Source organism: Malania oleifera, chromosome 8 (assembly GCF_029873635.1).
Source record: "Malania oleifera isolate guangnan ecotype guangnan chromosome 8, ASM2987363v1, whole genome shotgun sequence".
Taxonomy (NCBI): Eukaryota; Viridiplantae; Streptophyta; class Magnoliopsida; order Santalales; family Ximeniaceae; genus Malania; species Malania oleifera.
Window position 1 is genome coordinate 17756847 of NC_080424.1, and position 144179 is coordinate 17901025.

The window sequence follows — 144179 nt, forward strand, 5'->3', positions numbered from 1 at the left end:
AATTGGTTGGACCTAATTATATTGATTGGAAATAGAACTTGGATATTGTGCTGACTGCGGAGGAGTACAATCATGTGCTCATAGAGGTATGTCCACAAAAACTTGGTGAAGGGGCAACGGATGAGGAAACCCAGGCTTACCAGAAGTGGATTAAGGTTGATTAGTTTGTGTCTTCTGTGTAGAGACCCGAAAAATAGTAAGTAATGAAATAATAAAGGAAAGGAGAAATTAGTTTGACATAGGCCAAACTGTTGACGATTTTGAGTGAGCTCAGAAAACCGTTGGCGATTTTGAGTTACTGCGGCCAGGTAAAGGTAAAACAGTAAAAAGGGATTTGGTTAAAAACCAAATCGTTGACAGTTTCAGGAAACCATCAATAGTTTTGCTCAGGGTATGTGGCCTATATAAGGCATGCAAGTCATTTTTTTTAAGAAATCAAAATTCTCTCTCTCTCTCTTTCTCTCTCTCTCTCTCTCTCTCTCTCTCCTCTCTTAGGGCTGCAGTCACAACTCTCTCTCTTCGATTTTTCTCCTGAAACAAGCCCGAATCAGCTAATAAACATCATTTCGGGATCCCTGTTATGATTCTCCGCAGTATAACCAAAGCGATTTCGTTGTTCAGGCTTCCCAGAAACCACTCCAAAACTAGGGTAAAGAAATTATTTTTCCAATTTAATTAGTTATTGGAAAAGTATAGGCTTAGGAGTATTAAAACTAAGCTTCATTTGATTTTCTTTCTTTGGATTACAAGCTTTGTGAGCACTAGACCTTGCGTTCTCATAATTAAGTCATGAAACGACATTACTTAACCAAATATGTTAAGTTCCACTAGTTTGTTAGCATCAAAACAGGATGTTAAGCCTTATAAGGCCAACAATCTCCCCATTTTTGATGATGACAAATAAGGAGTAAAAATTGGAGTGAGCCGTAAAAAGACTTCCCCTTACAATAAGCATCATCTTAACAATAATATCAATATCTATTTAAAAAACTCTTTTACAATCATATTCATCACTTTATTCAAGTGCAAGGTTACATTATTCAATATCACTCATCACATTATTCAAGATCAAGTTTATCAATCAATATCAAATACTTCTCCTTTTTATGTTCATGCTCAATTTTTGCTCAAAACTTCTCTTCCTTTTGACATCAATTAAAAAGAGTAAAAAAATGATTAAGTTCAAATAAAATCACATTTTCAGCATATCATCAAACATGCATGTCAAACATATGTACACACTCAATTTATTATTTTTCAATATAGCATGTGTAGTGTGTTTTAATAGTCATGCATATGTGTTGTAACATCTTTACTAACAACATTTTCCCCTTTGACATTATTCAAGATATCAATTGTTGATTTTATGATACCATTTGAACTTTTGAATTGTGATACCAAGTAAGACATTAAAGAATAATACCAATTGAAATTTGAAAATTATGCTGGTCATGCTCAAATTCCAATTGAAAATTTTAAATTGTGAAATCAATTGAGCTTTTAAATTGTGATACCAATTAAAGTATTCATGGATACAAATATACTTTATAGATATCAAAGCTAATATTATATCATGTATAACTCATGAATATCATATGAAATTTTCATGCTTCAAAATTAAGCTCAATAATTTCATGCATATCAGCATAACATGTAAGCTGGGAGTGTATCATTATCATTTGCATTGTACTACAATATTGCTCAATTTGCTCTCATTCTCAAATATCTTTTCTTAAAAAAAAAAACAATAAGCTCAGATTTTCTTTGAATTCATATGAGTTTCCAAGCTTCATATATCTTAATATTTTCTAATTTAAGGCTTGTATGAATTATTCATTAATTAAGGCCAACAATTTTCATTTTTGTTTTTATTTGTTTTAATAAGATAATTATTAATAACCTTGAAAGTTTTTATCCTTATTCTCTATTTCAATTTTGTTCAATATCCTTTTATGATTTTCCGTAGATTTGATATCAATTGAAATTTAAGGATTTTTTCATAATATTTCATCTTGGTACCCATACTTTCTTGGGTTTGGATTGTTTAGAAAGTGATGTTTCTTTAATTCTCCAAACTTATTTAGTTTTCACACCCTTTCTCTTAAATGGACATTCAAACTTTATATGTCCCTTCTTCTTACATAGGTAGCATACTGTGTGAGTGTAAGCATTTGAAAAAGTGCTTGCATAGTCATTGGAGGCTTTTGTAAAGTACCCCATATAGAGGTTCTTCTTCCTTGTATTTTCAATTCCATTGAATCCTATGCTTTCTTTGTTTAAGATCATTCTTTGTGATCAAATCATTTTCTCAAATTTTTTTTTCCTTTTGTGAAATTGTAAATGATTTTGGCTTGATCCTCATTTTCTTTCTTAAGATCATTGATTTCTGAATTTTGTATATTTTTACCCTTTTCTTGTATTTTTACTTGGTCTTGAGACATCTTACTAATTTTATTCTCTAGTTCAGAAATATATGTCTCTCTCATTTTCTATAGAGGATAGGGATCTCAAGTTTTCTACTTCCTTCATCAACTTTTTTATTCTTGCTATCTAATTTCTTGATTTTCAAGTCTTTTTCTTTTTTAACAAGATTTATAGATTCTAACTCTTTCATTACTCCTTCATTCTTTTTTTTTTTTCAATGATGTGTATCGTTTAGTCACATTAACTAACATCTTATGCACCTTGAATAAATCATTTTGAAGTTCTTCATAAGATGGCATGCTCTCATCATTGGATTCATTAGATGAATCACTACTATAACCATTAACCGATTTGGATGAGGAACTTTGTTCTTCATCATCATCCCATGCCATAAAGCAAGTGTAAGCGACTTCTTGGTCACTTGATTCACATTCCGAACTACTTGTACTCAAATTATACCAAGTAGTGGCTTTCATAACTTTTTTCTTTTTCTTTTTAGAATCTTTCTTAAGTAGTGGACATTCCTGTTTTATATGTCCAGCTTTGTTGCAATTATAACATGTAGGAATTTTATTTCTTGATTTCTTCTTCTTCTTCATCTGATTCAGATTTCAATTTTCTTGTAAATTTATTCTTTCTTTTAAAGATTTTAGCAAGTTTCTTGGATATGTAGGCTAATTCATGTTCATTCATCTCTTCTTCATCATCACTAAAGCTTTTATTTGTTGTTTTAGAAGCTATGGATTCTTGAGCTTTAGTTTTTCCACTTCTTTCATTCATGACCATTTCGTATGTGAGGAGAGAACCTATGAGTTCATCTAGGGAATTGTTTTTAAGATTTATTCCTTCAGTTATTGCTGTGCCTTTTGGTTCCCATATTGGTGGCAGCCCTCTAAGAATTTTTCGAATCATTTCATACATTAAATATGTTTTTCCTAATGCATTGAGGGAGTTTATAATATGGGTGAACCTAGTATACATACTAGTGGATTCATTCGGATTCATTTTGAAAGCTTTGTATTCACTAGTTAGGATTTCAATTCTATTGTCTCTAACATCTACCGATCCTTCATAGGTTACCTCTAACTTATCCCAAATTTCTTTGGCTATTTTGCAGGCCATGATTCTATTGAATTCAATAATATTTAGAGCACAATACAAAGTATTGATAGCACTTAAATTAACTTGTAGCATTTTGTGATCTAAGTCAGTTATGTCTTTTTTCTCCTTAAGGACTTGTTTTGCATCTACCGGTTTGAGGGGAATTAGGTCACCATCTGTGACAATCTCTCAAGCTTTCCAATCCATAGTTTGAAGATAAATCCTCATACGTTGTTTCCAAAATGTATAGTTTAAACGACAAAAAATGCGAGACCTAGTTGAGGATTGTCCTTCTCCAAAGGGAGTTACGCCTAAGTGTGTCATTAAAATCTTTGTATAGCTTCAAATTAAGATTTTCTATAACCCCACTCTGATACCAATTGAAAACTAAGGTGTAGTCCCAATTAATTACAAGGTAAGTAACCAATCAATTAACTACACAATATTCAATCAAGATGTTTAGTTTTTTTGCAGCCCTGTAGAAATTTTGAATCAACTCTTGTATTTGTGAAATTTGTTTCTCAATTTGATATTCAACAAAACATCCACACTCTTCCCAAAATTCAGATTTCAAACAAACCTTAGTTAATAGGTTTTGGGGTATTAACCAATCAACGTACTCCCTTACGGTTTCTGCAAAATATTAATTAACCAACGTACTTCCTTTTGGCTTCTGCAAGCCCAAAAACAAATTAAACTTCAACTTTATTTAAAATCCAATCCATGTAGATTTTAATATTTAAACATCCACACAGTTTATATGTATTGAAAATAAAGAGAGTAAGGGAAAGGGAGTGCCACCGAAATTTTTACGAGGTTCGGCTTATCCTCAGCTTACGTTCTTGCCTTTGGCAAACCACCAAAGCATTCCACTATATCAATTCCTTTTCGGGTGGAACAACACCATTACACGCTCCTTCAATTAGGTTAGATCAGCACCTCTTTAAGCGATCCCCCACGCTTAGCCAAAAAAAACAATTCTGGAATCATAAAAAGCACTACAAGAATACAAAATGATAGCTGCGTACAAGAATACTCTCTTAAAGAGCATATTAGTACAAATTCAGAGCTATATACTTCAAAGTAATTCAAAATATGAAATTCAAATTAAAGCTCAAAGAGTGTATCACCAAATAGTTCTTTCAATGGATGAAAAAATTAGAATTGTAGCACAAGATTAGAGATTGAGAGTCATTGAAGCCTCAATAATTTTCGTGCAAGATGAGAGTAATAAAGCCTTTGAGAGTTTGAGAGTAATTGAGAGAGTTTGAATGATGAATTTGATTCTTGGTGTTTGAATTAATTGATCTTGGGTGTATTTATAGTATTAGAAAAACATTTAACTTGATCCCCAAGTTTACTTGGAGTAGTGTCCAAGTTTTGAACCAATTTTGAGCCCCAAGCAATCTAATTTTTAAAATATGCCTGTTATGAAATTTAAAATCTGCAGCATGGCAGTAGCATGAGGGGTTCTCATCAGTCGCTTGTCAATAAATTACACAGCTAAAATACAGAGACAGTAGGGTGGCAATCGCTTGTCACCTTGTAGTCAGGTGCCTATCATTGAATAACCTAGTTTTTAAACAAGAGGCAGAAGGGTGACAGTAGCCTGATTAAACCTCGTCAGGCTTCTCATTTTGCACCATCAAACACTTGTCAAGACCCATATAGTAGCCTGACGACCTTCTGTTTATATATTTTAAAAGCTTTTAAAGTGGCAGCCTACTAACCATGTTCAGTCAGGCATCTATCAAGTAAAAATTCTAGCTTTTAAAATATTGGTTTTCTCTCTCTTTTCTTATCTATTCTTGGAATGTTAATTTATTTTCTTTGAAAAATATGTTCCAAGATTTTAAAAATTAAAGTCTCTAGGTCTCTTCATTCCTAATGAGCTTCAAAATGAAATTTCATAATTTGAAAGTACTCGAAGTACTTACGATACATCTCCTATTGACTCTCTTCATTTCTTTGATTTCTCTTTGATGTTGAGCTTCAATGATCCTTTGAGCTTTCATTCTTGAAGCTTTTTCTTTGATATCAATGATCTCATGATCTTCAAGCTTTATCTTTGAATTCATGCTTTAAGTAATCCATGCATTAAGCTTCATTTGATTTTCTTTCTTTGGAATACAAGCATTGTGAGCACTTGACCTTGCGTTCTCATAGTTGAGTCCTGAAATGACATTACTTAACCAAAAATGTTAAGTTCCACTTGTTTGTTAGCATCAAAATAGGATGTTAAACCTTATATGGCCAACAAGTGGCAACACAATCATTATTATCCTGATCTTTCTTTTCTTGCTTGTCACTGTTACTTTTATTTTATTTCTTCCACTTATAACAGTACTTCTTGATATGACCATTTTTACCACAATAATGACACTCAAGATTTTTAAATCTTGACCATGAGTTGCTTCTACTTTTACTTCTACCCATTTCATTTTTGTATCAGCTTCTCCCCTATCTTCTGTAACAAGTACCTGGGTATTATTTGTACCCATTTCTTTCCTTCTGGTCTCTTCATTAAACAAGCTATCTTTAACAAACGACAAGGTCAACATACCGTTTGGAGCTGAGTTGCTAAAAGATACTACAAAAGTCTCCTAACTATCTTGAAAAGAATTTAATAGCAACAAAGCTTGTAGTTCATCATTTAAGTTGGTTAACTGGTTTACCAAATTTTGAAAATTGTTCAAATGCTCAGTAACATATTTTCCTTCTCTAAGCTTCAAATTTACAAGTTTTCTAATTGCAAAAGTTTTGTTGTGAGCAGTCTTTCTCTCATAAAGACTCTCCAACTTCTTCCAAAGTATTTGGACATATTTCTCTTGAGTCACATGATGAAAAATACTATTATCCACCCATTGTCTGATTTTGCTAACTGCTTTCCTATGTGTTTTCTTCCAGTCAGCTTCAGTTTGTTTTTCCGGCTTATTGTTACCTAACTTAATCGGATAAAATAAATCCTTACAATAAAGAATATCCTCCATCTTTGGTTTCCAAATTGAATAATTTGAAACTGTGAGCTTGCACATAGTACCTACGTTGTCTTCCATATTTTATATGAACCAAACTCTAATACAACTTGTTGGGAAAGTAACAAGACAACTAGCACAGCGGATAAATCTTTCCAAAAAATTGAATCAGTGACGAGCAAAAATAACCAATCAATAACAATAATAAATTACACACCACAATAGGAACACCACGATCTTTAACGTGGAAAACCCCTCCAATGTGAAGGGTAAAAATCACAGGGCCGACGGCTAGTGGTGGTATCCTTAGAGACCATACAGGTTCTTTTGTTTTTGGTTTTTCAAAATATTTTGGTTCTTGTTCAAATAATGAAGCTGAATTGAGAGTTGTATTGGAGGGAATAAAGATTTGCAAACATTTTGGTCATACTAGTATTGATATTGAATGTGATTCGAATATTGTTGTAAATTGGATAAGATCCAGTAGGTGTTTCTTGTGGTATTTGTGGGATATTTGGGAGCAGCTGATCAGTTTATTGGAGGGAGTAGACTTTTCAATAAAAAATTGGTATAGAGAAGGGAACAAAGTGGCAGATGCCTTGACTCGTCAAGGTGTTATGGGGAGGAATAGTTTGTTTACAAATAGTAGTCAACTCCCTAGAGTTATCGATGAGTTGTATAAACTGGAGGAGATGGGTACGACTTATATGAGGTATGTTTAGTTGATTTCCTGTTGGTTTTAGTTTATACTTTATTTTCTTTATCTTTTGTTTGTTTTGTCGCTTGAGATTTGTTTTGTAGGTCCTTATTTTGTTTTGTTTTGTTTTACTTGGATTTGTAATTTTGTTTTGATTGGTTGTTGGTGTTGTTTTTTGGGAGGCCTTTATAGTTTTGTCTTTTGTTCATCCGAGTGATTGTCTTGTAATCATGGTATTTTTCTGCTAAAAGTGAGGGTTTATCAATAAATAAATGAAGGTACCGGCCTTCTTTTAAAAAAAAAAAAAAGAGGCAAAAATTACAGCAATACAATCACCAAAAAATGCTCACAAACTTAGAGTAAAAAGGATTCCCAAAATCACTCGAACGTAGTTACTGTCAGTACTATAAAATCAGGTCCTTCAAATTTCTAAAACAGATCTCCACCATCCAGATCGAAGGTCGACAAATCCTGAATGTGCTCTCCAAATTTCAGCAAAATCAGATCACAAAAGACCTTCCGATCGTTGAGTTGATGAAGAATGCACTGCTGCCTCACACACTGCCACACACACAATTGCACACACCGTTGTGGCACACACCTCTTTTTTTTTCTCTCTCTTCTTATAGCGGCACTCCACTGCCACCTCTTTAATTTGCCCTAATGGGCTAACAAGCTTCCTTTTATTATTATTATTATGTGGGCTGGACCCAACAGAGAGTCTGTTCATCGTCCCCACTTGAACTCAAGGTCAAACAGTCAATCCCCGTAATTGAAATAAAAACCTTAAATTCATGATTTTAAAAAATAAATATACATAATTTTATGATTGGTCATTAAATATTTAATAATTTACCAATTTACAAGTTTAAGAATAACTTCAACTATCATGTTACAAAATAAATTATTCATCGGATGGTAAAAATATATATACCTGGGATGGAAATGACAAATTATATGCCATCTGCTACAGATTATTCGATTCAAACAATCATAAATATGACTCTTAATTGAGTTAGATATGGATTAATGCAATTTTCTTATCAATAATCTATCTAATCTGCCATGGATTATCTAACACGATTTGTTTTGCCACGTGTGTGTGTGCGCGCGCGCGCGCGCTCGTTTGAGAGAGAGAGAGAGAGAGATAGGATATTGTAATGATATATACAAATTCTTGGTGTCTATCCTTTTGAAAGACATTTGAAAAATATAATAATTATTCACATAATTTTTAGAATTCATCAATCATGAGATGGTATAATAAGGCTAAAATGTACTTGTAATGCCATATTTATATGACTTAAACTGGAATGAGAGCATATGTCTGACATCTGTGGCTCTAAATATTTTATCAATGAGTATTATGCCAGTCGCTGGTTGATGATCAAAAAGAGAAAGTTGCACATTTAACTTATGCCTTTTAAGAGATTAAGGTGCGTAGGTAGAGGGAGTAGGTGGAAAGAAAGTCAATGGGAACTCCCCAAAACCTTCCAATGCTGTTGAAAGGAATAGCAGGATTTCAGAAAGCTGTCTTTCAATTTTTATCCCTTTGATTTAGTTTCGCAGTCGGACACACACACACACACACACACACACACACACACATTAGTCTTCACTACCGAGCACTCTACTCCTACTGCCATATAATATATGGTCTGCTACTCTCTCTCTCTCTCTCTCTCTCTCTCTCTCTCTCTCTCTCTGTATATATAGACTTGAGAGCTGGCTGCCTTTCATTGCCAATGAGCATCTCTTCTTGTCTAGTCTTCTTCATGCTTTCTTCTAATTCTACTCTAAAAAGAAGAAAAAGAATTCATTTCCTGTGTATATATATATTTTCTCCACATTTTGGGCAGCCGTTCAGGAAGATTAGTGAAATATTGAAATAGAGGGATCGAGCAGGTGAACTGAGTGGCGCCCCTAGCCAGCTAACCATATAGTATCTATGGATCAGTAGCTAGGGTTGGGAGCTCCATAATGGAATTAAAAGAAGGGAAAGGAAGATATTGACGCGGCTGAGACTCCGACTCAGTGAAGGTGCATGGTAATGCATATTATGGGTAGCCTAGCCGCAATGAAAGATGTTGTCTGAGATGTTTGAATACTCAATTAATTCATTAGAATAATGAGTCGATCCTTTTATACTTCTCCATTATTATCTCAAATAAAAAATCGTAACCTCAATATTCGAACCTAGTCATTTAATTAGGAGAGTTTTGAGTTTATCATTTAAGCTATCGAGGGCATTAACTGCCCCATATTATTATTTGCCTAAGCGTTTGTCTGTTTGGATGGAACGACCATGATATATGGCATATTCCTGCTGCATATTAATTTCAAAGATTAACTTAATTTTGTATGCATGTTGGTCTAATTCTTGAATTATCATCCGAAATGGAATTGTTGATAGTTTCAAAATGGAATTTGTGCTGAGTAGACATCATAGTTGGTTTGCCAAAAGAATGGAAGCATGAATTATAGAAATAAAATAAAAATTTGAAAGGAAAATATAACAAGATCACGTAATAAATTCGATTTCGTTGTTTTATGTATTAAACATGTAGTAAAATGCATCCATGTAGTATAATATATATATATATATATATATATATATATATATATTATAGTGGAGTGAGTTGCAACATATAAAAAACTAGTCGGCTTTTTTTTATATTGAGTTAATATTACTAAATGATTTATTACTACGAAAGACGACTTAATAGCTTTTTGCAACTTTAGGCTTAATTTTTTTTCAAATAAAAAAAAAATGAAATCAAATTTAATTTGCATTTCCTCTCACTCTATATATCTAATACTATTAAGAACATAATTTATTCAAGCATGATTAAAAATTAATTAAGAAAAACGAAGCCAACTTTCTTTTAAGTAACTATTGGTAGAAGCCAACTTCCTTGTGGTGTTAAAAATTAAAATTTTGTTCATTAACATAGACACATAGTAGCTAGTATAAACCTAGTGCTATGCATGAGTTAAAAATACATATTCTAAAATTAATAGATATATTATATAGAATTTTAAATACGTTACAAATTTATCATAAGACTATATTGAAAATGAAAATTGTTATACTAAAACTAGATGTAAATTTCAAAATAATTTAACATAAATCTAATAAATTTCTCTTAAGTTACTATTGAAAATAGAAAATCATATGATGAATTTAAAATGTTTAACATAAAATGTACATAAAGGATTTACTTTTACTTATTTATAGAAATAGAAATAATTAAAAAATAATAATTTTAATATTTTAAAAACTTAAATTTTAATAATTTAAAATCTTATATCATAGAAAAATAATATCTTTTTCATTAAAAAATTAATTATATACTTTTAGTATATTTTATCACTATTATTGAACAAAATAAGTTAAATATACTAAAATTTTAATTTATGTTTGTTATATATAAATAGTTACATTTTCTTTACTCTTCAAATGATTCAATCAATATGCTTTCTAAGAAATAAGTATAACAAGTATAATCATGGAAGGCCATAATGTACATAAGTATAAAGAAGATATAGATAGTATTTATATACACAAAGTCTCTTGCACATTAATTAGACATCTCACTATACATAAATATATTCATCATCACATAAAGATTTGGAATCACATTACACATAATTTATTTGTATAGTGTATGTGCGCATATATATATTTGTAGAAGTGACCTTGAACTTTTAACTATTTTACAACAAGGAGCTGCAGTCGAATAAGGATACTCTGTGTTTATGTATGAATTAAACCGAACATGCCTTTGCGTGGATTACTAGACTCCTATATATTATTTAGGTGGCAAATATTAGATACAAAACTTTCATATCTTCGTTTACCTCAGTTTTCACAGCCATCGATCAGGAAAAAGTGTCCTTGCAAATAGATATTAGAAAATTTTAAAAAACTAAATTTCAAATATGTTGTGTATGCTTAAAAAATGAATAAATTTTGTTGATTTTCAAAACAAAGATGAAAGTTATTTTGTATTTTTTGAGTAAATGAAGAAAAGAATAATAGGTAAAAGTTATATCCTTTGTTAGATGGTAATATTTATATCTTTTGTTAGATTCTTTGTACTTCATCGGATGTAATAAATGAGTCCATTGTAAATTCACTGACGTAATAACAATTCATCTGTCCATAGAAAACACAACATGGTCGACCTAGATCTAGGCTTGGATAAGCTCGAAGGTAAACCCCCCCTTTCCCCTGTCTCATTATTTCTTTTCTATTTTTCTTCATTTTCTTGGGATTTTCTTGCGTTTTCTTCCCCTTTCTCTTGAACCAAATAGGGGTCCAGGGTTTGGGTTTGACTTGGGTTTTAACTCAAGTTGGGTTAAATTGGGATTGGGGTTCGGGTTTTTGGCTAGGCCTAGGTTAGGGTTATGGTTTTTGGCTAGGCTTGGGTTAGGGTTAGGTTTTTGGGCTAGTTTAGGCTTTAGGATTGGGTTTGAGTTTTGTTGGCCTAACAAGGCTTACGAATCTTATTTTGATGATAGCAAATCAAGGGAATTTAACATGTTTTGGATGAAGTGATGGTGTTTTAGGAATTAAGCATTAGAGGCAAGAATCAAGAGTGTATTGATAGCTTACATTCCAAACAAGTGATCAAAAGAAAGGTCAATAGATCAAGTTTGTCAAATCTTTTGAAAGCTTAAAGACTTCTAAAGCTCAAAGTCAAGATGGACTCAAAGTAAGATATATATGAAGACTTCACACTTAGAGAGTTTTAAGTCTTAAGGAAAGTCTTGTGTAAATACTTCAATTTAAAATCAATATGGACGGTTTGAATCCTTTTAGGAATGACTACGGACTTAGAGATCCATTTTCAAAACCTTGGGAAACATATTTTTCAAATTTCAAATAAAAAATTCCAAGATTAAAAGCCAAAAGAGTTTTTGGAAACAAAATCTTAAAAATAGTTAAAATGCATGCTCAGGCAACTAACTAGGTTTCATCAAGCGATTGACAAATTATATGGTTTTTAAGAAAGGCAAACAAAACTGTGACAAGCACCTCACAAAACATTCTTAGGTGACTGACAGTAGTCAGGCGACTGACAGAACATAGTCAGGCGACTGACAAAGCATTGACTTTTGAAATACGCTGATTTTTAACGTGACGACAACTGACACTTTTAGTCAGGCAATTGACCTTTGTAAATTTTAAATTAAAATAGCATGGGAAACTTTCCAAATATGTTTTCTTGGACTCCAAACTTTGTATAAACTTAGGAAATATTCCAAGTAAACTTGGGCAACAAGGAATTACTTTTAGACTCTATAAATACATGGAATACCAAACGATTTTTACAACAACAACTACAAGCAATCAAGCAATCAAAGTCTTTAATTCTCAAAGCTTTCTTGCTCACTCACTCTTGCTGAAGTTATATAGAATTCTTGTTGATACAATCTCTTGGGTCTTGTGTTCTTACCAAGCTTCTTTCTATCTAAAGAAGAACTCGGTAATTAATTTCTTGAGCTTCAAATTCATTCTTTATTGATATTGAAATTTGAAGTATATTAGTGCTTTAACTTGTACTAATCAGCTCTATTATGAGAGTGTCTTTGTAAGAACTCGAATCGTGCTAAATGGGTTTAAATAAATAAGAGAGGGGTAAAATTGGTATTTGAATAGGCTTCGTTGACGAAGCCAGAGTTCATCGACGAAGGCCATGTATTTCTTATCGACGAAGTTCAAAGGCTCATTGACGAGGAGAAGCTGAGGATATTCGGGAAACCGGTGATATCAGGATTCGTCGACGAATCCACCCTCTCGTCGACGAGAAGACTATCGAGCCTCTTCGACGAGGACACCATCTCATTGACGAGTTTGCCCGAGTCAAAGGGCTATAAATAACATTTCTCATTGCTTAACCATTAAGAAAACTCAAATATCTCTCTCTCTCTCTCTTTCTAGAACTCTCCCTACTCTCTAGATTTCTTCGTCGTTCGTCGCGAGAATCGTGAATTTGAAGTTACCACGAGGATCATGGAAGGATTCTCTACAAGTTCTACGGATCGGAATCCCGTTTCGAAGATTTTTGGGTTGTGGCGAAAAATTAAGGAAAGGCTCGGTTTTCAATTCTGAGCTGGTAGTTTAGTAGAGAACAGTATTGTGAGTATCTTCTGTACTATTGGTTGTAGGTTTTGGAACTCGGTTCACTGTTTAGGGACTTTAGAGTTCGGGATTTGCTATTTGAGGAAAAGGTAAGGGGAACTGTGTTTATATTGGTTATTTTTGAAATCAGACTCAGTAGAACTGTGGTTCACGGTCCTATGTGTGTTTTGGCTACTCATTTGGGGGGATCTAACAGGGAAAACTATGAGTTTTTCATGATTATAGTTTTGGGAAAAAGGGGGGGCGACGTGTTGCATCCTTGGTTTTGTTGAAAACCGTGCATATATGTTGATTTATATTGTGTTATGGGGATGACCGTGGCTTGACTTTGTTTTAAACTGTATATGTTTGGAAAACCATGATTTAGATTACCAAATGGGTGTGGTTTGTTTGGTTATATGAGCATGCATGTGTGTGTGATTGGTTAAATGGCTAGTAGAAACAGGGTTCCGAATTGGTTCCAGGTACTGAGAGTGTCCGGCTCTATATCTGAGGGCGTGTGTTTATTGCCTGTCACGTAGGAAAGAGTGTCCGGCTCTATATCCGAGGGCGTGAGCCTTTCTCGGCTGATCACTGAAGGGTGTGGATCCACCAGTTTAGCGCCGGTACAATACCATGAGAGTCGGGGACTAGCCATGTGCCAGTGGCGTCGTGTTCGCAGGTTGGCTACGGGCCAACGCCGTATGTCACGAGCCGGCTTCGGGCTGATGGGTGTGACGACACCGGGTAGATTATGGGCGTGCGTATACGTGTGCGTGCGTGTATGCACTGTGTAAAATTAGTACTGGACTGCATTTAACTGCGTGTATATTGCATCATGATAACACTCAAATGTCACACACTGATATAAACTATGTTCTTCCTTACTGAGAGGTGTCTCACCCCTACTGTACATACATTTTTACAGATCCTTCGAGTAACCGAAACTAGCGTCCTGGTGTCGGGAGCGTAGTGGCCGGTGTACTGCGGTTAGCGCTTGGGTAAGTGCTAGAATTGTGTTTTGGTGGGTTGCCATTTTGAGATGTTTTGGGCACCCAGTTGTATGTGTATGATAGAGCCTGTTCTGCTCTTGTATAGACTCTGGTATGGTACTGCATGTGTGTATATAGAATTACAGTATTTCCACTCTATATATGATTGTGTTTGGATGTATTTAGGGTGCCTCGTAACCCCACGGGGTCAGACCCTCATCTTTTGTACTGTATCTTGGATGATTTGTATGATGTAGGGATTGTTTGGTTTACATTTTCACCCCTGGGTCCCATTTCCGGGTTCGGGGCGTGACAGTCTTTGTACACAAGAATTTGTTCTTGTTTCTTATTATTTTTGATGGTTCAGGTTGTTGAATCGTTGTACTAAGTGTGGGGTATCACTTGGAGAGGAAGACTCTATCCTATTGAAGGAGTGTTAAAGATTTGCTCCGCCCGTAAAGGACTAGTATAGTGGAATCCTTAGGTGTGTTGCCTAAGGTGAGGACGTAGGCAGGTATAGCTGAACCTCGTAAAAACTCGGTGTCATTCTCTTCCCTATTCTCTTTAAAATTCAGCACTTATAAACTACGTGGTTGTGTACTTAATTTGCTAAATATTAATTTTCCTTTGGAAATTGCAGAAACCATATGGGAGTTGATTGATCAATATATTGCAGAAACCACAAGGGAGTACATTGATTGGTTAATACCAAAGCTCATTAATATATTGGTTGGTTACATACTTAAATTTAAGATACTTAATTGATACCAATATTTGAACTTTGGAAGTTTTGTTGGATTTTCTATTTTATTTCATATTGCATTATCAAGTTTACTTCATTGATTGGGTTGAGTGATTGTGAAGTTGATTGTTGAGATTACAAATTGACTCAAATTAAAAAAGGGGTTAATGCTTAACTAAAATAACTTGTATAACAAGAATTTAAAAAGAAAATTTTAAAAACTCAATTCACCCCCTCCCCCCTCTTGGGAGTACACCTTAACTTTTTAAGCGTAAGTTTAGTTGGGCTCCAAGTGAGTTTAGGTGAGGTTGGGCTACAAGTCTTGGGTTATGTTTAGAATTTGGGCTTAGTTTAGGTTTAGGTTAGGCTTAGGGGAGTTAGGTTGTTGGGTTGGGATGGTTAGAGTTAGTCTTGGGCCATGGGCTTTTGACTCAGATTGGGTCTGGGTGCATTCTAGGCTTTAGGTTAACGTTATTGACTTTTTGACTTTGATCCCTATTTTGATGCTGACAAAACACTTGTATCTCACGTGTGTATTTAGTGTATGAGTAGGTTTATAAATCAGCACACACATAAATGAGAGGTACAATGGAAGTCATGAGGATCCAAAAGCTCATACACACTTGGCATATTCCATGAAAATGTGAAGAGTAAAAGGAAAAGAAGACACATGATTTTACTCGTAATGCATTTAGTTTAGATTTTAATTTGTAATAATGCATATTTTGCACGATGGGATGAATGCTCAAACACAGGACCATAGTCTGACCTTAGGGAACTTAAATTTTCATGAAAACCCCTTCACTCAAAATGCCATACTCATACATATAGGGTTAAAATTTTTAAGGTCAAAATCAAGGCAAATCTTGTTTTTTTTAAATACCTCGGTCGACCGACCATTAAGCGTTATAAATGCCTCAGTTGACTGACCCTTTATATCTGGCCTGTTTACAAAGCCTCGACCAACTGACCCAAAATAAACATAACTCCCTCAATCGATCTACCATTATACTTAGCCATTCTTACATGCTTAGTCGACCAGCTAAAATAAACTAATTTAAGCTTCCGTCGACCCAACCCACGAAGGTTTGAAAATCGGCTTTGGCTCAGCCGATCAGCCACGTCCTCAGTCGACCGTGTAAAGACCCAGAAATTTAAAAGGATTAAAATAATTTAGAAAAAAATAAATAAATAAAATAACAAACAAATAAATAAAAGGAATGACGTGGAAAAAAAATTAAAAAAAAATTAAAATTAAATTAAATTAAGTAACTAAATTATTAGTTGTTAAATTAAATATTATTACATTGGATTTAAAAAAATATAATAATTAAAATAAGATATATATATATATATATATATAAGTAAGTTAATATATATATAAATATATAAGTTAAAGTAATATAATATATATATATATATATATATATATATATATATATATATATATATATGTAAAGCTACTTTTACTGAAGATAAGAAGAGAAGAAAGAAGAAGAAGAAAGAAGAAGCAGAGAAGCAGCGCACGCCCCCCCACCCCCTTGAAATTTCTTTCCTGCCAGCCGCAGCCACTTCCGTCTCCGTCTCTGTCTCTCTCAATTTCTCGGTAAATTTGCAGCGGATCGGGAAACGGAAGGTGCCGTTGGATTCCTGGTTCCGCTGCCGACATTTCTACTGGAGCAGATTGGTCGTGGGAACGACTTAGGCACTGCTCATGGGGAAAGGTAATTTTTCCCCATTTTCTCAATTTTACTTTAAATCTACTGTTAAATCGGCGAACGGGTACCACCATGTGGTCCTAGTCGTCGTCATCGTCATTTTGACGTAGGTAATTTTTCAATTAGGATTTTCTAAACCCTACTCCAAAGCGAGAGTGGGATTTGGAAAATTTGGCAAATTAGTTAAATATGCGGGTATAACTGTAAATTGAAAATTATGACCCTAGAAAATATTTAAATAGTATGTTATTTAGAAATAATTTAAATAAAATTAAGGTTTTTGAATCAGGGCTCGGGTAAGCGCCGCGGGTGTAATTTTGGGCCCCGCAGGCATAATTTAGAAAATTAAGTGGGAGTGTTAAATATTAGTTTAAATGTTAATTTGAGGTGTGTGGAGCCTAGGGAAGGCTAGATGGGTAGTATTTTGGGGAAATGAATTAATTAATTTGGGAAATTTGATAATTTGGTTATATTTAAGGATATATTTAATTATTTAGAATTTATGGGCCTAGAAATTATTAAAATAATATTTTATTCAGGAATAATTTATTGGAACTAGGAATTTAATTTCAGGATCCAGGTGAACGCCACAGGCATTTTTTCGGGGTCCCTGTTGGCGTAGTTCAAGAAATAAGGTAAGGGAGAAATTTATATATTAAATCACGTTTTTCATGAATAAAAAATGAACATGTGTTATTTATGTATATATGATTTTATGTGGGTTTAAAATGCCAACCATGAAATTTTTGTTTTCTGAGCCTAGGATTGTTGATATAGTTATGTATGTGTGAAAGTAAACAAACGAAAGTGAAATGAATTTTCTAAAGAATTATGTAAGAAATGAAGTGTATTTTGAGCATGTAAATGTTAAATGTGGGCTGGCTTATTTTATGAGAAATATGTATGAATTTTACTGCTAAATTGTGTGACATGAGAATCTGTGCAAATTATATGTTAAATGTATGAGATGCAGGCTAAGTAAGTAAAACAATGAGAATAAAATATGATATGAACAATGTTGTCTTTATATGTTAAATGCAACCATGTAAATGTAAGACAGCTGAAAGAGAGCCATGTTAGCAGATCTAGCATACTTCTGTGTAGACTAACTGATGACAGCTAAAAGGAGCTGTGTTAGCAGATTTAACACGTTTCTACGTAAACTAACTGATGATGGCTAAAGACCAGTTGTAGTACGAAGTAATGAAATGAAATGTTATGTAATGAAATGACTGATGAAATGACAATGAAATGAAATGACAAAGGCAAATGATGTAAATGGGAAAAAGTCACTTAAAGTGAAACGAAATGCAAAGTTAAGTTATGAACAGAAATGAATGTGGATGAATGTATAATGACAGAACAGAATGATGTATTATGATAATAGAAGTATGTATGTATGTAGAACATGTTATGATTGGGTGAGGCATACTCTTCGCCTAAGGGCTTGCTGAGTAAGGTGAGTGCACTAGTAGCTTAAGATGTGGCAGTAGCTGCATAACACACTAGGGTAGAGGGAATCTACTTATATGGGCGGGTAGGATTCCCTATCCTTAGTGCCTTTGCCGGTAAACTATTGTTGAACTGTGTGAGTACGAGATTAATCTACCACTTGAGGGCTTATTGAGTAAGGTGAGTGCTCTGATATGTTTTAATTGTGACCTTAGGGTTACCTAAGTATCATAGCAGAGGGGTGCTACTTGTATGGGCGGGTAATCACCCTTATCCTTGGGTAATCTCGTGGGTTAAATATTTGCACGTGATTGCTTAGGTTCAGAAAACGATTTCAATATTATATGATGATTTGCAAATGAAATAAAAATGATATCTATCTATCTCATGTTGACCACACGCTGTTTTAATATGTATATTTCTTCCCTTACTGAGATGTGTCTCACCCGAATATGATTATTTCTTTTTCAGGACATCCTCCGGGTCGAGCTTAGGGAGCTTGAGGGTATTTAGCATTTTGAGGGACTTAAAGAGAAAGGGTATATTTTCAAAACACTTTGGAGGAATGTAAATATTTATGTTTTAAGTTTTTATGTTTTAATCCTGTTGAGAACAGGATGGTTGTGAAAATACTGAAATGCTTTTGGAGATGTATGTATATATGGGAATACAGGTGTTGGATGGATACTTTGGATTATAGATAGAAATTAGTAAACTCTGGTATTGTGTTATATGGAGATTTTATTTATGTTTTGCGCTGCGTATGTTATGTTAATTATGGATTATCAAGGATTTTATCCGGTATAACGCGCCGGACCCGGGTTTAAAGGTTCGGGGTGTTACAGACCGAGCCTCTTAGAATATTTTGAAAATTACACAATCAGCCAACCGGCGCTTTAGCCAGCTGACCGACCTCTTTGGAAGGCCTGACTTTTCGTGTGGTCAACTGACCGATGCCTTTGTTAGTCGACCGACCCTCTCAGGTTGCCCAATTTTTTCGGCCCTAAATGTCATTATTTTTCCAATTAATCTTTTCTAAAATAACAAGCGTGTCCCCAACGGTTATAATTTTTGGGAACTCTATATATTAGTCATTCCAAAGCATGCTTATTAAGTTGATTAGCTAGAAATTCCCTCTAAAATTTTTGTGCTATATTTTCATATACTCTGACATATTCAAGCATATATTCAATATATCTCTCATATCTACTTGTTTTTATCATTATAGAAAGAAAACATTTAGTTCATCTTCTTCACTTGCAAAGTCATTGCAACTTAAAGTTAGATTGAATACTCTACATTGCGAGCATCATATATTTCATTCCTTAAACCTTATACTCTCTCATTCATTCATATTTGTAAATCAATTTTTGGAGAGTGAACTTGAGTCTTTCCCATACTATTTCATTGGTAAATATTGTCAGGAAAACTCTCTATAGCGTGGGGATCTTTGCACACTCATTGCAAGATTCAAAGCTAGTCTTTTTGCTTATTGAAAAATATTTTTGAAAAGCTAATCATCATTTTCTCCTACACTTTATTGTTGGAAAATACTTTGGAGATATTATTTGAGTCTTGGATCTTTGAAATTCATTTAGTGAATATTACATATTTGAATCAAAGATCATTTTCATTATCGTCTCTCACATTATTTCAGAAAATCATCTTTGAGAGATATTATATAAACTCTATTGAGCTTAAAATCCCATCATACTAGAGTGCATTGTGTTTATTGTTGTACACATTTGCTTAGTGAAGAAGCACTTTATTTGTACAAAAATTATTTGTTATCTTTGTATTCTAGGCACCTAAAGAGGGAGACTCACCTTGTAAAGAGTCCTGGTTTGGCTCGAACCCGGTTAGGTGAATTAGGATTTGCACCATCCTGTAAAGTGTGCACAGTTTGGCTCAGCTTGGTAATTGAGCTGAGTTGTCTCCGCCTCGTAAGGAGAATTGGTTGTAGCTCAGCCCTGTAATTGAGCCGGGGAGTCTTCGCCCCGTAAGGAGAGTGTAAGTGGCTTTGCTCCGCCAAGTTAAAGTGAGCACTTAGTGAATCCTTAAGCTACTAGCTTAAGGCGGGGACATAAGTTGGTTTGGCCGAACCTCGATAAAAAAATTTGTGTCTAAGGTTTCTCTTCCCTATGCCTTTTACTTTCCGCACTTGTACACTTATGTTTAAATTGTTGTGAATGTTTTATTTGTTTTAAATATCTACATACATTTATATTTGTAGAATTGGTAACTGCTTAGAAAGACTCCAGGTTGCGAAATATTGTTTGTAATTTAAATTGAACCAAGGAATATTTTTTAATACCCAATTCACCCCCCCCCCTCTTGGAAATAACCCATTCCTATCAAAGGTTGAGCTTTTAAGTGGGCTGGGTCTATTTTAAGAATTGATTTAGGCCTTAGGTATAAAGGGTATTGGGCCACTACGTAGGGATTGGGTTAAGGTTAACTGGGTTGGGTAAATGAGGATTAGGGTTGACCTGGGTCTAGGCTTGGGTCGGGTTTGTTGGGACAATTGACTCAAGTCAAGTTGACCCAGGTCCTCAAGTTAGTTTGACTTGGATTGGGGTCAACTTGATCTGGATCTTTGGGTTGGCTTGAATCAATTTTTCAGGTCCTTTGACTCAGGTCATGTCTGATTTGACCCGGGCATTTGGGTTTGGATTTCGGGCTTGTTTAGGAGCTTTGCAAGGCTTTTGGTGGGGTTTTATTCAAATTTTAGGTATTGTTTTGAATTTTGGGGTACTAGCTGAGGGAATTAATGAACTTGGTTGGGGATTCTGGGTTCTAGTTTTAGGTTCTGATTGTGAGATTTAAGGGTTTATGTCATGCTAAGGCCGTGTCAAAAATATCAATTTGATTTGCAAAATCAGTTCCAATTTTTCAAATTGCAAATTTCATTTGATTCAATTTCTACCTAGTCATGCATCTAATCCTAACATGCTAGAGCATTCACCTCGATCACACAATCAAAACAAAATTATGCACTAGTTGAAAGAGAAAGAGGCATTGGGGTGCTTACCTCCTAGGTTTCTTTAAATCCTTCTTTATTGCTTTTGCCCACTGTGCTTCTCTTTACAATCATTTGAATTAGCTATCTTCTTTTGATTTCCTTTTCAAACTCTGCACTAATTCCTTCTCTCATTCTCAAACTCTTTTTGCTTGCTCTTACACTTTCTCTCTCACTGAATTCTGCTAAAAAGTCTCAAAGCCTCCTCCTCTGAATGCCTTTCCTACGAGCTTCTTACTGACTCTTTCTTTTTCTACAATTTCTACATAATGTCTTTTTCAATTTCTCCTTTTTCCCCCAAAAGCCCCCTAAATTATGATCTCTGCACTAGTTATAGGTAGTTTGGCATGTGAACTAGCTCCATGGGAAAATGAAGAGCATGGAACTAGACTCATGGAAACCAACTTATGTGGGAAAGTGTTGTATGGGGAATGGGAAGGCAAGTGCATGCCTTGGCTGTCATAGGGCACAACCATGCGAGAGAGGGGCTGCAAATTCCAACTAAAGGCTCTTAAATTGGGTCCTTGCTGTCCTCATCCCAAAATTGGGCTTCCATTCAAAGGATAGGCCAACAATAGGCCTTAATTCACTCAAAATAAGCCTATAAGGGTTGTGACTTTAAAATAAGGCCCAAAGTTAGCCTACATTGGGTTGCAATACAATCAATGGACCCATAATCTCACCACAAGGACCATAATGAACTTTAAATTACAAAATTGGCCCAAAATGCTTTGAATGTAAAACTAATTTAGACAGACCTTTTCTTGTGCATGCCGGTGATTAAGAAGGCCTAATGCAAGTTGCCCTTAGAATGAAGATCAAATTCTCTTTTTGTTTGTTTGTTTGTTTTTTTAATATTGTACTTGTAATAGATGGAGGAATGTAAAACAATTTGTACAAAAAAAAACCCCTGAATGAAATTTCAATTCAAGGCGGTGAGGCTGAGAGAGTCAAAATGAGAGATTCGACTAGGTGAAGAGTTTAGATGACATAAAAAACTAATGACTAAAAAGAACTAAAATTAAAGATCAAAATTAAAACCCATATAGTTTTACTATATAATGGCTGGTAAAACTAGGATGTATACAAGAGGCATGGTGTTGATACTCTGTTGAGCGTGTCAATTGCCAAGGACTCTCTTCTTAAATTGTTCGCAAATGTTATTTTATGCCAAAAAAATAATAAGCCAGCCACCAATCTTTCATAAGGTGTTGATTATGTGACAATTAAGTTTTATATTCTAAAATTTTAAATTTAATTTACAAAAAATATTTTAAGCAAAAAAAAAAAAAGAATTTTTTACTACTTTTAATCAATTGGTTTTTAACTTGAAAAAAAATAATGATTTTTATCAAATGAGTCAAATATGGGCTAGATTGGTTGGCATTTATTAACACAAAATTCTTTATGGGTTAGATTCTTTAAAGTTAAATATGTGAAAGGAGAACATATTACTCTTTGCAGACTTCATGGATCGGATTCTTCCTTTTGGAGGAAAGTTTTATAGGGCATATAGGAACTGTTAAGTAAATCTAAGTGGAAGGTTAGAGAAAGAGATGTAAAATTATGGTATGATAAGTTTCTAGATTCAGGACCTTTGGTGGCATATTGTTCAGATGGTGCTCATTCACATATCAGATTAAAAGATTTGGTTGTCAATAATGCGTGGGATGTGGAAAATTTGTAGAGGATTCTGGGGTATAATAAAGCGGAAGAAGTAATGGAAAATGTGGGAAATCTTAGAGAATCTTCAGTTATTCTGTTATGGCTCCCGGAAAAAGATGGTTACTTTAATACAAAGTCCACATGAGATGTTATCAGAGTTAAAGCTCCAAAATTTGATTTGGTAAAGTGAGTATGGAATAAATGGGTACCGAAGAAAATTGTTATCTGTATGTGGAAGGCCGCTTTTGAGTGATTAAGCGTTAATGAAAAGGTGAGAAGAGTGGGAGTTTCACTTGCTTCGGCGTGTATTTGTTGTGAGATGAGGTAGCCAGAAGTATGGAGCATGTGTTAAATAAGGGAGACCTTGCTACTGAGGTTTGGAGGAAGGTTTCGGTGGAGGTAGGTGTACCTTTCCTGAGGCAACAAAATTGGAAAGAAAGAGTCCAAATGTGGTTTAATAGGGCTTCTAGATTTTCTCAATTAGGATCATTGACGGGTTTGATTCCTTGTTTAATAGTTTGGAGGCTGTGGAGAAAGAGATGTGCGACTAGAATGAAAGGGAAATTGGAGAGTAGTACGGATATGTGGTTGTCCATTAAGTATTGGGTGGGGGTTTTGAGTAGGAACATGACAGGAATGACTCAGTTAAAGGATACTGATTTTCGGATATTACAAAATTTGGAAGTGCAAATTATGAATAAAAGAATTAAAACTATGTAATGTGTGAGATGACTAAAACCGAGGCAAGGGAGGTTAAAACTAAATTTGGATGGGAGTAGCTTGGGGAACCCAGGGTCGGTGGGTGGTGATGGCATCCTTAGAGACCATACAGGTTCTTTTGTTTTTGGTTTTTCAAAATATTTTGGTTCTTGTTTAAATAATGAAGTTGAATTGAGAGCTGTGTTGGAAGGAATAAAGATTTGCAAACATTTGGGTCATACTAGTATTAATATTGAATGTGATTCGAATATTGTAGTAAATTGGATAAGATCCAGTAAGTGCTTCTTGTGGTGTTTGTAGGATTTTTGGGAGCAGCTTATTGACTTATTAGATGGAGTAGACTTTTCAATAAATCATTGGTGTAGAGAAGGGAACAAAATGGCAGATGTCTTGGTTCGACAAGGTGCGATGGGGAGGAATAGTTTGTTTACCAATAGTAGTCAACTCCCTAGAGTTATCAATGGCTTGTATAAATTGGAGAAGATGGGTACGGCGTATATGGGGCATGTTTAGCTGATGATCTGTTGGTTTTGGTTTATGTTTTTTGTTGTTTATCTTTTATTTGTTTTGTTGAACGGGGTTTGTTTTGTAGGTTCTTGTTTTACTTTGTTTTGTTTGGACTTGTAACTCTGGTTTGACTATTTGTTGGTTTTGCTTTTTGGGAGACCTTTTTTAAAGTTCTGTCTTTTGTTTCTCCTATTGATTGTGTTGTAACCACGATATTCTTTCACCAAAAGTGAGGGTTTATCAATAAATAAATGGAGATGCCGCCCTACTTAAAAAAAAAAAAAAAAGAGTCAAATCGACAAATTGAACTAATGATATCAATATGCATAATTATAATAACATATGCTAATAATTTTTATTAATTAAATAAAAATATTTTATTTACTCAGAATGTGTTAATAATTTTATTTTATTATGTTAATTGACTAATTACTTTATTTTTGTAAATATTCTCTTATATTGATATATAATATTATAATTGTGTTGTAATGTCATACTAACATCAACAGTTCAACCATGGACAAAATTATTTTCATGTTAAGCATTAGTTCGATTTAAACATTCGAAAAAAAAACCTTACTTTTTGTTTGTACATAAAATAATTTTTATAAATTAAATTAAATATATTTTTGTAAAAATAGAACTTACATGTTCAAGAGACCAGCGTGTCATAATTTCTCAGCCATAGGATGACACGTGCGAGCAGTGAGAGCCCTCAGCAGTTGGCACGTTGCGACGCGCCTTTTCTAGCACAAGCGCACGGGCATAAGGGTAATTTGGGAATTCTGTAGTCATCAAATTCGGAGGAGCACACCCCGTCAGGATAAAAAAACAGACAGTAGCGCGCAAATCACTGCACTAAAGTAAGAGTTTGTATTTAAATGGAACGGAGGGGCTTGTGCACCTTGGGACTGTCAGTCTATCAGTGAGAGCACTCGAGCAACCAGAGCTTCAAGCTCCGCCCACCGCCGCCATCCCCTCACTCTGAAACCCTAGATTCACCAACACCGAGAAGTGGTGCATATGGCTATGGCTGCAGTTGAAGGATTGAACGTCACAAGGCATTGGGTTTGACTCTGCTATTTCCCTGTCACCACTTCTGTAGGCAGCCACCTCTCCTGCAACCACCAGTATACTGCGGCTGCCGGAGAAAAGGTGGATTTTCCGGGTAAGAAACTTGATTAACAGTTTTCGCCATTGTCTTTCACTGCGTTAACAGAGTATCTGGCTTCCATTAAAGATAAAAGACTATCTTTTGTTCACATGGGTTGGGTTCAACACTTGGTGTGAAATTTAAGCATCCCCACCACCGGAAAAACCTCCTTCACATGGATGTTGTCTGCTAGAGTGGACTTTTACTACCACCAACGCCACCGGAATCAGAAGCAGAGCCACTGAGCCATCAAACCAGTTGTGAATCTTCGTTTCAAAGCTATTCCTTGTCTCAGATGGAGAAAGACAGCTATTCTGCTATGTCCTCTTTGTTCTTTTTCTTCTTCTTCTTCTTCTTTTGGGTGAACTTGACTAAATCAGCGGTTTCTTCTTTGAATCCTGATGGGCAAGCCCTTCTCTCTCTCCTCTCTGCTTCTGACCCTTCTTCCAAATCATCCTCTCCCATTCTCTCCTCGTGGAACCCATCAAGCTCAACCCCCTGTTCATGGCAGGGTATTACTTGCTCTCCGCAGGACAGAGTCATCTCGCTCTCTCTCCCAAACACATTCCTCAATCTCTCTTCTCTACCTCCACAGCTCTCTTCTCTCTCATCTCTGCAGCTCTTCAATCTCTCCTCCACCAATATCTCAGGTTCCATTCCTCCTTCCATTGGAAAGCTTACCCGTCTTCGCCTCCTGGACCTCTCCTCCAATGCTCTCTCCGGACCCATTCCTGCGGAGCTGGGTCGTTTGACAGCATTGCAGTTTCTTTTCTTGAATTCCAATAAATTGACTGGTAGGATTCCTCCACATCTTGCAAACCTTTATTCCCTGCAAGTTCTGTGTTTCCAGGACAATCTCCTAAATGGGTCTATTCCTTCGCAGTTGGGTTCTCTTGTTTCTCTCCAACAATTCCGAATTGGAGGGAACCCGTACCTGTCTGGTGAAATTCCACCGCAATTAGGACTGCTTACCAATCTGACGACATTTGGTGGGGCGGCAACTGCCCTCTCTGGCGTGATACCACCTACTTTTGGCAACTTGGTCAATCTTCAGACTTTGGCAATTTATGATACCAATATATTTGGTTCGATTCCTCCTGAACTCGGATTGTGTTCAGAACTAAGGAATTTGTACTTGCACATGAACAAGCTCACTGGTTCAATACCTCGTCAACTGGGGAAGCTGCAGAAGCTTACGAGCTTGCTTTTGTGGGGCAATTTGATCACTGGACCGATTCCAGCTGAGCTTTCCAATTGTTCGTCACTTGTTGTACTTGACATTTCTGCTAATGATGTTCATGGTGAAATTCCGGGTGACTTGGGGAAGCTAGTTGTTCTTGAACAGCTTCATCTGTCTGACAATGCACTCACAGGACCAATTCCGTGGCAGTTGAGTAACTGCACAAGTCTTAGTGCTCTTCAGCTTGACAAGAACCAGCTCTCTGGTCCAATTCCATGGCAGGTTGGTAATTTGAAACATTTGCAGAATTTCTTTTTGTGGGGCAATTCAGTCTCTGGAACCTTACCATCCTCTTTTGGGAATTGCACTGAACTTTACGCGCTTGATCTTTCAAGGAATAAGCTCACTGGGTCCATCCCGGAAGAGATTTTTTATTTGCAGAAACTGAGCAAGCTCCTCCTTCTGGGGAATTCATTATCTGGAGGGTTACCTCGAAGTGTTTCAAAATGCCAGTCTCTGGTGAGATTGAGGCTTGGGGAGAATCAGCTTTCTGGGCGGATTCCTAAGGAAATAGGCCAATTGCAGAACCTTGTATTTCTTGACTTGTACATGAACCATTTCTCGGGTAGCCTGCCTGTTGAGATTGCCAATATCACAGTTCTTGAGCTATTGGATGTGCACAATAACTACATAACTGGAGAAATCCCACCTGAATTAGGGGAACTTGTGAATTTAGAGCAGCTTGATCTCAGCCAAAACAGCTTCACGGGGGAAATCCCTTGGAGTTTTGGGAACTTCAGTTACTTGAACAAACTCATCCTCAACAATAATCTGTTGACTGGGCCAATCCCAAAATCCATTCGAAACTTGCAGAAGCTAACTTTACTTGATTTGAGCTTGAACACCCTCTCTGGCACAATCCCACCTGAATTTGGTTACGTGACGAGCTTAACCATCAGTTTGGACTTAAGCTCAAATGGGCTTACAGGAGAAATACCTGAAACAATGTCCAGTTTGAGTCAGTTACAATCACTTGATCTTTCCCGCAATAAGCTTCATGGAAATATAAAAGTTCTGGGTTTTCTCACCAGTCTCACTTCTCTGAATATATCCTTCAACAACTTCTCAGGCCCTATCCCAGTAACGCCTTTCTTCAGAACTCTCTCTTTGAATTCGTACCTCGGAAACCCAGATCTTTGTGAATCCCTTGATGGGCTAACTTGTTCCTCACAACTAATTCAAAGAAACGGATTGAAATCTTCCAAAACTATTGCTTTGATTTCTGTGATTCTGGTTTCTTTGACCATCGCAGTTATTGCATCCTGGATTCTTGTAACTCGGAATCATAAGTACATGGTAGAGAAATCCTTCAGCTCATTGAGTTCACCACCAGGAGCTGAAGACTTTTCTTACCCCTGGACTTTCATCCCATTTCAAAAACTGAGCTTCAGCATTGAAAATATCTTGGATTGCCTGAAAGATGAGAATGTGATTGGAAAAGGCTGTTCTGGAGTTGTCTATAAGGCAGAAATGCCAAATGGGGAGTTGATTGCAGTGAAAAAGCTATGGAAAACGAAAAAAGATGAAGAGCCGGTGGACTCCTTTGCTGCAGAAATTCAAATTCTGGGACACATTCGGCACCGGAACATTGTGAAGCTCCTAGGTTACTGTTCCAATAAGTCTGTTAAGCTTCTCCTGTACAACTACATCTCAAATGGGAATCTGCAACAACTACTTCAGGGGAACAGAAACTTGGATTGGGAAACCAGGTACAAGATTGCTCTTGGGTCAGCTCAGGGTCTTGCTTATCTTCACCATGATTGTGTGCCAGCAATACTTCACAGAGATGTGAAGTGCAATAACATACTTCTAGATTCCAGGTTTGAGACATATTTGGCAGATTTTGGACTGGCTAAGTTAATGAACTCTCCAAATTACCACCACGCAATGTCCAGAGTAGCTGGGTCTTATGGGTATATTGCCCCAGGCAAGTGTCCTTCATTGATCTCCATTTTATTTTCGCACATTTGTTTTATTTAGTTGCTTCATATAATTTGCAAACAGCACCATTTTCTTTAACATTTTTTGTAGTATTCTCATCTACACTTGAACAAACACATTTTAGTTAACTTGTATGGAGTTTCAAATTATTCTCATCAACTCCATCATTTTTACTGATTTATGTTTTACATCAATTCTAAATGTTGTCTTTTCTGATTACAATCAGAGTATGGATACACCATGAACATAACCGAGAAGAGTGACGTGTACAGTTATGGAGTGGTTCTGTTGGAAATTCTAAGTGGGCGTAGCGCCATAGAGTCCCAAGTAGGGGATGGACTCCATATAGTAGAGTGGGTGAAGAAGAAGATGGGAAGCTTCGAACCAGCGGTGACAGTCCTCGATTTGAAGCTGCAGAGCTTGCCTGACCAGATGGTGCAGGAGATGCTTCAAACGCTTGGAATTGCAATGTTCTGTGTGAATACTTCACCATCTGAAAGACCCACCATGAAGGAAGTGGTGGCACTGCTAATGGAGGTAAAGAGTCCACCTGAAGATTGGGGGAAGTCCTCTCAACCTCTTATTAAACAGTCCTCAAATCAGAGCTGAAATGTTCTTTCCAGTTCTCTTAGGATCTCTATGATTAATCTTTCTTTTCTTTTCCACGATTGAAGAGTGAAAAAAGAAGAAAGCAAAAAGACAAGGAGTTGTAATGTAGGAAATGAAAAGAGGGGGGGAACTGGCAACTCTTAGTCTTGGGGCCTATTGTACATAGAAGATTCATAAAAGTAGTTGATTTGCCTCGGCTCTTAATATTGCTTTTTCTGTTTTTGTTTTTGTTTTTGTTTTTTTTTTTTTTTCAGTTTTTTAGTTTTATTTTTATATATTTATTTATTATTATTTTTTGGTTTTGTTAAAAGTGTTTCATCACCATGCTACGACCTTCTCATGGCCTCTCAACATGTCGAGGCACGGCTGGTCCTATTCCCTGATAATATATGATAGAAGCCTCTTTATGTTTTTATTTATTTTTTATTTTTGAGGCGTAGGGGTAAGCTTGGTCTTACATAGATCATATTATTTGGATAGCCAGAGAAAATTGAAAAGTGATTTCTCTCACTAAATTGATATAACAACAACAAAATCTTAAGTATCCTAGGTGAGTTTAGTTCTATGAATTATTTTTTACTAATTTATGTGATCATAAATTATTTCTTTTGATAAAATTTAGGGTTATTAAATTTTTATTCACTATTTCATTCTAAGTTATTTTAAGTCTATTTCTACTCGGTATATTGTCCCTTGTAGTAACTAACTCACTCTTCTTCATTAGCGTATTATATGGTTTACGTTGCAAGCGCTCAAATCATCTTAGTTGTCACTTATCTTATCTTTTATAGGAGTTATACTAAACTTACTGTGAATATGTTAATTTCTTAATTTATATTTTAATGTTATACCATTCATTTATTTAAACATTTTTATATTAGCAATTTTTACTTTTTGGATATTTTATTTTTCGTTACTCAACATTTTGATCCATATAATATAATTGGTCTTATAGTCATCATATAAAACTTACCTTTTAATTTTAAGAGTATTCTATGATGATAAAGTACACTTGAAACATTTTTCCATTTTACCTAATCTGTTTTAACTTTATGCATTACAGTATTTTCAATTTCTCCTTCAGCTTGCATAATAAATCTAAGATATCGAAATTTACAAGTATTATTTATTTTTTCATCATCAAATTTAATTTTGTCTCTCATATTTCTCCTACCATTACTAAAATTTCTTTTCATATATTTTATCTTATTTCTATTTATCCTAAAACTTTTAGATTAAACTTTCTTCATTAATTCCAACTTACCCTCTATTCTGCTCCTAGTTTTATCAATTAATACAATATCATCTGCAAATAATATATACAGTGGAATCTCATTTTGAATGCTCTTAATTAGTTGGTCCATCACTAAAGTAAAAGATAAAGATTCAAAGCAAATCCCTGATGTGCGCTTATGGTGATTGAAAATTCTTTAATTTCTCTAGTCCTTACACTAATCATTACTCATACCATTTTTTTTTTTTCCTAAAACCTACCATGGAACTTCTTTAAGTACCCTATCATAAGTTTTTTTTAACTTAATATATACTATATGCAAGTTCTTTTTTTCCTTAAACTTTTCAATTAATTTTCTTAAAAGATATATAACTTCTGTGGTAGATCTCATAGGCATGAAACTAAATTGATTTTCTGAAATTTTTGTTATAACCTTAATCTTTGTTCAACTATCCTTTCTCACAGTTTCATCCTACGACTCATAAATTTAATTCAACGATAGTTATTACAATTTTAAATATCTCCTTTATTTTTGAATATAGGTATTAAAGTGTTTTTCCTCCATTTATCTGACATTTTCGTAGTTTTTATAATTGTGTTAAATAAATTAGTTAACCATATAATTCCGTTACCACCTAAGCATTTTCAAACTTCAATTGACATGTTACCCAATCATATAGTTTTTTTATTTTTCATATTTTTTAGTCTAAATGTAACTTCTTTAACTCTAATTTTGCGAATAAATCAATCTTTTCCTCATTTGTCAATTCTAAGTTTAAGTCTTCTATTTGATTTTTATTAAACAACTTGTTAAAGTAACTTCGTCATCTATCTTTTATATCTTTGTTCTTAACCAAGACAATATCATCCTCACTGTTTATACATTTTACATTTCCTAAGTCCTTACTCTTCCTTTCTCTAGATTTAATAAGTTTAAATATATCTCTTTCCCCTTCTTTTTAATCTATTATACAAACTATTAAATGATTTATGTTTTACTTCACTAACAATCCTTTTTGCATCTTTTCTCGCTTCTTTATACTTTTTAAAGTTATCAATGTATTTTTACCATGTTTTATACCAAATTCTTTTTGTATTTATGACTTTTTGGACATCTTTATCCCACCACCAACTTTCTTTATTATTCGAGAATTTCTTGATTCACCTAAAATCTCTTTGGCCATCTTTTCAATAGAGTTAGCTAATCTATTCTAAAGAGTATTTGTATCTATCTCATCTTCTATAGTCTAATCCCTATCTTTGATCATTTTATCTTTAAATTTTCATATTTTCTCCCTTTAGGTTCCACTACCTAGTTCTCTTATACTGATTTATTGTATCATTTTTCTTCCATTTTTTAGTATATATATATATCTAACATTAAGACTCTTATGTTATGTGGTTAGACTTTTATCTGGAATAACTTTACAATCCTTGCATGATAAACAATCTACCCTCCTAGTTAAAAAAAATTTATTCGACTTCTATTTTGTCTACTTTTAAAGTTTATTGAGTGTGCTTCTCTCTTCATAATATAAGTATTCATTATAATAAAATCATATGACATAGCAAAGTCTAAGATCATCTAAGCTCGTTTTTGTCTCCATATCCATATCCTCTATGTATCCTATCATAACCTTTACTATCTCTTCCAACATGTCCATTCAGATCTTCTCTTATGAATATTTTCTTAGTTCCTGGTATGTCTTGTATAATACTATCCATATTTTCTAAAAATGGTCTCTTAATATTTTTTTACTAAGCTTACTTAGGAGCATAAGCACTAATGATATTTATTATTTCTTGGCCTAATATCATCTTGATTTTTATAATTCTATCCCCTACTTTGCTTACATCAACAACGCTGTCTTTTAAGTTTTTGTCTACAATAATTTTTGCTTCATTCTTATATTTTTTTTTTCAATGTACCAAAGTTTTAAATCTTAATTTATCAATTTATCTAGATTTCTCCCCCACCCACTTAGTTTCTTGAAGGCAACTTGTATTAATTTTTCTTCTAATCATTGTTTCAACAATTTCTATGTTTTTACTCATAAGTGTCACTATGTTCTAAGTTGCTAATTTAATCCTAGTTTCTTGAAGTAATTTCTTAACCTATCCACATCTGGAATGATGCAAGAACCTGTAGTGAATAAACTTGAATTTGCACATTGGAAATATATATATATATATATATATATATATATATATATATATATATATTTGTGTAAAATGATCAAACAAACAATGCAGCAATCTAATGGTGAATATAGAACAATTTCACAACCACAGTAAGTAAATGAAAGCAATAACAATAACAATGACACCAAGATTACCTAGTTCAGTAATGCTTACATCTACGAGAGCAAACGACAAGAATTTACTATCTTCTTGTCCAAATTACAAGAACAATACAAGAGCTCTCTCAATAATCCTCTCAATCACACTTAACTCACCATATGCAACATCTACTATGTATATATAAGCCTCCTCAGAGGTTTCCCCCCGAAACTCAATCGTATTAACATCTATTTATTCAAAATTTTAAATCTACAACGGGCATCCAAAGCCAAACCATCGACGGTTTGCCCTGCTGCACTACTACACCTTGATTTCCTTCATGTTTTCCTTTAGAATGTGAGCCATATTTCACAACAAAACCCTTGTATATTTGACACTGTACCTAGGCACCGACACGGCGCCTCACTTCGGGATGACAATCTAGCCTACGCTCGCCCACTTTTCGCTACACCCAGGTGGTACAAGTGCAACGCATCACTCGTAGGGGATACCCCAACAAATATTCAGTAAGGATTCATATCATAGTGATCTGATAAATTTTACGCTGACTAAATTAATCATTTAGAAAAAGAATTAAACTGAAGCTCATATATTTTTTCCCCTTGAGCTTTTTTGGTATTTTGAAAAATATAATGAAGCTTAATTTTTTATTTTGTCTTATTTTATTTATTTTATAAAATGCAATTCAAAAGAGTGGGATTTGAAGAAAAAGAGTTTCCTATTTTTTTTTTTTTTTAATATCAAATCACTCACTTTAGAAAGGCCTTGAATTTGAATTTGAATTTGAATTTGAATTTGGATAAGATGTTATATAAAAATTGTATTTAAATTTCTTTAAATCCATTCAAATATAAATTTAAGACTTGAAATTTATGTTTCCAAATGCTGTCAATCTAAAACTCATGGTTAGCAATTACAACTTTGCAAAATTTCATTTAGTAATTCAATTTTTTTTTTCTGAATTAATTCAATTAATTTTCCCAAATTTATCCAATGCCACGTAATTAGATCAATCTTGACACTTCCCAACATACCAAAATCTATGCCTAAAATGCGGCTGAAATAGCTGATTTATGTTTTCTTCTCCTACGTTGTCAGACAAATAGCAGTAAACTACAGATTACCAAACTTCCAAAGCATTGAAAAAAGAAAAAAAGCAGAAATATCTATTACACCAAAACACACGGGCCTTCTGAAAAATTTTATGTTCTTGTTAGCCAAGCCCATGCAAAAAAAATTATGTTCCTGAGGAAGCTTCAAAAACATCCAAAAAAAAAAAAAGAAAATGGATGGGAAACAAAATTAAATTTTTTTTACACATTATTATTTTCTTGTACTTTGTAATTATCTTAAAATAATATGTGACTTGATGAAAAAAATAATTTTTTTTTCCCTAAAACCATCAGGAGCTCTGAAGAGACTGAAAGGATAAAGGGGAACAGTCAAAACTCCCAGGGACACCCAACCCTAACCTCAGATGTAGGCCCTATGCTGCAAGGTAAAAGGGAACATACAGGAACAGAGCATGCCTTTTTCCCCTCCCCCACATGCCTTACCACACACTAGATTTCCCCACTCATACCCACCTCTGAAGTTTTTCAGTCAAAAAAGATCTACTAGAGATAATCATCATCATTGTTTTATCAAAATAATCATCGACCTTTATTGAATTTTTAAAAATCAGAGCAATGCCATTCATTATTAAATTGTTAATTTTAGGCAGAGTCTCATCTTATACATATATATTTTAGGTCATGTACATCACACATGTGGAAAAGGGAAGATCTAGTGCCATACAAAATCTTGCTTTCCCCTGTCCTTATATAAAAAAAAAAACAGCTAATCTTTTGAATCAGTGTATTGAGTCCAAAAGAGGGAGATGACATGGTGGGTGCCTTCCTCATCTTGGTTTGGCTTCAGCTCCACAAGGAGGAGGCCCCCAAGGGAGGATACTCCCACAGAAGACAAAGCCAAACAGCTCATACCTACCAAATACTCCCACTCCCTGCAAACAAATCTCAGTCACATACTATTCTTACCATCAGTCTGCTTCTTGTCAAGTCATGTCGGGGATAATTATCTTTGTCTATCCCTGTTGTAATAACATATTTTTCTCTTTTGTGTATGCACTAAACCATTCCGCTGTTCTGCTATAACTATTCTATTTTTAAAAGCACATATTTTGTGAATTAAACATGGCTTAGGAGTGTGTTAAGGGTTCTTCTCTATGCCAAAATGATTGATGCAGGGAAGATTTTGTAAATATAATTACTGGAGGAAAGAGAAGAGAGGCATCAGAAAATCAGCAAATGACTTTTGCTAGTTGGGTTGAAAGCTTGTTCAAGAGGGATTAGGGATATTTTAGTAATTGTACAGCCTGGGGCTATAGCAGTGAGCCTAGGCTATTGGACTTTGCAATTGGGCTCTCATCTTTATTGGGGTGATTTTCGTAGGCCTACGAGATTTGTCTACATTCATTGAAACCCACCCACAAATTTCGCTTAGCAATTATATAGATAACCCACTTTGGGGAAATGGAAATGAGTTAGAACTATTCAGCTTTATGCTAACTTTTGAGACTGATTTTTTTTCTCTCTCTCTTAAATGTGGCTGCATGGAGCTCTAGGGGTAATAGCCTCTCTCTATAATCCTGGTTAAACCTAAATCCTATAACTCTCCTTCGTAGAAAGGCAATCAAAAGGTTGAATCTTAAACTGAAAATTTTCAGATGCTATGCATTTTAAATTGACAAATTGTGCCAAAGGCTCAGCACCTAAAAAAATCATTTTGGTCTCTTCCCTTTTCATTGCCCTATCCAATCTTCCATTGTTCAACTTGTCCTTATACCAAAATGCACAAGGCTGCCATGTCACATTAAGGATATAAATATAAGGACGCATCATGTCTAGCTTTTGTCAAAAGAGAAATCACAACTTGATGCCCTCAATGAATTATAATCATTGATTTCACATAATCACGCCTTTTATCCAAATTAGGTTTTAACAAACTGAGGTGCATACAAAATGCTACGATGTCATCGCATAATTATATATTTAACCTAACTTTTTGGAGGAGAGGGGGATGGGAAGGAGGGAAGAATGGAACAAGAAGTTTCAAGCCCAAGTATTAGGCATTTCCTCTCATTCGAGGACTCAGGCGTGCGATTTGTGAATAGAGATTTTTTTTAAAAAAAAAAAACCAAAATGCACCATTAACTTGTTTTGGATGGCAACTTTAGTTACATAAAACTAACAAGTCTTTAAATTGTGCTCGTTTAAAAGTACAGAAATTAAATTCAATCTCACATAATAGTAGTACAAGGTTGATCCATTACTTTTGTATTAGCGTACGTTAGATATAGAATGTGTCTGAGAAAAGGAAAATAAAAGTTCATTTTACATTGCATTTTCTTTGCACATCAAATGTTATTAAAAATGAAAACTTGTTATGTGCTGAATAAAATTTAAGAAAATCAACAATTAGTGAAATGAATATTTAAATTTTGCTCGTTGGTTCATTATACATTTTTTTTTTTTTACTTTGTTCTTTGATAATAAAAATGAGAATAAAAAAATGATTCTTTCATTTATATATATATATATATATATATATATATATATATGTATGTATGTATGTATGTATGTATGTGTATTTCAACATTTTCAAGTTTAGAAAGAAGCCTTCATGCCCTCTATAGGTAAAACAAAGATTCTTCTATTTTCAGTAAATCAGAATGCCGCAAGCCACCATGCCCGTCGTTGCGTACGACCCTCAAAAGAATGGAACAGATCGGGAATATTATGCAATGTTCGATATATCAAAATGGAATAGATTGGAAATGAAATGAAATGAGAAAAATATATAAAAATATAAAATTATAATGACCAATTACATCCCCATCCATTCCATTTTATTCTTCTGTACCAAACAAATCAGAACTGAAACAGCAGAATATCCTCGAGCACAGTTAAGAGGACTGCACAGCAATAGCATTTCAACAGATTTATCTCCTATGAACATATTAATCTCTCTCTCATACACACACACACATAGGCAGTCGATGATGAACAAGAAGTGGTTTTCGGTGATTGGCTAAGGAAAAAAAAAAAAGTCTTCAATGGACAACTGGGGAACCTTTGACAAAATTTCATATCAGATCAAACGCTTTTGGATATTTTTAGAACTGTTTAAAAAAAAAAAATCATTGATTCTCCAACACAAATGGCCAATTTCAATCTAAAACCTTCAATATTTTTTTTTTTTTTCAGATTTATGGGAGGATTTCTATGTTGGTTGGAGCCCTAGTTGTGTCTTTGGAAAACAGAGGGCTTGAACACAGGGAGGAAGAAGGAAGGGGAAAAGGACGGGAGATTTGTTGCAAAAAAATGGAGGTCGGGGAAAAGACAGTTGTTCAATGGCCTCAACAGTTTCCAATTGATTTTGGATTATATTGTGGCTTTTTTTTTTTTGCCTGTTATTCCAATAATTGATGCAATTTTTAGAAAAAACTGTGATCCAAAAGTTGATTCCAATATGTGATTCCAATACCGAAAAATCAATGTTTTTAAATAATTTTGATTAAAATAATATTATTTTGGAAAAAACTCAAATGTTTATATTAACTTTAAATTTCCATTTTGCAAGTTTCAGAAGATTAAAATGGGGAAACTACACATATTCAGAGATTAGTTATTTGTTAGTTATCAAATAACTAAAATAATTCAATACTCAAATTCAGAGAGTGGTCCTAGTTATATTCAATACCCAGCTTCACAGATTCATAAGTATACTCATTGTTCAGCGCCTAATTTTATCAAACATCCCCTTTGTCTTAAAAGGGCCTCTTCTTTCCCGGTAAACAATGTGGGGAAATGACTTGACGCTGCGTTGGGGATTATGGATTTCAGACCTTGGATTTGCATTTGGTGGATTTAGATAAATTTTAATGCAATTTTATATTACATACTATTCAAATCCAATACAAATCCATATCTAAGGCCTCTCTAAACATAGGGTAAAGGTTTGGTAAAATGTTCAAGGAAAGATATAGGAGAATAGATTCCTTAAGAATCCAAATCCTAAACCTGAATATCTATTGCCTGCATTACCCCTATTTTTCCAAACACCACATAATATCAATGTAGTACATACCAAAAATTGTTGCTAAAAGAATTTCTAGAGGAAACTTTTAACAGCAATTGTCCTACTAGAATTGGGGAAAAACAATAATATTGCTTTAATGAATTAAAATATATATACATATTTGTGGTACCTTCATAGCACCATTAGTTGCAATGGCACTCAGAGATATTGAAGTAAGGAAAGTACACAGGCCACAAAAGGAGACCAGCAATAGTGACTCACCTATGCCAGCCATACCAACAATCCTGCATAATCAAAAATTCAAAATAATAATAACAAGAAGTCTGGCCAGCCCAAAACAAAAACACTGTACTAAATTATTTAGAAAAGATAAAGAAAATGTAATAAAAAATAAAAATAAAAATAAAAATTAAATTAAACTAGCAACACAGTATATATCTAAGCAGAACACTTCTCTCCCCCTCTTTCTTATCTTTCTCATTTTCTTCACCTCTTCTATTTTTTTCTCTCCATTCCGTTTATTGTATGGCATTGAATTGGTATTACTTAGTGCATCCTCAAGGAGGGCAGGTAGGGTCCGAGTCCACAACATAAGAAAGAAAGAAAAAGAAGGTTCAGAAAGATTTTTTTTTTTATAACAAAAGAAGATATCATTAATAGAATTTACAATAGAGAGAAAGAGTTATCTCCCGAGAGAAACTCAGACACTCCAAAACTTAACAAATAAAAATACCCAAGAGAAAAGAGGTTATCAAATCAGTGTGTTCCTCCAATCTCTTTGAAACTCCCTACAATCTTGCCTCTCTAAAAATCCATATCCGACACACCACAATGAGGCCAAGTACTTAATTTTTTTTCCCAAATAAGCATCTGGTTTATTTTTTTCCCAGGAAATATCTGAGTGTTATGTTCCATCCATAAACCCCATAATACTGTGAAAAAACCACACTTCTACAAAGCTGCCCTATCCTTCATTCTACCAAAGCCTGCGAAGGATTTATTTAAAGTCTTCCTCCAAAGGATGATAAACCGAGCTTTCTCCAATAACGCCAAAAAGCATATTCTATATCCTCCAAGCAAATTCACAGTGCAAAAGAAGGTGAGAAGTTGTCCTAGAGTTCTCGTAACAGAACATACATAGATCAGGAGAGAGAGCCTGCATAGGTCTCCTACTTTGCAACAAGTTATTAGAATTTATCTAGTTAAGCACAACCAACCAAGTAAAAGCCTTTATTTTAGGCGGAACCTTGCCCTTCCAAATAGTATAATAGAGTGGGAAAGAAGAGTTTGAACAAATCAAAAATTTGAAAAAAGATTTGCAAGAATACACTCCTGATTGGCCCAAAGACCAAGAACGAACGTCCCTCTCCGAAGAAAGGTTACTCCCATTCAATAAAGAAAACAAAGATGACAATTCCACTATCTCCCTATCATTGAGGGTCTCCTAAAGTGGAGATTCCAAGAAACCAAAGGGTTGCTTAAGTCACCAACAAAAACAGAAAGAGCTTTATTTTGATCAGAACTTAGATGAAAGAGACGAGGGAAAGAAGTGGAAAATGGTGCATTTCCTAGCCAAGGGTCTTTCCAAAAACGAATGTAAGACCCCCCCCCCCCCACCTCAAGTTTAGTATGAGGGTCGAAAAAGGGATAGATCTGAGAAATGGACCTCCACGGACTCCCTAAAGAGCATCTTAAATTAGCATTGGTATCCCACTCATTCTCATCCAGCCCAAACTTACTTCTTATTACTTTATGCCAAATGGACATTCTTCGGGAAGCGTCATAACCGTTTAGCAAGAAGACCGATGTTATGACACCAGCTTATCAAGACCCAAACCCCCTTCCCCCTCCTTTTCAATCTATTTTGCTTATTTCATTTATTTATTTATTGGACAGCACACATTTCACTGATGCTAAGACCCCAAATATTAGTTCATGAACCCCGTCACCTCCTTGCTCCTTCTCCCTTCTTTAAAAAATATAGCCATCGTTTCAGAATAAATACAGAAACCCCAGGTTGGGAGCACGAAATTTAGACCTTGACATCAAATTTATCTTAATTTGAATTAAAATATAATATAAAATTGTACTGAACTCCATCAAACTCACACAAATCTCAATCTAAGAACTCAAATCTATGCTCCCAAACAACATAAAAATATTGCTAGCATTGACCGTAAACAACTCCAGCCATAGCTGGAAAGTCAATAATTTCTGTTTAGTAAGACATTAGAAGGTCGATCCTTGGAATCAATACTTTAACAGTATATACCTCATACTTCAGAAGCAACACATGTTATAAACAGTGATCGAACTTACCTAGCAAGAGAAAACTTCAATTGCAACTCCCTCACTTCTTGAATTCTTGGATTTCTGGCAAACCAAATGAATATACTGGTACCTACTTAAGATGGTATGTAACAAGCACAAACCATTGGAAGCAAGTGGAAAGCAAATCAAGATGAAAATATCCTAGCACAGGGTACAATTTGTACAAACCCCAACTTAAGTAGATCTTGCACTACTATGCAAGTAAATTCTGTTGGTATGAAAAACGATGCACTTGTTAGAAGAAAATGAAGATAAAAAGAGACAAGATAAAAGAAAAGCAACTGAACTTCAACAGGAGCCAGATCTACGGATTTCCAACCCTGACCTTGTCAATGGATCAAGGTTAATCAATGTGTATAACCATGTGGTGTCCAGCTCTAATTCACTTATGAGGGAAAGATATTGTAGTTTCTTCTGAAAGCACAAAAGAGTACAGCCACAAATCATTTTGGCCGCAGTAATGTGGCATGCTTAAGATGATGACTCAAGATTTACTGTAGGAAAACAAATCTCTAAATTAAATATTCAGTTTTTTTTTTTTTTCCTTGATTGCTTTGCATTCAACATGAATTTATCTCCAATGTTTTCTTAAAATCTGAGTGATCTACACCTCTGAATTGACAGGGTTGGGTGTCAAGCATGTTTCCCCATGTTTCTTTACTTGTTTGCAAGAGTAATTTAAAAAAAAAACCTATGTTTGCTTTAAAGAATATCTATTCCTAGGTATAGATTAATTATAATAGGTGAATTACAATTAGTTAAAAAAATATGCTGATAACATAGAGCAAATGACAATGTAAAACTTTTTCTATGAGTTCATAACAAGAAATACATATGGAATAACTATTCCAAATTTCAGCATGGAAATGTATATACTCCCATAATACAAGGAATAGCTATTACCCATATTTCCAAAATTTTCACTAGATTCCTTCTTATTCTAAGGAATAGCAATTTCACGAACCAAATGAGCTGCTAGTCCTTTGAGCTTATAAGAACAGCTTTATTGCTTGATAGTAAATAATTAAAATATGCAGCAATCTCAATGATGGAGTTCAATACAGATGCTCACAGTTCAGTCATATCAAAGAAGCAAATATTGTGATGAATGAAGAGATCATTACAAAACATCTTCATGTATGAACAACTGAGCTACTTATGCACATTGAGAGATATCTACCATTTGTAAAAACTTATTCAAAGAACTCACAAGCAGCTCCAGATAAAAAGAATAAAATTCAAATGAAAAATACAAACAATTTTCTTCCCTAAGATTCTGTACACCCTAGTTATCCAAAGATGAGCTTAAGCAAACGCAAGCCGCTGTTTCCATGAAAAGAAAAAAAAAATTGAAACGTGACACAGAATTAGTTCAACAACTAAAAAATAGAGAGGTGACTCTGATTGAGGCAGATGATGAGAAGTCGGCATACATGCACACACACTGTAAAGGAAATTAACCCAACCTTGAAGGGTGGGTAGGAAATTATATAAACAAAATATGAATTAGCTTCATAATCCATAAATTTGGTTTTATTAATCCTGAAACATGCAAGACATGTGCATCCATCTGTTCAAATTTCTAGCTAGAGACATCTCTCCATTCATGCAAAGCTTATGCGTCCATCCGCTACCTAATGAGGAGATCATTTCAAATTTTTACTTTTCCTTCCCATCATTTTTTACCCCAAACAAAATGCAGCCTGAAGGCCTTAAATTAGTCTCACTATAATCTTGAATTTATGTAAAGCAAATTGCTACAAAATCTGCATCTGATGTAGAATATGATTAATGTTTTGAAGGCCTAATTTTAGGCTACTTTAGTCAAAATTTAATTTAATTTATTTTATTTTTATTTTGAAGTCTTTGTGAGTTGGCTGCAACCTTTTAGAAGTTGTCTAGGAGGCTTAATTTTTGGCGTAATAAATAGCCATATAAGGCTGCTGAGTGCTGGTCATGGAACTACTTTTTTAAATTATTATGTAAAAGGACAGCTTTCTTTTTTAATCAATAAAAGGCTCACTTTTCCTTCTATCTCTTTTCATAGGAAATCCTAGAATTGCTTTAAGAAGGGAAAACTGCTTCGGCATTAATACCTTAAACACCCTATGCTTCCATTCTATGTTCGTTAGTTCACAGTAACCTTACCCTGTTCGATGGCAAACAATGGAAGAGGAAGCAGCAACTCTATTGAGTTCACTGAGTATGTGCAGTGGAATGAGCATGCAGGATCTACAAGCCACACTAGAAAGACTAACAATTGGTCCTATTGAACATCCAAAAAACTTTATGCCACATGCTTGCATGGGTGTTGAGGGGTCATCCAATAGGACAAGCCGAATGAGAGCCTTAGCCACCCCAGTGAATGTGTATTGTTAACAATGACTCAAATGAGGAAGACATTATTCAGGTAGTTGATCCAAATCACAACCATCGGGAGGCCATAGAGATTATCGAACCAAACTGTATCTAATTAGCTTTAATTGGAATTTGGGAATAGAGGAATTCCTAAACTGGATCCATGAAAAGACAATTTTTTACTATGCAACTCTCCAAAGGACAAGCAGGTAAAGTATGTGCCATACAAATTCAGTGATGCTTTGGCGCTCGGGTTCTTAAACCCAATGCAAGTTATTTCATCTACTTTGAAACTGGGGCAACTAACTCAGGTCTAAATTGAGTCATGTACTTTGAAACTAGGACACTGACCCTAGTCCGAATTTTAATGTCCATTTCGAAACTGGGGCACCAACCTTTAGTCTTTGATCGTAATATCCACTTTGAAACTGGTGCAATGGTCCCCCAAACCAAGCAATTCTTTCCCAAAGTTGTTCCGTCTACCCTAGAAACTGGGGCACGGGCCTTTAAATCCCAAAATATGTATCCAACATTCAAATAATTTTTTCCAAGTCATTCCAAGTTGTCTTGACTATCCCATTTATTTAGGTAGTCATTCTCATGTAAGCATTCGAGTTCTCAAACCCAATGCAAGTCATTTTCATGTACTTCGGCATTCAGGTTCTCAAACCCAATGCAAATCATTTTCATGTGCTTCAGCATTCGGGTTCTCAAACCCAATGCAAGTCATTCTCATGTGCTTCAGCATTCGGGTTCTCAAACCCAATGCAAGTCATTCTCATGTACTTCGGCGTTCGAGTTCTCAAATCCAATGCAAATCATTCTTATGTACTTCGGCATTCGGGTTCTCAAACCCGATGCAAGTCATTTTCATGTGCTTCAACATTCAGGTTCTCAAACCCAATGCAAGTCATTTTCATGTGCTTCAGCATTCGAGTTCTCAAACCCAATGCAAGTCATTCTTATGTACTTCGGCGTTCGGGTTCTTAAACCCAATGCAAGTCATTTTCATGTACTTCGGCATTTGGGTTCTCAAACCCAGTGCAAGTCATTCTCATGTGCTTCGGCATTTGGGTTCTCAAACCCAATGCAAGTCATTTTCATGTGCTTTGGCATTCGGGTTCTCAAGCCCCACGCAAGTCATCATTATATACTTCGGCATTCGGGTTCTCAAACTCGGTGCAAGTCATTATTATGTGCTTCAGCGCTTGGGTTCTCAAACCCAGTGCAAGTCATTCTCATGTGCTTTGACGCTCGGGTAGTGCAAGTCATCATCATGTGCTTCGGCACTCGGGTTCTTAAACCTGGTGCAAGTTATTTTCATGTGCTTCGACATTCGAGTTCTCAAACCCGGTGCAAGTCATCATTATGTACTTCGGCACTCGGGTTCTCAAACCCGATATAAGTCATTCTCATATGCTTCGGGACTCAGGTTCTCAAACCCAATGCAAGTCATCCTCATGTGCTTCGACATTCGGATTCTCAAGCCCAATGCAAGTCATCCTACCCAACAGAGTAGCCATCCTTGTGTTTCTTTGGCTCAGATCCTTGCATCCGCTACGGCTCAGATTCTTACATTTGCAGCAAGTCATTATTGTGTTGCTTTGGCTCGGATCTTCGTATTCGCTACGGCTTGGATTCTTACATTTGTAGCAAGCCATCCTTGTGTTATTTTGACTTGAATCTTCGTATTCGCTACGGTTCGAATAGACGCGAATAATGTAGAAATCAATGAACAACGATCGAAAGAACTGAAGGAGAAGATCAAAAAGATTGATCAAATAGAAAAGATGATAAAGGAGGCCCCCACCAACCCACCTTGCGGAGAGACCTTGTTGAAATTTATAGATCCACCCTTCACCAAAGAGGTCATGGAGGTCCCGCTTCCAGGTAAGTTCAAGATGCCAACATTTGAAAGGTACAAAGGCTCGACCGACCTGATTGATCACTCGGATACCTTTAAGGTGTTAATGCAACTACAAGGCGCACCTGATGCCATCATGTGTCGTGTGTTTGCTACCACCCTTAAAAGAAATGCTAGGGCATGGTACTGAACCTTGAACCCTGGATCCATTAATTCCTTCTCTAAGATGGAACAACTGTTCACTAGGCACTTCATCAGTAGCTGGTGGATCGCAAAGACCGTAGCTCACCTGATGAGCCTAGTCCAAGGAGAAAGGGAGACACTAAAGAAATTCATACACCGCTTTGTCGTTGCCACCCTTGAGATTCGCAATCTTGATCACGGGATAGTACTAGCAACCCTAACCGCGGCCCTCCAACCTAGAGACTTCCCGTATTCTCTAGGAAAAAGACCCCCAGCTGACATGGGGGACCCGATGGCAAAAGCACAGAAGTATATTAATCTGGAAGAAATAATGGACACAAGAACAGAGTGAACTAATTTGAAGAGAAAAAGCTCCAAGGATACGAGGGAGGCCTCTAAAATAGGGAAGGGGCAAGAGAGTAACAAGTTGTAGAGCAGCCCTAAGAGGTTAGGACATACAAGTAAGTTCCAGTCCTACACTCCCCTAAATGTCTCGCATACCAATGCCCTAGGGGGTTTTGACCCAATCTAGCATGCCCAGAAAGGAAATTGTTCCATGAAATTGCATCTCTATCAGTTATATGTTTCAACATTTTATATGCCTTCATTAAATTATCAAAATTTGCATACATATCTACAAGTGCATTCTCTGTCACACTATTCAATTTTAGCCCAAAAGATGAGCACAACTCATTAGGCGAAGGAAGACCGGTCCAAAAGATGGGCACAGCTCATTAGGACAGCAGAAACCAAAAGATGAACACATATCAATAGGAAAACGAAGACAGGCCCAAAAGATAAGCACAGCTCATTTGGCAAAGCAAGAACGGCCCAAAAGATGAGCACAACTCATTAGGCCACAAGAGAGCCCAAAATATGAGCACAACTCATTAGGCAAAACAAAAATGACCCAAAATATGAGCACAACTTATTAGGCCCGGAGACAGCCCAAAAGATGAACACGGCTCATCAGGCCAGCAGACGGCCCAAAAGATGAGCATAGCTCATTAGGCCAAACAAACTCCCCACGGGGAGCTACTTGGCAGAAATTCCTCAGGAAAAGCTGCTTGACAAAAATGCTTCACAAAGAGCTGCTCGCCAAGAAAAATGCCTTAACAAGAGCTGCTCAGCAGAAATGTCTCACGAAGAGCTACTCGGCAGAAATTCCTCACGAAAATCTGTTTGGCAGAAATGTCTTACAAAGAGATACTCGGCAGGAAAAATGCTTTAGCAAGAGCTGCTCGGCAAAAAATTCCTCACAAAAAGCTGCTCGGCAGGAAACATGCCTTAGCAAGAGCTGCTCAACAGAAATTTCCCCCGAAGAGTTGCTCGGAAGAAATGCCCCACAAAGAGCAGCTCGGTAGGAAAAATTGCCTTAGCAAGAACTGTTCTACAAAAATGCCTCACAAAGAACTGCTCGGCAGGAAAAATGTCTTAGCAAGAGCTGCTCGGCAGAAATGCCTCACGAAGAGCTGCTTAGCAGGAAAAATGCCTTAGCAAGAGTTGCTCAACAGAAATTCCTCACGAAAAGCTGCTCAACAGAAATGCCTCACGAAGAGCTACTCGGCAGGAAAAATGCCTTAGCAAGAGCTGCTCGGCAGAAATTTCGCCTCAAGAGCTGCTCGGCAAAAATGCCCCACAAAGAGCGGCTCGGCAGGTAAAAATGCCTTAGCAAGAGCTGCTCAGCAGAATCCCTCACGAAGAGCTACTCGGCAGGAAAAATGCCTTAACAAGAGCTATTTGGCAAAAATTCCTCTCGAAGAGCTGTTTGACAGAAATGCCTCACAAAGAGCTGTTCGGCTAGAAAAATGTCTTAACAAGAACTGCTCAGCAGAAATTTCGCCTGAAGAGATGCTCGGCAGAAATGCCCCACAAAGAGCGGCTCAACAAAAAAAAATGCCTTAGCAAGAGCTGCTCGGAAAAATCCCTCACGAAGAGTTGCTTGGCAGGAAAAATACCTTAGCTAGAGCTGTTCGGCAGAAATTCCTCCCAAAGAGCTGCTCGACAGGAAAAATGCCTTAACAAGAGCTACTCGGCAGAAATTCCTCCCGAAGAGCTGTTCGAAAGAAATGTTTCACAAAGAGCTGCTCGGCAGGAAAAATGCCTTAGCAAGAGCTGCTCGGCAGAAAATGCCTCTCAAAGAGCGGCTCAACATGAATACCACCCGAAGGGTTCGGCTCGGCACAGATGCCTCTCAAAGGGTTCAGCTCGGCAAAAGCCGAGCACAGACGAAATCAGCTTGGATGAGCCAGCAAGCCTACGAATCCGACTCAGCGAGCTACCCCATACATGAAGATCGGCTCGTATGAGCCGGACACACAAGCAGTATCGGCTCGGATGAGCCGAGGAATCAATAGTAGTTAGATGGCTCTGTAGAATTACAAACTAGCCCATCCAGAAGACAAAACGGCACATCGACTCAGTTATAGCTAGATGGCTCGACAAAATTAAAAATCGACTTGACTAAAAATGTTGAGCCAAAATAGCTCAACGAATGGAATACGACCAAGTAGCCTAGCAAAATTATAAACTAACTCAACAAAAAGCCACTGCAAATCGGTGACTCAGTTATGGCCAAAAGCCAAAACATCTCGACAACTCAATTACAACAAGATAGCTTGGCAAAATTACAAACAAGCTTGGCCAAAATCCAAAATGGCTCAGTAGATCGGTCACTATCGTACAACTTGGAACTAAAGGATGGACTGGCTTAACTAGGCCACTAGCCGACTAGGTAGCTCGGTTCAATTCCCTGTCAGTTCAATGTTTGTTAAACAACTCATTTATCCTCCCTGGTGGCTCAGTTTTAGAGTCAAAAGCACCACAGGAGACAACTTGTAGAATTGCCTAATGAAGATTACAGGTGGCTTTGCCATTTACTAGTCACAATAGTAATATATGCTAGAGAATTACAAAACTACTCCTATGCCAGAAAAGAATAACTTCCAGGTTCAGGAATGGGGGGCAAACTAATGAAGCTTAAAATAACCAGCCCAAATTCAGGAAACGTTGATGAAACTACTTGATAAGGTCAACAAGTATAATTAAGATTCGCCATCATCAATGGCATGAAATTAGACACACTTACATGGGGTTAATGAAATATTCATAACCCCTAATAAAAGCCAGGACTAAAGGCTCTTAAATCTTGCATAACTCCCTAAATAAAGGAAAATAACTCTTGTGTAGCTTCTTCATAAATTGAGGAATAGGGCATTAATGGGAGGGAGATCAAAGCAACTATAAAAGGAGGACCTTGGAAAGAGGTAAAGCATGCTACAAACACTTTCATACGTCTGTTATCATTCCATACTTACCGTTCCAGTTCCTGACTTAAGCATTATAGTGATCCAACAGTGTACACACTATGTCTCTAAGTCTTTCTTGTTCTCTTTTTTTGGGGGTCAAGGCCATGATCGAGCCAACAAGTCATAGTCTAGATTTTAGCAGCAAAACATGAGATGGTGGAGGGCCTACTTTGACAAGGGAAGATCCAAGAAGCATCAGCCCTTGTGCAATGTCAACATTGTTCCTCAAAAGATTGTAGCTAGAGAATGTACGTTGACGACCACGATCTATAAAATCATAGTGATACCGATTTCCCACTCAACGCCACGAAGACCTACTAGATATATTGGCAGATCCAATAGTGTTCACAAAACTTGATCAATGGAGTGGCTAATAGCATATTCGCACAAGGCAAGGAAACAAGTGGAAGACGACCTTTATGCACTTGGTGAGCCAAGTTCTTAAACCTTTTATTAGGAAATTTTTTTCATTGTAGTTTATTTTGACGATATTCTCATTAATAGTCAAACTGAGGATGAACCTTTGCATCACAAAAAAGAAGTTCTAAAAATACTACAAAAGAATAAGTTATACATTAACCTAAAGAAGTGAAGCTTTATCACAGATAAGCTACTCTTCTTAGAGTTTATTGTGAATGCATCAAGAATACATGTGGATGAGAAGGCTCATATAATCAGAGATTGGCCTCTTCTAGAAAATGTACAAAGATTCCATGGATTGGCAACCTTTTAATGCCAATTAATTAGAGGCTTCAACTCAATATGGTGGTCCTAATTACTGAGTGCCTAAAGAAGGGTAAGTTATATGCCATTTTCAAAGCCATCAAAAACTGGAAGCAATACCTATTCTAGCTAAAGTTCTAAAGACAACATCTTTAGTGGAGGAGCGCTATTTCTTGTCACAGTTGAAGAGAGACATGACCAAATACATCCAAAAGTATGTGATTTGTTGGACTTCTAAGAGATGGTCTCAAAATACTAGGCTCTACGTGTTGGTGCCAATCCTGCCAACATGTTGGGAGAATCTCCATGGATTTTGCATTAGATCTTCCACGAATTCAATGAGGTATGGACATTGTTCTTTTTGTGGCCAACAAACACTCGAAGATGGCACACTTTTTACCATGTAATGTAAGAAGACATCAAATGCGTATCAAGTATCCAGTTTATTTTTCACAAGGTGGTCCAACTATATGGAGTACCCATGTCAATCACATCTGATCGAGGTCAAAAGTTCCTTAGTCACTTCTAGTAGATTTTATGGCAATTGTTCCAAACAAGCTTGAAGAGTAGTAGTTCATTCCACACTCAAATGGCCAAACTAAAGTAGTGAATCAAATTCTTGACAATATTATTTGAGGCCTTTGCAGTAAAAGACCAAAACAAGGGGATCATTTTGGTAAGTGGGAAAGATGCCAATTGAGATTATTTATCAAAGGGCCCCACAATGTTGGATCTTGCTCCTCAGCCAAAGATCCCAAGGTATAGTATTGTTATCGAGCATATGGCTGAATGGATACCAATAATTCAGCCCGTAGTCAAGTAGAAGATAGGAACAATCTGACACTAAGTACAAGGAGGTGGCAAACCAACACTGTCGCAAGAAGATCATTAAAGAAGGAGATTCATGATGGAATATTTGCATAAAGTGTGATTCCTAGTATATATCCATAAAAAGTTGAAGCAAAAGAAAATTAAGCCTTATAGGATTTTATAAAAAATCAATGGCAGTGCTTATGTAGTGGACTTGCTAGAAGATTTGGGTATCTCTCATACTTCCAATGTTGTTATCTCTTTGAGCATCATTCCTCAAATGTTCCTCCTTAATCCAAGCTCTAACTTGAGGACAATTTGTTTTTCCACAAGTGAGGGGCACTAATGTACTATAGGATTGATGTGTTGAAGACCTAATTTTAGTCTACTTTAGTCATAATTTCAGCATTTATTTTGTTATATTTTATTTTGGAATTTTAGGAGTTGGGTCAATTGGCTAGAAGGTTTAAAGAGTTGTCTAGAAAGCTCGATTTTACGCGTGATTCTAGGCTTAATTTTATTAAATTAATGCTTAATTTTAGGGTTTTGAGGGCTACAAATAGCAGTGTAAGGCTGCTGGCTGTGGACACCATTTTTTTTTAATTAACAAAAAGTTCATTTTTACTTCTATCCCTATTTGCACAAAATTTTAGAGCTGATCTAGGATGGGACCACCTGCTTTGGCGTTAATATCTAAAACACCCTATGATTCCATTTTGTGTCAATGTCCAAATGATTTGCTGCAAGAATCTATTCATGTTATCATTGAAACACAGCTAGAAACATGGCACTTCAACAATACTGTTGTCACTAAAATATGGATTAGGATTTGTGGGCTCGATCATGACCTAGACCACTTGAAAAAGAGAACAAGTAAAGCTTGAAGGACCTAGGCTGTACTTCGAGGGATCACTCCCATTCTTAAGTCAGGGAAATGGAAGGATATGAAATGCCAACAATATATGATTTGACTGTTTTCACATGGCTTACCTATTCCCGCAATGACCCATTTATAGTTGTCTAGACCTTCCTCCCATTAATTCCCCCATTAAGGAGGAGTTATTGGGGATTTATGCGCTTTTATGTCGAGGTTATATTGAATTATAGACCTTTAATCCAACTTTTTTGGGCCCGCCGGGGGGTGGGCTTACAAGTACTACATTATCCCCTTTAATTGTCTTTAAGTCTATCCTTGATGCTTGTTGACCTTGTGCAATAGCCTCATTATCATCCTAGATATAGGCCAACATTTTGTGTCATATCACTTGCCCTCCACTCCTGAGCCTATAAATTACTTTTCTTGACTTACAAGTAGCTACAAGCTACCGTCTTTTTATTTATTTATTTAATTTTTTGGAGTAAACCTTCTTTGTATTTTGATAAAACAAGGCAGGAGATTGACCAACCTGAGCATGCTTCTGACTAAGTAGTGTTCTGCTGAGCTAAGCAGAATATGGCCAAGCCAGTTTCAGCTCATGCAAGCTGTTCTCAAACTATTCAAAGGGAAATCCGAGTTGGTTTTGGATCCTCCAAGTAGGTGTCAACTCATCCGATTGGCTTTTTCCTCATTTGTGCCGTTTTCGGCTCTCCCAAGTAGGTGTTGGCTCTCCGAGCTTGCTTGAGGCTCATCTGAGCTGGTTTTGGCTCTCTCAAGTCGGTGTTAGCACATCCAAGTTGCTCTTGGCTCATTTGAGTCATGTTCAATATGGATTCAAGCCGATTCCAGCTTTTGCTGAACCAAATTAGGATCCTCTTGATTTTATCCGAGTAGACCTCTTTGTTTCTAGCTAAGCCAAGCAAGCATCATCCACACTTTAGCAGATCAAGCCCCACTTTTTTATTTCAATCGAGCTGATTAGGCATCATTTTAGCTAAGCAAGGTTGTCCCTTTCATATCGGTCAAGCCAACCAACTCTTAACCGAGCAGGATTGCTTCCTTTTGGGTTTGTATGAGCAGAGCTCGCTTGTTGAATTTCTATATGAGCAGAGCTCATATGGTCATGCCTCATAAACATAGCTCATCTGTGGGCTTTTATGAGCAATGCTAATATTTTCATGCCTTATGAACAAAGTTCATTTGCCTGTGCCTTGTCAGAAAAACTCATCTTTGGGCTATTATGAGCAAAGCTCATCTATTCATGCCTCAAAAGTGGAGCTCATCTGTGGGCTTTTAAAGTTTTTTCTTCCAAGGGTCCTTGATTTCTTAAAAGATCTTTTGAATATTTTGTGTTTCCTAGAGAGATTGAGCCATATTTTCTGGGCAGATTCCTTGCCTTCCTAGGGGATTTCAAATATTTGTGCTTCCCAAGGTGAATTGGAGATCATGTAAATATCTTCCCAAGATATGGTTGCCTTTCCAATGCTCTTGCTCTCCCTATAGAAGCCCTCCTCCACTCCACATTCTTCAAATCCGAGTGAAGACTAGCTTTAAGGTGCTCTCTTTTCTCTTCTTCTCTCCTCCCTTTGTTTTGAGTTTCCTTTGAATGCACATTTGAATATCTTGGAGTATTGATAGTATTCTTCTTGAAGACTTGAATGTTCTTCAAACATTCTTTGAGTGTTGTTTGAACACTCTTTGAATTTCCTTCAAATATTCTTCAAATTTCCACATGCAATATATATATATATATAGCACTCTTTATTGCATCCCTCTACTTTTATGGAGCCCATCGAGTCCTATACATCTTCACTAGCTAGTGTAGTAGATAAAAAATGCTCTCTTAGCCGAGAGGGTTCGGACTTCGCGATTCTATTAACCTTCATTTACCTTCGAACAAGGAGCATGCCCCCTATTTGAGAGCGGGCGAAGTGTGCATCTACAAAGATTATTTTGAGGTTGGACTCCGCTTGCCTTTTCATCCTTTCTTTTTCGATACATTGTGATTCTATAACCTCACTCCTAGCTAAGTCGCTCCTAATTCCTACCCCACCCTCACTTGTTTTGTTGTCCTCTTACTCTGCCGAGGTCATCAACCTACCACTAGACTATTTAGGACTTGTTTCCAAATGAGAAAACATACCAAATAAGAAGATGTTCTAAGTTACTTCAACTATCATTCTAGATGCAAGTTCTTTTCCTTTGGGCTTTCTTCTATCCATGGATGAAAGAACAATTTTTTTCTTTGTTTCGAGAGAAATAAACATCCAAGGACCTCAAACCTAGTCTACACTTCTTCAAAGTGATCATTTTCCTTTACTTTGCTCATCTATCGTCTCTGATTATGTTACACCACTTCTAACTTTTCTTCACTGCACAGCTCAACAAAGACACTTGCTCCCAACCTTCACCCATGTCGAAAGTGTCATAATTAGGGAGATACAACATTTTGCCACAAAGGGATAGTACCTTTTATGGAGCTAATAAAAAAGGAGAGCCTCATTTCGTACGGACTCAGCAATGTCCTTCATGGTTGTTATGATCCAATTTTGCTCATTGATTCTAACCTTTAAATGCAGATATGGATTGGAGCTCGCTGGAAGAACTCTCTCATAAGAAGAAGAGAAAGGGTGGCTCCTCAGGTAAGAAGAGGGGCTCCCCTATGGCATCTTCTTAACTCCCAACTTCTAAGGAGCCTCTTGCTCAAGAAGAAGTGTTACTCACGGGTTCAACCCTGCCTGATATAGAGGGCTTTGCTTTGCATGATCCTCTAGTTTCTACCAAAGTTCTCCAATAAGTTGTCCTTCCCGAGGACGTAGGCAAGATGAAGATGATGATGCCCAAAATCCAAGGCTCCTCCATTCTCCACCAAACGTACTGGTTGAGCTCATTCTCCTAATGTTTTTCTTTTGATCTCCTTTTACAACTTTAACTCTATTTGCCTAGTTTTGATTTATCATCTAAATACTATAAGCCTTATCATAGAGGACAAGATCGGACACATGCACCAGGTGGTGCTGGAGTCTTATGAACAGGTTGCCAACCTACAAAGGCAAGCTATGGATGATGCTGCTTGCATCAACCTGCTCGTCCAAAAACATGCTCAAGTTGGCTAGACTCCTGCCTTGCTTGGTCAAAAGGTAAAGAAGGTCTATTCATTAAGGGAAAAAAAAATGAGGGCAACTTGCAACTACTCCTAAGCCAAGAAAAGTAATTTTTAGGCTCAAAAGTGGAGGGCAATTAATACGGCATAAAATGATGGCCAAAATCTGGGATGATAATAAGGTCATGGCACAAGGTCAACAAGCATCAAGGACAGACTTAAAGACAATTTAAGGAGATCATGCAACACTTGTATCCCCCAATAAAGGTCAAATTAAAGGCTCATAAATCCAATATAATCCCCAGAATAATAGGCCATAACTCCCTAATAACACCTCCTTAATTGGGGAATTAAGGAGAGAAAGGTCCACACAACTATAAAAGGGTCACCCTGGAAGAGGTAAGACATATGAAAACACCCAATCATATACTATTGGCAGTTCGCACCCTTCCATTTTTCTGACTTACACATCCAAGCGATCCCCCAAGAACACCCTAGTCCTCCAAGACTTTCTTGTTCTCTTTTTTAGATGGCCAAGGTCATGATTTAGCCAACAAATCCCGATCCAAATTTTAGTGGCAACAAAAACCTTTCTAGTTCAGAATTAAAAAAAGATATACTTTTCACCTTTCAATGAGACTTCTACCAACTTTTACAACAAGTTGGCCCATGCTACTATATCTTTCAAAAACTATAAGCAGCTATTCACCAAAAACAACATACACATATCTAAGACAACTTAAAAATTATAGAGCAGAATGTGTGAAAACTCAAATGTATACCATTTGAATTCACTTGCATTTGGTAAATACTAATTCAAAACTAGCCACATCAAAATCCCAACAGATTCTAACAATCTCCGTTTCCTATCATAAAATTGTCCAGCGCAAGAACCTTTGGCCGAAATTCCCGACCAAAAATCATAACTACAAACAAAAAAAAATGGGTCAAACGCAATGTGAACCACACCTCATCAATCATTGAGCTGTTGAAGCTCAGCCTTCAATTGCTCGATCTTAAGCCCCATTGACCTCTGCAACGCCGCCTTTTCGCCATCGGGCAACTTCGCTAACAACCCGTCGAACATCTCTAGGACTTCCTTAACCACAGCACGAGCACACTCGGCCTCCTCATCAAAATACACGGTCTCTTTGGACTCCAAAGCCATCTCTATCTCTTCTCTGGCTTCAGCGAACTTGAGGTTAATCGCGTCTACTTCCTTGTTCGTGTCGACACTAGAGTATAATCTCAGAGTTGCACGAGGTCTGAACTGTGTCGCAGGGTTTGGGCGGGTTTGGGGAGGAAAATGGAGGAATTTCAAGGTGGGTCTTGACACCGATGCAAGAGATTTGCAGAAAAATGAAGACGCGGGTGTTGCGAAACTTGCAAAAGGGTGTCTCAACAAAAGTTTGCAGAGAGAAATCTGCGAACGCGGGAGCATTTTCTTTACCCCTGCCTTCCAAATTTTTTTGAAGCAACAACAGGGCAGTCCCCGAGACCGGGAGACTTGGAGAGCAGCAACAAAGTAGCGTGTATTTGCGCAAGGGGTGTCCCTACATTAACAAACCCCCTCAAACGATGCCGTTTTAGTTTTTCTTTACCTTTTTTTGGGATATTTTTTGACAAAAAAGGTCCTTCCCTTTTGTTTTCTTTTTTATTATTTTTTTTGGGGAAAGAAATCTTCTTTGAGACTCCTGCGCTGTAAAAATTAAGAGTTTTTTTTTTTTTTTAAGTACATCAGGAAAAGTTTAAAGGGAGTACTTTTAAGCAATGAAAGTCTAGTAATATAAATTCTAATAATATCAATTATTTTTAATCACTTATTGAAATTCTAATCAATGAAATTGGGTTTATAAGTATATTTAATTCATAAATATTGAAGAATGGATATAAAGGGATGTGCATCTTGGAAAAGGATACATATGTATATTTAATTGAGTCATTAAATTTTAATTTTTATAAATTTAAAATACTAATTAAATTATTTGTGCTTTAAAATTAAAATATATATATCTATTTATTTTAAATAGATCTTATTTATTGAGTTTATATATAATGAAAAATAGATCATAAAACATTGGACTTTCTTATCAATCTTTTTGCAACATCCTCATCACACCATCGTGTTATTCTAACTCAATCTGTAATACTCTAAGGGATGTTTAGTATCACTATCAAAAATTAGAGAAATGAAGATTATAAACAAAAACCAAAAACTAGAAGTAGAAACTAAAGAGTAGAAACCAATACCTATTTGGTTAATATTTTAAAATTAATACAAATTAAAAAATTAATTAAAAATATTCATTTTCACCTTTGAATCAAATAATATTATAAAAATATGATTAAAATAATAAAAGTAAAATTAATACGCATTAGAAAATTATTATAATAAAAAAATTTATGGTAATTATTTTACTTAATTGTTCTACTTTCAAATTTTACTTTACAAAATTTTAATCTAATTTTAATATAATATAAATAATATTTAATAATATTACTTATAAATAATATTAAGTATATTATTTAAAAATTTTATTGGACATGACAATTGAAAATAGTGAAACTATTTGGTAATTGGCTTTATTATTTTTTTAAAAAATTTATGTATATTTTTGTTTTAATTATACTTAAAGTCATAAGATCATTTAATTTTAATTTTAATTTAAAAGTGTGTAAAACGAATAATTTAATCCAAAAAAACTATTTCTAAATATTAAAATTTCTAGCAACGGGTTGTCAAAACAACTGAAAACCGACAGTAGAAATAGAAAACTAACAACATAAACAAACGTGTTTTTATATTTTGTTTCTTCACTTAGAGAGATAGAAACACAAAACAGGAAACAATGACGATACCAAATAGACCCTTAAAGGGCCGATTTGCAACCAAAGAAAGGTGTTTCTGCTAAGTGAAAAAATAACGCTTAGCCAAGAGGCCTTCTGTTAAGTGTTAGCTCCCTAATGTTGAAAAATGGCTTGACTTCCTATATGGGCTTGAGCAATGATTTGGAATGGAGGAGAAGGGGCTTTGTGCATCCTTAAAAGATGTATTTGACCACAAGGGACTTTCACTACCCTTGCCTCCTTATTACTAGAAAAAGTTCCATAAGAAAAAAATTTCACAGCGTTTCTATCACATGCAAGGATAGCACAAGGTGACAAAAGATGCTGAAAAAGAGGACTTCTTTGCTAGAGACATGGGGAAGGATAAACAAACAAACTACAAGTAGAGAATGACTTGAAGGGGTAAGACTAAAAAAAATATATTACATAAGACTCTAAGAAAGAATACGAATGAAAACTTTACAAACAACAACAAAGAGTTGAAAAGGAGAGAGGGAAGCGACAATGGAAACAAGTAGGATCATTGACAGAAAGAGGCAAAAGCCTCAATGGAGAAGGTAGAGAGTACAAGATGAAAAATGTGTGAACTTGTTCTTCAGATAAACCTTAAAGACCTTTCTCTAGGGAGAAGAGACAAGAATGTTCCTACCATAAGCCTTTGACAACACATCCCACCAATTGGGACAATAGCAAGATACTTTGGGAAACACACATATATGCACAATGTTATGGCAAATTCAAAATCTTAACCATATAAAATCAAGTAAAGAAATAATATCAAGGATGCCAAAGACACCAATTTGGGCACATGAAGAATTTGAGGAGGCCTTACCATAAGTTAAAGATACCACATGTTTGTGCAATGATTTGATAAATTCAAATTTTTGCCCATATAAAAACAAGTAAAGAAATAAGACCAAATATACCAACTACACCAATTTGGACACCAAAAGAATTTGAGGAAACCTTACCATTAGTTAAAGATACCGAGAAGAAGTGACATGGAAAAAGGACCCTAAAGAGGTTCTACTCCCACAAGCTATATAAAAAGTCTAGGAGCCAATTGATGTGAAAGATTTTGACTACTCTCCATGGATCAATGACAAGATGTCAAATGGAGGACAACCTTTGTCCTTAGACTAATTGTTGCTTCAATAAACCCACTTGCCCATGGCTAAGGCCAACCTCCCCTTTAAAAGCCTGCACAACAAAAAAATCTAACAACGTCAATAAAAGCTAATCTCCTTTATAAGGAATATGGCCCAAGAAAAAAACCTAGTTCATCCCTTTCCACCACCAATTGTCATAGCCCTTTTCTTACATTAAGCATTGGAGGGTTTTTCCAAAGCTCAACTCACCTCACATTCTCTATGTTAATGGGACCTATCAAAGACAACGTCGTTTCGACAAAAAATCAAACATTGTATGATAAGTCTTAAAATATTTTACTTTCAAGGTACAAACAAGTTTTCAATTTCATGTAAATATTTGTTTAGATGCAAAAACACCACCCAATCAAAAAAAGACCCTAAAGAGGTTCTCCTCCCACAAGCTATATAAAAAGTCTAGGAGCCAATTGATGTGAAAGATTTTGACTACTCCACATGGATCAATGACAAGATGTCGAATGGAGGACAACCTTTGTCCTTAGACTAATTGTTGCATCAATAAACCCACTTGCCCATGGTTAAGGCCAACCTCCCCTTTAAAAGCCTGCACAACAAAAAAATCTAATAACGTCAATAAAAGCTAATCTCCTTTATAAGGAATATGGCCCAAGAAAAAAGCCTAGTTCATCCCTTTTCCACCACCACCAATTGTCATAGCCCTTTTCTGACATTACGCATTGGAGGGTTTTTCCAAAGCTCGACTCACCTCACATTCTCTATGTTAATGGGACCTATCTAAGACAACCTCGTTCCGACAAAAAATCAAACCATGTATGATAAGTCTTAAAATATTTTGCTTTCAAGGTACAAACAAGTTTTCAATTTCATGTAAATATTTGTTTAGATGCAAAAACACCACCCAATCAAAGTACAAAAAATGCAACACCCCAGAGAACAATGAGCTAAGTCGTTTCCAATCAAAATGACAAGTTAAAAAATCAGCAATAGGATGTCAAGGTCACCAAACCCACAGAGAACAAATTCAATATCACCAAACCCACAGAATACCCACATTACTACCCACGCCTAATATGAATTCTGAATCCAACCCCAACAAATCCTAAAGAGCCCAATCAACCCTTTTGGTCAAAACTGGAGACCACAAAAAGACGCTCCAAGGAACATTCCACCACCTTCAGATTTCCCTCGGCTCGCCAGCTTCCCCTTCCACACTCACTCACAGGCACTTCTCAGGCTAGCCTGGAGACCACATAAAGATGCTCCCCTTCCACACTCACTTACAGGCACTTCTCAGGCTAGCCTGGAGACCACATAAAGATGCTCCCCTTCCACACTCACTTACAGGCATTTCTCAGGCTGGCCTGGAGACCACATAAAGACGCTCCGAGGAACATTCCACCACCTTCAGATTTCCCATGGCTCGCCATCTTCCCCTTCCACACAGGCACTTCTCAGGCAGGCCTAGCAGCTGCAACTCTTCTCTTGTGCGCCTTTGCTCTTTTCCTGTGCACTTCTTGTTCCCATAAGTGGCGCCTCTGGATAGCTCCCCATTCCTGTTTTGGAGAACCTGTCATTCAACTCGAAACTGGCAAAGCATCATTTGCAACCGCAGGGAGAGTCCATGGAGTTCAGCTTAGCAGCGGTGAACAGAGCACGTTCCATAATGAGGTGAACGTGTCCCTGTATGGCAACATACTCATGGGTGATTAGTGCCAGCTTCCTGATTTTTCTGGACTCATAATTTATGATTCCACTGGAAATATTATTTCCCCTGGCAAAGTTTGTTGACTTTACAACAAAGTTTATCATCCACTGTCAGCTAGAAATGCAGGAATGTGAAAAATGTTAAATTAAATGTCAACTGGGAATTTTTATAGTCACTTAAATGTCCTGTCTAACAGGAAAAGCTCTTGATCTTGCTGAAGTTGTTTCCAAGTTGCAATTCACAATTCTGTTCCAGGATACTAAGAAGTGTACTTAATGGCATCTCCCTGTGCAGCTAGGATGAAAATTTTGGAATTAAAAACCCAGACCCATTACATTGAAATCAATATTAACACAAGAGTATACTATATTATACCATAATATAATAAAAGCAGTGCAGTGGCAAAAATTCAAAGGAAAAAAAAAAACACTTTACAGATGGGAAAGTACAAAATTAATTGGCGTTTAAATGCACATTTATTCTAAAATCGTGACTACAATCAACTGAATCTCGCTGATACTTTCTTGTTTGACGAAGAACTCCGCCCTCTAAACCCAACAACACTAAGTTTCGAAGTGGACCTTTTGCTCTCTATCTGTTTCTTCTTACTCGATGACACTCCTTTTCGGCTACTTTTCGACACCTGAATTGTTTTCATAGACTTAGCTGGAGCAGATATCTGTCCAGATTTTGCTCCTGAAGTTTTTCTTCCTGTTGTCTTTGCAGGAGATTTCAGGGATGCACTGCTGGTCTTCTTTTTTTGATTCGAAGCTTTAACCAAAGTTCCTTTCTTCCCTTTCTGCCTACTTATTTGGGACTTGGCAATGTCCCGTTGGACATTAGCCACAGTGAGAGATTCCAAGCTCTCATTCTTCCTCATGGCTTCCTCAATTCGAGTGGCCAAAATTAGGTCTTTCTTAGTAACTAAACTTGTCACCTTTCCTGTCAAAAGGAGCATTTTAATTTAGCAACCATACAATATTGTGCGAGAGAGAGTTCGGAAAATACATCTCAAGATGGATGGCACACAAGTTAATGCAATATAATTTTTTAAAAAAATAGCACCAAATTTCCATGCCATAGTTCTTCCCTTGTACCTCAATATATGATAGATGAATAGGTTGCCCTTCAAAATCAAACTATCAAGCACATAGACATGCACGATATTTATGTGAGCATTCACAGTGTGCTCATGTATCCCTTAAGCAGATTATAGGGTATGGATATATTTTATTTTTCTTCTTTCTGTTTTTGAAATTAAGAAGGGAAATGTATGTGTACCTTTTGCACCCATGCGAGCAGTTCTTCCAGTGCGATGAAGGTAGTCAATCTGAAAGGCAAAGGAAAATTGAGATCTAAGATTTCCGATGTAGGATGGGAGCAAAGCATGCAAAATGATTAGAAATTTCATCAAATATCAGTGATAATGCTCACAGGGTTCAAAGGGAAATCAAACATAATAACGTGATCAACATCCAAGTCCAGTCCCCTTGCAGCCAAGTCTGTGCAGACCAGAGTGGGACAATCTCCACCTTCACTTTTGAACTTTTTCAGATTTTCAACCCTAGATAAAGGAGGAAAACAATGACGCAGAAGTAACACTGAAATACAAATAACTTCCATAATATCTAGCTCAGAAAAAAGAGAATGAAAAGAAAAAGAACAATCACATTATATAGTCTTGTTTAGAGAGAGAGAGAGAGAGAGCATTAGCTTGAAAATTGAGTTATGGACTTCAAAGATACATGCCTTTAACGTGTCTCAGTTTCACAAGTGAATATTCCAAGATGCCACAAGCATGCACCATTAATTTTCCATCATTTTTTTCTCCTTGTTAAAAGGTGCTTAGGAAGTTCTCTTTTCATTTTGTACATAAAAACCTAAGGACTGCCTTATAACCACCTTTTGATAAACCATACTACATGTTTGTGTCAAAGCCATATGCTCAAATTATAGCTTATAGTTGTCTTATAAACAGGAATTCCTATACCAATTTTACATCCAAAGACATGAAAAAAATATTATTAAAAAGTTAATTGAGATGAAACCGGAATGTTACACTGTTTTGGTGGGTGGGTGGATGGGTGGGTGTTGTTGGATGCAGGAGGGGGGAGTTGTTGGATGCAGGATGGGGAGATGAGAAACAGAAACAGAAACTCAGGAGGCAGCCTTAAGAAAATCAAAATAGAAACTTAGGAGACCAAACATATATATATTTATTCAAATGTGGAACAGTTGTCCAAGAACGTCTATTAAAAGATGAATGAGCCATAGCTTGCCCCACATCCCTTATGGTAGATGATGAAATCCCACATTCAGGTCTAGGAACAAGAGGAAGCCACTGTCTCTCCGTGTTCTACACATTTGAATTTGCATGGCATCATAATAATTGGTCCAACTACTTGAGGTTTTATATAATTTCAAAATTTTTGACTTTAACAAGCTGTGTAAAGTTCAAATACAAACAATATCAAAGAATATAATACAATTTTTTCATATTTCCATGAAACTTCTCAGCGTCCTATTTAGAATTCAACCAGTATCTAATTGATGCCAGAGCAGAAACTTAAACTCTTGAACTCATGAGTCTTATCTTTTGGCCTGTTTAGTTCAGAGGGGCATCCCTCAGTCAAACATAACCTAACCAAATGATATCCTAAAGTCAACTCTAGATCTATCTTTGAGCAGCCATCCAAGTTATATCAGTCATTAACATTTATTAAGGGCGTGGCCAGGTGGGGTTTGCACTTGTGCCTGAAGCAGGAAAGGTTGTGGCTCACATTACTCAAACTGATCATATTCCCTATTCTATGCAGTGTCTAGATTGCAAACAAACAAACAACAGCATACATCATCTCACCTTTGTTCTGCTGGCACTTCACCATGGTAATTCACTGTAAATATATTATTTTCACCAAGAAAGTGATCCACAGCACGACTAGAATTCAATGTGTTACAAAACACCATCACTCTATTTCCCTTCAACAAACTTGGCTCAAGAACCTGCACTCAAAACAACATGAGGCCATGTTGAGGTTTTCCATTTTCTTTTCCCTAAAAATAACTGTACTGCAGAATGAACACCAACTATGTTTGGCATGGAATATAATAAGAGTGGGAATGATACAGCAATTGTATTAGCGTATAAAACAGGCAATATCATTTTTAGACAATTGGCTATGCAAAAGTTGGTATTATTCAGCTGATCCAGCAGACATGGAATAGGAAAGGAACGGAAATTCCCATAAGGACATTGGGAATAGTCATTCTTTGTCTATTCCATGTTATTTGGAATAACACAAACTTGTCTAATCCATGTTATTTGGAATCACACGAACTTTTTGCATGCTCATTTACCTTAGAATGATGCCATTTTTCTTTTGTTCACTATGATATCGCTATATATACTGGCTATCCATTCCGTGAACAATATGTAACATAACGCTTTCAATAGCATGATTCCATATTTTAACAAATGAAAAATAAACAGAATGAGTTCCTCAACTCATTATTTTAGTATGTTATTGAAATTGTTTCTTTTAATCAGTAAAAAAGAGAGGATTATCATTAAAGGGCGCCAAGGGAGCTCCAACAAGTACAAGCAAGACGCAGCAGCAAGTACAAGAAATAGAAACAAAGAAAAAACAGCTTCTCGCTTATTTGATAGTATATCCAAAAAATAAAGTAGCATATGTCAAATCAAAGTATTGAAACAATTAAACCAGATAGAGAACTAAGCCATCTATCTTCTAGAATTGTAAGGGACGTTTTTGTTCCTTCAAAAGCTCTTCTATTTCTTCCCCTCCAGAGAAAAGCTCTTCTATTTCTTTCCACCAGACAGGCCAAAAATTGGTTAAAGGGATCAAAGCAAAGACTCTTACCTCTCTGCTCCTGATTGGATGCCTTTCCAAGCCCAAATCTCCATCTCCAGTCCCTAAAATAACCCAAGATTGGCCAAACAGAACCATTGCCAAGTTCTAGAGGTTTTTAGTCCGAAGGCAGCACAGCAGAATGTGATCCACAGGTTAAGCAGCTTCTTTACACAAAAGCATCTATTCATAAAAAACTTAAGGGAGTTAGATACACCAGGTTCTCAACTTCCACTGGAAGTACATCCATGAGTCTACAAGACTCACCAAGTCCTGTTCAGCCATATTGATCCAAGTATATGACAATCCATTCTGTGGTAAAATATAATCAACATAACAACTCTTGTTCCACTAGGATAGCTGCAAAGGACAGAAGGAGACATATCTCGAATGCTAAGGGTGTCATGCTCATAACCCACATGCACCAAGGGTTGCTTTCACTCCACAGCACAATCCCCGTGTAAGCATACATGCAACTAAACATCCAAAAGCCGGAGCAATCAATAAAATAGCATTCTATACTACTTGAGACAGGCGTACAAAAGTTCAATATCCCTAGATAGTGGTACAAAATGGCACCATTTAGTAGTAAATCCAAGGCACATAAAGGATGCACATCTGAACCTCTTTGCTGTGTCCGATGTACAACAAATTACTCTAGTTTTCTTACATTCATCCCCCATGGCAGCCCAAGACAACCCCCCATGGATGTCAGAACACCCTCTCCTACCCCCAAAAAAAAAGTCTCCTTGGGATGCTCGGCGCCTATACATGGAGGTGGTAGAAAGCTCACCAATTGTTTCCCCTATGATGAGCTTTGTGTCCGTTCTAACTTTGGCACGAGGGAACATCAGTATGTCTAAAAATTGTATTCCCCTTATTTACGATAACACACGACGGCGAGAGGGACTGTTCATCACAGATGCTTGGACTATCAAGAAAATATCAAAATTTTGATTTGATTATACAATCTGAATTTTTAAGTTTGTTTTTAATTATGTTTCTTATTTATTATGATCTGGCTTCGGCAATATTTCTTTTTAGCAAGTTAGAAAAGTTTGCATTTTACAATTTAGGAGAGATGGATTTCTTATATTAGTGTTCGCAAGCCTTTGGAGGCAATTTGGTTATTTGAAATGAACTTGTGTTTTGTAAGCCTTTGGAGGTAGGTTGATTATTGAAATAAATTTGGATATGAATTTCAACTTTAGTACCAAAGCGTCTGTGTTTCTTGATGTCTGTGCAACTTGGTATCAAAAAGCCAGCCCACATGTTCTACCGCCACTATTTCAACTTTGTTACCAAAGTTGTCTGTATTTCTTGATGCCTGTGCAACTTAGGATTAAACCCAGCCTATGTGCTATACCACCACCATCATCCCACAACCATCCATTTTCCATCAACACCACCACCTTGCCATTTGTTGTCTCCCCACCAGCACAGCACCCCCAAACAAGTTATCACCCATCTTCATCCATGTCACAGACCTGCAACGCCTGATCGCCAACATGGCCAGTGGAAAACTCATAACAATCCTCTTTGCCCACACAAAGATGACCATCATCACCGTGATTTAAAAAGGGATCCTATGCCACAGCCTGTCTTTTGGTAATTCACCACCTCCAGCCTCATAATACCCTTTCCAATATTGGCAACTAGTTTCACGCCCCAATGCCAACAGTCAGCAGTCTATCCACTACTCACAACTAACTATAAGAAGGCCTTCTCATCTCCCTTAACTGCGAGATCCCTCACAAGATATCCAGGTATTTTAACAGTCTGATCCCATCTTGGTTAGTTGAGTCTCTTCTCCTTTTGTTAGGCCAATTCCGACCCATTTGGCCTATCCCATTTCTTGGCTCCCTTTTATCTAATCCAACCCGACTGAGTCAGGCCCAATCTTTCCACTTCAAAATTCATTCAATTTCCAAAGCAAGCTCACCCACCCCCACCCAAACAAAAATAAATAATAATAATTGTGACATCCCTTTTGTTGGCCACAAGCCTAACCGCAAGCTAGCCCCAATCCGGCTACCAACAAAATCATAGTGACCAAGGACCAGTATAACCCTGTGCAACTAGAAAGGGGCCAATTTGAAGGATTCGAGGAGCACCCGTGACCTCATGCAGCAAACTCATGCAGAAGAAGAAAATAGCAGGGGCATCACCAACCTCTGTAAAGATATTAAGGACCTCAATAGTTGGCTGGCGAAAGTGTGGGTTTGCCTGGATGCCTATATGAGAGAAATGGAGCAATTCATGATACCAGTACCTCTAGTTCAGCTGCTTTCAATAATGGTGAACATCAAAACCACATCAGTAACTTTCATCATCACTCCCTATGCCTCACCTACAAAATCAAGGTCAAGCTATCGAATTCAATGTGGAAAAGTGATCCAAATGAACTCTATGACTCGTTTGCCAGTTAGCTAATGTCTTTATTTAACCGGGGTGTTCAGGTTGAGAATAAAGGCTACCTCACCCTAACCAATTCAAAGGGTTATGCCAGCACTTGGTAGGGTAATATAGAGTCAGAACGACGAAATCAGGCAAAAGGTTTCATAATGGGGTGGATCCAAATGAAGGGGATGTTGATTCAAAATTTTGTACTGATCTGCTATGCTTGGGAAGTCTGCTGCTTATTGTGTTCATTGAGTGAACAGGGCAAGGATGCTGACACATACGCTCAAGGATTCCATCGCTTCCTTGCCCAATGTCAATTTGATGAGACTGCACTGTAGAAAGTTTTAAGGTACATAGGACTACCATATGACATCCAGGTCAAGCTCAACCACTAACATTTTTAATACATTGATCAAGTTGCATCCTATGTGAAACATGAAATATAGGCATTCATTTTTATGAAGGATAGTTTGGAAATGTAGTCCGAACTCAGTGAGGTGAAAGCTGCAACCCTCTTGAGTCCTCCAAAGCCTGTGGAAGCTTTCTTGAAAAAGCTTTGGATAGAAAACTATGAGCACGGGGAGAAGGATCATGTATTCCAGCCATGGTCTTAAATTTCCATGAAATTGCCGAAATTTCAGTTGAAAAATTTCTAATTTTTGTCACCCTTAAAAATAAAAATGGCAACCGATTTTGTTTTACATAATTTCCATCAAAATTTTCAACAAATCATCCAAAATTTATCAAAATCTCGAAGTTTGAGCAAAATTTGTTGAAATTTTAACTATAGAATGAAGTTTCCTTGGAATTCAAATGAGATATTTAGGAGCGAAGTGAAATTTCTCTCTTAATTTATTTTAAATTTTTCTTACAATGTCTTTGAAATTACATGAAAAATAAACTTACAACATTTTTTTATCTAACCATTCATGTCTAAATTATCATTGTTTGTATAATAAATAATATTTAAATGATTTAGGGATTTCATTTATATTAACTAAATATGTCAAATGTACATTATCTAACAAATATGTTTGATACACAAATTATATTACAACTTTTCCACCTAGCACACAACATAGATGTATTTAACTTGTAATATATTAGTCCTGGAACTTATATTATTATGTCCATTAGCCATTTCTAAAGTTTCATAAAAGAATTTCATGCTTTATTACTGATTTCCATTATTTTCAAATCGAAATCGAAATTTCTGTTGAAATTTTTGCACTTTCGAGCTTTAAAATTTAAGTCGAAATCAAAATTTAAGACCTCGATTCCAGCAGTGCCTTGAAAAGAAGTCCTCAGATATAGTGGAAGAGAAGATTGAACCGAAGGAGATCAATTGCATCTATGAGCCTTTAGAACCCCCTAGTAATAAGGAAAAAGGTTTCAACAGCGAACAGCTCCCATAAGCACACGCCAAGGTGTGACCATGGTTTTAAATTTCCACGAAATTGTCAAAATTTCCAGTTTCTGTCACCCTCAAAATCGAAATGGTATGCAATTTCCGTCTTGCATTATTTCCATCGAAATCTTAACGAATCATCCCGAAATTTATCGAAATCTTGAAATTTTAGCGAAACTTGTCAAAATTTTAACTATACAATGATATTTCCTTGGCATTCAAATAAGAGATTTAGGAGTGAAGTTCATTTATCTCTTAATTTATTTTATTTATTTTTATCAAAACAAAACATTATTACAAATGCTTTTGAAATTATATGAAAAAATAAACTTACAACAGCATTTTATTTAACCATTTATGTCTAAATTATCATTATTGCATAATAAATAATATTTAAATGATTTATGAATTTCATTTGTATTAGCTGAATATGTTTACTGTGTATTATCTTACAAATATGTTTGATACACACACTATATTACAACTTTTCCACCTCATACACAACATAGATGTACTTAAATTGTAATATATTAGTCCTAAAACTTACATTATTATGTTTGTCAATCATTTCTAAAGTTTCACAAAGAATTTCATGCTTTACTACTGATTTCTGTTATTTTTTCAAATCAAAATCGAAATTTTCGTCGAAATTTTTTTTGAAATTTTCGTACTTTTGGAGCTTCGAAATTTGAGTTGAAATTGAAATTTAAGACCTTGGGTGTGACAAAGCCAAGTTTGAGAATCTCCAAACAAGCTTTTTAGGCACGAGTTGTCAAGCATGAGGGATCCTAATAACAACTAGTAAGCGTCATTGTTGACATTGGAGCAGAGATCAACTTGATATCTGCACAAGGTTTTTGTCAATTGGGATTACATCTTGTGAAGACTCGTGCAATGCATGTTTCTGGATTCAGGTTTAGGTAGCTTGCTTAGATGAATATCACATTGATGAGGGGTTTTCTAAAGTCACAAAGCTACTTTTGCAATTATGTTACTATTGACATATTGAGGGTTGCAAACACCCATCCCTATCCCCCTCTAAAAATGTTTTTATTTTATTTTAATTTATAATAATATATAGAGGGTGGTGGAGCCACTGCTGAGCCTTGTCACTGTCGTTGCTCCTCGCTGCACCATCACTAGCTGCCACCAACAACCCTCCTCCTTGGAAATGATTCTCTTTCTTTTTGATAGTGAAAGAAATTCATTAGACAGAGAAAGAATGTACAATCAGGAGAAGAAACATCTCTTAACGAAATCTGAGAACCCCGAAGAAAACCAAAAAAACCAAAAAGTGTAAAGAACGGCACACCCCAAGAGTAGAATGCTGATCACGCTAATCTAAAAAACACATCCTCCTGACATTTTTATTACCCACACACCATAAAGAAGCCAAAAAATCTGGACTATCGCCAAGTACGGTTGTAGTCTTGCACTGTAGCAAGAATACTCTCCTTGTACTTGGTTTAAAAGTATAAGTGAGTGGCCTGTGATTCTAATTAATTTGACTCCCATGCTCTGTAAGGTTTGTAGTCCAATAACTAATGCGTCATATTCAGCCTGATTGTTCAAGCACTTCAAATCCAATACAAAAGAATATTTCTATCTTATAACCTTTGGAGATGAAATCATTACTCCAGCTGCAGCCCCATTGGCCCTAGATCCATCAAACCGCATGGTCCATGGGGCAAAACCAATCATTCCAACCTCTATCTAAGTTTCACCCAAGTTGAAACATGGTTGATCAGCCAATACCTGGCCTTTAACTACATTACACGTTGAGGCATATATTGAAGCAAGAATTCGACCAATTATAATGCCCTTTTTCCAACTCGGCCTACTAGGTGGTGCAAGTGAGCAAATACTTTAGGATGTCACACTATCCAAGTACCATCATGGTCGTAGGCAAAAGGTAGTGCCTGAGTTTTAAGCATGCGAAGAACAAGGTGAGACAAAGTTTTTCCATAGGTGAATACCTGGTCTCAACATCGTTCATCACACGACTCAAGTGCATGGCCTTCTATTTCCCACTGTTTGCTAGGGTGAGTATAGCCCCCATGGGACTTTCGGATGCAGAGATGCATAAGATTGTCAACTTCTCAAGTTGCGGAGTCATTAGTGTAGGCACATTCATCAAGCGTGCTTGTAGCCCATCAAAAGCATCCTGGTGTTTGTTTTCCCTTCTGAAATCTGCCTCTCTCTTCAGCTTCACCAATGGTGACAACTCTCTAGTTCGGCAAGTCGCATTAGATATAAACCTAAACATAAACCTTTACAAGAATTTTACCTAGTTAATAAAGCATTGAAGTTCCTTTTCATTTTGTGGAAGTTGTGCTTGCAAGACTGCCTTGGTCTTGTTTTTATCCATTTAGATTCCTCTCTGATGAACCATAAATCCGAAAAAGTTCCCAGTTGATATCCAAATGCACACTTAAGTGGATTCATTTCTAGGTGGTGTTTGTTCCCTCATTCTGGTGAATACTTTTCTAATATTAGCCAAGTGAGCTTTCATGTCTATTGGTAGACCTCCACAAACTGCCCAATCATGTGATGAAAGCTCAAGTTAATTGCTCACTAATAGGTAGCTCCTTTGTTCCTCAACTCAACGGCATCACTACCCACTCAGAAGTTTTTATCGCCCTAGGGCATCTGAAATCTATCTTGTGGACATCATCTTCAGCGATATAAATCTGATTGCATCTTGAGCGTCCATCCATGATCCTTAACACCTGATTTCCTCCCATGAATCTACTACTGATCGACCACAGGCATCACATAATCATCCTTTAGCAAGGTAGTGTTAAGGTTTTGGAAATTGATGCAAATGTGGAGTTTGCATTCTTCTTCATAACTAGGGCTATGTTGGAGAACCATTCTGTGTACCAAACAAATCCCGCACAAAGACTCCACCTCCTCCTTGATGTTGGGCATCATCTTCAAGGTCATTCCCCTAGTTGGTTGCTTGAATGGCCTGAAGGACTCTTTTATAGGCCACATGTGCTCCACAAGTTGCCTATCAATTCTAAGCATTTCCTCGTATTCCCAAGCAAAGTAGTCCTTGAATTCTTTGAGGAGTTGGATTAATTCCTGCTGGGATCTAGGTGCGCAGATATAAAGATTGGTTAGTTGCCTTGATTAGTGAGGTTGGCTTCCTTAAGCCAAGACATTCCACCATCACTTTACTATTGTCACAATTGGGCAAATCCATAATATAATCTTCATACTCCATAGATAACCAATATTATGATTACTTACTCGCTCAAGGATTATGCCATTGTCATTGAACATCCTATTGGCTTATTGCTTCCATTGGCAATGACCCACATGGTTAGGCCAATGTCATCATCTTATAGGTTGAGCCTCCAAAGTATTAGTCCCTATCACGAATGAGCGACCATCAGCCGCTACTATCTTCATAGCCCCAGACAACCTCCAAAATGAGGAACTAGTGCAGAAAGGACGAAATGCACACTTTGGATCCAACCATGTCCAAGAAGAGCATTGTAGGTGGACTTTAAATCTACCACAAAGAAAGGATCCTTCTATATCCCCCCCCATCCCCCCCCCCCCCCCACACCAAAACATCTAAATCTATAAGGCCGATGCCCAATGTTTTGGTTTTCCCCTCCCATGAAATCAGCCATAATGACGTTTGATAGGAGTAAATCATCCGTCTTATTGCCCAACTTTTTCAAAGTCCACACTGGCATGATATTTATAGTAGATCGATGATGGATTGGTCACCATTCAAATTGGTGACTATGTTCAATAACCAAAGGTGTTTGGCCATCACCTCTGCTGGCATATGGATGGTGACTATTGCCAAGTCTGCCTCACAACATTGCCTTTGTTCTTCCTCCAAGAGGTCCATCTTGGGAGTGTATCTCCCAACCTCCACCACGTCACCATCTAAGAATGGCTTTTGTCCAAGGATCACCCCAAATATGGCAAGGTGAGCAAAAAACATGTTGACAGCAGTCCCAAATCACACTCTAGCTGTCTCTTTCGTGCCAAATCACCTTCAGCCTTTTTGTTCATTCAATCTTGCAAGCCAGTGCTACCCCCCAACCTAGATTGATCCTCCTTGGGTAGCCACTCTTGATGCTTAAGGGTGGATCTCTTCACCTCTCAAGACATTTCTATTATCGAAATGCTTATTAGGCAAAACCTATTTGTCATTACCCTAAGCAAGCCCCTTAGCCTGGGTCTTCCTTTGATATCTCCACGTGGGTTTTAATGAGTTGTGGTTTTGATATTTTCCTTTCCTTTGGCCGAGTAAGGCTCAACCTTTCAAACATCGTCTTTTGGTGGCACCTTGGGCCAAGGCTGACTTGGCTATGCTTCATTTGTCTCCTCCCTTTCCTTGGATTCCCATCTATTGTGAGATGCCTCGCCTCTCGCATCATCATGTTCCCTTAGTTTGAGGAGCACCACCTTGGCAAGAATTCACTACCATCTTTGGCAATGGGTCCTTATCAACCTTCATAGTTCCCATGCTTTTCTCTAGAAGTTGTGCGGCTCCAGAAGTTGTGCCATTTACAGTAATTTTTATCCTTAAGTTCTTCAACCAGTGGCACAATATGAGCCTCAAACGTCCTCATTTTCCCATCTCTTCGAAGATGGTCAAAAATCTCATTAGCTTTTGTGATTTTGAAGGTGTAAGTTTGACCTACATCAGAAGGAGAAGTCCTCGCATTCCTGTATTTTAGTCTAACCACTAGCATTGACTGAACCGAGGATGAGCACTCATACCCTCAACCATGCTTGAACATTGTCATATTTATCTCATCCTCTGAGCTATCCTCCTTAGTACTAGAGCTTCCCTTGTTGACAAAATAAATCCTTGTAATATGTACCCTTGGAAGACGCCCTTCCTATGCTCTACTTTGATGAAAAGTCTTGCATAGCTCGCCACCTCTGTCCTCAATTGGCAAAGGTCTAAAAAATTTGCTTGCATTAATGCACATTTTTGTTCGCATGGCTAGGCCATTAAAATCCATACTCATGCACTCCTTTTCAAACGCATAGGTCTGCCATTTGCTCTTGGCTTGCCTAAACTTGGCAATGAACTTGTCCACAGATTCACCCTGCTACCATTCTACCCAGGCAAGATCGCCTAATTTGAATTTAGGCTCATCCTCAAAGAAGTATGTGTGGAACAAGCCTTCCATCTCTCTCCAAGTTGCAATAGATCTTGAAGAATATACCAAGTGAAGGTAGACTCGATAAGCGACGAAAGGAAAAAACGTAATCTCAAGTTATCTTCTAATCCAACCTCTACATTATACCACAAATGGTGTTATGTGCTTGATTGTGGACTTATTGCCTTCTCCTGTGAATAAATCAAAATTTTGGACCTTAGACCCCCTTGATAAAAGGTATAAGTAGTCAATATCTTCAGAGTATGGCTTCTAGTAATGTTTCCATATTGAAGATTCACCACACTTGCACGAACAAGGGCAAATCCTGGGCAAGCAACTTCACCTTAATTATTAGGATGAGTCATATCGACTTTGTGTTGCGGGCAAAAGATACAAGTCCCACTTGGCCAATCTTCCAGGTTTGCGTCTTGTCACCCTCTAACGCTGTAATTCAACATCATTTCCTATTAGCATGAGCCTCACAACCTTTAATTGCTGATGTACAACTTTGGTGCTTCCCTTGGCCTCTATAGGACATCTACTTGCCTAAATTTGAGATTCTAGAGGTTGAGATTGTTCAACTAGGGACTTCAAGTTTGCTGCACAGAATCTTCTGACAATATCTTCCATCCAAGCTGTCATTTCGGCCTTCAAATCTTCAAGGATGGGTTCAATAACCATCAAACCTCCTATGAGGTGTGCAAGCTGGATATTGATTCTCTTCAACCAATTGCTGCCTAATAGCAAACAAATCTATCTTTGCCAGCTTGACAAGCATTGACAGAATGGAGTTGTGGACTAAGTTCTTTCCCTAACTAGTTTCCCCCCTTCGGGCTAAATTTGGCCAACATTCTCTTAGCCTCCTCCTTTAGATGTATCATGTGGACTAGTGCCAATAAAACACCTTTCTTGCCACCTCTAGTAATGGATGACATAATTGGTCCCACTAGATATGCCAAAAAGGTGTTCGACAAAAATGCATACAAGCACCCTTTTAATGGTGAGGTGGGTGGATGTGAGACGTTGTGAATGGGATGGGATCGTTATGTCAGCCCTCACATTAGAGATTTTTGGGATTGTAGGACATTTCATAGGGGATACCCAGTGAAATAAGGAATGAGAATCATACAAGTCATAGAAATCATAGAAAATAGGGAGAAGGAGAGGGAGATGAACATGCTAACATTAGAGGAGGGAGAAACAAGTCAGAGAAGAAGTAAATTAAGGTAGAAGGAGATTAAGAGAGAGACATAAAAAGGCATAGGGTCAGCTTAGCACTAGGTTAGTTGTATTAGATGCATGAAATTGGTTGCAGGCTCTTTGGTTGCCTATCCCTTTAACCATCTCTACGCCTTCACCAGCTATTCGAGGCGACATTTGCCTACGAAAGGGGAGCCAGGCGAATAGGGGTAGGCTTACCTTCTTCACCTTACCTTTGGGAATTTTCTAGGTATTTGTGCACTTTTGTGGATGTGCACAAAGATTGCACAAAGATTGCACAAAGAAAAATGAAAAAGTAAAAACCCCTCTTTAGTCCACGTGAAGAGGGGCACTTCCTCTGGAAGCTTTACCATTTGTTTCCATTTTTTCTTTTTCTTTTTTTTGAAAAATTAATTTCCCTCTTCATTTACTGTTTATCCCAAAAGAAGCAACAACAATTTTTTGAAAAAAAGAAATGGGTTCATCCATCTTGTTTGACACATTGAAGAGGAGAGATACTCTACCCCACCATTTAATAAATTTATATTGATTATTAGAATAAAATATAAAATAGTAAATGAAGAAGGAAAGTTGCCTTTAAAAACTAAAAAGGTGAACTCTTATTATGTTTGCAGTAGTAGAACATTCCCAAGGCACCTACCCTCAAAATACAAGCATATATATATACACAATTATTTTGGTATGTACACATTTGTGTCTCTCTAAATGTGATACACACCCATATTCATATGATACTGACATTAATTTGTTTCTTTTTGTATGTGCAAGTGCATATATATGTGCGCGTGTGGATGTTTGTGTATGGATATATTTAATGAAGCCTTATTACTAGCTTTTGACTCATTGAGTCAAACAACCTCATATACTTACATATATACATACAAATATATATATATATATGTCAAGGTCATATATACATTGTTGGCCCACAACCTAACAGCTTAAGCTTTTAGATAGAGGGGTGATATAACATGGTATCAGGGCCAAGTTGCCCAAAGGTCCTAGGTTCTAGTCTTCTTGCCAGTGTTTATTTTTTCTTTGTTAATAATTATCTTATTCCCCACAACAGATGTTGTTTATCATTTGTTGTCGAACTGCACGTGTGGGGAGTTGCTAGGCCTAACCTAACAGCTTAAACCTTCAAGTAAAGTGGTTTTGTAATAGTATAAAACACATGTATATAAACCAACACAAATGTGTGCATACATATATCTGTGTGTGTGTCTATACACACACACATACACATACTCACACATAACTATATACGTACTAAAATAATTATGTACATAGTATGGCCTCTACACACACACACACACACACACACACACACACAAAGAGTAGGTGCCTTGGGAATCTTCTACTACAACCATAATAAATGAATCCACTTTTTTTGACTTTTCAAAGGCAACTTATCTTCCTCATTTACTATTTTAAATTTTCTTATAATAATCAATAAAAAGAAAAGTATTAAATGGTGAAGAGAGTGTCTCCACTTCAACATGTCAAACAAGATATATGGATCTAATTCTTTTTTTAAAGAAACTGCTATTTTTGCTACTTTTGGGATAAACAATAAATGAAGAAGAAAATTGATTTATCAAAAAAGGAAAAAATTGGAAACAAATGGAAACCTCCCTCTTCACAAGGACAAAGAGGGGTAGTTAGTTGCTTAAGCATGAGGCATGGACCAACCCCCTTTTTTTTTTGTTAATTCTTTTTTTTTTTATCATCAGAAATATCCAAAAAGAAAATATAAAATAGAATAAATTTTCAAAAAAGAAAAAAAAAAAAAAAAGGAAAGAAAATTCCAAAAAAAAATCCCATTAATTTTTTTCTAAATTTCTAGTGTTTCACAAATAGAGAAAAATGAAAATTTTACTGAAATCTTGTGAAAAATGTGGAAAAATACTTGGAAATTATAGAAAATTACTAACAATTTTTGCATACTTAGTGCATTTGCCTCACATGCTTGCATGCCCTAACTGCTGCATATTTATTTTCCACGTGCATGTGTGCATAGCTCCCCATAATGGTAACAAAGGGACTCTATTTTAGACCTCACCTATATTATTTCTAAGGGAAAGTGGGCCTTGGATCAACGGTGAGGTTGCTCCTTAATGACCAACCAGCGACGAATTCAAGTCCAGGGAAACAACCTCTCTACATAAAGTAAGAGGAAGACTGTGTGCACTATAACGACCCTCCCCCTACCATGGCAAAGTGGGGAGCCTCGTGGCCTAAGCATGCCCTGTTACCTGTATTATTTCTAAGGGAGTTTATCTAACAAAACCCCTCTTTTTGGAGATCTCGTTAGATATTCCTATTTGCGTGATGTTTTCTCTATTTTCTCTAAAATACTCAATTAATCCAAAGACAGAACTCAGGCATGGGGCACTTGATTCAAATTGGGATAGCAAATTAATGGCAGTATCATATATATAAAATATATACATAATACACACACACACACATGCATATATATATATATACACACACATATATGCACACGCATAATACACATACATTTATATATAAATGTGCATATGTTAAGGACTGATATACAATCTTGGCCCACAACCTAACAGCTTAAGCTTTTATGTGAAGTGGTAATTTAACATGGTAAGAGCTAGGCTGCCAGGAGGTCCTAAGTTTTAGTCTTCTTGCCTGCGTTTATTGTTTGTTTCTCACGAATTATCCTTTTCCCCATAAGGAGCATTGTTTACCTTGTCTATTGCAGGAGAGTGTTAAGGCCTGACATACATTGTTGGCCATAGTAGTGACAATTACAGCCCATACCCATTAACCCACCCATATCAATCATAAACATAAGGGTTATGGTACACCCATGTAATTATATGGGTTATAAATGGATGACCCATTTACACCCATTTATAAAATGGGTTAGATGGGTGTACCCGCTTAAAACATTTAAATTTTCAATCTCATTAATTATAATAGTAATTAATATATTTAATTTATCACATTTAAAAATATATTACAAGTAAATAACTAATATAATGATTTGAATCTCTAAGTGCATCATGTAATTATGTTCTATTCAATAAAATATTTATATAATTACGTACATAACTTGACTTGATTTTCAAACTAATTAATATGCATGCATGATCAAAATTACATTACTAGCTTGATTTAAATATGTCCGTAATTATGTAGGTTTGTGATTATAGTATTGTCTATACTTATCATTTGTAATTAAACTATATAATTACGTAATTAATATTATATTTGGAAATCTACATGCATAATTTTATAATTATGGACAACTCGATTACAATAAGTACGTAATTACGCATTTATGTATATGTATGTAATTTGATTCACTTTGGTTTTCCAAACCAATTATTATGCATGCATGTACGTACTTTACATTATTGGTTCAATTTAGATATGTCCATAATTTTATAGGTATGTAATTACATTAATGTTAACTACACTTATCAATTGAAATTAAACTGCAAAATTACATAATTAATGCCATATTTCGGAAAATCTATGTACATTACATTATGAACAATTTGGTATGAATATATATGTAATTAAGCAATTACAAATTACGCAATTAATTTGGTTCATATGCATGCAACATGCATGTACATAATTACATAATTGGTTCGATTTAAATATGTTAGCAAATACATAGTTATATAATTATAGTATTTGTTACATCTAACTATAATTTGAAATTAAACTACATAATTATGTAATTAACACTATAATTTGAAAATCTAGGTACCTAATTTTGTAATTGTGGGCAATTCAATTCAAATATGTACATAATTGCACAATTACACATGTACATAATTGGTTTGGTTTAGTTATCTAAACCACCTAATATGCATGCATGTACATAATTAAATAATTGGTTTGATTTAGATTTGTATGTAGTTACGTAGACCACTGTAATTATAGTATTAACTACACATATCATTTGAAATTAAACTATGTACATAATTAATACTATTAGTTAGAAATCTATATATATAATTTTGTAATTATGAACAATTTGGTTTGAATATGTATGTAATTAACTACGCAATTATATATGCATAATTGTTTTGGTTAAGTGTTCCAAACTAACTAATATACATATATGTATATAACTACATAATTGGTTCGGTCTGTAATTATGTAAATATATAATTATAGTATTGGCTACACCTATCATTTAAAATAAGACAACACAATTATGTAGTTAACAATATAATTCGGAAATATATGAACATAATTTTATAATCATGGACAATTCTGCTCAAATATGAACGTAATGACGCAATTATGTATGTACGTAATTGATTTGGTTTGGTTTTTCGAACCAATTAATATGCATACATGTACATAATTACATAATTCATTCCGTTTAGATATGTCCGTAAATATATAGATATGTAATTATAGTATTGGTTACACATATCATTTGAAATTAAAATTCATAATTACGTAATGAATTCTATAATTCGAATATCTATATACATAATTTTGTAATATATTGATAGTTTGGTTTGAATATGCACATAATTACGTAATTATATGTACATAATTTTTTTTTTTACTCATAAGTGTACATAATTATGCAACTATAAATGTATGCAATTGGTTGGATTCATTTATGTCGACCAATTAATATGCATGCATGCATCTACATAATTACATAATTGGTTTATTAAGATATGTCCATACCTATATAAAATTGTACGTAATTATAGTATTGGCCACAACTACCTTTTCAAATTAAACTATATAATTAATTACAAAATCAATACTATAATCGAAAATCTATATACATGGTTTTTTTAAGTATGGACACCTCTGTTAAAATATATATATATATATATATATATATATATATATGTGTGTGTGTGTGTGTGTGTGTGTGTGTGTGTGTAATTATGCAATCATGAGTGTACACAATTAGTTCGGTTCAATTATACAAACCAATTAATATGCATGGATGCATGTACATAATTGCGTAATTACTAGTTAAGATATGTCCATAACTATACGAATATGTAATTGTATTTCCTACAACTCTCATTTGACATTAAACTATATAATTAAATATGTAATTAGTACTATAATTCGTAAATCTATACATAATTTTGTAACTATGGACCCCCACCAGTTCAAATATGTACATAAGTATGCAATTATGCGTAAATACAATTTATGGGCACATCAATTCAAATATGTGCATAATTACCCAATTATGGGTGTACGCAATTGGTTTGCTTTGCGCATACATGCATTTAACGTACATATTTTTTAGGTGAGCAATAGATCAAATAACCTTCAAAGATGGTAGGAAGATGCAGCATTGATAATGTTTGAAGATAGCTATAAATTTCACCATTATTCAACAATTAGTTTCGCATGCTTTAAAATTAAATGGGTAAATGGGGTAACCAATGTCAAAATGGGTATGGGTGATAAATGGATCAAATATTTCATATAAATGGGTAAAGGGGTCATAAATGCCCCAACCCATTTTGACCCTAACCATCTTGACCCATATCCACCCATTTAACATGTCCAATTGGCCTATAAACTAACAAATTAAGCTTTCAGGTGAAGTGGTATTCAAACATTAGAAAACATGTATATATATATATATATACATACATGTTTTCTAATGTTAGAATATACACACCAAAATAAATGTGTAAATGTGTGTGTGCATGCACACATACATACATACAAACATGCATACATACACACAGCTTCATTTCGCGAGGGGGGTTTGGTTGGTGGCAGCAACCCAGGTAACTATGTTCTTGTGCCTTTTTTCCAGATGACTTCATGCAAGCTTTTAAATAATAGATAAATAAACATCGGTTCTCATAATTGAAAAAAAAATAATGCACTCTACAAGATAGTTAACACAGAATTATAGAATCAAGACATTATGAACACACTGTCATTGCTTCATCAAGGAGGTCATATTATTATGATTCACTCCCACTAGCTAATAGTTGTTGATAAAATAAAATCCTTTAGAAGATAGAAAGAAGCAGACCTGAAGCAATGCTTCCAACTTGTTTTCAGAGCCAGAAAGTTTGATGAAATCATGCCGAGCAGATGCAACCTTCTTATGCAGCGTTGAAGTACGCAGATGTACTATGCCATGGAACTCTTCATCAACCAGCTTTTGCACTGCCTGTAAAACCCTTATTGGTTATATGTCCAGCTTCCTTGATGAAAAATTGTAAAGAAATCATTACTATTTTCCTGGTAAGGAATTGCCAAAACACCATGGCAAAAAAATCACCATGATACAGAATCAAATATTGATTGCATTTGATTGCATTCTGAAAACATTAGCATCACTACCATTACAACAATTCAAATATCAGCTGCATTATAAGAGTATCCAGGATAAAACCCTTTCTAAATTTCAGTTGTCAGAATTTTTGTCAGTGCAAAAATTCTGCAGTGTGATCAAAAAATAAGTCTCCCTTTAGTGGTAAGTTAATTATATTAATTAATAGTAATTTCCTTGGACCATCATGAACCAAGAAATGTTTTATAGGTATAAATGATATTTGAATAACATTATCACCAGGTTCACAACCAAAAAATAAACTTCTTGTTCAGACAAAGAAAATTTGTCTCATGTTTGCTTTACCACAACTAATATATATATATAGTAATCTGCTTATACCATGGTGAACCTAGAAATGTTTTCTATAGGTATAAACAATATTTGAATAAAATTTATCACCAGATTCACAACAAAAAAAGAAGTTCGATTGTAAACTTGTCGTTCAGCTAAAGAAAATGTCTGATGCATGCTTTACCAGAGCTATACATATATATACAATCTCCTTATACCATCGTGAACCTAGGAATGTTCTATAGGTATAAATAATATTTGAATAACATTTATCACCAGATTTACAACAAAAGTTCTGTCATAAACTTGTAGTTCAGATAAAGAGAATTTGTTCATATATGCTTTGCCACAACTGATATATCCAATTTTTTAATGGTAGAAGTACAATGCTTCCACCACTCTCTAGAATGCTCAAATGAAAAAATCATCCAGTTAAGTTTCATTGAATCAATTTCCCTCCACCAATTTGTATAATGGAGTGACATTATGAGAGTTTACAGACTTTGCTCGCAGTCCATAAACTATAACTATAAAAGGTGTCCTCAGAGCCATGCAAGAAGCTATAGGCCAATGATGTTAAATCTTTCTGAGAGGAAAAATGTGAGAACTTTCTTTCCAACAACAGAAGAAATTTATTTAGAAAAAGGAGTAAAATAGAAGCTAAAAGAGGCCACGAAGTCCATAAAAATGTTTTTTCAAATTATGAAATAAAAACTAGAAGCAAGCAAACCTAATACAACCAATTCATTTTCCATAATTTATAAAACACTTTAAATTGGCCAACTCACATACTCCCTTTTTTTCTGAATTCTGATTATATGTATGAGAGAAAAAATCACAACCAAAAGAGAACAAGAAAACAGAAAAAGGAAACTGAAAAGAACTTGCATTTCCAGTTTACAGTTTGTTGTAACTTGTAACGATGTTTTAACACAGAGAGCTCGTGAGTGTCGGACAATTCCTTCTGTCTGTTCTTCCACAGAACTAGCGATTGATCATGGTGGTTTCTCCTTCGATTTCCAATCTTCTTATGTCCCTCATTCTTCGTCCAACATCGATTCTTCTTTTCGTCCTTCCGTTTTCACGCTCTGTGCCTTGTGTACTTCCCCAAAAATTGAAAGTTTCTACAAAATCCCCAAAACTTCCAGAGTACTGGGAAATTGCGAAATCCCTAACACTTTCAGAGTCCTGCAATTTTCACTGCAAGTCTAATGCCTCTTCAAACTGTAATCTCTTTTCATCTACACATTTCTTCACCGAAAATCGAAAGCTTCTTCAAAAACCCTAATTTTCTCGCATCTCACGATCTCCATCAATTGTCTGTGTCTCTTCGTAACCTAACCTCCATCCGTGTTTGCTTCTCTGTTCTTTCTTTTACTCTCTTTGTCCTCTTCTGAAATCACCATTCCTGACCTCTTCTCTGCTGCCTTTCGTTTCCTAAATGGAACCGACCATTTCGATCCACAAGAAGAATTTCCTTTTTGAGGGGAAAAGCCGAGCCTTGCATATTGTTGAGAAGACTAGACAATGAAAATTTGTAATTTCCATTTCTAAAGACGATTGATGCTGGCTGGAACATGAATGCCACCGGTTCCTTTTCACAAAGACCTTGGACCCATGGAGAGAATCCATAGAGCACCAAGCTGCATTCTACTGCTTCGGTTGAGGGCGAATGGCTTTGGTAAATTTATTTCGTTGGAGAAAATCCCACATATAGGGATTTTGAGTACAATCTGCATCCTAGACAGACAGGAGGCTTCAGGCTGGAGAGCTTTCTGGGAAGCTACCAGGGGTGCACTAGGAGGTAAAGTAAGAGGCACCAGAGTCCAGAAGCTGAGATGTCTTGATTGTGGCTCCATTAACATCAGTATTTTCCAAGATTCCGCGAAAGAAAATCAGTGTTTTTTTCAAGTCTGGCTCCACACAGTAATTGCTTAGAACAGCTGTGAGTAATTTTAATCTGGGGAAGCTCAAATCTAAAAAAGGTTCTTGATAAAGGGTTGGGATTTTTGGGCAAACTGAAGGGTGTCTCCAACCGTGTAGTTTCAATTTGCAGGCCACTTAAAACTGGGTCTGTTCTTAAAGGAAAACCGCACAGATTTCAAAGCAGTTGATCATAAGCCCTAGCCTTTATCTGAAATTAGAGTTGATTACTGCGAGTTCCAATTCTATAAGGAGGCCCTCATATGAGGCAGGCCATCGACTCCCTAGAGTGAGAATCGAACTTCAATTCTGATAATCAATGGAGGAAATCACCATTGCAATCAGCCAGTATTAGATCAAAGGAGAAGGTGTTAAAGAGACTACCGGCAACTTGCAGGACATTCAGGGCTCAGCTAGGAGAGGAGGGATCTAATCAGAATAAGGGCAAACAAATTGTTTCTTAAGAGGGTGAAATTTCACAGGACAAAACAGTAGTCAGTACTTATTCTTCAAACAATGAAGGGCGAATTCAGAGATCTTGACAGGTGCAATGGACTAGAAAGTCACACTTTAGGGTTTACATCTACTAGAAAAACTCACGAGTCTTTTCTTTACTGGGAATGGCGAGTCCAGACAAGGCCCTCAACCTTGAGAACCATAGCCTGGGAGCAGCCTTGAACCATGTTCTTTCTGTTGAAAATTTGGAGCCCTCAACTGAAAACAAACACTTCCTCTAACTTGAGCTCATGCTATATGAGATGTGGAGTTCTGGAGGACTTGCAAGATAGAAATTGCCGCTATTGAGTGTAGTCCACCCTTCCGTTTGTATACCAAAATAACTTGAATGCACCTCTTTGCACTAGGGATCCTTCACATGGGGGTTCATCTTTTCCCTTGGACCTTTTAGAAAATGAGAGGGACAACCATGACACCCGGGTCTCCTGGATGAGTTGGACCTAGCTTTGGTTAATTTGAGGTGGGAAAGAATTAGGCTTAGGAAGTAGTGCTTTTTGAGATGCAGAATCATCACTCGTAAATTTGTTGAAGTTTTTCTACGTAGGTTCAAGGAATTCAAGGGGATAGAAAGAAGGCTAAGAAACTGAGGAGTGGGCTGGGTAGGTAGGTGTCTTTGGCTAAGTATGATAAGAGCAGAATTCCAGCCAAGGCCTTGTTACATACAAAATGAAGATCTTTTTTTTGGAATGTTGGAGGTCTAGGTAGCAGGAGTAAATGAAGAGTGGTGAAGGAACTCATCTCGAAATCCAGTCCTGACATCTTATTTTTTTAGGAAACTAATCTTAAGGAGGTAGATTCTTTCCTGATTAGAAATCATTAGGACATTTAAAATAGAGGCTGGGTATGTCTTCCTTTGTCGGGGGCATCTAAGGGTCAGATTATTATGTGGGATTCTAGAGTACTGTCAATTAAGGAAGCCCTTGAGGGGTCCTTCTCCTTGTCTATTCTCCTTGATATTAGAGGTGTAGGGGAGTGGTGGTTTACTTTGAAGTACGGGCTGAATGTTGCTTCTATAAGGGCCTAGGTTTTTATTTCATAATGAAAGAAGATGTATTAAGGTAGAGAACGTAAAATCAAAGCTAGGATAAAAAATCCTCGAAAAAATAAAAACACAAGAAAAATTTAAAAGGATTCCTTAAAAAAAATAACAAAAATAAAAAATAACTGCCAAAATTGGGCAAGAAATATCCTCTTTAAACCCTTCCCATCATAGTTCACTAAACACTTCAAATTAGCCAACTCCCTCTGACCAGATTTGGTCATAGGTCCGTAGACCGGAAAGCCGTCTCCTTTGATGTATGGGATAGGGACCTGAGATCCCAGAGAAGCTGGATCTGTCAGGTTGATAAAGGTAGTTGACGGTTTGATCATGATCTTTTGGTCTATTGGAAGTGGTGATGAATTTGTATGCGGTTGAATCATCATGGTCGGAAATACATGCTGAGGAGATGCCTCTGTTGATGATTCCTGATCTTTTGGAAAGGAGATATGAACATCGCCATTATCTGATTGGACATACTTTTCTAATCGAAATGGATATGTCATCATTTCCAAAGATGATCCAATTCAAGCAGAAGATACTCTCGCAGAGACAACTCAATGGGCAAACTGGTTCTCATAGTATAAATTCAAAGTTAAGCACATCAAAGGTAAGCACAATATCCTCAGTGACTTCCTCTCAACGCCAACAAATTATCCCCAGGTCCTCTCCCTCATAGCATCCTCATCTTCTTCATCCCTTTCAAGGCACACTCTTTAATTTGACCCTTTTTCGCCCTAGATTTGCCACCATCAAACCTAACTTCCTTACCTCTTTGATCAAACATAAGGCCCAAGTCATCAAACAACTCTGAGTTTCAATGCCTTACTCAGGAATTCCGTCTTGAACGGGAGTAGGCCGATTTCCATCCTTAATCTTTTTAACAGTTTTGGGGACCTCCTCTTCAAACAAAATACCTTATAAACCTTTTAATGGAGGATGCGGCACGTAAGTTAAATCTTTGAGACGACCAATGGAAGAATTAGAGGAATATCCACACTGTTCCCAAATATGGTCCAATAGTAGACCTTTTTTGCATTCAAAATTACTACTCTCCATGTTGTCCTCATCCGTAACATCTCCCTATCTCTTGCTTTCTTTACTCAAATTTTCCCTCTCCTTGACTGGCTCCTCCCGTATACTTAATAGCCCTTTGGAATCCTTTTTTACAATTTTATGTGCTTTCTCACTAGAAAATTCTCGCTTATCTTCATACATTTCCTCCCTTCAAAACTCATTTGCATTTCCTTACAACAAGCATACACCTTACCACTCCTTGAATTATTAGAATAGACTCCCTTTCAGCTTGATTTTGATTTCCCACCAAACCAAAAATGAAATCCTAATTCTCAAAATCACAAGAATTAAAATTCTTAGAACCAGACTTCCCCCTTTACAATCCTGGAGCTCCCCCCATTGTCATTTCCTTCCAGCTGAGGAGAAGCAACATACCTATCAGACCTTCCTCCTTCATCCTTCTGCACTTTACCTTGTTGGTGCAGCCCTCATTGAGTGGTGGAGGGGGATTTCAATGTGGTTCGCAATTCTAAAGAAATATTGGAGAGTTCTAGGAATTCTTCAACCATGAGAAAGTTTGACTATTTAATCACTGAGCGTGAGCTTAGAGACATCAGTATTGATATTGGTCATTTCACCTGGGGAGCTTCTAGAGAGAGCGAGGCCTGCTCTTGTACTGGTAGATTTTTGTTCACAAATGAGTGGGAGATGCTTTCCTCATTTCGTCCAGCAAATACACCCCCTAACTCTGATCACTCTCCTATCCTTTTAGAGTCCAATCCTATATAGTGGGGGCCCACTCCTTTCCTCTTTGAGAACATGTGGTTAACTCATCCTTCCCTCCATGAGAATGTTAGAAGTTGGTGGAATGAGCGCCAGGTGGAGGGTTGGGAAGGTTTTAAATTTTTGAAGAAACTGAAATTCCTAAAATCGAACTTGAAAGCTTCCACAAAGACTTTCAAGAATGTCACAATAGCAAAAAATGGATCCTCTCCAAGATAGTAGCTCTAGATAGGTTAGAAGTGTGGTCTTCTCGAGGAAGAGGCTAGGTGCAAGAAGGTTAAGGTTAGAAATGAGTTAGACATCCTCCATTCGCAAGAAGACATGAGTTGGTTTCAAAAATCTAGTGTGAAATGTTTTAAGGAGGGGGATTGCAATTCTAGTTATTTCCATAAGGTTCCAAACGGGAGGAGGAAGAGTTACTTCAAAGAGTTGATTTTGGACTCTAATCAAATGGTGAGGGGTAAAGACCAAATAGGAGTAGAAATCACAAATTTCTATAAATCCTTTGTTTCGGAGAAAATGCCAAATAGATTGATGGTGGAAGACCTTGATTGGAGTCCCATTAAAGAGAACTTTGCTCGGTGGTTGGAAAGGCCTTTTGAGGTTGAGGAAATTTAAAAAACAGCATTTGAAATGAGTGGAGACAAGGCCCCTAGATGGTTTTATGATGGATTTCTTTCAAGAAAATTGGGGTGTGTTGGAAGTAGATATCCTTAAATTTATTAAAGAGTTTCATAATAAGGGTGTGGGCAATACTAGTGCTAATTCCACTTTTATCGCCCTTATCCCTAAGAAAGAAGGAGCTAGAAGAGTCGAGGACTTTAGACCAATTAGCCTTGTCACTAGCCTATATAAAATTCTGTCTGAAGTCCTTGCCAATAGACTCAGAATTGTCTAAGGAGAAACTATCACCTTGGCTTTATCTGCTTTTATCCATGACAAACATATCTTAGATGCGGTGTTGGTGGCCAACGAGGTAGTAGAGGATGTGAAGAGGAGGGGCAGAAAAGGTATTGTCTTCAAAGTAGATTTTGAGAAAGCCGATGATAAGATCAACTAGGGTTTTTTAGATAAGGTGAGGCTTTGGGGATCTATAGAGAAAGTGGATCAAGGGATGTCTCACTACATCCAATTTGTCTAGTATTGTCAATGGTCAGCCAAGAGATAAGTTCAAGGCTTCTAGAGATCTTAGACAAAGGGATCCTCTACCCCCTTTCTTGTTCACCCCAGCTATTGATATCCTTAGTAGGTTGTTTTTTCATGCTTAGGCTATGGGGGTGATCAGAGACCCTTGTGTGGAAAGTGAGGAAGTGGATAGTTCCCATCTCCAGTTTACTTATGACATTTGGCTTCTCCTCGAGGACAATTTAGCAAAGTTCAGGAAAGCTACTTTGTTGCTCAAAATCTTTGAAAAGATCTCAAGTCTTAATATCAACTTGTCCAAGAGTGGTTTAGCTAGTATTAATATAGGCAATGGGACTCTTTAGAATTTCAAATTGAGTGTGAATTGTGAATCCATTCAATGGCCCCTTCCTTATCTTGGCCTCCCCTTTGGAGGTAATCCAAACTCTGAAGCCGTCTGGAATCTAATCTTTGGAAAAGATGGCAAGGGGATTGGGGGCTTGGAAGAGGGCTTATTTATCCCTTGGAGGTCATACCACTCCCATAAGCACTCCTCTCTTGTATATTCCGCTTTATTATCTTGTTTAGAGTTCCCTCTAGAGTTAGCAAGTAATCAAAGAAGATGATGTTTAATTTCCTTTGGTCAGGACCCGAGGCAAGTAGGCACAACCATCTTGTTAGATGGGATTTGGTGTGCAAACCTGAGTTGGAGGGGGGCCTAGGTGTTGGGAATGAGGCATCCAAGAGCATCTCTCTAATAGGTGAATAGATTTAGAGATTCCCTCTAGAAACTAAATCCATTGGGCGTAAGGTGACAAAAAGGGTAAGTAAGAGATCAAACGGAATGGGTGGAAACAAGTAGCAATAGCATTACTACTCACGCTTGTCCTTGAAAAAGTCTTTCAAGTAGCCAATCAACTCTTTCCTCTTATTCGGTTCAAAATGGATAATAGAAATAGAGTTTGTTTCTAGGAAGATGTGTGGGGTGCGGGAGACTTCGTTGATGCTGAAGTTTCCTCATTTTTTAAAGCTTTCTTCTCTTCGTAGTGCTCCTATTAGTTCTTTCACTTCTTCTTGTGGTGTGTTTTGTTTTTTTTGGGGGGGGGGGGGGTCCTTGGGATTTCCATTTTTTTAGGAATCTCAATAAGAGGTTATTGAGCTTACTAACCTCATTTCCTTGTTGGACCAGCACATTCATTCTTCTAGTGAGGATGAGAGAGTGTGGGAGGGGGGTTGCTCAGGCATATTTACTTCTAAATTTTTTCTATCTCATCTTTTGAAAACCCATAGCCCTAATCCTTTTCCTTGGAACCACTTATTTCGGAGGACTTAGGTGTCAAGGAAGATTTGAACTTTTGTCTAGACCGTGATATTGGAAAAGATCAACATGCATGATATGCTTCAAAGAAGAAGACCCTATATGGCTCTTACTGTTGTTATATGTTTCATGTGTCAAGAAATAATGAGTCAAGTGCCCAACTCTTTATGCATTGCAAGTTGGCATCACAGCTTTGGAATGCTCTTCTCTCTTTGGCAAGGGAAAAATAGACGGCTCCAGGAAAGGTGAAAAAGAGTTTTGGTTAATTTCAAGGGTTTTGGAAAGAATAGAAATAGCAAACCTTTTTGGTATGCGGCTGCTTTTTCTATCCTTTGGACCATGTGGATTGAAAGGAACGTTAAGATTTTCAAAAGTCAATCTAAATGCTCAAGGCTTTTGTGGAATAGAGTGATTTTCCTTGCCTCCTTCTAGGTGCACTCTTTGGGTTTCTTTAAGGGTCTTCCGTTGTCTAATCTTACTAGAGACTAGAAGGTAGCACTCTTGTAATGGAGTTTTGGATTGCATTTTATTTTGTCTTTCTTTGCTATTTTCAACTGTCTTTTGGTTTTTCCAACTTTTCTAGTTGGTTGACGAGGACTCCTTGTTCTCCAATCACATACTCCATTTCTGAGGTTAAATAAATTTGTCTTATTTATAAAATAAAATCTAAAAAAAAAAAAAACCTTCGCAAATAAAAGGATCTCCCTTTGATCTAGACAACACAACTAAGACATTCTTCCTCATGGAATTTGAGAACCATGGCAAAACACATCCACGAAACAAAGATTCAGGAGGGAGGAGTGAGAGAAAAAGAGTAGCGCAATTCATTTCTTCTAAGGGCATCGCCAAAGAAGCTTGTCAAATTCTTTAAAAAAGAAAAAAATCATATGCTAGAAACTCTTTCATGCAATTTTAAATAATGGAATCAACCTCTAAACATTTAGAGGGGAGTGCAGCAAGGTCACCCTTTGTCCCCCTTTTTATTTGTTCTTGGTGTGAATGCCTTGAGTAGTTTGATAGATGAGGTAGTAGAAAAAGGCATCGTGTAACGGTCTCGACCCAACCCCAGTGAGGAATTGTCCACTTTGGCAGCTTCTGACTTTCATGTCTCATAAGGTCTCTATGGGCAAGATCTCCCTACTATACACCTGATGTGGGATCGTGATGGGCTCTCACATCTCATCTCAAATGCCCTCATCAAAGCAACCCACACCGCTTCGTAAGATGCACCCACATGTCAGTACCCTAGGAATGATTCAATATCAACGTAACTTCAATGAGCTATTGTCCACTTTGGTCCACAAGGCCTATTGGTCTTACCCCATAAAAGGTACCTCACACGATTGAAGTCTAAATCATCCTTACGTTACCATCTCCCTAATACACACCAATGTGGGTCATGGCACGTTGAGCAAGGGATTGCTATAAAGAGAGACAAGGTGGTTGTTTCATATTTGCAGTTTGTTGGTGGTATCATGTTTTTTTTCCTCACTAATGATAAGGAGAATTTTAACAAAATTCTTCTACTTCTTCATATTTCTAAAGAGTATGAGATTACACCTGGCTAAAGGTTGTATCACTACTATTTACTTGAGTTTAAGGACTTTAGAAGTTGCCTCTTAGCAAGTTGTAGTGTCTTGCGCTAGCCCTGATTTGGCCTACTCTAGGTGGAAATCCTTGTTCTTCGGTTTTTTGGGATCAGGTAGTCACTGAAGTGTCGAAGCATCTTGATAAGCTTGCCTTTTATGTGTTCCTCTTTATTTTATTTTTTATTTGGTCCTTTTTTAGAAATCCAATTAAGCTGGTAGATGAAAAATCATGTTGGTAGATGAAAAATCATGAGATAGAGAGGATTCTAAGGGACTTTATATGGTCAAACGTGGGTGAAAAGAGAGATCATTTAGGTAATTACTTTATGATCTAAGGCAGAAAGGGTCCAAGTCTTGGTAACTTGGTATCTAAAAATTTTTTTTTTTCTTTTTTTCTTTTGGATACACTGGGTGTCCTGGGCTTAGGCGCCAGACTAAAAATATTGCTCGATGGGTAAGTGGTTATGATGGTTTCCTTTAGAGATTAACACCCTCTGGAAAAAAGTTCTTAAAAGCAAATTTTGCACGCAGGAAAATGGGTCAATTGCTAAGCTTGGTGTTTGGGACACTCATGAGTGTCCGTGGAAATTCATTTTGCAGATTTCTTCTTTGTTCTTTCATTTCATTAGATATGAAGTGGGTGATCTCTTAATTTTTGGGAGATGTGTGGGTGGGGAATGCTTCTTTTGCTACCATTGTACAGGCTTCATCAACTCTTTTTATTGCATAATGCATCTATATTTCTTTTCAAAATTGTTTTTTTTTTTTTATCAGCAAAAAGTAAATATATTATTTTAAGTGGATGCCAACCCATGCTACAAAACATCAACCACCCGGTAGAGTGTCGCAAACATCAAGGATTACAAAATGATCATTAACAATGTTCTCACTAAGTGTGCTGGAAACAGCAGTAATCCATTGGGCTTTGCAGGTCTGAATCAGAGTAGATGAATCTTTAAGAGGCTCTCTTATTTCTTTTCTTCCCAAGCCCACCAAAAGATGGTGAGAGGAATGAGGTTCAAAGCCTTTCGCTTCTCCTTTGTGGCCCTAATGCCTTTCCAAGCCCAAATCTCCCCTCCAACTGAATTTGTCGTAATCCATGCTGCTCAGTCAAGGAAAGAGCCAAATTCCACATGTTCCTTGTCCAGGGGCAGTGGAGAAGAATGTGGTTGACTGATTCTGCATCAGCCATACAGAGAAAACACCGATCCGTGACTGCAAGCCCTCTTGTCTGCAGATTGTTGAGGGTTAAAATATTTCCATGCAGACTCCCAAGCAAAAGAGGCAACCTTTAAAGGGGCTGCTGTCCTCCAAATGCGAATCCAAGAAGAGCAATTGCAAATTGTTCCCAATGGCAAGAGCTTCTCATAAAAAGATTTAACATAGAAAATGGCATTTTTATCCAAAAACCCATTTTGGCACGTTAGGGATGTTTTGGTGACGGAAATTGTATAGAAATCTGCAGAATTCAGAGTGTGAAGTTTCCAATCTGCCATGTTCCTTGTAAAGGAATGTCCCAGAAAATTCCCTGAACAATGATTTAGAGATGATGACTGATAAGAGCATTTCTGTAACAAGTCAAGTTGTATACTGAAGGAAATGCAGCTCTAAGATTATGGGTCTCGTGCCACAGATCATGGCAAAAGTAAACATTGGCTCCATCCCCCACTTGAAGTGTCGCAAATTGGAAAAAAAAAAAAAAAAAATCACCCCATCCTTTCCTAATGAATTTCCAAACACCCACTCCACAGGGACCTCTTCCATTGCATGTTGTCCAATCATTGTGCTCTAGTCCACGTTTAGAAACAATAATAATCCACCAAAAGTGGTTTTTCTCCTTCATGAACCTCCATAACCACTTCCCAAAGAGGGCTTTATTGTAAGTGAGAAGGGATTTCAACCACAGACCTCTTGAACAAATGGATTGTTTGACCACTTCCCATCCAACTAGGTAGTATTTAAACTCCTCCCCTAAGCTTCCCCAAAGAGATCTTCTCTAAATTCCCTCCAATCTCATAGCAACTGAGGCCCATAAGGGAAGCAGAGACATGAATTAATTGGCAGATTTGTCAAAGTGCTATAAGAGTGAATCTGCCTCATTTTGATAAGAAATTTCTTTTCCATCCTGCCAATCTCCTTTCAAACTTTTCGATAATAGGGTCCCAGACTCCTTTATCTTTGAATTTGGCTCCAAGAGGGAGACTGAGGTAACTAATGGGAAAGGTTTCCATCTTACAACCCAAGAGACCAGCAAGGAAAGTTTCCCCTGTGTACTCCCCAATTGGAATAAGATCATTTTGCCAAGGTTCACTTTTAGGCCTGAGACAGCTTCAACCCCTAACAAAATGCTTGGAGGGTTGAGGATATTAAGGGATCATCTTCACAAAAAATAATAGTATCATCTGCAAAAGAAGATGAGAAACTTATGTAATCCTTCCATTTCTGCCCACCCTGAAACCTCTAAATATCCCTCCCTTTAGTAGCTTTCATCAGCACGAAGCTAAGCACCTCCATGACCAAAATAAACAGAAAAGGGAACAAGGGATCTCCTTGCCTCAAGCCTCTCGAGGAGCGAAAGAAATCAAAAGGAAACAATTAATGAGCACTGAGAAGCTTGGGGTTTTGATACATTGAGCAATCCATGTCCAGTTTGCACACTGTTCCCCATTTTCCCTCCTTCAGATAGGCATCCACTTCATTAGCAATAAGGGTAGCATCCATAATCTGTCTTCCAGCCACAAAAGCATGTTAATACTGACCAATGGCGTTATTTATGCAACTAACAAATTTTCCAAATCAATGGAACTCCTCAAACATGTTTAACAAATCATGTTTGAGGAGGCTCTAGTTAGCCTGAAAGAAAGCCAAGAAGAAACCATCAGGCCTAGGCACTTTATCCCCATTGCAATTTTTAATAACTTGGAGTACTTTTGTTTATTCAAAAGGTCTCTCAAGCCAATATGCAATGGAGGAACTGAAAAAATCTGAAATTGATGCCATCCACTGTACGTCTTTAAGACTTGGATTTGGTGTAGAGGTCTTTATAAAAATCACAAATACATTTTCTAAAGTCCTCTTCCTTGGTTAAGGTAACTTCCCAATTTCAATGCTAGAAAGGGTGTTACTTCTACAGTGAGCATTTGCTGTCCAATGAAAGAATTTTGTATTACGGTCACCCTCTTTTGAGCCATGGAGCTCTAGATTTCTACCTCCAAGATATCTCTTCAAGATTAAAAACCTCGTACAATTCCTTCTTAAGCAAAGCTCTTTTGGCTCTCTGATTATCATTAAGGCCCTGGATTAATTTTTGCTCATCAATCTCTTTGATGCCATTAGTGATAACAATGTTCTTCACTTGGACATTCCCAAAGGTGTTTCTATTCCAAATTTTAAGCTTTTCTTCTATTACTTTTAGCTTTGAGGCAAGCACAAAACTAACCTTCCCCGAGACCAAAATAGAAGACCACCAAGTTTTCACTGACTCCCCTAAACCATCATGCTTTAACCACATATTCTCAAAGTGAAAGGGAGTTGGCCTCCATTTAACTCCCGCTGTGTCAAAGGAGATGGGGAAATGATCTGAGATGGGCCTAGGAAGAATACTTTGAATCATGTGAGGAAACTGAAGTTTCAAACCAACCGTAATTAGGAACCTATCGATCCTTGCAAAGGCGGCTCCCTAGAGATGGACTAAGTGAAGTTGCCACCAATGAGAGGGAGATCAACAAGGGCATTCACATTAATAAAGTCAAGGAATTCTCTCATGCTACTGGTTACAGGGCTACCCGCACTTCTTTCATGTGGATATACAATCATATTGAAATCACCTCCAATAATCCAAGGAGCATCCTACCAAAGAGCTCATCCCAAAAAAGAGACCAAGGGGGTCCTTCACCTAGGCCATACACCCTTGTGAAAATCCACTAAAAGTTATCCTTCATGCTTTTGAACAAACAAGAGACTGAGGAGGAGTTTATGGAGTGATCCAACAATTCCACAACATCAGGCTTCCACAAGACTAGAATACCCCCTGAGCTACCTACTGCTCCAAGGGACATCCAATCACAAGCTTCTCAGCCCTAGAGTTCATTGATCAAGAGTTGCTCCATCATCTCCACCTTAGTTTCTTGTGAGCACACCACGTCACCCTCCAATCCTTAAGAAAGGACTTGATTATGCTCCACTTAACTTTGTCATTAAAACCCCTCACATTCCAGGAAATGATTTTTTTTAACATGATTTGACACAAAGGCTTCAGCTGCTGCATGCCTCTTCCATTGTTGAGCACCCTCCTATTTTTCCATAATTCACTGTGCATTCCAAGTGCTTTAATTCCCTATTAGTATCCAACTTTTTTTATATTTCCCACAAATTTTTTGTGATTGCTTCCCAATTCCTCTCCTCTTTCTTTCAAATATCCTCAAACAACAGTAAGGCTCTATCCTCAAACCCTTTGAAGGACACACCTCTGGTTTTGCTTACCGATTTCAGCTTCCAAAGGACCCAAACAGATACCTGTTTTTGAGCGCTATCTGATTCCAAGTCATTCAAAGTTTCAAAATTGGGCTTGTCAACCAAATCCTCAAAATTGGAATTGGCACCTAAAGTGTCATGGCTAGTGCTAGGGGCTAGGACAAGGGCTAGTCTTCCAGTATCATTTGGAGATATAGGAGGTATCCTGTCCAAAACCGTCTCCTCCTGAGTTGCAGCTCCCTGTGAGGAGAAGTCCTATAGGGGGGACAGCCTTCCGAAAGTCGACTAGCTTTTTTGCAACTTCCAAAGGACCATCATGAAGCTTGACGGGAGAAAAGGAGTTGGGATTGGGCTTTGAGCAGTCAAGTGGGATTGCAAAGCATCCTTTCATGATTGTTGATGGGAATTCTTTTCATAAAACTCTAATTTTTGCAAGAATATTAATGATAAAGAGGTGGGTGAGCTTATAGCTTGCTTAGTTTGCGGATGCTTTTCGACCTTCATCTAGTAGGAATTCTAAGGTCTAGAGCTTGGATAGTTCTATCATTAGATTTTTTTTTCCCTCCATGTCTTACAAAGCTAAAGTTCCTTCCCTGTCAACATTTATCATTCCTTTATACAATTGAATTTCTTCCCTGTCACTATGGGCTTTTTCCCCTTGTTGCTTCAGAGGGATTTGTTTTCAGGATTTTCAGTGTGCTTGGTTTGCACGTTCGTTTCTTTTCTAGCTTTCCTTTTCTCTTCCATCTTTTTTTTTCTCTTTTTTTTTTTGGAAATATGATTTGGGCGGATATCTCATCCTTCATTTTCTATGGCTTTCCTTCCTCAATGGAAGTACCTTTACATAAAAGGAAAAGGCCTTCTAACACAATTTCCTTGCCCTCCATATCAGTGGGATAGTAGAAAATTGCAATGGTCATGAGTGATCAGATTTTGAGTCTTCTAAGTTATAACAGTTCTAGAGAATGTGCCCTTTCAATATGTAAAAATCACAGAAATACTGACAAGTAAAAACAAAGTTAAGGCATAGAAAAACAAATGTAATATTTTATGAAGTTTGCTGCTGACTGCACAAATATAAATTTATTTAAAAAATCATAATTTTTTATTAGAGGATAACGAAAAACAATACAAAAAGGTGAACTATTCACACACCTTAGATAGGACAACCGGGAAAAATATAGCTTTATGACTTATGATTTTGCTAGTACACCTTTATCATTGAACAGAATAGATTACACTAGAAGATACAATACCTTTGTCATTGTTGCTGTGACCAAAACAGTTTGATATCCTTTGTCATCTGGTTTTGATGCACGATTTTTTAGTGGACCAAGAAACTTGCGAATATCAGGACCGAAACCATGATCAAACATGGTATCTGCCTCATCCAGCACCTACTAAACAATCAGCATCATCATTTACAAGTACCAATAGATTAATCTAAGGACATGATAGAGTACATGCTTTTCTTTTTAACATACAAGTGCATGCTTATCTTATGAACTTGATAAAAGTACCCATACTGTAGGCACCCCATTTTGGCTCCAGCCTATGGGCTTATTTTCATGCATGTGTGCCAAGTCCAAGAACATTAAAAATTGAAAGCCCATAGTCAATTTATGTGTTTCAAGCCCAAAATTGATAATATATATATATCAATTTTGAAATTAATTGGGCATTACAAGAGTATTTTAAACTTAAAATTACAGAAAGAGAAAATATTTCACCTAAACAAGACTTTTTGTGCTTAAAAATGTGCAAGGATCAAAAAAGATTCAAAAGAACAAATAAGAAAAGCCCTGCAAGGTGACCATTCCGCACATGCCTGGTGAGGTATGTACACTTTATTGTCCTTAACACCGAATTTCCTTTTTTAAGCAATTTCATGGGCTCTTTCCCTCAATTAATGTGCTCATCACTTTAGAATTCCCTATTTTTCATCTGTTAATTACTTTTAGCAATTTTGAACCTTTGGATGGCCTCCTTGGCTACCAAGGCAAAACCCTAACTTTAGGGCTCTCGTTTTGCCAACTAAAAAATTTAAAATTAAATAAATAAATAAATAAATAAAATTAGGGAGCCTTCTTAGGGCCATTCAAAAAAGAAGAGAGCTAGTACTATGTGAGGACTGCAAACATTTTATTAATCAAGACTGTCAGAATCACAGAGTGAAAATTGGCTTTTCTTTAATGCTAAGGTTTCTTATAAGTAATTCTTTTTATATGGTTATCTCTACAAGCTTAAAGATCAATCAAGATCACTCCTTAAAGCAAAATGTCCACTGATGGGTGTTGAATCTTTTACGAATATGGTTAACCAATAGAAGCGTGCATATGATTTCATTTCCTGTTGATTATGATCAAGATATTATTTTCATTGCCATTTGATCAGGAAGTAATGAGTTAATTTTATGATTCAGGTATATGGATGTATGATAGCATGATGTTTATGATAAAAAAAAAAAAAATTGTGTTGTGCTTTTGGTGTCTTTGGCCCCCTCACATAGAGATATTTGAACAAGTACGGGATTGATTTCCCATTCAAAGGGAAGAAGTACGCATCTTGGGGATTCATCCAAAAGCAAACCCATAGCCAGCTTTGTGTGTTTTGAGTTAATATTTTCGTTGTTGATATCTGGATTATCATGAATTGTTATCCACTGTTTCTTTGCTTATGAAGAAATGAATTGTTATCATCCTGTTTGCTCAATTTAAGCATTCCCTACAGACTTAGGTGTTGAATCATGGTCTAATTAATTCTTTATTTTCTTTATTATTGGTCTGGCCATCGTTTTGCTTAAACGTCAAATCATGGTATGATTGCCATATATTGATACAAATGTATTATTTTTATTATTTGTGTATAATAGCATGTTTGATCATGACATGATTATTGTTTGATCCCTACTTTATGTTGAATACTTAGTTTAAATTGAATGCATAGTTCTATAAGCCTTAAAAGACTTAAACATACTAACTTTTCCAAAAAAATAAAAAAGGTGAAAGGGCAAATTGAGGTGCATAATGGGCCTTTCCCGAAGTTCATTCACCTTCTCAATTTGCAACTTAATTCCTGTACTCTAAACTTCCTTGTAGGGATGTTTCCTAGTACTGGAGTAACAATATAGTTTTTGCTTATTTTTCCCAAAAATAATAAGAATATTTTCTTGAAAAAGAGCCTTGCAGCTCATTGGAATAGAGAACGCTAGTATGACATAGCAAAGATGGGAGTAGTTGGCACATTTGTCAAGTGGTGAAAGCACTGAAAATAGTAACTAGAAGCAAATGCAAATTAAAAAGACTACAAAAATAGCATTATGGAAACATAGGGGAAGCTTATAGTGAGCTTAAATATTTTGGATATATTATTGGACTCCTATTGCTCAAATCGTGTTTGTTTGAACTGATGGCCACTATCAAGATTCCTGTCAAATGGATGATTAAGCTTCTTATTATTTTTGAATATGCTAAGTCCAGATAGTGATCCATTTCTAAGTCCCTACTACTTGACTTTCATTACTTAGAGGTCCAGACTTTAATTACGCTACAACAATTCAAGTTAAATAGGCTGGAGGTGGTGACCTATTTTAGTTCCAATAATTTGGATAATTTAATTAAGGAATGATAGCTATACTTAGCCCTAATTTACTTGGAAGGAAAATAATTCTAACTCTTTTAAATTTTCAATTAAAAAAAAAAGAAAATTTTTTTATCAAAAAGAAAGATATCTAAAGCTTGTATTTTTTCAAAATTCATTTTCCAAAAATAGGTTGGAGGTGGTGGTTTATTTTAGCTCCTATCATTTGGATAATTTAATTAAGGGATGATGGCTATACTTAGCCCTAATTTACTTGGAAAAGAATTCTAACTCTTTTGGTTCAAATTTTCTAAAAATTAACTTCTAACAAAAAGAAAGTTATCTAAAACTCATATTTTTTTTCGTTGATGGTTCCACTCAGCAAGGTACATACATATTAAAACAGCATAAATTTAACAATCTTCTCATAGAACATAAAGTCAATAAATGTGCAGAGCCCTCACCAAGTATTTGATGTCACCATAAACCATGTTTCCCTCCGTAATATGTTGCAAAACTCTGCCAGGGGTCCCCACTACCATGTCAATTGGTGTGCTCAGTGCATCCTCTTGAGGCCTCAAACGGCCACCACCACTTACCATAGTAGACCTGAATCGTGCATGATGGCTTATAGCCTTTGCCACACGAAATACCTAAAATCTCCATAACGTTAATTACATCGGTCAAGTCTCAATTTGAAAATGACCCCTTAGCATAAAGAATATAAATAAATAAATAAATTTATATATATAACAACCTGCTCCGACAGCTCCCTCGTGGGGCATAGCACAACAGCTCGGGGACGCCTTGGCTTCATTAGCATGCCCAACAATGCCTCATCTCGTCTTAGTAGCTAAATATTCAACAAATTCAGCATTCTGTTAAAAAGATTGTTGGCAAACCATTGTTACAATAACAAGCATAATCAGCACACTTCTACTGCTTCTGAACACAATTGCACAACCAAATAAAAATTTCCTCATAGAAATATATTGACAAAAAGCTACGCATGTATTTCATTTTGTACAACACAACATTATTTTTACTCACATATCCATTTCTCTAAAGTAGAGCTATTAAAGAAAATTTACCATCACAGATACTCATAACCTACTCATGATGATGAATTTGTTCATAAGATGACAAAAAAAAATGGGGCAATGCATCAAAAGCATGCCAATTTTTTCAGTAGCAAAGTTTCAATTTCAACCATTATAGAACAGTTTACAAATTACCAAAGCAGTTAAGAACCAATAGTGCAATTAAAAAATTAAGCCCCAAAACATAATAAGGCATCACACCAAGATCCCATTAAGCTATAGGAAGATCCCTAACCCCTCAAAATTCTCTCTTATATTACTATGACTTTAAAGATTTTCCCATTAATACTACACAACTGGCTCCCTGTTAAATTTTCTTTTTGGGTCCATTTAGAGGCCCATTGAGGAACACAATCAGGCAAGCTTATCCTGTTTCTAGAATCCCTCTCAATCCCTTTCTATTCCATTTCAAATTTTAAATTTAATACCTCCCAAGGTCACTCTGGGTGTTCTTTACTTCTTTTGGGCTCTAAAGGGAAAAAATTACTTTTTCATGGGAAGGGGCAAATTATCTTCTACTCAATTGTAAGATAACAATATAACCAAAGCACATTACAAAAGATGTTTTAAGATTTTTTTTAACTCATTTTCGCTATTTCTGCTCCATTGAGAGGCCCAAAATAATTTTATACACTTTTCTCTTACATCAAATATTAAAATCCCAATGCCCTCCCCCCTCCCCCCTCCGTGGAACACTCAAAAATATGATTTTCGTTAGCCTTCCCTCTACCCCATAGCAAACCCTTTTAAAATGCACTATGACATTGTGAAATACCAATAAGACTAATGAAAAATCAATATTTGACAGATATTATTTTTATGAAAAAAAGAAAATCTTTTTCTTCTGATTGATTGGGTTTAAGATGTAGGCCCCAAAATTCATATAAAACTATATTCTGATAATATCTGTATTTCTTAAGTAATTTCTCTTTTAAAGAATCTATTTGTATTCTATTTTGTTTATTGTATATACAGATACATTTTTTCGTTCAAACTTCAAAGTTTATACATTCATTTATTCTTCTTCTATATTGTTTTAGGTGTTAAATCAACAAGTTCATAGGGCTATAGGGCCTCCAATTTTTTGGAAACGAAAAAATAGTACATAGGAGTATAAAAAGTAGTTTTACAAATATATTTAAACCCATTTATGATCTAGAATCAAATGCATAATTTCCATAAACAAAAGTCAAACTAGAGTGTTTTATTAAAAATTATGCTTTAGCTCAAAGCAATTGGTTACTTTGCTCATTAAATCACAAATAAAATATGAGAAATGTATGAAATTAGGGAAATTTTATTAAGTCTAATCTGGCCACCCCGCTCAGACAAAATCCTGGCCCTGCCTTAGTACTAGACTCACAACAGAAAAGCATTGGAGCAAAGATTGTTGAGTCACTTAAAAGGAAAATGTAAAGCAATCAAATGAGTGGAGAAGCACAAAATGTAACCTGAACAAGAGGTAGCATGTAAGCCAGAGTCTTGCCAGAGCCAGTATGAGAACCCAACACCACACTTTTCCCTTCCAACACAGCAGGTATCCCAATGCACTGAATCTCAGTAGGAACTGAAATTTCCATCGCCTTGACAGCCCCCATCACCTCCTCACTCAGGCCTAAGTCCTCAAAACTCCAATCGATCATCTTCCTCGACTTCTTCGAACCATCCTCAACTTCCTTCTGAGCGGAAACCGATGTTGGGGGCGGTCTCGTCTGTGGCGCTACTGCTTTAGCAGCGTCTTTGAGGTGTCTAATTCTCAGTCTTTCCAGAAGAATGGAATGCTTTGCGGGTTGTAGTTCCTGGTCTGGTTCAACGACGGTGGCGGAGCAAAGAGGCCTAAACCCTCGTAAAACCCTACGTGGAGCTGATAGTTTGGCAAGAGGATAGCGTTTGGCTTGAGAGAGGAGAGAGAAAGGGTAGAAGCTTGAGGATAGAGAGAAGCTCAGAAGTGCTCTTCCCATGGCCCTGTGCGGCTAATGCGTTTGGTCTTGGTTTATCAGAGCATTCGTTGAAGGTCGAAGTGAGTGGGTGAGGACTGACCGTGCAGCTTAGCAGAAAATAAAAAGAACGAAGGGCTATACTTAGTCTTTTCCATTTTTGATTTTTTTATTTAATAAAAATATTAATTAATGGTTTGATTGGAACTTTTTTTCATTTTAATACGTCTTATGCTTCAACGAGATTTAAAGAAAAGAAAACTCGTTTGACCATCGGGTGAGTTTTAAATGACAAGAACAGTCCAATGGTTGACGCGTGGTACTTAAAAGTCGTTGGATGGTCTAGTGAGTTATTAACATATACTGCTTTAGTTAGTTTAGCTAATTGTTAGATTAGTTGTTAAATCAGTTCTTAATTCAGTTTTTTAGTTGAGTTAGCTCATGTACTACTATAAATACTGATACTTTGTATATTCATTTGGTAATTAATTCCGAAATAATATAATTTTATTTATTTAACATGGTATCAGAGCGTTTTTCGTTGCGGCTCTTTGTGATTCTCTTCGCAGAGCTTCTTTCAATCAAGGTCTTGTTTGTGTTGCGATGAAGTTGTGCAAAGAATTGAACTCCAAAATGGAGATTGAGTACATGGACATCGCGCCGCTGCTGATGCTCAACACCGATCTGGACATCGACGACAAGTACCCGCTGGTCGTCAAGGGCTCCGACAGCAACGATCAGTTGATGATGGGATCTTCGTCGTCTCTTCTGGCAAATTGGAATTCCTACACTGCGCCCAAATCTTCCGACGAGAGCACCTCCATTATTGCTTTATTTTATTTACTTCTTTTGGGACCGCCCCTCCCCATGTCGCCGCCAGAGTTCCCCAACTTGTACGACAAGTGCCGAGAGCTCGCCAAGATTAAGATGCTGAAAAAAGAGATTTGGTTTCTTCTTGAGGAGGAATTAAAATCCATTGAAGGCCTTCCACCTACTTCAATACTCGGCATAGAGGTTTTACTGATTTTGTGGTCCCAAACCCGGATCCTTTAATTCCAAAAAAAATCATGAGAGCCGTAAAGCTTGTCGCTTCTGGAAGTGGCTATGTGGGATGTCCTGTTTCTAATCCTCATGGATTTACTGCTGTGTTGGTTGTTCTCTTCATCTGGAAAGACCAATTTGTTGTGAATGCAAACTCTGTAGCTGCAATCCATTAAACCTTTGCGACTTCAATTCTTGCAATTGCCCTTCTTGCGTCAAATGCTCGTTGCCAAAGTGCAGGTGTAGGTGGAGGTGTTTCTCTCGTCTTTCCTGCTACTGCCGCTTTAAGAACTCCTCGAGAAACTGGTGCTTGTGATGATTATTTAACATCATAAGTCTAGGTGTTGCAAGCCTCCAACAGTTTGTGGATATACGTTCGTGAACCCAATTACATGGGTGAATCCAGTCATCGGCTTCTTGGTCTTGTTTGATTTTTCTTTGAAGTTTGGATGAAATTTTGTTTTATCTCTTGCTGATTGTTGAGCAAAGATGTTGTTTGTTGCTATTAGTTAAAAAAAAAAAATGGTGGCAATTGGAATTTTGGAACAAGTCTTCAAGAAATCCCTTCCATATCTGCTGTTCCATTATCTCAGTTGAAGTTGATTCCCGGTAATTTTACTTGATTTTTGGCAAGAAGGACATCAATGTCAAGATTCTCTTGCGACCTCAGGCTTTTTGATTGCTTCTCCGGCTCCGGTGTCCTTATTTCGGCACCCGTGTTAGAATGTGGCTCGGTATATCTCTATTTTCTTTGATTTGTTTTTAGTTGCAGTGATTGCCAGTCAAGAGTTTCGCACTTTAGAGTGATTTCGCAGCTCTCCACTCTCATCTCTGGTTTGATTTGCTAGTCCGTGTCGTCGTCTCCATCTCGTCTCCGACTCACTCATATTGGGTTTGATCGGCCGATCGGCCATTCCTGCTCAAGTTATGCCATGTTTCGTCACTCCTTCTCAGAGACAATTGATCTCTTGGAGTTTCTTGATTTTTTGAAGGAAATTTTTTTCAGGATTTTCCTTCGTTTTTTTGGCCATATTTTTTTTCTTCACTTCGCAGCAATTTTCGTCTTCGCCGACACGTCTCGCCTGCTCTATGCATCGACATCTTCTCCGAATCATCTCCATCGTTGTTGCATTCTTTGCTGCTCTCATGCTTCTCATCAATGGAAGTTTATTTTTTTATTTTTATTCCAAGATGGAGATGTTAAATCATTATTCACCATCTCCATCTTGAGGGAGCGCATTAACATATATTGTTTTAGTTAGTTTAGCTAATTGTTAGGTTAGTTGTTAAATCAGTTTTTAATTCATTTTTTTAGTTGAGTTAGCTCATGTACTAGTATAAATACTGATACTCTGTATATTCATTTGGTAATCAATTCTGGAATAATACAATTTTATTTATTTAACATGAGTTTTGCTTAAATCTCGCTGGATCATCCAGCGAATTTTAATTGCTTAGGTGTTTCAAGTCTCCTTCCTTCTCCATTTTCCTCTCAAACTTGTAGAGAATAGTGACAAAGAGGAGAGGATAGCATCAGCGGACTTGGAGATTAGACTCGCAGCAAGTGACCGTTTGAGGGAGGGAGGAGAAATGTAGCTCGTAGTAGGTGACCGTTGGAGGGAGGAGGAATGTTGGGAAGGAAGGTATAAAAAAGGGGAGATGAGGTATGTATTTTGCTTACCCTAAACACTTATATTATTTCATTGAGAAATGTTAGTTTGATTCAAGGATTTGGTAGTTTGATTCAAATATTTGTTATTTGGATTCATAAATTAGTATTTTGTGCTTTCAATTTTGTAATTGAAATCTGCATCCGAAAACCCCCAATCTAAGGTTTGGGTCCAATATGTTATTTGTATTTGACTTTGAATTTGTTATATATTTAATGTATAATTGTTATATATTTAATGTATAATTGAATATGTTTATTGTATTTTACTTAATTAAATTTGTTTTTGTTTTAAGTTTGTTGTAAATTTGTTGTTAGTTTTAAATATATTTTTGTTCAAATTTGGAAAGAACTAATTAAAATGGAAATTTGTGAATTGTGATTGGATTGTACCAAACAAACTTATATTATTTTTCAAAATTTAGTTAAATTTGCATTTCTTAAATTTCAATCACTCTTGGCGGAATTTTAGACTCCAAAACCAAAGGTAAATATATTCGAACCAAATTGAATTTTAACGACAAGATTATGGTTAGTTTGACTTTTAAAATGAACAAAAAGAAAATCTTGGAATTGAATTTACAAGAACAAATCAATTTGGGTTTGTGCAAAAATTGTGGTAGAAAAAGGTTACAATTGAATTGAAATATTTTAAATGATCAAAATAAATATGTTATTCTAATATATATTATAAACAAATTAATTTGGTGATGATCACAAAATTGTTTAACTAGAACTTGATAAGTTTGTAAAACTTGAGGTTCACTTGATTTAACTTGATTTAACTATAAATTAATATTAAAATAGTAAAAAATGTATAAAGTATATATATTTTTAAATATATGTATAAATTATATTTTCTATGAGTTGTATAATATGAAAATAATAATATTATAAAATTTCAATTACACTGATCATTAATAGTATTAAAAAAACTCAAATTCAAAATTCAAGTAGTTTAAAGTGGAGGTGGACTCCTATTATAGGATGCAAAAATTTCGCAACGTTTGTATCTACATTTTGATCGTTTGCAGCATCCATTGAAGGTTTTTGTCATTATCCTCCCGTTATATGTATAAACGGGACATACTCATACGGTAAGTACAAAGGTAAACTCCTAATTGCGACGTATCTGGATGCAAATAAGAAAATCTTTTCCCTTGCATTTGCTATTGTCCAAGAGGAAAACCTGCACACATGAAATTGATTTATGTGTTGTTTTCATTCCATTAGTGATAGGCACGACATTTGTCTGATATCGGATAGGCATCCAAGCATTCTGGTTACGGTGCAACGAAATCTTGTTTAGCAACCACCACATACTGGCTAGCATCCTCGTTGCTAACTTTGCATGCAAATCCTACATATGCTCGGCATAAAGGTCGGCCTAAGAGCTCACGTCTATGTAATGAGATGGACGCAAGAGAAGGTAGAAAGAAGAGCGTGTGCAGCATATGTCGTGAAGAAGGACATAACCGCACAAAGTGTCCAAGAATGACGCAACTTGGGGCTACAACTGGCCCATCGCATTGACTTATTAGCATGTATACGAATGTTACTACTTTATATCATTTTAGTTATATATTTACTGTATTTCACTTTGTAGAATTTGCAAGATCGATCCAAGGTCGATTGATCGCTCCGTGTTGATGCTTGGCGAGCAACATCGGTCCAACCGAGCGTGGGCTGAGGGTTACAGCGATCCCTTGTACCATCGAGGGGACACGCAATACCTAGAGCACTTGTTCGATGCAGATAACTACATTGTTAGATGGATTCGCAAGGGGAAATTTTACGAGATTTATTGTATTGGCCATATCCAGTTGAATTGGCATTTGGTGACAACATCGTGGAGTGATGGAGACTGGAGACACATAAGTTCCACCTACCACGCATTGAGGCAACTATCATACTTGAAGACGTTGCGGTTTTGTTCGGCCTGCCCATTGACAGAAGGCCCGTCACTAGTCATACCACTGGACCAGTAGACGATCCTGCATACTGGTAGGGATGACTCGCACTGTGTCGTATGTGTGAGCAGTTGTTAGGGGTCATGCCACCTGACACCGATATGCAAGATGCCTGCATCCGTATGCAGTATCTAGAGGAGTAGTTTCGTCATCTATGGGCATATGCAGATGCAGAGACTGTAGCACGCTACGTACAAGCCTAGTCCCACTTACATACCAGTTAGTAACAACAGTAATTACAATGTAGTTGTGCTCTAAGTACTACGAATACTACTTCGCAGCACTTATTGCTCGTTACATTCGAATACTTACGTTTTCATTTTGTACAGATGGAGGGACGAGATGAGGGCATCGTTAGTTGCGCAACATACATTACTCTGGTACAGGTTTGAGTTAGATATGCACCGGGAGCATGAAGTATAGTCCACCTAAAGTCTAGCAAATCAAAGTTTTTTTGTACGAGATATGTATAGTCTGCTTAAATTTTACTTATGTTTAAGTGCAGTTCATATGGAGGCCCTACACCAATGACGTTATAGCCGACTTACCCACCGATTATACGGTCGGGAATGACTTGTGGGTAGCTCGAATGCTACTCATATGTTTCATATTATCAAGTGGTATCTCCCTGACCAAGTTCTGTGGCAGTTTAGTTATCGCCAGGGCATTCTTAACCCCTTCTCGATGTTGGGGGTACATGTACAAGGGCATGACCTACATACAATTGATGGATGCGGTCAAGGAGTGACGAACTGAACAACTTTACACGAGATGTATATGACTGCATGGGAGCATTGACGAGAACATATCATCTCGGTCGAGTTGGAGGATGGTCCTTTGCATCCGGATGACCCATACTTTAGCTAGTATAGGTCCATCACATGACGCATCGCAGATAGGACCGCTTCTGTATATATGAGCCTCGTAAGAAGACATTAACCCACACGTTATACTTTGTTTATGTGTATGTTACGATGTGAATGTATTAACCAAAATTTTTCCAATGCTACATGCTGACATACTGCATGAGGTAGATTTGATATCTCTAGATCTTGTAGTACAGAGTTTAGTGAAAGCTGGATTAGAGCTTTTCTACGAGGACGGACGACAGACCCATGTACCTCGACTTGATTCGACTGCACAAGGAGGTCGAGTAGCTCCAGTGTGAGGAGGACATGCTCCGCGTGCATCCAGTCATTCATGGAGTCGTTTTGGTGAGCCGCCTATTGTACAGAGCGAGTACGTGTTTGGCTCGTCAGCACTGTACAAATCTTCGCCAGGAGTTGATATTGTGGGACCGTCTAGTAGACAGCCAAATGCCCCATCCGATTCTGCTGCCACCCCATCTATGTCATTCTTGTTGGACGACTTTGTAGATGCGAAGGATGTGGATGCACCCGCCATACCACCTCGTTCTCGTCCAAATTCATTATATAAGTCATCTCCCCATCCGCTTCATATAGATGCTGATTATGCAGTACTTCTTGGCTGAGATGATAGATGTACAGGACGACAATGGGACATAACACTAAATGGAGATGACTAGGAAAGAGAGGACAAACAAAGACGACAGCCACGCCAAAACCGAAAACGACCTCCCTGTGGCATTTGAGTAGTCTCATTCTTTTGATTTCATTTGTATAGCATCAATTATATTTATTTCATTTATATAGCATCGATTATTTTTATTTCATTTGTATAACCTTGTTGCATTATTTATGTATAATTGGGAATGTTTATTTATTTTTCCCAACAAGTACATGTTAATGAAAGTTGTCTATGACAGTCGTGAATGAAAGTTGTGAATAAACGTTGTGACCATATTGGTATTCCCGATGGAAAATTGTTTTCTTTGAACAGGTGCATGGATGGATATGCTCGATTTTAAAAGGAAACTCTATTGAAATTTTTACAATAATTCGATGTACTGTGAATGTGTGTGAATTCAACTGAGTTCATTTTTTATAACATTCTTTTTATTTTCTTGAATTTAAAAGGGTCCTTTTTCATAACATTTTTTATTTCATTCAATCGGGTTCCTTTTTTTTTTTTTTTATAACATCTCTTTTTCTTATTTTATCTAGTTTTTTTGTACATATGCCTGCAATACAACCAGGCCCTTTTATTCATTTCACCTTTTCTGCAAATAAAAAAATACAGGGGTACAGGAATACAAGGAAATACATTATGGGTAGGAAAATATAGTTATACAGGGAAATAAAATTTGAGTGAGTCTACAAATTAATTAGAGAATATTTCAAAATATTGGAATGTATCCTCTCATATCTTCGGCCAAAGACTCAATAAGAAAAAGAGAATCGACCCAAATCGCACGAAGAACGGGATTGCTTGTTGTAGGAATGAAAGCACGTATAAGGAGTTGTATGAAAGGAAGGAAAGCACGTGCAATGGAATTTTCCATCTTAACATAAGCTTTTCAACTTTTTATAAAAAATTACATTTTTTAACCAGGCAGTGTAAATCTCGTTGAACCATCCAGCGAGTTTTAGGTGTCACGCATCATCTATCGGATAGCCCTCCTCGTTTAAAACTCGTTGGATGGTCTAACGAGTTTTGCTTAAAATCTCACTGGACCATCCAGCGAGATTTGGGATGTATCGAAATGGGAAAAAAAAGAAGGTTACGAGCAAATCGTTATTTCATATTTTATTAAATAAAAAATCAAAAATGGGAAAAAAAATCGCTATACTTGGACAATGGTATGAAAGAATTTGTGAGAGCCGACATGCTACCTTTGTGTTAAATGACTTAAATCCATTAAAGTTAGTTTCGAAACTTATAAAATATTGAAAAAAAAAGAAAAAGAAATAATGTGAATGATATTATTTTTTCATGTTAAAAAAAGAAAAAAATCTTAATTTTATATTATATTAATAACAAAATATTTGATTTCTCGTTTAGCATTTATTTTTTTAATTTTTAATAAGATTAAAATATAATTTTATTTCTAATAATATTTGATTTAAAGAAAAAATATAATGAAAAATAATTTGTTTTCTTATTTTCTTTTCCTTTTTTTTTTAAATAAAATTCTTGATCCATATGGTGCCTTAGGTTCCATTTGGAAGTCATATTTTATTAGGAAAAAGAAAGAAAAATGTTAAGGAGTTCACATTTTCATGTTCGATTATCAAGGAAAGTAAGAAAGAACATTAATATATATATACACCAAATTTATGAACTAAATTTTGATTTTACACATCATTAATATTTAGTTTTTCTTAATTTGCAGTCATATTTAAACCAACTTTATTTTATATAGTATTTATTAGAGTACAAAATATAGGAAAAAATGAGTTTTCTTTTTTATTTTCCTTTCCTTTCCTTTTTTAAAGCAAAATCATTGATCCAAATAGACTCTTAATAAATTAGAAAAATAAAATAAAAAAATTATTACCATATTTGCTTTGAAAAATGAAATAAAATAAAAATTAAATTTGAAATAAAAATATGAAAATCAATCATGATGGCCCCAACACGATACGTTGTTTGGGAACAATGTGTAGAGACCCAAACTAGGAAATAAGGAAATAGGTAAGGGGATTAAGTTAAGTCAGTCTTTTTATGAAATTGAACCATTTGAAATGTCTATAAAGTAAGCATATTCAAGCTTTTAGGTAAAGTTTCTAAAATTGACTGTTCAAAAGATCCGTTTTCAAATCTAGGATATATATATTATGGTATTTTCAGTACAAACAAATAGTTGGAAGCTCGGTTTTGTGATTAAAACTGTTTATGCTATGTTTTCATTGTTGCCTACGGGCTATGCTTTGAAATACTGGAAACTTAGTGGTAGGTGAACGATATGTACATAATATTTTATAACCGAAATGATGGATGTTTTTGTGAAATACTGGAATTGCTTATGAAATACAGGACGATGTTTATGGCCGCGAGGGCCAGTTTTATTTTTAACGGCTGTGAGTCGGGTATGATATGATGGCCGAGGGCCAAAAGTTTATATGTCAGGTTTTATATGAAATTGAAAGCTTAGGTGTATTCCCAAGAGGGGGGTGAATTGGAATTTCAAACTTTCCTAGGTCAAATTCAAATCACAATTAATATTTCCCAACCTAGGGTCTTTCTAACCATTAACCAATTCAGCAGAATTCAAACTGAGCAAGAATGTAAAGCAATTGATGCAATCTCAGTATTTATGAACCATTCACCACAATTAAAATGACAACATTCAAGTGCGTAAATTTAAGTGTAGAAATTAAATGCAACACAAGTAATGTTATCGGGGTTCGGCCAATACTGCCTACGTCCCCGCCTTGGCTCACCAATGCAAGGATTACATTATAGGCTCACTTAATGGGTGGAGCGGCACCTAATACAAACATGTCAATTAGCACAAGGCTGACCTCAATTTTTACAACCAAGTCAATTAACACATGACTGACCTCAACTTTTACAACCAATCCTAACTGGGCTAGATTACCGCTCCCTCAGGTCATGCCTGGAATACAACAGATTTCACAATACAAACAGTGTACAAAGTGTATGCTTCTCCAACAAGCAGATTTGTACCAATATCAATCAATCAATGCACATCAATAATATATGATTTATAAACTCAATGATGTATGTGGGCTATCGACACTTAGTAGGATGTATAATCTCAAATATGCGCAGAGTGTTCTAACAAGCTAATCTTTGAAAGCAACGTGTATCAAATCTCAATATCATATTAGTGTTTCAAAGATGCTAGCAATAATATTCAAACGAACCCAAAAATATTTTCTCAAATGTATTTACCACAAGAGTTGTTTGAAATTAAACTTTGTAAAATATTTTGCACACAAAAAGAATGCTTAAGGAATCTTGCAATATCAATGCTAAGACCCTCAAGCTAATGAGTTTTTCCCAACACAAGATTTATTAAGTTAAATATGTGGGAAAACCCTAACCTAATTCTCAATACAAAAATCAAACAATACAAATATCAATGAGAGTATAGGGCTATTTAGAATGAAGCACTTATAATCTAAACACTCTCTCTCGACTTGGATGATAAAAAAAAACGAAGTAGAGGAGTATTTGGGATAGTATTTGGCAAAATAGGCTTTTTAAATTTGAGAGGATTTTTCATTAATGATCTTACTAATCTCTACCTAATTTTCACAAATGAGCCCCTATATATAGAAGTTGGGCAAATTATGACTGTTTAGGACATGTAAGGTATTACTAGGATTGTTTTAAAACAATTTAACAAAATTAACCCCGTTTAAAAACTTTTACCTTGGTAAAAAATTGTCCAACTCGAGAGCACCGGTCGATCAAACTTAAGGTTTGGTTGACCAAGTGACAGAGTTCGATCGACCGTGCAAAAAATGAACTGAGAGTTCGGTCGACGGGGTCAATTTGAACCACAGGGTTTGGTTGACTAGGCAGTTGGCAATTCCCATGAGGGGGTTCGGTCAACCAGGTAGTTGGTTCATGTTTTTGGTCGGTCAACCGAATGGTCAACCCTTAAGGGTTCGATCGACCGAAGTGCCCTGTGTATTTTGGTTCGATCAACCGAATAGTCAACCTATTGACCTCTATACAATTTGGTTAACCGAGTGAGTTACTTTGTGAAAGTTCGGTCAACCAAAGCACTGTTCAATGCACAGTTTCGCTCCTATTCTTTATCAAAAGTCACCCCTGTTCATATAGGTATAAGTTTTAAGTTATGGGGGACTTTACATGTGATGATTAGGGACCTAGGGTCAATTTAAGGTCAATGGCCAAGGCTTTTCAGCTATGCCCAAAAATCTGACGTCGGTCAACCGAAGGGTGATCCATAAGGTCCAACTATGGTCATTGAGCTTATAAGTTCCTACAAATATGATGCACACCAATTATTACAGACCATTCCTATTTTACGATTACAGACCCAATATTAAACTTAATTTGAAATTACAACAATGAATCTTCTGGGTCTTCTTTTTGCTTCAAGTTAACATGTGTTATCAAATGATCTTTACTAATATGAACCTGTACACAAACTTGATAGACATTAAATACCTGAATATTTGTCATAATCAAAACAGGGTATGACCCATAAGGTCAATAGAAATGAATATGAAATATGATTTTATTACTTAAATTGCACGATATGCTTTAGGAACCTTGATGGACCATTATGTCAGGAGCACGGTACTGTTGCTAAGATCTATATATGTGACCATATGCGCCACACTGTATTGCGAGAGTGGTGTGGTGGTGTATGCCGATTAGCCTTGGTAGAGGGTGTACCATACCTAGAAGTCAGGACTTTCAGAACACGGTAGGGCAATCAGGGCACGTAAGTAAGTTGCGGATGCCTGTGTAGTCGGAGTTATGACGCATATGAATGTTGACTTTGTCTGAGTTGATCACCCCAGGGTTAGTCCAGCCTTCGGGTAGCACAACCCTGACCACGGGGGTTTATACATGGTGTTAGTCCTAGGAGGTATCTTTTATGCATATCTGTATATTTATGTAATGATGTTATGTAATGACTGAATTGTTTGTGTCAGGAAAATGAAACGAGTATTTTTCAACTGTATAAGTACGTATGATGTAAAGACAGCTATTTTCGGTTATATGAAGAATGGATGTTTTTCTGTGAACACTAATGCATGCTAACCAGACACTAATATTAACTTGATCACCCTTACTGAGAAGTGTCTCACCCCAATATACAAATCATCTTTTCAAGAAACTACAGGAATCGTGCTTGGCAGTGTCAGGGGGGTGAAAGTTAGAAAATTCCTTTTGGGAAGATTTGTATGATCTCAGAGTATGTACGTTATGTTGTAAGTTAATGGATATGTACTATGGTTGTATGGACCGAACTAGTTGTCTAGTTTGGGGTCGGATCGTAATATGGATGTTTGGGAACTTATATGTATGAAAGAACTTAGAACTCTAGTAATGTATATATGGAGAATGTTTCATTACTTTCACTGCATGTTTATGTTTAATGATGATGATATTAGGTACACAAATGTCACTAAAGTAGCACCCCAGCCCATGCGAGGGGTTCGGGCCGTTACAGGTGATATCAGAGCCTAGGTTAGCTAGGTTCTGCAAACTTGTCAGTAATGATTACCAGAGTTTAGGTTGAGATGAGTTAAGAATAAGAATGGGTTATTTAAGTTGGGTTTTACTCTGAAAGCTTAGGGATGGTAATCTTTCGACGGTCTTCTATATTTTTCCTGGAGTGATGATTTCAGGAAAATCACGGTAAATCCATCAATGGTTTCATTTCTAGGTAGAGGGACTGGAGCTCGAAAATTTAGGATTGGCAACGATAGATTGGAAAAGTATGTATATAGTGTCAACATTATGATTAGGGACTGGTACCTTGGCAGTTTTGTAGCAATAATGTATAAGTGATCTCTTTAAATTGCAAATTTGTATGTTTCAACTATTAGTCATTCCATACTTGCATCGACCTTGATAAATGTGGAATTTCAAAGTTGATTTTTGTCACGCCCCGAACCCAATAATGGGACCCAGGGGTGAATAAGTAACCTAACCTGTCCCTGTATTATACAAATCATCAATGACACAGCACAATGAATGAGAGTTCGACCCCATGGGGTTCCCGTACACCCTATACACATTCATAAACAATACATATACACGGCGGAAAATGGTCTTTCTATACATATTATGTACCATACCAGAGTCTATATAAAAGGAGTTTAAGCTCCACAATATACAACACAAACCCAGGTGTCAGCCCAAACCTCAAAAGACAACTTGATACAGTCCTAGTACTTACTCAAGTACTTCCCGCAGTACACCGACCACTATTCTCCCAGCACAAGGACACTAGTTCCGGTTACTCAAAGGACCTGAAAAACATGTACGTACGATAGGAGTGAGACACCTCTTAGTAAGGCAGATCCAGGTTATATTGGTGTGTGGCATATGAGTGTTATCATGACATAAAAATATACACAGTTAAAACAGTTCCAGTATTTTTACAAAACAAATAATACAATCTGGTGTCGTCACACCCTTCGACCGAAGCTAGACTGTCTAGTGATATTTCACACCCTTCGGTAAAAATCGGCGATCTGGTGATATCTCACACCCTTTGGTAAAAGCCGGCAGTCTAGTGATATTTCAAACCCTTCAACAAACGCCGGTGCCCTCGGTAACCTGGCATAGCATCAGCCCACAGTGTTGAATTGGTGCAGATCTGGTGTTTTCACACCCTTCGGAAAAAGCCGACTGATCTAGTGGTATTGCGCACTCTTTGGCAAAAATCGGATTTCAAAACCTAGAATAATTCGGAACCCCGTTCCTATTTCATTTCATCAAAACCCAACTCATGCATGTTCATATAACCAAACAATTCCACACCCATTTGGCAATCTAAAATCATGATTTTCCAAACATATACAATTTAAATAAGTCAAGGCACGACCATCCTTATAACATAATATATATCACAATATATTCACGGTTTTCCAACAAAATCAGAGATGCAACCTAATGGCCCATTTTTTCCAAAACTGTAACATGAAAAACCCATAATTTTACCTGTTAGATTTCCCCAAATGAGTAACTAAAACACACACAAAACTGCAAACCACAGTTCTACTAAGTTCAATTTCGAAAATAACCGACATAAACAGAATCCCCTTACCTTTCCCCGAAAATCCAAACCCAAACTCTATGGCCCGTAAATCGAGAACCGAGTTCCCAAAACCTGTAAATCACAATACATAACATACTCACAATTCTATTCCTTTCATAACTACCGGAACAAAATTGAAAATCGAGCCTTACCTCGATTTCAAGCCAAAACCCGAAAATGCCCGAAACGAAGATCTGATCCGCAAATCTTGTAGAGAATCCTTCCCTAATCCTCGTGGTAACGTCGGATCAATGATTCCAGCAAAGTACGACAAAGAAATCTAGAGAGAGAGAGTGATTTTTGAGTTCTTAGAGAGAGAGAGAGAGAGAGGATATTTTGATTTCTTAGTTGAGAAGTAATGGAAATGATATTTATAGCCCTTTGACTTGGCCAACCTCGTCGACGAGATGGCGTCGCCACTAAAGTCAGTTCGTTGACGAGACGGTGGCCTCGTCGACGAGCATGAGATTTCTAGATTCCCGAAACCTCTCGGCTTCTCCTCGTTGACGAGCTCTTGTATTTCATCGCTGAGAAACATAAGGCCTTCTTCGACGAACTCTAGCTTCATCGACAAAGCCTATTCAATTTACAATTCTACCCTTCTCTTTACTAATTTATTCCGTATATCACTGTACAGGTTCTTACAACCTCCCCTCCTTACAAAAATTTCGTCCTCGAAATTTGCAATCTCTCATTTATGAACTCATTCACATTACCAAACACACACACTCAACTCTAGAAAGAACCGGCAACTACTACAACGTAACCCCGTCACAATATATACATACCCTCACTTATGGTAGAGGAATACTGTGGTTACATACATAAACTATCTCAGGAAATCACAATAATACACACTCCCAATGACTAACCACCTATTCCAAAACAAAGTAAGGTAATGCACACATACTCAGAACAACTGTGGATACTTCTAGCATATCTCCGCTTCCAATTCCCAAGAAGCTTCCTCAATCTCGTGATTCTGCCACAATACCTTCACTAATGGTATATCCTTGATACGTAACTTCTGAACTTTACGGTCCAAATTCTGAATAGGTACCTCCTCGTACGCTAAAGTATCCCCAATCTCCAAGTCCTCATAACTAATAACATGCGATGGATCCAGCACGTACCTCCTAAACATGGATACGTGAAACACATTGTGGATCCTCGAGAGTGCTGGGGTAGTGCAATCCTGTAGGCTACTGGACCCACTCACTCATGAACCTCGAATGGCTCAGCTTGCCCTTCTTCTCGAATCTCACCACCCCTTTCATCGGAATGATCCTCAAAAATACCTTACCCCCATATCGAATTCTAACTCACGGCGGCGAACATCCGCGTAACTCTTCTACCGACTCTGAGCTGATTTAATCTTATCTTGGATTAAACCCACCTTCTCAAATGCCTGCTGTACAAGTTTAAGTCCTAACACCTGACGTTCACCAACCTTATCCCAACACAGAGGAGATCGACACCTTCGACCATACAAAGCCTCGAATGGTGCCATCCCAATACTCGCCTAGAAGCTATTGTTATAAGCGAACTCTACTAGTGACATAAACTATATCCAGCTACCACCAAAGTCTAACACACAAGCTCGTTACATATCCTCTAAGATCTGTATTGTTCTTTCCGACTGTCCATCAGTCTGGGGTGGAACGCTGTACTAAATGTAAGTCTCGTCCCCCATGCTTCTTGCAAGTTCTTCCAAAAATAAGAGATAAATTTCGGGTCTCGATCTGACACACCCCGTGCATTCTAACTACCAAAGGGTAGCTAACCTTCATTGGTAAAAAGTGAGTAAATTTCATTAACCTGTCCATGATCACCTAGATAGCATTCTGCCCGTGAAGTGCTGGTGGCAACCCGGTCACAAAATCCATGGATATATGCTCCCATTTCCATTCTGGAATAGCTAAGGGCTGTAACGGCCCTGCCGGCCTTTGATGTTCATCTTTCACCTGCTGACATGTCAAACACTGCTCCACGAACTGAGCAATCTGCCTTTCCATACCACTCCACCAGAAGGTCTCACGCAAATCCCCGATACATCTTCGTACTACCCGGATGTACCGTATATAAGGAACGATGCGCTTCCTCCGGAATCGTACTTCTGATGTCGTCGTCATTTGAAATACATAGTCTGATCCCAAACCTCAACACACCTCCCTTAGAGAGGTTAAATTCTATAGCCAACCCCTGCTGCACTTTCTCCACAATCTCAACCAACTCCACAACACTAGCCCGCGCGACTTTAATACGCTCAAACAAAGTCAGCTGGATCACCAAGCTAGCAATGAAAGCCTGATGATCACCAAACACCAACTCTATACACAAGCTTTCCAGATCCCGTCTAATGTGATGCTGAACTACAACTACGAATACAGCCACATGTTCCGACTTCCGACTCAACGCATCGGCTACCACATTAGCTTTCCCCGGGTGATAACTGATGGTGCAATCGTAGTCCTTGATCAGTTCAAGCCACCGTCTCTGTCTCATATTCAACTCCTTCTGCGTGAAAAAGTACCTGAGGCTTTTGTGATTAGTGAAAATCTCGCACTGCATACCATACAAGTTGTGTCGCTAGATTTTCAGTGCATATACAACAGCAACTAATTACAAATCATGCATAGGGCAATTCTTCTCGTATTCCTTCAGTTGCCGAGAAGCATACACTATTACCTTACCCTGCTGCATAAGCACACATTCCAGACCCTTCAGAGACGCATCACTATAGATCACAAAACTGCCATCCCCAAAAGGAATGGTCAAAACTAGAGCAGTAACCAGTCGGTGCTTCAATTCCTAAAAACACTGCTAGTAATCAATGGTCCATTCAAACTTCACCCCTTTCCTAGTCAATCGATTCAGAGGCCCAGATAACTTAGAGAACCCCTCCACGAACTGACAATAATAACCTGCCAGTCTTAGAAAACTCCAAACCTCCTGCACATTCCTTGGCCTCACCCAGTCAACCACAACTTCGATCTTGCTAAGATCAATTGACATACCATCCTTAGACACTACATGGCCTAAAAACGCGACCTGATTCAACTAGAACTCACACTTCTTCAGTTTAGCATACAGTTTCTTCTCCCGCAAAATCTGTAACACTAACCTTAGATGGTTTTCGTGCTCTTCCGAACTCCTCGAGTATACCAGAATATCATCGATAAACACCACTACAAACTGGTCCAGGTACTAATGGAAAACCTTGTTCATAAGATCCATGAACACTACCGGAGCATTCGTCAACCTAAAAGGCATGACTAAGAACTCGTAGTGGCCATAGCTGGTTTAGAAAGCAGTCTTCGCCACATCCTCAGATTTGACCCTCACCTAATGATACCCTGATCGTAAGTCGATCTTCAAAAAGACCTGGGTCCATTGTAGCTGGTCAAAGAGATCATCAATACGAGACAACGGGTAACGGTTCTTCATAGTCACCTTATTGATCTCACGATATTCAATGCACATACGCATCGACCTGTCCTTCTTCTTTACAAACAAAAATGGAGCTCCCCAGGGCAAAACACTAGGTCGAATGAAGCCCCTGTCCAGTACTTCCTGCAATTGCTCCTTCAACTCCTGAAGTTCTACTAGAGCCATATTGTACGGAGCTTTAAAGATCGGTGCCTTGACAGGCAGCAACGCTATTATGAACTCCACCTCACGATCCAGAGGTAAACTAGGTAAATCTTCTGGAAACACATCTGGGAACTCACTAACCACTTGAATATCCTTGAGCCTCAACTCCTCCCGCAGTGGTTCCCTCATGCAAGCTAGGTACCCTTGACATCCGTCCAAGAGTAACCTCCTTGCCTGTAGTGCCGATAGAACCTGTGGCGTCAAACACACACACGATCCTACAAACTCGTACTCCTACTTCCCAGAAGATCTGAACACCACCACATTTCTACGACAATCGATCACAGCATAACTGGAGAATAACCAATCCATCCCCAGTATGACATCAAACCCCGACATATCGTATACCACAAGATTCGCTGGTAGCAACTTTCCCTGAATTACCACCGGACAATCTTCTAACATCCTCCTACAGAATGATACACTCCCAAATGGTGTAGCTACAAACAATTCTTCATTCATGAGTTGGGTCTCCACCCCACACAGTTTCACAAAATTAACAGATATAAAGGAGTGGATCCCACCCGAATCAAATAAAACCACAACTTTATTTAGAAGCAACATCATAGTACCTGTCACCACATTCCCCGCATGTTCAGCATCCGCTGAGTAAGTGAGTACACCCTTGCCGGAGCTGTGTTCGCCTAATAAGTTCCTAGAGATACCTGATTACTTCCCTAATTCTGACTCGAAGAAGGTGTACCCCTTTTTGGTGCGTGACAATCTCGAGCCATGTGAGCTGACTGGCCACGGTTGTAGCAGTTGCCCTCAAACGGCTAGCATTCACCATCATGCTACTTGTGGCACCTGATACAACTATCACGCAACGGATCCACCTTAGAACCCTGACACTCGGTAGTCTGACGGTAACCCGAGCCCCTGTTCCTCTTCTTCCATGATCCCTGGAGAGATCTAGACTGAGAACTAGAAGTTGCTGGCCTCTTCTTCGGTTCCTGATCCACCTCATCCTCCCGGATGCCGGTCTCGATCACAGTGGCCTTATCCACCAAGACCAAAAATTTTAGAATCTGAAGCATTCCCACTAACCTATGGATGTCTTTCCTCAAACCCTTCTCAAACCTTCGAGTCTTCTCATACTCGTTCGAAATCAAGCACGATGCGAACCAGTATAGCTCTATATGCCGAGCCGCATACCCCTGCGCCGTCATATTCCCCTAAGTCAGAGTAAAAAACTCATCTGCCTTAGCATCGCGTGTGGAAGCCGAAAAGTATCTTTCAAAGAAAACTTCCTTGAAACGGCTCCATGTCATCTCCATAAGACTAACTCTCTGCTTCTCTAGCAGACTCACCGCAGTCCACCATCGCCCTACCTCCCCAGACAGCTGGAAGGTAGCATAGAGAACTCTCTGCCTATCTATCAAGTGTAAGACCTCCAAAATCCTCTTGGTCTTCTCAACCTAGTCCTCGGTTATCATCGGGTCGTGTCCTCTTGAGAATGTCGGAGGGTGCATGCGTGTGAACCTCTCAATGGTGCACCCCGCAACCGTAGGAGAACATTTGCATCTCCTAACACTTCACCCGATCTCCCGTATAACCTGCCTCGTCAACCCTGGAGGCATGAAAGGGGACTCATCTCATGCCGTCCCCTCGGAGCCACTTCCCAGGTTGTTATCCTTGGGCTCCATTCTGAAAACACAATAGGAATCTATCAATACTCCTATAACATGTACAGTTAACACAATCATCTACAACTAATCATGTAAACTACCACCTCACGTGTCCAGGTCTGTCCTATCACAACGACATGAAAATCATCAATGGTTTGCCATGATTTTACTGAAATCGTCATTCTAGGAAAAACACGAAACACCGTCGACAAGTCTTTATCTAGTAACAAAACAACCCTCTACCTACTCTACCCATTTCCAACATCCTATACTTTGGTATATACACACGACTACACTTAACCAAGTCTACAATACCTAACAATCTGGTTAAATCTTATACCAAGATGTCATGCCCCGAACCCGATAATGGGACCCAAGGGTGAATAAGTAACCTAACCTGTCCCTATATCATACAAATTATCAATAACACAGCACAATGAATGAGGGTCCGCTCCTGTGGGGTTCTCGTACACCCTATACACATTCATAAACAATACATATACACAGCGGAAAATGGTCTTTCTATACATATTATGTACCATACCAGAGTTTATACAAAAGGAGTTTAAGCTCCACAATATACAACACAAACAAGGGTGTTAGCCAAAACCTCAAAAGACAACCTGATACAGTCCTAGTACTTACTCAAGTACTTCTCGCAGTACATTGACCACTATGCTCCCAACACAAGGACGCTAGCTCCGGTTACTCGAAGGACCTGAAAAACATGTACGTACGATAGTGGTGAGACACCTCTCAGTAAGGCAGATCTAGGTTATATCGGTGTGTGGCATATGAGTGTTATCATGACATAAAAACATACACAGTTGAAACAGTTCCAGTATTTTCACAAAACAAGTAATACAATCTGGTGTCGTCACACCCTTCGGCCGAAGCCAGACTTTATGGTGATATTTCACACCCTTCGGTAAAAATCGATGATCTGGTGATATCTCACACCCTTCGGCAAAAGTTGGCAGTCTGGTGATATTTCACACCCTTCAGCAAATGCGGTGCCCTCGGTAACTTGGCATAGTGTCACGGTCCGACTCTTTTCACACCGTTGTGAAGGGCCGTGCGGCGCTAGTTAAAGCACTCTTGCTTAACTAGCCAGCCTATCGTTTACCAACATTCATCCACAAAGCACTTTCATTAACATTCATTCAGATAGCAGCGGAAATAATAATCAATTCATGAAAGTCATGGCAACCAAGCAGCAAACATTGAAGCAAACGTAATTCATTAACAAATCCTCCGTTGACATGTTGTACTTAGCGAGGGAGGCAAGTAGGCTAAGCACGTTGACAATTGCTAGTGAGTTTTACAATGACTGATGAACACTCAAAGAGCTTTCGGGGCTATTCTCACTCTGGCACTAGGAAACATCAAAGTGACCGAGGAGTCATACTGCCTTATTTGGCTTACAATGAAATAAATACTGGAAAATAACCCTACACTAGTATTTACATGATGGAAACCCATCCCAAACACACGAGGCAAGCGATCACAAGCAAGCATAATGCCCTGAACAAGCTTAACTTGTGACATTCTCCCCCACTTATGCAGTCGACGTCCCCGTAGACTTTGACGCTAGGTACACTTCAACTTCGTCTACGAACGGTTGCATGTCTTCCGCAGAAACCCAACTAATTTCTTCATCACCAAGGCCTTTCCATTTTACTAAGAATTCCTGCCGCTTCTTCCGTGAGGATGTGAACTCTCTGTCTGCAAGGATTTCTTCAACTTCACGTCTGTCAGGTTGCACTGTACTCACTTCTGCTCTGGCTAACTAATTTCTGCTTAGATCATCAGTGTCGGTGTTGTACGGCTTGAAGCAGCTAACGTGAAACACAGGATGCACTTTCATCCAAGTCGGAGGGTCGATTTTGTAGGAGACCTTCCCGACTTTGGCTAAGATGGGGACTGGTCCTTCATATTTGCGAAGTAGTCTCCTATCTCGTCCTTGTAGTGACCTGACTTGTTCAGGATTGAGCTTAACAAGCACCAAGTCACCTACGTTGAAGTGCTGCGGTCTTCTCCCCTGATCTGCCCACTTCTTCATCCGCTTAGTAGCTTTCTCGAGGTAGGCTCGGGCAATCTCAGCATTCTGTTTCCATTCTTTGGTAAAGACGTGCGCCCTGGGACTCTTTCCTCTGTACAGCTCATCCACTGTGTGAGGTAACAGCAGCTGTTGGCCTGTAACAAGCTCAAAAAAACTCTTGTTGGTTATGGAGCACTTTTGGGCATTGAAACAAAACTGAGCCACATCAAGTAGTTGCACCCAATTCTTCTGGTTAGCGTTGACAAAGTGGCGCAAGTACTCTTCAAGTAGCCCATTGAATCTCTCCATCTGTCCATCTGTCTATGGGTGATAACTCGAAGAGATTTCTAATTGTGAACCGAGGATTCTGAAAAGTTCTGTCCAGAAGTTGCCGATGAATCTTGAGTCTCGGTCACTAACAATGTCGTGGGGAACACCCTAATATTTCACAATGTTCTTAAAAAACAACTGTGATGTCTCCTCTGCCGAACAGTACTTCGGTGCGACTATAAATGTACCATACTTCGAAAACCTGTCTATAACAACAAGTATAGACCCTGCGTCTCCCACTTTGGGCAGGTTGGTGATGAAGTCCAATGAGACACTTTCCCACGGTTTGGACGGTACTGGTAAGGGCTCCAACAACCCAGCAGTTTTACTCCGCTCAACCTTGTCTTGTTGGCAAGTGAGACAAGTTCGGGTATAATCAACCACATCATCAAGCATGTGCGGCCAATAGTACCCCCGCTTCAGTAAGGCCAAAGTGCGTTGTCATCCTGGATGTCTGGCCCACATGGTATCATGACATTCCTTCAGCAATGTCTTCCTCAAATCACTTGCTCGTGGCACAAAGAGCCGGTTACCATGGGTTATCAGCAATCCATCTTCCATCCAAAACTGTCGTGCCTTCCCTTCTTCGGTAAGTTTCATTACGTTCTGCGCAACTGGGTCTTTGGCTAAGTTCTCTTTGATGCGCTCCCGCATCGTTGTGGTAACAGTACTTGAAGTCAGATGTGTTACCATTTGTAAGGCCACCAGTTCGGCCTTTCTACTCAGTGCATCCGCGACTTGGTTCAATCACCCCGCCTTGTGCTCAAATGAGAAATCAAATTCTGTCAAGAATTCTTGCCATCGGCCCTGCTTGGGTGTCAGCTTTGGCTGTGTGAAGAAATGGCTAACACCTGAATTATCTGTTTTCACCACAAACCTTGCCCCAAGTAAGTAATGCCTCCACACACGGAGACAATGTATCACCGCTAGCATCTCCTTCTCTTGAGCTGTGTACTTCCGCTCCGCTTCACTAAGCTTACGGCTTTCGTACGCAACAGGGTGCCCCTCCTGTACCAAGACTCCTCCAAGGGCGAAGTCTGATGCATCTGTCTATACCTCGAAGGGTTTCATGACATCCGGAAGAGCTAGTACCAGATCTCTTATCATGGCATGCTTTAAGTCATCAAAGGCTCCCTGGCACTCCTCTGTCCAGTTCCACCCATGACCGTTCTTTAGTAGTTCTGTCATAGGGGCCGTTCTTCGTGAATACCCCTCTACGAACTTCCTGTAGTAGTTGGCAAGGCCAAGAAAGGAACGCAACTCTTTCACTGTTGTTGGGGTCTTCCATTCTTGAATTGCCCTTACCTTCTCCATATCCATTCAGATATGACCTTGGTCAATCACATAACCAAGGAATTTGATGCTATTCTAAGCGAAAGAGCACTTCTCTTTCTTCACATATAGACTGTTCCCCTTCAGCCTATCGAACACCTTCCGCAGATGCTCTTTATGTTCCTCCAGAGTGGAACTATAGACAACAATATCATCCAGATACACCATGATAAACTTGTCAAGGTACTCACGGAAAACCTGGTTCATCAAGGTACAGAATGTTGCAAGCGCATTCGTCAACCCGAACGGCATCACCAAGAATTCATATGCCCCACACCGTGTCACACAAGGAGTCTTCGGCTCATCCCCATCAGCAATTCTCACCTGATAGTAACTTGACCTCAAGTCAAGTTTAGTGAAGCACTTGGCATGACTCAACTGATCCAATAAATCAGCAATCAACGGAATAGGATACTTGTTGCGCACTGTCACCTTGTTGAGGGCGCAGTAGTCTACACACATCCGCAGGCTCCCATCATGTTTCTTTTGAAACAGCACTGGTGCTCCAAATGGTGCTTTGGAGGGGCAAACATATCCCGCTTCCAATAATTCATCAAGTTACTTCCTCAATTCTGCCAACTTTGGAGGCGCCATCCGATATGGCCCTTTTGCAAGTGGTTTCACTCCTGGAAACAACTCGATCTTATGCTCCACACCCCATAGTGGAGGTAACTCGTGAGGCAACTTATCCGGCATCACCTCCTTGCACTCATTCAACACCGCTTGGATGGTTGTAGGCACCAGCTCTTTGCCTACTTCTTTATCTACCACCACCGTGGCTAGATATGTCTGCTCTCCCTTCCTCAAACCTTTCTTTAGTTGCATGGCTGAAAGGAACTTCCCATCATCTCCTTTCGTTGCAACTGCTTGCACCATGCACGGGTGATCTCCCATCAGACATAAGGAACCAGCCGAAGGCATCAGCATTGCCTTCGTTCCCCTTAGGAACTCCATTCCCAAAATGACTGGAAAGTCATCCAATGGCACTGCTGTGAAATTCACATAACCTTTCCACTGCCCAAGCTTCACAGTAACTTGCTTGGCTACTCCCAGAGTAGGCTGGGCTACAGAATTAACTGCTTTCATGCGTCCTGTATCCTTCTCTAAGGATAAGTTGAGTCTCCAAGCTTTTGATTGCGAAACAAAGTTATGGGTTGCCCCGGTATCCACCATAGCACGGGTGCTCTTCCCATTGATTCTCAAGTCCACAAACATTAGCCCTCTAGCTCATGTAACCTTTGGGGCTTTCACCTGCTTTTCTAATGCGCTCACTTGCCGCATTGCACCCATCCTCGGGGTCTCATCCTCTTCCCCATCGTCTTCAACTGCCTGTTCAACAATGGAAGCTTGTAAAGCATTAAGTGATGCCTTGTGAGGGCACTCAAGGACTCTATGAGGACCTCAACACAAGAAACACTCAAGTTTACCCTTTCCCTTGGGTGTGTTGAACCCTCGAGATGACGAAGCTTCCTTTGAGGTTGATGCTTTATAGTCGGCTCCCCCATTCTTGGGTTTGCCTTTCTTGAAAGACTTTCCATTGTTTCCCTCTCTACCAGATCCTTTGGACGAAGTGATTTTCTCCCCAGCGTAGTCAGTCAAGCGTTCTGCAGCAGCTTGTGCGGTAGGCAAGTCTTGAACTCTTTGTCTATGAAGTTCAGTTCTTGCCCACGGTTTCATCCCCTCAAGAAAATAGAACAACTTGTCCTTCTCCGACATATCTTGAATATCCAACATTAAAGTAGAAAATTGTTTCACATATTCGCTGATCGACCCCGTATGCTTGAGATCTCTCAGTTTTCTCCTTACATTATACTCAACATTTTCAGGAAAAAATTGGGCCTTGAGCTCTCTCTTCAAGTCTACCCAACTATCAATTACAGAGTTTCCATTCTTAATGTCATAGTACTTAGCACGCCACCACAATTTGGCGTCACCTACCAAGTACATGGTTGCAGCATCTACTTTCACCTATTCTGAAGGTATCCTCACAGCGAGAAAATATTGTTCCATATCAAATAAGAAGTTCTCTAACTCCTTAGCATCACGGGCACCCCCATACGTCCAGGGTTCTGGCACCTTGGTCTTGCTGACTCCCGGAGTATTGGAGTTCCCCATAGCAAGAACCATCAGATTCACCTTTGCATCCAGATCAGCCATCCTGGCCTGCAAAGTTTCCACAGTGTGGTGAAAGTCCTCTGACATTTCACTTGTCAAACTTGCTTGATGTTGCTGTGATCCCATCACCTCATCAACAAGTCCCCTCAGTTGGGCCATCTCGTTGGCCATATTGTTGGTTGTCTCTTCAACCTGTTCTTGCAGTGCACTAAGTCTTTCAGCATTGTTGCCATGGTCAATTACCAAAGCTTTCAAAATCCCACAACGAAGATAATTGAATTCTCGTAGCAACTGAGCCTTGGCTCTGATACCAAATGTCACGGTCCGACTCTTTTCACACCGTTGTGAAGGGCTGTGCGGCGCTAGCTAAAGCACTCTTGCTTAACTAGTCAGCCTATCGTTTACCAACATTCATCCACAAAGCACTTTCATTAACATTCATTCAAATAGCAGCGAAAATAATAATCAATTCATGAAAGCCGTGGCAACCAAGCAGTAAACATTGAAGCAAACGTAATTCATTAACAAATCCTCAGTTGACATGTTGTACTTAGTGAGGGAGGCAAGTAGGCTAAGCACGTTGACAATTGCTAGTGAGTTTTACAATGACTGATGAACACTCACCCTCCCCTAAAGAGCTTTCTGGGCTATTCTCACTCTGGCACTAGGAAACATCAAAGTGACCGAGGAGTCATACTGCTTTATTTGGCTTACAATGAAATAAATACTAAAAACTAACCCTACACTAGTGTTTACATGATGGAAACCCATCCCAAACACACGAGGCAAGCGGTCACAGGCAAGCATAATGCCCTGAACAAGCTTAGCTCATGACACATAGCATCAGCCCACAATGTTGAACCAGTGCAGTTCTGGTGTTTTCACACCCTTCGGCAAAAGTCGGCCAATCTATTGGTATTGTGCACTCTTCGAAAAAAGCCGGATTTCAAAACCTTGAATAATTCGGAACCCCGTTCTTATTTCATTTCATCAAAACCCAATTCATGCATGTTCATATAACCAAACAATTCCACATACATTTGGTAATCTAAAATCATGATTTTCCAAACATATACAATTTAAACAAGTCAAGGCACGACCATTCCTATAACATAATATATATCACAATATATTCGCGGTTTTCCAAAAAAACCAGAGATGCAACTCAATGCCCCTTTTTTTCCAAAACTGTAACATGAAAACTCATAATTTTACTTGTTAAATTTTCCCAAATGAGTAACCAAAACACACAAGACCGCGAACCTCAATTTTACCAAGTCCAATTTCGAAAATGACCGACATAAATAGAATCCCCTTACCTTTCCCCAAAAAACCAAACCCGAACTCTACGGCCCCTAAACCGTGAACTGAGTTCCCGAAATCTATAAATCACAGTACATAACATACAATTTTATTCCTTACATAACTACTGGAACAAAATTGAAAACTGAGTCTTACCTCGATTTCGAGCCAAAATTCGAAAATGCTCGGAACGAAGATCCGATCCGCAAATATTATAGAGAATCCTTCCTTGATCCTTGTGGTAACGTTGGATCAATGATTCCAACAACGTACGGTGAAGGAATCTAGAGAGAGAGAGAGTGATTTTTGAGTTCTTAAAGAAAAAGAGAGAGAGAGAGAGAGAGAGAGAGAGAGGATATTTTGATTTCTTAGTTGAGAAGTAATGGAAATGATATTTATAGCCCTTTGACTTGGCCAACCTCATTGACGAGATGACGTCTTCGTTGATGAGCCACTGAAGTCAGTTCGTCGAAGAGACAGTGGCTTCGTCGACGAGCCTAAGATTTTCGGATTCCCGAAACCTCTTAGCTTCTCCTCATCGACGAGCTCTTGCATTTCGTCACCGAGAAACATAAGGCCTTCGTCGTTGAAGCCTGTTCAATTTACAATTCTACCCTTCTCTTTACTAATTTATTCCATATATCACGTTTTAGTTTCTTACAATTTTTATCCTATCTTCAGGATGGAACCCAAAGGAAAGGAGGTCATGTCTAGAGGGGACAATCATGTGGATGCCTCTAGCGAAGATGATGTTGAGGCCTCGGCTGTGTTGTGCAGTATAGCACGCCAAGATAGGAAGGAGATTCAGAGGGATTCTCAGGAACAGGGTCAGTTAGAGGCTGATAGAGGCTACACATTCCAGCAGTTTTCTCTGATGAACCTTCTAGTATTCTCGGGAGGACCGAACCTAATTGCTGCGGAAGACTGGATTTGGGAGATGGAGGAATTGTTAGGGGTGCTGGAATGCATAGAGGAACAGAAAGTGAGGTTTGACACATTTAAACTAGTGGAAGAGGCAAAGAGATGGTGGAGATCGGCTAAGCTGGTGGAGGAACAATGGTCAAGGTATGCATCTGTTACCTGGAGCTGTTTCATGGAAGTCTTATTCAGCAGATACTTCCCCATGGCCACTAGAGAGGCGAAGGCAGAGGAATTCCTGCATCAGATGCAGGGGTCCTTGTCGATGCAGCAATATGTAGCTAGATTTGTGAAGCTATCTCAATTCGCTCCACATATGGTCCCGGATGAGTCGAAGAAGGCTCGGATGTTTGAGAGCGGGATGAGATAGGCAATACGTGCGCAGGTGGCGGCGTTATTGGTCTAGAGCTTTACAGAGCTGGTGGACAAAGCCATGAAGATGGAGGCTAGTATACAGGAAGGGGAGACAGAGGCGAACTAGAAGAAGAGGCCGTTGTCTCATGAGTCTTAGTCTAGCTCCAACCAGAGTACGTGGAAGTGACCTAGTAATTTTACGAGTCAACGGCAGGAGATGGGATCTCGAGCCTTTTAGGGGAGTTCTCAGAGTGCCTCTTGTCTTAGATGCCATAAGAATCATTGGGCCGAGTGTAGGGCTGGAACAACTGTCTGCTACCGGTGCAGTGTGGCAGGGCATTAGGTGCGGGACTATTAGGCGACATTGAAATACCCACCTCAGTAATAGCAATATGGGAGGGGGAATCAAGCACCCTGAGGTGGTCACCAAGGGAATACAGCCCAAGCATGGGTGTACTCCATGACGTTAGGTGACGCCGAGCACGTAAGAGACGTAGTTACAGGTATTATTTATGTGCTTTTCCATAAAGCTGTGGTGATTTTTGATTCAGGTGCAACCCACTCGTTTATATCAAAGGGAATTGTTAAAGTACGTGACATAGAGACTTAGCCATTAGGAGTTGAGTTAAGTGTGGTCACGTCGACAGGGTTGGTTATTGTATGCAGTAAGGTGGTTAGAGACTACCCAGTGGAGATTCAGGGGAGAAGGCTGCCTGCTAGTCTAATCATGTTTGATATGCATGGATTTGACATTATACTAGGGATGGATTGGCTAGCATCCAACTACGCAAGCATAGACTGTCACAGGAAGGAGGTGGTATTCAGGCCTCCAAGGGAGCAAGAGTTTAAATTTGAAGGGTCGTGTGTGCGGTCTACACCATAGATCCTTTCGGTGATTCAGGAAAGGAGATTACTTATAGGGGTTTCTAGGGGTACTTAGCATATGTGAAAGAAGTACCAAAAGAAGGACAGAAGCTGGAAGATATCCCGGTGATAAGGGAGTTTTCAAACATGTTTCCAAAGGACTTACTATGGTTACCTCTTGATCGTGAAGTGGAGTTCGCTATTGAGTTAACTTCAGGCACGACACCAATCTCCAAGGCTCTGTACCAAATGGCTCCAACTGAATTAAAGAAGCTAAAGGAGCAACTACAGGAACTTATGGATAGTGGTTTTATCAGACTGAGCGTATCACCCTGGGGAGCGCCGGTGTTGTTTATGAAAAAAAAGGATGGGTCAACGAGGATATGCATCAACTACAGAGGGATTAACAAGGTAACAGTAAAAAATAAATACCTGTTACCACGTATTGACGACCTATTTGACCAGTTAAAGGGTACTCAAGTTTTCTCTAAGATCGATCTGCAATCCGGGTATCACCAGTTGAAGGTGTAGTTAGAGGATATATCGAAGACAACTTTTCAAATCTGGTATGGCCATTATGAATTTTTTTTATGCCGTTTGGTTTGATGAATGCGCCTGCAGCATTTATGGATATAGTGAATAGGGTGTCCCACGCGTACTTAGATCAGTTCGTGGTGGTATTCATTGATGACATCCTGATCTATTTGAGGAGTCCTACAGAGCATGAAGCTCATTTGAGTCTAGTACTTCAAGTACTCAGGGAGAAAAAATTATTTGCTAAATTCAAGAAATGCGAGTTATGGCTAGAACAGGTTGCATTTCTAGGACATGTGGTGTCCAAGGAAGGATTTGCAGTAGACCTAGGCAAAGTAGAGGTAGTAGTAACCTAGGCGAGAACATACATGAGATCAAAAGTTTCTTGGGTTTGGTAGGGTACTATCGTTGATTCATCAAGGGTTTTTCTAGACTGTCAGGTCCTTTGACATAGCTTACGAGGAAGAACAGTAGGTTCGACTGGACTAGTGAGTATGAACAGAGCTTCCAAGAGTTGAAGCAACGTCTAGTCACAGCCCCAGTGTTGACCATTCCATCAGGGGATGGTGGTTACGTAATCTATAGTGATGCATCCTAGAAAGGGCTTGGGTGTGTTTTGATGCAACAGGGAAAAGTTATTGCATATGCTTTTCACCAACTCAAGAAGTACGAGAAGAATTACCCTACACATGACTTAAAGCAGGCAGCAGTGGTATTTGCACTAAAGATCTGGCGGCACTACCTATACGGTAAAAAGTGCAAGATCTTTACTGATCATAAGAGTTTAAAATACTTCTTTACCCAGAAGAAGTTGAATATGAGGCAACGCAGGTGGCTTGAGTTGATTAAAGACTACGACTGTACTATTAGTTACGACCCCGAGAAAACTAATGTGGTAGCAGATGCTTTGAGTTGGAAGTCAGTGCTTGCATCAGTCTCAGTAATTGGGATTCAGCATGAGATCAAGAAAGGTTGGGTGTAGAGTTAGTAGAGGTAAATCAACACCAGCCATTCATTGATGGCCTGGTAGTGCAACCAACCTTAGAGGAGAGGATTAGATCAGCTCAGATGAAAGATGTAGAGCTGGCAGAGATTGTGAGTGGAATATAGGATGGGTTGAATGTAGACTTTAATGTCTCTCATGATGGGTTGTTGAGATTAAATGAACCATCCTGGAAGAGGCACATCACTTTTTATATACGGTACAACTAGGAAGAACAAAGATGGGTTAAATACAAACTTTAATGGGTTAAATGCAGACTTTAATGTCTCTCATGACGGGCTGTTGAGATTTCACACTCGGATCTTCATGCCGAATAATGACGAGATTAAACGAACCATCCTGGAAGAGGCACATCGCTCTTTATATATAGTACATCTAGGAAGCATAAAGATGTACAGGGATCTGCGAGGTTCTTTTTGGTGGTCTAACATGAAAAGAGAAATCACCCATTTCATAAAGCAGTGTTTGATGTGTGTCAGCAAGTGAAGGCTGAGCACTAGAGGCCAGTAGGACCATTACAGCCACTTGACATCCCAAAGTGGGAGCGTATCTCGATGGACTTTGTGTCGGGATTGCCTTCGGCGGTGCATGGGCAAAACGCTATCTAGGTTATAGTGGATCGGCTGGGGAAGACAGCGCACTTTATTCCGATTAGGGTCGACTATTCCATGGATAAGATGGTAGAGCTTTATATGTAGGAGATAGTACGGCTTCATGGCGTCCCGATTTCTATAGTTTCAGATTGAGGTCTATGGTTCACCTCTCGTTTCTGGAAGAGTTTGCAAGATGCTTTAAGATCTCAACTCACCTTCAGTACCGCATTCCACCCACAGACGGATGGGCAGTCTTAGAGGACCATTCAGATTTTTGAGGATATGCTACAGGAATGTGTACTGGATTTTGGTGGTAGCTGGATCAGGTAGCTGCCATTAGTAAAGTTCGCATATAATAACAACTATCAGGACAGTATCGAGATGGCACCATATAAGGCCTTATATGGTCGCCGGTGTCGATCTTCGTTGTATTGGGATGAGGTAGGTGAACGGCAGGTGTTGGGACCGGAATTAGTTCAGTAGACCTTTGCAAAGGTCGAACTTATCAGGGAGAAGATAAAGGCAGTATAGAGTTGGCAGAAGAGTTATGTCGATAATCGCCGACGGGCGCTAGAGTTCAAGATTGAGGATATGGTATTCTTGAGGATTGCTCTGATGAAGGGAGTGATGAGGTTCGGAAAGAAAGGCAAGCTGAGTCCTCGGTACATTGGGTCGTTTGAGATCCTAGAAAGGATTGGTCTAGTGGCTTATCGAGTGGTGCTACCCTTAACATTGTCTAGAGTTCATAATGTCTTCCATATATCAGTGTTAAGGAAGTACGTGTCAGATCCTTCACACGTGATCAGCTATAAACCATTAGAGATCGAGGATGCTTTGACTTACGAGGAGGTACCAGTTCAGATTCTGGATCAGAAGGTACAAAAGTTGCGTACGAAGGAAATACCATTAGTAAAGGTACTGTGGCGTAATCATGCGGTCGAGGAGGCTTCTTGAGAGCTAGAAACAGAAATACTCCAGAAGTACCCACAACTTTTTAGTAATGATTAGGGTTAGACAGACTGATACAATTGATCAGGTAAGGGTTAGTTATATGCATATCAGGTAAGGCAAGTATGTTTAGTTGTCCGTTGTTTATGAATTTATGTATGGATGGTCTCTGGGAGTTTTCGGTATGGTATTGTAAATTCCTAAGACATTATGTTGTAACCATGGTATTCCTCCACCATAAGTGAGGGTATGTAATAAATTTGGGAAGGGCTTGCTATGTGGGTGGCCGCCAACTCTTCCTAGGATCGGAACGGTAACAGTTCAAATGATATAATAGAAAACACTTAGCAAATTTCGAAGGACGAAATTTTTTAAAAGGAGGGGAGATTGTAGAGACCCGAACCAGGAAATAAGGAACATAAATAAGAAAAGGGAAAAAAAGGTAATTTTAGCAGGCTTCATCGATGAAGCCAACATTCTCATCGACGAAGGCCCTTATGTGGTTCGCCACTGAAATTCAAAGTCTCATCGACGAAGAGATCCAGAACGACTGGAAAATATCAGGCTTGAGTTCGTCAACGAATGAAGAGGTTCCTTCGACAAATAACCTTCTATGTCTATTCGACGAAGGCGTCACTTTGTCGACGAATTGGACCGGGTCAAGAGTCTATAAATAGGATTTTTATTTTTTTCTTCATTAAGAAAGCTAAATCTCTCTCTCTCTCTCTCTCTCTCTCTCTAGAACCGGCGCATACTCTCTCTCTTCGATTCTTCGTCGTTCGTCACCCATCTCGACGATGGGAAGTTACCATGAGGATCAGGGAGCAAATATTTATAATCCTAGAGGAATAGATTTTTGATCTCGTGAAAAGTCAGGATTCGATTTTTCGAGCGTTTCGATTTATTTTCAAGAAATAGGTAAGGGGATTAAGTCAAGTCAGTCTTTTTATGAAATTGAACCATTTGAAATGTCTATAAAGTAAGTATATTCAGGTTTTCAATTAAAGTTTCTAAAACCGACCGTTCAAAGGATCCGTTTTCAAATCTATGATATATGTTATGGTATTTTTAGTACAAACGAATGGTGGAAAGCTCGGTTTATTGATTAAAATTGTTTATGCTATGTTTTCATGGTTGCCTTAGGACTATGTTTTGAAATACTGGAAACTGTGTGGCAGGTGAACGATATGTACATAATATTTTATAATCAAAATGATGGATGTTTTGTGAAATACGGGAACTGCTTGTGAAATACAAGATGATGTTTATGGTTGCGAGGGCCAGTTTTATGTTTAATGGGTGTGAGCTGGGTATGATATGATGGCCGAGGGCCGGAAGTTTATATGTCAAGTTTTATATGAAATGAATATGAAATATGCTTTTATTACTTAAATTGCACGATATGCTTTAGGAACCCTGATGGACCAGTATGCCGGGAGCACAGTACCGTTGATAAGATCTATATATGTGAGACCATGTGCGCCACACTATACTGCAAGAGTGGTGTAGTGGTCTATGCCAATTAGCATCGGTAGAGGGTGTACCATACTTGGAAACCCGAACTCTCAGAACACGGTAAGGCAATCGGGGTATGCAAGTAAGTTGCAAATGTCTACGTAGTCGGAGTTATGATGCGGATGAATGTTGACTTTGTCTGGGTTGATCACTCCAGGCTTAGTCCAGCCTTCAGGCATCACAACCCTGGCCACGGGGGTTTATACATGGCGTTAGTCCCAGGAGGTGTCTTTTATGCATATCTGTATATTTATGTAAATGATATTATGAAATGATTGAACTGTTTATGTCAAGAAAATGAAACGAGTATTTCCAACTGTATAAGTACGTATGATGTAAAGACAGTTATTTTCGGTTATATGAAGAATGGATGTTTTTCTGTGAACACTAATGCATGTTGCCAACACATTGATATTAACTTGATCACCCTTACTGAGAAGTGTCTCACCCCAATATACAAATCATCTTTTTAGGAAACTACAAGATTCATGCTTAGCAGCGTCAGGGGGTGAAAGTTAGAATAGTCTTTTTGGGAAGATCTATATGATCTCAGGGTATGTACGTTATGTTGTAAGTTAATGGATATGTACTATGGTTGTATAGACCGAACTAGTTGTCCAGTTTGGGGTTGGATTGTAATATGTATGTTTGGGAACTTATATGTATGAAAGAACTTAGAACTCTGGTAATGTATATATGGAGAATGTTTCATTACTTCCACTGCATGTTTATGTTTAATGATGATGATATTAGGTACATAGACATCACTAAAGTAGCATCCCGGGCCCACGAGAGGGGTTCGGGGCATTACACGATGACCTAGCCCACTTTTTGCTACACTTGGGTGGTATAAGCGCAATGCATTGCTCATAGGTGGCACCCTAGCAAATAATCGGTATAAGTTCATATCATAGTGATCTAACAAGTTTTACGCTAACTGTTAGTTACCTAACGAAACCCTCTTTCTTTATTCGAAATTGGGATCAACTATGTGTGAAAATATTATGACCGACTAATCAGATCAAACTTAATTTAAATTTCCTACGAATAATATTTTCAGAAGTGTTAGGGTTAAGTCATGGATTGTGCAAATATATAAGTTGGATGATGCGTTGATGGTGCAAACACTCGACCCATATATAATGACAAAAATGTAAAAGAAACAACAACATAAAAAAAAAGAAAAAAGGAAGAGGAGGACAATTGTTACATATTTGAGAAGTACTTTGAGGTTAAGGTTTTTTAAAAAGACTTTTCCAATTTAGTCTTTATGTTTTGAGCCACTAGAGACGCAAGTCACTTAAATATATTTTGCAAAATTTCAATTTCTTCACTACTTTGTTATGTTATTTGGCTCTAAAAAAAAAAAAAAAGAACCAAAACTAAACCAACAACCCATCCTAGCTCATCGGGTATCAAATTAATCCAAACTGACACAAGTTGCACCAATATTATTTGACTTAAATTTGAGCTTTTTTCTTAAACCAATCTATTAATTTGATTGAAAATTTAAGCCCTACTCGATCGTGAGCGCTCCTATTAGTTGTTCCCTTCAAGGAATATGTTTACGTAATTGATTTGCACAAAACCTAATAATCCCATTCAAACTTAGAAAATATTTGAAAAAAAAAAAAAAAAAGCTGAAAAAATTTAGGACCCATTTAGTTGTGAGAAATATTTTCATCTTCCATTTTAATTTTCCAAAAAATTTAGAAGGAATTAGTCAATCCTTCAGTTTTACAGCATTTTTAGAAAATAAATGAAGAGTAAACAATTTTTGCATTATTTGCTTGTGGAAATAGTGTTACTTTTCATTTCTAATTTTTCAAATAATTAAAAAAAATATCACCTTTTTTTTTCAATTTTTCGAAGTTATATAAAAAAATTTTAAAAATACCTTTTTACTATTTTTCGAGATTTGTAACTCTTACTTTACATATGAAAGCATGAAATTCCAATCTTAGACTTTAATTTGTATGAAATTCGTATAAAATTTCTCTAAATCTACAAAAATCTAAAAATTTAAGCTCCCAAAATCCAAGATTTCTAATTACCATATACAAATTTTTTAAATTTGAAAAACAAATTGTCATTTTTTGTGATTATTTAAAAATATAGAACTAAAAAATGAAAAACTATTTTCCACATTTGCACAAAGACCTAATAAGCCCGTTCAAACTTGGAAAATATTTGAAAAAAATAAGAGTTGTGAAAAAAGTTTAGGACCCATTTAATTGTGAAAAATATTTTCACCTCCCATTTTAATTTTCCAAAAAATTACAGAAGAATTAGTCCATCTTTTAGTTTTACAACATCTTTAGAAATAGATAAAGAATAAACAGTTTTTACATTATTTGCTTCTGGAAATAGTTTTATTATTTCTAAATTTTCAAAAGTACAAAAATACCACCTTATTTTTCAATTTTTCAAAGTTATATAAAAAATTTTAAAAGTATCTTTTTACTTCTTCTTTTTTTTTTTTTCTAGATTTGTAACTTTTACTTTACATATGAAAGCATGGGATTTGAATTTTGAAACTTTAATTTATGTAAAAAATATCTAAAATTTCTTTTAAGTCTACAAAAACCTAAAAATTTAAGCCCCCAAAATTCAAGATCTCCAATTACCTTATACAAATTTTTAAAAATTGAAAAACAAATTGTCTTTTTTTTTGTGATTATTTAAAAATCTATAAATACAAAAATGAAAAACTATTCTCCACATTTAAACTAACTTTTATTTTCTACCTTTCTACTACAAATCCTTAAAAAAAATTAAAAAATAGGCCAATTTTTTTTATAAATATTAGCAAAACTAAAAATTGAAAAATCAATTTTTTTTGTCAACTAAATAGGTCATTACCTTTCCATGTTTGGTTAACAAGAAAATGAAAATAAAATAAAATGCATAATAGACCAATAGACATTTAATGTTACATGTGAAAAACATTTAATTTTTAATAGTATTTGATATAAAAAGATTATAATAATATAAATATATATATATATATATATATATTTCATTTTTCCATCTCACTTTTTCCAAATAAAATTCTTTCGCAATGAACCAAAAGACCATGTTTGAAATTTGAAAAATATTACAAAAATGAAAAGAAAATATGACAGATTTTACATTTTTCAATTTAGTTATCCGGAGAAGTAAAAATATACAAAATATACCAAATTAACAAATAAAAACTTAATCTTATGCATCATTAGCATTCAATTCTTCTTAATTTCTAATTATATTAGAATAATTTTTTAAATAATATTTGATATTGAAAAAAAGTATTAAAAAAATAAAATTATACCTTATTTTTCTTCCTTTCTTTTTTCCAAATAAAATCTTTCACCCAAACTGATCCTGAATCTCATTCGCAGTGTTGATAGCCTTGCTAGCTACAAAGATATATTCAATACGTTCAGGAAGCACATCCTCAAAAGATGCCTAGCATTTCATCTTGCATCTCACATATACCATTGCCAGGGGTTTTCAATACACAGAAAATCAGATGGAGCAACCAAAAACTAAATAGTTGTATGCATCTGTCATTGTGACAAATCATTTCACTTGTAGTATTCAGGCTTCAAGACACCAACATAAGGTAGGTTCCTGTAGAGTTCGGCAAAGTCCATTCCATAACCCACAACAAAATAATCTGGACACTGCCAAAAGGTTCAAGCAAAAATCACATTAAGTTATGTTCTTATGACTAATAAGAAGAATAAAAAGTAGGAAGTTTACTGACAGGTATACTCATTGTAAGGGTAGATATAGTAACACTTCATAACCATTCTACAGAGTGCAAATGCAACGAGATCTTACCTCAAAGCCCCGGTAGAACTTTCCTTTACCGACAAGCTCAAAATAAACTTTTCGCCTCACTGGTTTGTCTAGGAATGCGCACACTGAAACAGAAGATGCTCCTTTAGATTTTAAGATTGAAATGAGAGCAAATATGGTGCTCCCTGTATCTACAATGTCCTCAACCTGTGACAAAAATAAATAAAATAATGGAGCTGTACACAGTTTAGGGGTCTAACAAATAAGATGGAAATGATTATTAAAGAATCTAAACAAATGAACCTTGAGATTATCATGATCCCCAAAGGCATATATTTCATGGAGGCCACTATTCATGCATCCTGCATATATTTGTGCTCAAGAACACACATGTATGCAGCTGCATCAGAGAACCTAATTAGTGAGCCACACATTAGCAATTTAGGATTATGTCTATAGAAGAAAAACAGTAAAAGTGGATGATAAACCAAGATAATAAATGAAAATAAAAAAATAAAAAAATTTAAGGGTTAATAACGTAAGACAGAAGACTGGTCCAGCAAAGTGAATCCCCACACAATGTCTTGCATGTATTGGGGACTGGAGCAAATTAGAATCTTAAAATTCAACTGTAGTTTTTTAAAGCACACCATGAAGCATGAGGAAAAACTACTACATAAGAGCGCAGTTATCATCATAAATCACAACCCACACAGGCTGTTCTCCTGATATTAAGAGGCAATACCATAATGCCTTCCACTTAAAAGTGACAAAATATAAATAAATAATAAATAAATCTTACCGATAACAAGAATCTTAAAATTCAATTATAAATGCAAACAAAGCAGCCAATGCAGTTGGGTATGGAGGTCCAAGATTGATGATGACTAAGAAGTTATGGAATTGACTAGGCCAGTTTTGTCAGTAAATTATCAGGGGTTGTCCGTAAATTATAAAAGAGGTTGCACAAGAAGATTGAGAATAGTGTGTGAAAGCAAGGTTTCTTTCTTGGAATGTATGTGGGCTAGGGGGAAGGGTAAGAGGAGAACAATTAAGGAACTGATCTGTAGGATCACTCCTGATGTTTTGCTTGTCCAAGAATCCAAATCAGAGGATGTGAATCCATTTTTGTTTGAAGCATTTGGGAGACAAGATTTAAGGATTTGATCTTCCCACCTTCTATAGGAGTTTCTAGTGGTCTGTGAATTTATTGGACAATAGGATTGCCAGAATTAAAGATTGTCTGCATGGGGACTATTTCTCGTCTGTCCTTGTAGAGGATGGAGTTTCAGGGTGCTGTGGATCACGACTGTGTATGGGCCTTTCCCATTGGCTTTGAGAGCCCCTTTCCTAGATAAGTGAGTCCGTTTGGTCTTTGCAGAGTCTGCAGTAGCGTCAAAGATGCCCAATGTATGCGAGACCTGGGGACGGTAGTGTCTAGGATATGTTATCCATAAATATAGTGAGAAAGGGAACTCGCGTTAACACTAATGTAGAGAAGTTCAATTTTTTATCCAAACATTGTGGTCTTAGTGGCATTTCTCTTTCTAATGGCTAGTTTAATTGGATGGCATCTGGGAATAGATAAACTGTTAACATAGGGAAGTTTTCACAAGCAGACTTGATATACATGGATGAGCACCAATTTGACCTAAAAGCTTAAACCTATTAGGTCTTGGGCCCAACCATACATATCAGCACCCATCATCTACCCATACTTTCCAATGTAGGACAACTCACAAGTGGAATTCTTAGCAATCTCTCCCCCACTTGTGAGTTCCAACCACTCCCCCTTCAACAGAAGCCATTCTTGATCAGTTGGTGTCATGCAACTAACAAGGAGCCATTACTCAACCATGGAAAAGGGCACGAAACCATGAGATTCCACTCATCACCGGTCCTTTTCATGTGTCTACATCCACAAGAACATATGCATGAACACTTGAGCCTAACTCAAACTCTCCCCCTTGAGTGGTAATCATCTCTCCCGTGGCAGCAAACCCAATTCTCCAATAGTTGATCAAGTGGGTCTTACATGCCTTGAATTGCATTCCATATGCCTCCAAACCGATCCTACCTTCCACATTTTAACCCCATTCAAATCCATCTACCTAAGTTAGATGATCCTTATTAGCCTTGGTCATACACTTGGTTCTCCAACTATTAGCATGTCAGGAAAATTAATTTTATACCTTGACTTTTTCACAATACTGCTCACCCAAAAGTACCATTGGCTTTGATACTACTTGTTAATACGAGGGAGTCTTCACAGGCAAGCTTGACATACATAGATGAGTACCAACTTGATCCAAAAGTTTAATCCTATTAGGTTTTGGGCCTAATCATACATATAAGCACCCATTATCCACTCAATCTTTCCAATGTGGGACAAACAAATGGAGTTCTTAACACAAACCTCCACTGACATTGATGGATTTGTACTTAACAATGATGAGGAATGTGTGCTTTCAAATGTTCACCAAAACTTTTTCCTTAGGTCCATTTCTAATTGTTGTCTGGTGGTACTAGACTCTAATCCGGTTAAGCAAAGCCCTATACCTTTTAGATTTGAAAAAACGCTTACCCATCATTCTTTTGGTGCTAACCTTAAGACTTGGAGGAATAAGTGTCAGCTATCACGTTTAGAGATTCGAAGGCTTTAAATTCATGAAAAAGAGTTGAAGTTTGTAAAGGAAAATTTGAAATTTGGAATAATGAAACTATTGAGATCTCAAGAGGAAAAGTGATATTTGTTGATGGCAGGCTTTGATGGTGTGGAGCAATGTGGGTTATTTAGATGATGTGTAGAGCCAGAAGACTACATTCGGTTAATGATTCCAAGGAGATTTTTAAAAAAAAAAATTTAATATAGCAAAAGAAGAGATTTCATTAATAAGAGAAATTTACAAATAGGAGAATAAGACATCTCTGGTTAAAATTCTAGGAAAAACCAAAAAGAAGGAACTAAAAAAACAAATAAATACTATGAGATATCAAAGCAAAAGATTCCTCCATTCTACCTAAACTTCTGAAAAACCAACTTAAAGCGCATCCAAAGCCATAAAGAGGCCTAGTAAATTTGAATCTTCTCTCAAATCAGCTGCCAATTCAATTTTCTGCTTAAAAAAAATCTGTGCATTATGCTCCAGCCATAATCCCCAAAGCATTGCAAATATGCCATGTTCCAAAGAGCAGCCCTATCCTTTCTTCTTCCAAAACCCTCAAAAGAAATAGCCAACATTCCTTCTTTCGACACTAGACAAACCCAAGTTTCTCCCAACATGCCAAATAATTTATCCAACCAAAATAACAATGCAAGAACAAATGAGATGCTGTTTAAGAATTCAGATAGCAAAGCGCACAAACATCTAGAGATAAGGACTTTAAAAGTCTCCTGATTTGCAACAAATTATAAGTAATGATTCTATTAAGCACATACAGCCAAATGACTGCCTCCAATCTTTGGGGGGAGCTTTGGCCTTCCAAATAGATGAGTATAGAGGAAAACAAGAGTTGGAACAGGTACAAAAATTCACAAAAAGATTTACAAGAACACAACCTGACTGATCCAAAGCCCAAGACAAAGTATCCCTAGCTGAAGAAAGACGACAATTGTTTAGTGACGACAACAAGGAGGAAAGTTCCATCAACTCTCTATCATTTAGAGATTTTTTGGAATGACAGTTCTAAGAAACAAGAGAGCTAATTAAATCGATCACAAAGAAAGAAATCATACTATCCTGCTCTGAGCTCAATCGAAAGAGACAAGAAAAAATGTATTGAGAGAGGACATTAGATGGAGGTAGAGATCTAGTCTAAGATGAGCATTGTAATTCTAGATTGTTTCTAGGGTGGACTAATGAGAGGGAGAGAAGTGTTCTAAAGGGGCTAAAGTTAGACTCCAGCATGATGATGAAATACCAGGGAGGAGACAACTAGTCGGAAGAAGAGGAGAAGTTTTTACAGGGCTGGAGTTAGAGTATAGTGGACGTAGGGTGTACAAAAACTACCAAGAACCCAAAAAAACGAACTGAAACCAAACCATTTAACATTTTGGTTTCAGTTTTTTTGCTTCGGTTTAAATATTAAAAAATTTGGTTTTTGGTTTAGTTTCAATTCTATGCAAGAAACGAATTGGAAAAACCAATAACGGATCAATAAATTTTTTTATATATGTTTTTTTCCTACATTTTCTTATATTTATTATATTTTACATGTCATATATTGATATTAAATTCATTCAAAATTAACTTATATTTTATAAAATGTTGCATGGAGGGGTGGGGCTTTTATAGAGAAGGAGAGGCTCACACACATTTCTCCTTTCTAATGTGGGAAAATGGAAGGCTAAAGGTTTGAAACTATGAGGGCTTGTTGAATGTTGAGAACGTTTGGGTGTTGGGACTTGGGAGTAGTTGTCCCATTTCGATCAACTGAAAGAAGGGACACTCTTCCCCATTTCTATAGAAATCCAACTAAGCTCTCACTTTCCCACGCATAAGCCTTCTGCCCACATGTAGAATTATGGGCTTTTGTACTGGATCCCTATCTAAAGGCCACATTATTTTTATTATGCATTGCGCCTAGCTACATTGGCTTTTATGGTCCAAAAGTGCAACAAGTTTGAAAGTTAAATATTTTGGGCCTGGCTACATGGGCCAGTATGGCCTAAACATTGAAAAATATTTGTATTTTGTCAAAAAATAATAGAAGTTAAATAAATAAAAAGAAAAAAAAAATGAACTGAACCGATTTACTCAGTTTTTTGGTACACCTAAACCGTCAGTACTTGGTTTGACTTTGGTTTACAAATTTTGTAGCCAATAAATTCAATTCGGTTCTCCATTTTGGTCAAAACTGAACCGAAGGCTATATGCAAATTGGTAAGTAGACTACTCAAAAAAAGCCTCGCAAAGGAGGTTCAGGTAAGGCTGATGATAGAAAGCCTTGATTGGAGTCCCATTATGGTTGATAAAGCTCCTGGGTTAGAGACACCCTGCCGAGGTTATTGATGCAGTGTACAAAATGGAGAAAGATAAGGCTCCTAATTTTACAGTTGCCTTTTTTCACAGGGGCAATTGGGGGCGACTAAAAAAGACATTATGAGGCTCTTTTTCATGAGTTTCCTGGTAACAAGATGGTTTGAAGGAGTGTAAATTATACTTTATTGACAATTGCTCTTGCCAATATTAGAGTGGTTACTGGTCTTTATAAAGTGTTTGACTAAGGTGTTATATAGAATACTCAAAGAGGTTTTAGGTGATATGGTGATGATGCAATATAGCACTTTTGTAAAGAAAGATAATTGATGTAGTTTTGGTCGCTAGTGAGGTGGTAGATGATGCTAAAAGCAGGGGAAATAGGGGCACTTTTGACCAAGGTTACAATAAGGTGATCAGGCCTTTTAGAACAGAGGGCTAGAGCAGTAAGGTTTGGGGTCGATTTGGAGGAAATGGATAAAAAATTCTCTATCCTCTGAGTAATTGTCAACAGGCAAACTTGCAATTAAAGCAGGGGATCCTTTTATCTTTTTTTTGTTTACAGTACTGGTTGATGTGTTCAGCAGATTGGATTTATAGGTTCTGGATCTTGAGGTTTTTTAGGGGTTTGGGGTTAGTAGGGATAATGTGGAAGTGTCCCATTGTCAATTTATTGACGGCACTATTTTTTCCTCAAGAGGATGATATTGTGAAATTTCAAAAAAGCACTTATTAAATCTTTAGGAAGATTTTCAGTTTAAAGAATAATATGGCTAATAGTGGTGTTGCAGGTATTTATGAGTCAAACATGTGATCACAAAGTTTACTTCTGTCTTTCAACAGGGTGTCATCCAAGATACACCTCCTTTTGGGATCCGGTGGTTGTGAGAGGGTAAAAGATTTGAAGGGTGGAAGAGTACATTTCTTTAGGGGTCATATCATGCTAATTAGTTCTTGTCTTTCCAACATACCCACTAAATTTTTGTCTTCTCTAGAATTCCAATTAGTGTACCCGAAAGCCTACAAATGATGATGGATTTTCTTCTGTTGGCACATGTGATAGTAAGAGGGATTATCTTATTTGTTGGGATGTTGTTAGCAAACATAAAATTGAACGAAGGTTGGGACACACAAATTTTGTGCCTAAAAACATTTCACTAGTGGGTAAATTGTTGTGGAGGTTTACAGACTTCCTTTGCACAAGGTGATTAAGGGTAAGTATGGTCTTCATTGTGAACACTGGGATATCAGGAAGTGCTTATGCTGCTCATACAAGCCCCTTAAAATTTGTCTCTCATACATCTCAATTGTTTTTTCATTCTTACTAGCTATAAGGTTGGCAATGGTATTGCTGGCTATTTTTGGAAGGCCCTTTGTGTTAGTGAAATTTTTTTATCAATTTTGGCTCCCTGTCTTTTCAAACTATCCTCCATACATAATGCTCCTACTGCTTTTTGTTCTTCGGGAATGGCTCACTTACATGGGTTTTCCATTTCTTTCGAAATCTAAATGAGAAAGAGATTGATGAGCTTGTAAATTTAATGGCAATTTTCAGTTCTATTTGAGACGAGGATAGTTTCAATACACACTTATAAATCTTTTCTAATGCATTCATTTTGTTTTGAAAAGAAAAATTTTCATTAAATAAGTGACAAAAATACAAACTGTTGAGAATAAGACATCCTCCATTAATCAGCTAAAAGAAGTTACAGAAGTGCAGTCCTTCAATCCTTTCGGAGGCTAGACAACAAAGTCCCTAAAAAAAACAACACAAAGAAATCTGCCCAAAAAGAAGAGAGGAGAGAAACTCTATCCCATAACACGTGGGAAGATAATGCTTGAGCATTAAGGACATCTCGTTCTCCAATTTATTTATTCATTTATTATTTTTTTGATAATGAAAATAGATTCATCAATGGAATAAGGGGGTGATCTTTAGCCAATCAACATAGATATTTAAATTTAAGGTACAATTTCTTAACTATATATTTCTACAACTAGAAATATGGAATAAATTCTAGCAATGCAGGAAATTCTTTCTAGTAACAACTTCCATACACATTTATTCTGTGTTCTCTTCGGTAGCTGCTTTGAGAGCTAAGGGACCATTTGGCATCATTGTCAAAAATTATGAAAACTAAAACTAAAAATGAAAACAACAAACCAAAAAAAGAAACTAAAAACCAAAAATCAGCAACCTATTTGGTGAATATTTCTAAAACTAAAATAAATTAAAAACTTGATTAAACAAATGCTCATTTTGGCCCTTAAATAAAATAGCAATTAAAAAAAATGTGATTAAAATAATAAAAAAGTACAAAATAATTAAAATTTAAAATATTATAATAAAAACAAAAATTATTATAAATATCTTACTTAATTATTCTATTTCAAAATTCACTTTACAAGAACAATCTACATGAAAATTGAAAAATAGAAAAAGTATTTTGTAAATAGATTTTTTTTTATTTTTAATTTTTTTGAAAATTTATGGACTTTTTTATTTTAGTTATATTTTAAATTCATATGATCATTTTGTTTTAATTTAATTAAAAAGTATGTATAAAATGAATGATTTAATTAAAAAAAAAAGTTAATGGATATTAAAATATTCTAGCAATTGGTTGCCAAAACAACTTAACCATAAAATCTTTTCACGAACAAGAGCAGATCGACAATGAAAGCAGAAAATTGACAAACGCATTTTCATAATCTATTTCTTCATTGTAAAGAAACAAAAGCAAAAAATAGAAAACATAAATGATACCAAACATACCCTAAACTTACTAGAGGCAATCACCTCTCGTATGTTGTGATATCTAACTACAATGTGCTTTATCCTAGCATGCTAAACCTAATTTATCAGTAAGTGGATGCCACTTTGGATGTCACTATGCATATGAGGGGCTCTTTGCTCTACACCAAGTTTAGGTACAA

At 37.2% G+C, this 144179-nt stretch overlaps 4 protein-coding genes across 4 annotated transcripts in view; 1 reads left to right on the forward strand and 3 right to left on the reverse strand.

Annotated features, from left to right (window-relative positions):
* The first annotated feature begins 25005 nt into the window (after window positions 1-25005).
* On the forward strand, window positions 25006-29288 carry LOC131161880 (LRR receptor-like serine/threonine-protein kinase RGI5). Its single transcript, XM_058117893.1, has 2 exons — window positions 25006-28459; window positions 28700-29288. Exons 1-2 carry the CDS (start codon window positions 25588-25590, stop codon window positions 29080-29082), a joined length of 3255 nt encoding a protein of 1084 aa, XP_057973876.1. The 5' UTR covers window positions 25006-25587; the 3' UTR covers window positions 29083-29288.
* An 8362-nt stretch (window positions 29289-37650) lies between these two features.
* LOC131162325 (embryogenesis-like protein) lies at window positions 37651-54848 on the reverse strand. Its single transcript, XM_058118672.1, has 2 exons — window positions 54247-54848; window positions 37651-38004 (listed from the first exon to the last, which is right to left on the reverse strand). Exon 1 carries the CDS (start codon window positions 54716-54718, stop codon window positions 54251-54253), a length of 468 nt encoding a protein of 155 aa, XP_057974655.1. The 5' UTR covers window positions 54719-54848; the 3' UTR covers window positions 37651-38004; window positions 54247-54250.
* Window positions 54849-59307: 4459 nt separating this feature from the next.
* Window positions 59308-100160, reverse strand: LOC131162108 (DEAD-box ATP-dependent RNA helicase 39). Its single transcript, XM_058118271.1, has 9 exons — window positions 99543-100160; window positions 97749-97844; window positions 97456-97644; window positions 94669-94809; window positions 79036-79176; window positions 61820-61962; window positions 60394-60523; window positions 60241-60289; window positions 59308-59901 (listed from the first exon to the last, which is right to left on the reverse strand). The coding sequence occupies exons 1-9, from the start codon at window positions 100050-100052 to the stop codon at window positions 59459-59461; spliced, it is 1842 nt and encodes a 613-aa protein (XP_057974254.1). The 5' UTR covers window positions 100053-100160; the 3' UTR covers window positions 59308-59458.
* Window positions 100161-135826: 35666 nt separating this feature from the next.
* The window catches only part of LOC131162467 (uncharacterized), an 11298-nt gene continuing 2945 nt past the window's right edge, over window positions 135827-144179 (reverse strand). The window contains exons 2-3 of the mRNA XM_058118973.1: window positions 136306-136470; window positions 135827-136145 (exon numbers count right to left, since the gene is read on the reverse strand). Of these exons, the coding sequence (XP_057974956.1) occupies window positions 136047-136145; window positions 136306-136470 (264 nt within the window). The 3' untranslated portion in view covers window positions 135827-136046. The remainder of the gene's footprint in view (window positions 136146-136305; window positions 136471-144179) is intronic.

What these genes read in the sequence shown, in the direction of transcription:
- LOC131161880 (XM_058117893.1), top strand. Translation starts at nt 25,588, where the DNA reads ATGGAGAAAGACAGCTATTCTGCTATGTCCTCTTTGTTCTTTTTCTTC. An exon ending in TTATGGGTATATTGCCCCAG is followed by an intron (nt 28,460 to 28,699) that starts GCAAGTGTCCTT and finishes GATTACAATCAG; the next exon opens with AGTATGGATACACCATGAAC.
- LOC131162325 (XM_058118672.1), bottom strand. Translation starts at nt 54,718, where the DNA reads ATGCTCCCGCGTTCGCAGATTTCTCTCTGCAAACTTTTGTTGAGACAC.
- LOC131162108 (XM_058118271.1), bottom strand. Translation starts at nt 100,052, where the DNA reads ATGGGAAGAGCACTTCTGAGCTTCTCTCTATCCTCAAGCTTCTACCCT. An exon ending in ACATGCTACCTCTTGTTCAG is followed by an intron (nt 97,845 to 99,542) that starts GTTACATTTTGT and finishes TTGAATATTTAG; the next exon opens with CTACTAAGACGAGATGAGGC. An exon ending in TCACAGCAACAATGACAAAG is followed by an intron (nt 79,177 to 94,668) that starts GTATTGTATCTT and finishes AGGGTTTTACAG; the next exon opens with GCAGTGCAAAAGCTGGTTGA.